Below are 144,179 nucleotides of genomic sequence, written 5' to 3'. Positions count from 1 at the left end.
TGCTCAATCACAACTGCCTGATCAATGTTTTTCATTAGCAATTTAGCAAAGTTGATGGTGGTGGTGTGTCTGTGTGAGTGAAAGACAGAGAGGGAGAGCGAGCGACAGAATTTCTGTTATAACCTTCATTTTATGTACGCACAGTGTGAGCACTGAGGTCGCATCAGAGCATTGGGCCGTATAGTGTGAGATCATCGTGACCTATGAACTTCTAACCTCTGCGAGTCAATCGTACAGTTTGAGCAGGAGCTGAATCGCGCGACTGAAAAAATCGCACAGTGTCTGCCCAGCATTAGCCCAACATTAGAGCAGCAATGTTTGTTCGTTCAGAGAAAGAAAAAAAAGGCTGCAAAAGTACAGGGAGGAATGGGAAAAGGAAAACACCTGGCTGGAAAAGTGCATGATAACACCTATAAAGCGCACTGCACTGTGTGCCGGCGCACTTTTTCCATAGGCATGCTTCTAGTGGTGGGCACATGAAGAACATGAGGGGCGTGAAAGCTCGGGGAACCCTTAACCAATTTTCTGTCCACCAGGCCACGGCAGAAGCAGTTATGGTATGTAAACACTGGTTTGTTTTTTTTAAACCCTCTGGTTAAGGTTAATATGGGCATGTGCAGTGAATATCAGCGCTATGTGGCCAGAAGTGTGATAATGAAATTTATTTTGTGTAATAAACAACTGCAAGGATAGATGATTACAACAAATAGATCACTAATACATAAAAGTAATATATAGATGAATAATGATGATGAGTTAAGATGCGTAATCATGGGAACAAGCGGGTTTACAAACAGGAGCAGCTGATTAGCATTAGAAAAGCTGAAATAATACCTCAGCTGAAGCCAATTGTACTAAATGCACTAAATGTGCACAGTTACAAGAATATTTTTCGTTCTATTGCTTTCTATTAATTTATATAATTTTAAGTTAAGCAGGACAGAGTTCTTTTAAAGAAAGATTTACTTGTATTCTCAAAAGTTAAGCATGACAGGCTTCTGTTTAAGAAAGAGACCTGTTTTACTGTGTTAATGTTGTCATTTTGAACTAAAAATAAATGGCTAAATGATCATTTGTTTCCCATATGGTCATATCACAAAGAATATGCATCTGCTTAAATCAAATTCAAGTCAAATGGTTAAAAAATAATTTCACACACACAAAAAAAAGAGCTACCACACTGGGAAGGGTGAAGACAACTGGGTTGCCCGGCCCTGGCCACAAGGTGTCCCTTATTTATTTTTCAGGGAGTTGGCAACCCTAGGTGCAGGTATGTCACCAGGGTGCAGGGGAGGCACTCCCCCCTCTGTCCCCTTCTGGCCGCCTGTGCCTCAATTTTATTCTGCAACCTAGACATCCACATTACTCACACTCTCACATAACACATACATATAGGGCCTTGGGGGTGGACACGTTTTACAGCATCCAGAGGATGATCGGTGTATTCCAACCCACCTCTGGCGCTGGTGCCCTACCCTCAATTTTAAATGCATTTAGACACTAAGGGTTTTTGGGAGGAGCTGTGCTGCTCTCTGAGAGGAAGTAAGTACCATGCTCTCCTGAGTTTTAAATGCACTTTAGAACAGCACACAGCAACACTACATATGAGCGGGTGTAGGGAGGTTTGAGGTCTTCACTCACCCCGGTTCTGTTAGCTGTCAGGGCTGAGGGGCTGGGAGGAGGTTCTGGCCGTCAGATTGAGGTCTGGGATGCGGGGCCTCCCTGCTACTGCAGATAAGGAGGTGGTCCGCTTGCCTCCACCCCAGAGAGAAGGGTTACATCTCCTGGTTCTAGGTGCGGCTTGCCCCTCTGAGGGCGGGGGTACCTGGACCTGGGATATAGAGTATGTTTGGGGAGTGCGACTGTCTGTGCAGTGTCTATTTGTGTCTGTCTACACATTGGGTGAGTGCCGAGTATTTGGTTGTGTATAAGGGGGTGGGAATGCACGTTTGTGTCCGCGTGTGCCTGTTCGTCTGTGTCTATATGTCAGGTTGGGTCTTAGACTCAACCTCTCTGGGTACATCTCAGGCCCTCCAAAGTACGGAGGCCTATCTCCCCTCACCACACTCCCTGCCGGTGGCTGATGCCCTCAGACATTGGTGTGTTGGTGGTCCTTGGCGTCTGGGTGCTCATGTATGTACCGGCTCACTCCTGGTGGCCAATTGGCAGGGCCTAGCGCCTGTGGCTCGGTCAGGCCTCCTCCGGGGGGTGGGATGCCCTCAGGCCTCTGGCCTCGGGGCCTGAAGCTCGGTCCTCTCTGGCACAGCTGGCTGTCGGCAGAGCCCGCGGGCATGCCACTGCAACCCCCTCTCGCCTCTGCTCAGTAGCTGCTGGGTGACCTCTCATTTGGGGCTCTACTCAGCTCTTCCCAGGAGGTTGGCACGGTTCCCCCCCTTTTGGTGGTCCTCCTCGGGTCCTTGTACTCTGGGGCCTCTGGATATCTGGGGCCTGGATCTCCTCCATGCCTGCTTCATACCCTGGTGGACGGGGCTATGGCTCCCCACACTCCCTAGCAGATCGTTACACTGAGAAACCTTTGTAATACAAGCATGCTGATCCACACAGGTATGCACACAGGTGTACACACGGGTGTTCACAGACGCGGACTACACCTTTCTTGGCTGCTGCCTCGAAGCACATTGTGCGCTGTCTATCTTGCGTGCTGCACAATATCATTTAATATTTAGTATCTACTGTTATCTACTGCTAGCTAGTTTATTGTGATGGTGCTGTTTTTGTATTATGTTGCTCTTTTTTTTGTTTGCTTTCTCTTCTGTTTTTTTTTCTCCATACAGGTGATCCAGGTGTTTTGTTTGTTTTTCTTTCTTTCTTCCCCCCTTTCTCACCGTCTCTTCTCCCCTTTGGTTTTCTTTCTCTCCCTCTTTTTCTTTCATTCTTTCTCCCTGTCCTATCCCCCAGTCATGTCTGTCCCGTTTGTAGCAACCGAAAATAAAATAAATTCATAATTATAATAAAGGTCAATCAAATGGACCAAATGGCAAGGCCATGATGATCCACTTGGTAAAATAAATCCGGTATCTTTCTTGGCCTTAAGACAACAATTCTGATGGCTGAAGATCCAAACGGGACACAAAAAAAAAAAAAAAAAAAAAGCCCAGCAGGTGTCTGCTGCAGAGAGGTGAGCTGTTAGTATCATGAACTCTTTAAGGGCTGATTTAACTGCATTCCCTCAATCCCAACAATTTTTTAAAAAGCCACCCATAAAGCTAGCTGAGGTGGTTCTGAGAATTGTTGACATATCACCTGAGTACCTACGGTCAATGGGTGAAGGTGTTGTTGCACCCGTGACTCTCTCTCTCTGACAGCCTACTATCCAAAATGTTCCAAAAAACCCTCATTAACAAATTTTATAGCCTATTTTTGGCAGCAAACATGACAGAGGGGACTGAAGGGGACTGAAGGGGACCACATCTGGATCCCCTTCAGTTCGCTTATCAGCCTCGTCTCGGAACTGAGGACGCCATCATCTACCTGCTCAATCATGTCTACACCCATCTGGACCAGCCGGCGAGCACTGTGAGGGTCATGTTTTTTGACTTTTCTAGTGCTTTCAATACCATCAGGCCGACCCTCCTGGGTGATAAGTTAGCAGCGATGCAGGTGGATGCTTCTCTGGTGTCCTGGATTGTTGATTACCTGACAGGAAGACCACAATATGTACGTCTCCCAGTGTGTGTCTGACAAGGTGGTCAGCAACACAGGGGCACCACAGGGGACTGTCCTCTCCCCCTTCCTCTTCACCCTCTACACCACAGACTTCAGCCACTGCACGGAGACCTGCCATCTTCAGAAGTTTTCTGATGACTCTGCGGTGGTTGGATGCATCAGCAGGGATGATGAGACAGAGTACCGGGCTGTGGTCGACTCCTTTGTCACGTGGTGTGAGCAGAATCATCTGCAGCTCAATGTGGCAAAGACCAAGGAACTGATCGTGGACTTCAGGAAGACCAGGAAACACTTGACCCCTGTTTCAATCCAGGGGGTGAGTGTTGACATTGTGAAGGACTATAAATACCTTGGAGTTCACATTGACAATAAACTGGACTGGGCTAAAAACACCACAGCACTTTACAGGAAGGGCCAGAGTCGTCTCTATTTTTTGATGCGACTGAGGTCCTTCAACATCTGCCAGAAAATGCTGAGGATTTTCTATGAGTCTGTTGTGGCCAGTGCGATCCTCTATGCTGTTGCATGCTGGGGGAGCAGGCTGAGGGTAGCAGATGCCAACAGACTCAATAAACTAATCCGTAAGGCCAGCAATGTTGTGGGGATGGAGCTGGACTCCCTCAAGGTGGTGTCGGAGAGGCGGATGCTGTCCAAGATAAAGACAATGTTGGATAACACCTCCCACCCACTCCATGACATGCTGGTGAGTCACAGGAGCTCGTTCAGTGAGAGACTGAGATTACCGAAAAGCACCACTGAACGACACAGGAAATCTTTCCTGCCTGTGGCCATCTCCCTGTACAACGCATCCACTTAACACACTGGTTACTGCTACAACTACACATGTTTCTTTTCCAGCTATTTATTTATGAGTGACTTATGTAAGTATGTATATATATGTATATATTGTACTATTCTTAGTTAGCGTATTGTCTGTCTTGTCTTAATGTTGGTTTACAATGGAGCACTGTAACAAAAGATAATTTCCCCCAGGGATCAATAAAGTAATCTGATTCTGATTCTGAAAGCTGTCAGGAGGATTAATTGTTTTTACTGTTTTTACTGTGCACCTGGCCTTGCACCAGGTGTACCAATGTGTACACTGACATACTGATTGGAGTAAAAGTCTGACAAACACATTTTGTCACGGCAAGTGGGATGAGCCGTGTAGGGAAAAATAAAGGAGGATCCAAATGCAGACACTCGCTGATATGTGAAGGTGGTTTACTGAAAATATAAAGCACACGGTGAACAATGAAAGAATGGAACAAAAGCTAAACTATACTGGGAAAAAACAAAACTACAAAACTGCAAACCTGAACATGAAGGAAAGTAGATGAGGGTAGATGATGGTTGATAGCAGGGAAAACACACGGTAGATACACAGCTGGAAGTAATTGACGAGACGAGACAAGACAAGGGAGGCAAAACTAAATACACTCACATAAGACCCGGACTTTCACAATAAGACAGGAAACAAGAAACCACTACACAAAGACGCAGACTAGACACAGAACTAAACCTACACTAAACCTGAGACACAACCCTAAGAACTAATCCCTCACCAGAATAACTAAAACATAGATTTATCATAATAATCAAAGCACCAGAGAAACCAAAAACAATCCATAATGAAAAAAATAAACCAAAACATAAGAACTCAAAATAGTGGATCAAAACTGACCCAGAACCGTGACACGTTTAATCAATCCCTGTTGTATCATTGAGATCTGGAAAATTGGGAAAATACCCATAGTTAAAACTTATAACTGACGAAGCAAAAGACAAAGAGTGGAAAGTTATCCAGCAGCTGGATAATGTGTTATGGACAAGAAAGGAGGGTCAGATATGCCCATACAGATATGTATCTCTTTGCTGTTTGCTGTCTTTCTGCAGCATTGTATGGATAAGGTTATCATATCGACATCAAAATTTGCAACCTGACATTTTCTTCCTGGTAAAAGGCAGTTTTTTCTTGCCGTTGTCACCAAAGACCTTGGTCTGCTTGATTGTTCGGGTTTTCTCAGTGTTATTGCACGGTCTTTACCTTACAAAAACTGGGATTTTAAGATTTTAAGAAATGAAATAAATAAGTCTTTCACACATTAGTTTTAGGCAGTTAAACTAAAACTCATTTGTTACATCTGACTGGATTTGTCTGGAATTCATATTTTTGAGTTTTAAAACAAAGAATGAGTGTTTCACACACAGAGTTTAAAGTTTAGCTAAATGAACAGTTGCAAGATCAACTCACTGCTCACCATGCAAACAACCTGTTTCACCCTCTGTTTGCAGTCTGACGTAATCACAATCACTAGTTCTAAATTCAGATAAAACTCAGATTTTTGTACTCGACCCTAAAAATCTTAGAAGTATGATATCTAACAAGATGTTTACTCTGGTTGCCATTACCATGGCTTCCAGTTAATCTGTGGAGAATCTTGGAGTCATATTTGACCAGGGCCCTATTCTAGGAATGATGCTTCACAAACTCTGACTTTAAAAGTAAACTCTGAGATAACATCTTTTCAACTTATGACAGCCACTTTAATTTGATGAATGTACTCTAACTCTGGAAACCAAAACAGGCTGTGTTAGCTTCACCTTACCTGCAGTTAGTACTGGGGATCAGTTAAAAAAGTAAATAAAATCCTTCATATGTCCATCCCTGGAATAACATCAGCTATAGCAGGTGTTGGGTGGGGGGGGGGGGGGGGGGGGGGGGGGGGTATGAATTTAAAAAAAAAAAAAGAAAGAAAAAGAAAAATGAATGCTTGGACACTGCTAGCATGATGGACAGGTCACTCTTGTATGTCACTCTTTTAATTTTTAGTTCACAAACACTTCTTATAATGAAAATTTGGAGATGTTAGCTCTTTATACAGTAAAGTTACAGTGGGATACAAATAATATTAGGCTGATCCTGCCGCAATTTGTTCCCCCTGTTCAAATCACGGACAAACAGCATCCAACAGTTGTTTATGTTTTTGAACCCATTTTGCACAGAGAGACATTTTTTGAAAAATGTATTGATAGCAATGTTGAATATTATTACACAGGAAAAAAACAACTACACGTAAAATAATCACACCGTGAGCCTCTGCCTTTCTAAATGGAGGGACGGTAACTGCGTGTGTATATGTAAGCGTGTAAAACCTGACGATAGTCAGATTAACAGTATTTTGTCTCTATCTGCTATTCTGCAATTCATCTCATGTAAACAATATCATGGCACACAGCCATCCCTTTGACATTGCGTGACGAACTCTGTATTCCTCGTCCACACGTGAACGCAAAAAAGGAGTTTTAAAAAATCTCCATTTTCAGTGATTCCAAATGCCATTTACGTGTGGACGAAACAGTTTTCAAAAATACCTGTGTAGGTGCGGACGTAGCGTAAGAGAGTTAGTAGTTAATTTTCTTACTACCTGTAATTTATTGCAGATTACTTGTATTTGCTTAATTGTTTACTAAATGTTTGAGGTGTGAAATAAACTGCAATGGAGCAAAATATGAGTGTGTGGTTGGAGGATGTGTTCGTGCATGCGTGTGCGTGTGCGCGCGAAGGGGCCGCGAACATTTTTCTTGTAAAACAAAGGGGGGCCCAGCAAAAAAAATTTGGGAACCACTGTGTTAGGCTATCCCCTCTCTATGGCTTCTCGAATTTTGATGATTAATCACATTTAGGCGCACGATTAGCTCACTTGGATTAGCATGTAATCATATATCGCATGACTGAGAGCAGCCGGTCTGGGTTCGAGTATAACCTGTTTTTTGTTTTTGTTTTTTTTAAATTAAATAACTCAATGTCCATCTGGGATTAATAAAGTTTCCCTGATTCTGATTGCCGGAAGCCCAAACAAAACATGCAATAAGAGGCTCTAATGTAAGAGTCCTGTTAATGTTGGAGGCATCAGTTACACAATGACCCATAGCCAGCACAACAGAGCCAGCAGTGCACGGGCAGGAATGCATTTCTTACTTGGAAATTTCAACACCAATTAATAAGAAGAATGGGATGTGCAAAACTTCAGTAACCCAACGCTGGGTCAAATATGGACCGAGCCAACGCTGGGTTGCTGCAACTTAACAGGGTTGGGTTACTGGTTTGACCCAGCACACTGAGTTAGGATAACTATCCAAAAATTGGGTTAAATTGACCAATGTTTGAAGTTGAGGTTACCCAAAAATTGAGTCGAAAGTCAAAACCCATCACATGGGTTATATTACCATTAACGTTTGGGTTAAGATTTGTACTTATTATAAAATTCAGAAAACTAGATTCAAAACAGATTTTATCAAAAAAGCTTTTTATTGCCATATTATACATAGAACATAGATGGCAAATTCATAAAACATATGTCAATTAAAGTAAAATGCAAGTAACAAAAAATATATAATTCATTGTATTATATCCATTACTTCAAATCAGTCTTTGGTTACAGCACATGTACATGTTAATACACATAAAGACATGCTATGTAAAGCCAGCTCTGGTTTTAGAACAAATTACATGTAAAAACTCTTAACTTTAAAAAACTTGTTGTTGATGATTATCTCAGTACATAACAGACATTGACACTTTGGAAAAGTGGCAAGAGGGAATCTCCCTCTCAGATCATTTCATGCACCTTTATGAGCAACATTTTACGTTTCCATCATAGCTAAATGAGCCCTCATTCATTTGACCATATTTGATTCATGCCCTGGGATTCATCTATTCTTGGGATAGATGACAGTGAGAAGGCATTCCCGAACCTGTGGGCATGACTTTGGGTAACTTGCATCAAAAACAAAAAATGCTTTGAAGCACCCATCAAAAGACCTTCGATTGCTGCAAAAAGCAGAAACAAATCTATCTTCTAGTACCAAGCAAGATGAACATTTTCTTAAGGTTCTTAAGAAAGGTTTCTTAAGGTTCCTTTGGTGCTGAATTCTTTTTCCTGATAGAATGAAGCCTTTTCCTGACATTGTGTAGACCTATGCTGGCCTATGAGTTCTGCAAGGGCTGAAACACACATCCTGTAATTTTTAAACAAAAGAAAAGAAAAACACTGATATTGTTATCAACGCAGAGGTCACTTAGGTTAAATTAAATAATTGAATTAAATTAAACAGTTTAGGTAGACTGTGTTCCTTTTTCTTTTTTTTCTTTTTTTTTTTTTTACCTTTTTCCTACAAATGCCACACCCAATCTCATACTTTATTTGTTCTGTATACAGTGATCTCTAAATAGCAAATACCCCAAGCAAATTTTGACCTAACAGAGTTAGTCAAGCTATGAAGTGAACTGAAGAACTCGGTACATTACCAACCCAACTCCTGAGTCATGATTTCAGAACCAATATTTGGTCACAATAACCCAACCTACTAACCCAAGGCTTTTACCCAGCAGTTGAGTTATGAAAATAACCCAGCATTTTTAAGAGTGTATGTTACCTAGCCACGAGCTAACATAGTTAGCTGGCGTTAGCTGAGGTTAGTTCATAAACTGCAGACTGTTAGGCCATTTCCAAATACTCAAGTACGCGAGTCCATACTCACGTTTTATTTAGTCTGGACCTCGTAAGTTCACACGGAAGACCAGACTTCCCAAGAATGCAGCGAGATCATTCTACAATTAGAATGGCAGTCTCCTATTGACATCAGAGCTCCGGAGTTTTTACTGCCATCCCCTCTTAATTTACAGTTTTTCTCAGTCGCTTTGGTGCGTTTCTCAGAACACCATTAACATTTGCACAGCAGTTAGTGCATTTCCCAAAACAATTAGTGCAAACTGCAAAACCTAGTGGATAGCCTGCAAAAGCACGTCACATGCACAGAATTGATTATCCATACCTCAAAACCAAGTATCCATGTCAATGAAACTGTCAGTGCCATCAAAATGAAAAGTCTTGACACCATCTTTATGAACAAGATAGTCAAATGACATTGTCATGTTTCCACTATAATAGTTTATAATTTCAGTGTTTCCCATTGCAAAAAAAAATTGGTGACACCTGAAAATGCTGACGACAGCACTATGGCCTACCTGTACAGCCATCTGAAATGTGCAGTAAAGTCACTGTAGATGTTATGGGAGTCTTGGGAGTAACTGAGACACTGAATACGTACGTTTCACATTTCCATTGTGTAGAAGTGTTTGTAATCCTACAGAATTGTGCAAAAGAAAAATATGCTACAGTCACTTGTGCACTGTAGAATACATGTAAACATAAAATCACCCATTTGGTAGAGCTGTGCACTAATGTGAACAATAAACAGCACATGTAACAGTACAGTAAATCATTCTGGCACATCCAGACGCTCCTGTCTGTCTGGCCACATATTTTCATCTACATCACAACAGATGTTATCCCTCGCAATGCAGCGAGGAAAATATCTCCTGGAGTGGCGAATCCATCCTCTGCAGGACCCTGCTGTGATGTCGTCACATGCTGCATCCATGGCTGCTAGCAGGGCCATTTGCTCATGTGGATTTCATTTGTCTTGAGTACTCTGTCAATTGTTGAAATTGGAACAGATTCAATATTGCCAAATACCGTGTAATTCTCTATGACAGCGCTTTGTATGTCTCTCAGCTTTATTGCATTGTTTGCAATGACCATTGCACAAATGGCTTCTTCTTGCTGTGGGGTAAGAAGGGGCCCTCTTCCGCCTCCGCGAGGTTGTCTTACAATCCTATGTGGTGCAGAGTGAACTTTTTGTGAAATTGCAAATACAGTACAGTAACATGTGATGTGTCTGAGATGGCACAGTACAGTATAGTGTATTACTGTTTGCATACCTGTTTTCCCTACGGAATGTTTGAATGATTGAACTGACAGTAGTTCTTCCAATATTGGGTTGCACCCTTCGACCAGCCTCCTCCATGGTGAGGCCGTGATTGACAACATGGTCCACAATTGTAGCCCTTATTTCATTAGGAATCCGCCTATATCTGCCTCTTCTCCCTCTTCCCCTTCCCCTTCCTCCCCCCATCCTCACCCCTCTTCCACGGTGCTGACCTTCCATTTTGTGTCACAGAAATGTAGAAATGGTACACACTAGCTCCTGCACAGTTTATATATGCTTGCCAATTGGGGATTCACAGGATTCATCCATAATTGACAGTGAACAAGTTGTTTGTCATTGGTTACAACTAAACTTTCACACGCCTCCTCATGAGTGACAGCTGTAATTCACCTGAGATCAATTGTTCAATTTCGGAGACATTTCCAGGAAAAATGATACAGAAAGGTATAGGATTTGCTTGACAGATGGCCAATATTTGGCATGTGATAACTAGTTCAACAATTTTGTGTGTGATGACTCAAGCAATGGATGCATGACTATTAGTTTTATTGGGAACGACTATTCAGCATCCATAGGTATGATTACCTTTGACTGACATGACATATGGAAATGTCAGAAAGCAGCAGGGAAATGTATGGAAGCAACTGATTCATGTCCAAAATCATTTGCAGTTTGTTCAGAGAGAGGAGAAATTGCTACTATGATGTGCACAAATGACTGAGTGTTGTGGAGGTTGAACTAATAGTTATGAGAATTTCAATTCTGATCTGAGAAACGCACCAAAGCGACTGAGAAAAACTGTAAAGACTTTTTTGTCTCGGTCTTGGTCTCATCTCACCTTTGTCTTGGTCTTGACTCGGTCTGTCTTGGTCTCGGTTTAGGCGATCTTGACTACAACTCTAGTATTAATTGTCATTTTAATCACAGTTAATTAGGCACATTCTGTTTAGACTGTGCAGTACTTTGGTCAGTTGAGGTTATTTTAAATATGCTAAAGAAACAAACTTTGACTTGAGTTTTTCACTCAGATATGCTGTGACATTCAAAAACAAACTAACTAACCTCTTACACTCACTTCTGAATCCATTTTTTAAGCTTCAGCATTTAACAAAATTAAAAGTTTGGCATAATCCATCCATCCTCAGTTTATTAAAGTATAGTTTGTCCTTTGTCCGAAAGCCATTTGAATTCTCCTCCCTCTTTGTAAACCAACTTCCTTCTGATTGTAGAACCAAAGTCAAAGGAGCAAACAGAATCTGCTGCTTGAGGGCACCACCTCCTCCACCTGCTGCTGTGGAGATTCAGAAAAATAAATCTGAACATAAAAAGATTTTTCGCTTTTGTTATTGGGAATCCCTTTTTGTTTTGTTTTTGATTATATTAGTACACTTCAGAGCAGAAATATTAGGAAAACAGATTTCAGCCGGCTGTCTCTCCAGTCATTCCTCTGAACCTGATTAGTGCTTGAGTGTAGAAATGCTCTTTCAATGGATGTTACATTTACTCACACGTGGGAAGTAACTAAGTACAAATACTTTTTGCTTTTACTTCCTACATTTTTAAACAAATATCTGTACTTTCTACTTCTTATATTTTCACTTTTGGTTTAACACAGTTAAGGTTATGGTTCTCCAAACATCGAGCCAATTTGAGAGTACCAGGAACACATGAAAGGCAGTCCTGTTCACTTATTATTTAGCAGAGAATGTGCCATAAAAAGAGATGACGGGCACCAAACCCAGGGATTAAAAGTGGGACAGGGTTTTTTTTGCACAACTGTATGTGTAAAGTTTCTCACACAGTGTGTTGCTAGCCAATGGTCCAGCTGCTATACTTCACAGGGAGAGAAAAGAAAGCTAACTTCACTCAGAGATGGAGAAAGGTAACAAAGATAGGAAAGGAAGAAGAGACGTTAGAGTCAAAGGTAAGGACTGCTCATGTAAAGCTTACATGGAAGTCTTCATGTTTTTAAATCAGATATTGGGTTTGTACATGTGACATTATGGTGATTGTGGCTCAAGAGTTGGGAGTTCGCCTTGTAATTAGAAGGTTGCTGGTTCGAGCCCCGGCTTGGGCAGTCTCAATCGTTGTGTCCTTGGGCAAGACGCTTCACCCGTTGCCTACTGGTGGTGGTCAGAGGGCTTGGTGGCGCCAGTGTCCGGCAGCCTCGCCTCTGTCAGTGCGCCCCAGGGTAGCTGTGGCTACAATGTAGCTTGCCATCACCAGTGTGTGAATGGGTGGATGACTGGATGTGTAAAGCGCTTTGGGGTCCTTAGGGACTAGTAAAGCGCTATACAAATACAGGCCATTTACCATTATGTTTTTTTCATATTGTGAAGCGTGTTGCAAAACAAACAGAGGTAGACTAACTGTGCAGGATAAACAGGTTAGTTTGTACTAACTACTGTGATGGAGTTACAAGCTCTGCAGGAAATTTAGATTTTTGTGTGTTTCTCTTTTAAGCTTTCAGATTCAGATAAACTGTCACGATCAGTCAATGCAAAACAGTCACACTCTTCAGGGTTTAAAGACTCATGTTTGAAGATGAAGAATCAAATACACATGGACACCAGTTGTTACTCTGAGAAGGAAAACCCTTCAACAGCAGACAGAGCAGTGGGGGAAAAAAGGTAATAGAAAAATATAAAACTTAGGTTTCTAAAATGTAATTTATTTCACACGTCCTGTCCGCCTCTTTGCTCTGGTGCCAACTAAAGGAGAAAAGGCAGCGGCAGTCACTGTTCTTTTATTTCACCAGAGGTTCGCTTTGCTGTGTTTGACACGCGCAGTTATTGTCTCAAGTATTTTTATAGTATTTTTTATTATGTTGGGTGTTGTCACTCAAGAAACGTTCTTCCGCAGAACTTCCCATCAGCAAACTAGAAAAACTAGTAACTGCATGCAGCATAGTTTCAGTTTGCACTACACCTGATCTTTGTGATGCATCAACAGTAACAACATGTTATTTAACAGAGCTAAATAAAGGCTGACAATTCAGGTTTGATTCACACTTTAATTCAGATTATAAAGATTATACCTAAATTATACAGATTATAATTCAGATCAGATTTATTTAATTTAAAGTAAAGTTCACACGGTGTTGCACTTTGCTATATGCTTTATTGATTATGAGCTTGACACACTCTGTCTGAGCAGCTTTTCAGCTAACATATTGCTCTCTCTCCTCCTCCTCCATCATCCTGACGTGGATGATGATGTCATTTAAGTAGGTGGCAGCATATGCAGCACCCATTCCATTAGGCACTGAAAAGTGGCAGGGCCTCTGAGCAAGCCAAATGAAAGTGTGACAAATTGGTACAAACTACGGAGTGGAGAAGGTTGTTTTTTCCTTGAACTCCGCAGACAAGGGAATTTGCTGGTAACCCTTGGTTCAATCCAGTGTTGTGTAAAAGCGACCAGGGTCGAACCAGTCCAGGGGCTTTTCAAGCATCAAACAAGAAATATTTAACTGAACAGACCCTCACATTATGTATTCACTCAGTGCCTGCATCAATGTGGAACTAAATTCTCCTTGTTATCAGCCAAATATCCTTGGGTAAGATACGAACCTGTAGGTGCTCTCTGATCCATCTATTAGAGTATGAATGTATGCTACTGTTAGCTAGAGCACTTATGTAGAAAAAGTGAATGGTTGAATGAGGCAAGTTGTATAAAGCGCTTTGAATGCTGAAGCAGGACCAGTGAAAGGGACTGTGTGTGTGTGTGTGTGTGTGTGTGTGTGTGTGTGTGTGTGTGTGTGTGTGTGTGTGTGTGTGTGTATTCATGTTTTGATATATAATGATCAGTCTGTCTGAGGCAGAGTAAAGTTCACATGCTGACGTATGCAGACATCCATGTTGTAGCAACTAGTTTGAACACACTGATCACAGTTAAGCTCTGACACAGTCATACTTTCTTTAAAATGTTTTTATTTAATTATTTGTTTAGAAAATAGCATTTTTACTCCAAAGCAGTCTGTTTCTCTGTTTCCAGTCTATAAATCCAGTAACACTTTCTACCTTCACCTGTGCAGTAAAGACTGAGAGCAGAGATGAAACCAACCATCCAATCAATGAGCAGCATCAACACCTGAACTTTATTCAGACTTTGTTATAAATGAGTGCAGATAAATGAAATTATGTAAATATCCATTATGGATCTGGTACTTTCACAATTCAAAGCTTCCTAGATAGGTCAGCCAATGACGATGCAGCCTTTTGTTGGGTCTGAGACAAATAATTGAAACATGTTGCTGGACACAAAATTCAAAAAGAACAGATATCTGTAGAAAAAAGACATTAAGAACACCACCATCAGAGGCAAAAATTAAACCTTTGAGAAACTTTTGTTTCTCAAGAATACCCCAATTTTTCCAGTTATTTGTTGCATTTCAAGTTGTCCAAGTCCAATGACTAACTTGAAATGGTACAAAGGTAAGTGTTGAAATACCAGAGGTTTAAAAGAAAGGTAAGGTAAGGTCAAAACTGAAACATAATGTACATTTCAGAATTATACAAAAAGGCCTTTTGAGACACAACAACATGGGTTAACAATTGAAAGCTGTTCTATAACACAGGAGGTTGATCAAGCCTTGAAAGGTGCTACTAATTCCTACAGGTGTTCCAACTTTTCTGCATTATATACAACCTCCTCTGTCTGTATAAAAGCAGTGTTGGAACCCACTGTGGTACCATACCCTCGTGAGCAACAGCTGGACAGTATTGGACTGTAGAAAGTAGCAATTAACAATCAAAGACAGACAGACCATCATAACACTTAAAAATAACACCTAAAGAGATATTGAAAATAACGTAAAGGTGTCAGTGAGTACAGTTTCCTTCACCATCAGAAGGCACTCAGAAACTGGGACAAACTTTGACAGGAAGAGGTCTGGCAGAGCCAAAGCCACAACTGAATCAGATGACAATTTTCGAAAGTTAACAGCTTGCATAAAAGGTGGCTGACAGGACAATAGCTTCAAGCACAGTTTAATATTGGTCGTAATTATCAAGTCTCAGTTTCAACTGTGAAGAGAAGATTTTCGAGCTGTAGGTTTGACAGGACAAGTGGCAGCAAGAAAGCCATTGCTAAGACATTAGAATAGGACAAAGAGGCTTGCCTGTGCCATGACACACCACCATTGGACGACTGGAATAAGGTATTATGGACTTAGAAATCAAAATTTTAAATTTTCGGTTCATCACGGAGGATCTTTGTGGGCCGTCAAGTAGGCGAAAGGATGGTTCCACAGTGTGTGACATCAGCTGTCAAACATGAAGGAGGAAGTGTCACAGTATGACAGAGGTCTGTCATTAATGCACCAGAGAAATGGACAGTGGTTCCTCAGAGTGACCCAGGGAATGGTTACTTTGTCCCATTTAGATGAAAATTATCTTAAATTATCTTAAATTCTAAAGGAAGATCTGAACAATACTTTTGTCCTCATCACTTTCCAAATCAATGCAGCACTCCTTCAGAGAGCACTTCAAAGTCTCCTGAGCTTAGAAACCAAATTAAAGGTGCAATCTCAATTTAATAATGCTGTCTTCTTCCCTTTTACTTTTCACAACATACAAACAGGTGTTTATAAGTTTCTGTATGAATTTGCTGTTTATGTCCTTATTTTGACACTAAGTCTTCAGCAGCTGACTCACTCTTACCAGTAGATGGCACAATCTCCTCATTCTCATTTTCCATTAAGTGACTCTCTGTTTTTTTAATTTTTAATTTTCCAAAAAGTAAAACCATCAGAAATGTTTATTTCTCTAATTTGATTTCATTTTTTTCTGTTTATTTTTCTACAGTTAATACGACAGGAGAGATATAAAAATATTAACAAAGAGGTTGATCCTCATCATGCCAACTGCTTCAAATACTTATTATTCAGAATCTGATCTGATCCTAACTATTTGTTCATTAGTGTGTCACTTTAATGTTTGAGCAGATATCATTTCTTTATATAGGTTTTTTTTTTCACCTACTTCAGCAAGTTTCAGTGGTGGTTATTTGGTTATTAAATATCCATTGTTTTCTTACTTACTGTCATACACACCGTCAGGCTGATGTTTCTCTCACATGTCACGCTGGACTGAATCCAGAAGGTATCTTGGTACAGTCTAGAGTCCGATGCAGTCAGGTTGTTGAGAGCAAATGAAGTAGAATCATAAAATGTCTCAAGAACTAGGGATAGGGTTCAGACTTCTTAAAAATTAAAATTAAAAAGTGTTCTTAAGCAATAGTTATCTTTGGACATTCCACCTTTTTTTCACTCATATTTAGTCCAGTCCCTGTAATTGACCATTTTTAGAAAAATGTTTTTTGTTTGTTTTCTGAATTTATGTTGTATATTTATGTTTGAATGATTCATCATTCAAACATAAATATGATTAATCATTCAAACATAAATATACAACATAAATTCATAAATATACAACATAAATATATGTTGTATATTTATGTTTGAATGATTAATCATTCAAACATAAATATACAACATAAATTCAGCAAAGACCTAAGATATACCTCTGGACTTTCAGTTGATCCTTGTACTGTTCACTTAAAATAATCACAGGTGGTCCCAGTGGAAGAGTGGCTGTCAAGAAGCCACTGCTAAGGAAGGGAAATGGGGAGAAAAATACGGGGTATGCCAAATTACATAGGAACTCTGTGTCAAAATCAACAGGTGGCAACAGGTCTGATGGAGTGATGAAAACACATAAATCACTATCAGTATGTGTGGAAGTCAAGAGAGAGGATCAACAGTGAATGTCTACAGCCATTTGTAAAACACGGTGGAGCAGAATGTCATTCACAAATCCTGGAGAACTATTCCGGAAGACTACTTTAAAAAATTACAAGAAACCTGCCTAAGAAATTTCAGGCTGTGTTGAAGAATAAAGGCCTGCTTCCCATTTTCGAAATATAATGAAATGAACAGTTACCCAAGCCCTTCAACATTTTTTCATCCTTTATCAAATAGATGTGCAGTGAAGAGTGACAGGAAAGTGGAGGAGAGACAGAGGGGAAGGCGTGCAGCAAAGGGTCGTGGGTTAGACTTGAACCCAGACCGTGTGTGCTCAGCCATATGGCACTCCGATGGCATACAAACAGAATACCATCACACGGGAAACAGAACTATCACAATAAAATATATATGTGTAATTCACACTGAGATACAGAACTGGGAATAAACATGGAGAAAGAACTAAACCTACACTAGAGACATAACACACAAACCATGGAAGGCACAGGAACAAAACCTAAGAACTAGAAATCACAAAATACTAAATAACTTAGGTCATGTCCACACTAATACATTTTCGTTTGAAAAAGACTCTTTTTCTCTCTGTTTTGGCCTTCCGTCCACACTGAGATGGCGTTTTTGGTCAAGGAAAACTTTTTGAAACCTTTCTCCAAAGCGGATACATTTGAAAACGCTGTCGCAGTGTGGACAGCGTAACCACTGGCTTTCGGAAACAATGACGCATTTTAGTCATGTGATGCAGTCATGTGACTAATTAAACTAAGATAGCAGAGAGCATTATACAGTAGTTGTTTTGTTTGCTCTCAATTTTGACAGCCCTATTAAAGATTAATTAATATCAGTTTGTACATGCTTCAGATAGCTTTTCTTCAAATTCTTTAATTTTCAATCAGTTTTGCAACTTTGTACTTTTGTGTTACTCACAGCAACAACTACATCTCATTATTAGTCCATTTAAAAAACTCTGTGCTTTTCCTCAACATTTTGGTGCGATGTTTTGCGATGAATAGCCGGAAAGTAAATAAACGGCAGACAGAAATAACGCAGGTTGAATCATCTTACATTTCACTCATGCGCAAAACAGTAACATAAGCGTTTCAGGTGTTTCAGTGTTGACGAACAACTGTTCGGAAATGATTAAAAACACTAGTGTGGACGCGTAGTGTTTTTAGCCAAAAATGTTTTAAAATTTATCCGGATTAGTGTAGCCTTAGGAAGCTAGAAATACAAAAGACTAAACTATGAAAAACATTAAATCAAAGAAGATTAAATATTAATAAATAATCAAAACACAAGCACTGGGTCACCAGACCCAGGATCATGACATCCGGCAGCTGTTTTGCTGTGGCTGCATTAGAGATATGCATACAATAAAAATAAGCTCTAAGCTAAAATTCAAATAGAAACAGTAAAATATGATAGAGATTGAAAAAGTCGTGAAAAATAGTAATGATATCAAACATCAGCTCAAACTGAGCAATGTATTCAAAATACAGAAGGTTGTTTAAAAGGTGCTTTTGGAGGTAGTTGTCATTTGTGGACAAACACATCTGTCTTTGTTTTTGATGCAGCATTTTATAAAATTCAGATCTGAAATCATAACAATGAAACAGCTTAAAAAAAATTAGCATCAAAACAAATCTAATGTATATTACCAAAATCCACCAGATTCTACTCCAGGGCCCTTTGTGATAGATTTCATGTTTCATTCAAACTAAAGTGAAACACAGCATATGCAGTGCTATTCAGGCACATTAAAATATTCCTAAGAATGGATCCTTGAATAATTGTAGCTTCCATCTTTAAAGGAGTGAAGAGGAAGAAGTTTACAAGGAATCATTTAGAACAGTTTAAAACATCAACTCATTGAATCCATTAACCTTAAAATGCGTAGAGTATTTCTCTAACAGGAGGACACTCTTTATACTCAACTCAGCACAGACACACTGAGGCACCATGAAAAGACAATAAAAATCCAGGATAAACAGGTTCAGTGAATGTGGTGTTGAAGGTGTGGAGGCGGATCAGAGTGCCAGACGAGACTCTGTAGAAGGACATAGTGCCAGCAGGACAGTCCACATACACTGCTACTCTGTTAGAGACAGAGGAGGAGTAGGAAGAGGAGGGGGGGATGGTTGTGGATCTGCAATTGTGACAGACAAACTGAGGACCACCATCAGTGCAGTGCAGACTCCAGGAATGATCATTGAGTCCAAACCAACAGTCATCATTGTTTCCTTTCCTTCCGATTCTTCTGTAACTCACTGATATAGAAATGTTTCCCTTCCACTCGACCTCCCAGTAACAGCGACCAGTCAGTTCATTACTACATAGCAGCTGAGGCCAAACATCAAATCTGTCTGGATGATCAGGATATGACTGAACCTCCATAATATTATGTGTCACCTTCCTGTTGTTGTCAGACAGTTTGAGGTTTCTATTTACTGTGCTTGTGTCGATTGTGAGTTGACAGGAATCTGATGGAGAGAAGAAACACAATCCAACTGCAGTTATGGATCCATCATCTGTTCATTGATTAACACTTTGATGATGACTACTGACATCGGAGATGTAAATCAGTGATGTGACAGTTTGAAGATGTCAGTGTTGTGGTGTGGTGAGAGAGAAGAGAGAACCCAAATGCAGGACTTGCAGGCAGATTGACGATGTGGATGGTGTTTATTGCAAGGACTGGACGGACAGAACATAAACTGACTGAAACTGAATGACTGGTAGACTGAACTGAACCAGAAAACACACATGCAGATTAGAGGACAAGACAAGTAACTGAGGAAAACCGATGACTTAAATATACTGGATAATGAGTTGAAAATAAATGAGTTTCGGTGGGCGGCCGCGTGACCAGTTGCTAAGATGACTCAATTTGGGTGGATGACCGCATGGACAGCACGTAAGATGAAGCAGTTCGAGTGGGCAACTGTGTGGCCAGTGCCAAAGACAAATCAGTTCAGGTGGGTGGTTGTGTGGCCAGCGGCAGCACCCGCGATGCTCCACTGTGGACCAGCAGAGGTGATGGGACACCTCTAACAGGTGGGAAGGTTGCTGGTGGCGTGATTTGGCAAAGCTCTCTAGTGGAGAAAAAGCAGGACCCGCAGGTGGGAAACCTCTGGTGGAGACTTGGCACCGGAACAGGTGGAGGAATTGGCCAGACCCTAGCCATCCCAACTCGAGAAACAAGTATGGATGCAGGGATGGGTTGAGTGGCTTCAGTGCAGGGACAGGTGCAGGAGCTGGCTGGACACCAGTCACCCAAGCCCGGGGAACAGGTATGGGTGCTGGAGTGGACTGGGTCTCAGCTGTCCTTGCCCTGGGAGCAGGCATGGGAATGGGTGACGGCTGGACGTCAGTTGCCCCTACCTGAGGAACTGGCAAGGGTGCAAGGAAATGCTGAGTGCTATCTGCCCGGGGAGTGGTACAGGGACTGGCTGGGCCCTAACGGCACTGCGAACAGGAGCAGGCTGAGAGACAGGTCTTGGGGCTGGGAGACAGGTCTTGGCATGGAGACAGGACGAGAGAAGTGATCAGATCTGGACTTAAGAATGTCCTTTGTGAAGCCAAAAAGGGAAAAACAGTTTTTATGGGTGCAGGGTGGTAATGACATTTTTTTTGACAGTCCACCATAGGTTGACAATAACTAATCACTGGCTTTTTTAGTAGAAGAAATGGTATTTGGTCTATGGTGAGGAGGAGTCTTTGGCTCATGGTGAAAATGAAGAAAAATGTCTGACTCACTCACCACCAGATATTGCAGCTTGCGAGAGCAGCGGCAGCAGCAGCAGCGGGAGCTTTGGCTGAAACAACAGACCTGCTGAATGATGTAACCTCCATCAGGATGAGATGGGAGGCGGAACCGCTTTGACACGACAAGGTGGGAGTGCTAGTGAATGAGGCAGTAGGTGGACGCATGAGGACCGAGCAGCCGGAGATCAGCGGTTGGCGCCTATTTCCCATGGCTAAGGCTCGCGTGCAGGTGAGGCAGCAGGTGGAGGACTGCAGTGCCTTCAAGGACTCTCCAGAGCCAGATGAATCCCCTCAAAGACATGCTCATGTTGGAGCATAAGCCACAGATTAACCCCCAGCTCTCTTTCCAGAAAGAAGAATGCTGCCTGCTGCCATTGGTATAATTCGAGGTCCACTGGGTTCATATCATGTCTTCGCAGCACGAGTCTCGTCATTCTATCAGCATCGTGGTGTGGTGTGGTGAGAGAGAAGAGGGGACCTAAATGCAGGACTCGCTGGCAGATTGGGGAAGTAGATGGTGCATATTGTAAGGAATGGATGGACAGAACATAAGCTGACTTAAACTGAACTGGGTAACACACACATGGATTAGACTGTGACAAGACAGGGAACTGAGGAGAACTGACGGATTAAATACACTGGATAATGGGGATGATAAGAAACACGTAAGTACATAGCTGAACTTAATCTAACTAACAATACATAGGAAGTGGAACAGAACATAATGCACACAGAAAGATAACTAAGACAGTAAAACAGGAAACGGGGATAGAAAACTCAATGGTGACAAAGCTTAACTGGAAACACTGGGTCAACAAGCCGGGCATCCTGACAGAAGATGGTTGGATGTGTACTGCTTTGTTTTAATAAATCACATTAAAAACACACTTACACTTCCTCAGACCTGGTTTTAACCATCGGACTCCAGCAGGCTCCAACCTGGAAGGAGGAGGGGAGAGGAAAAATCATATGTCATTAAGATTACTTCCAGTCTGAGTTATTGTCTGATTACTGACAACTTAATGAAGACAAACAGAGAATTAGAAAATCATTCATTTTCAAATATATATTCTATTCCATCAAAATATAACAATAAAAATTTAATTGCGACTGTTGTTGGCTAGCATACAATGTTAAAAATAATAAAATGAACAACAGCAGGATCTCTGACTGTGGTAATACAAACCTAAATATGTGAAGAAGGCAACAAACACTGATCCTTGAATATTTTATTTATATATACAAAGATTTAACAGCACGGTAGCTAACAACACTATACTAAGTGAACTGCTGTGGATGATTATCAGCAAAGCACATTTTGTTCAACAAAAATCATTCTCAGCTTAAGCGTAGGTTTTATGTTAACTGTTCTCTACATTCACAGCTGAATCCAGAATAAATATGTTCAAGTACTCTCTTCCTGTTCAATCAAACACTCTTCCCCATACCTGAGAGTCTTAAGTCTCCAGCGTGGATTCTTCAGTCCAGCCGAGAGCAGCTTTATTCCTGAGTCTCCTGGATGATTGTAGCTCAGGTCCAGCTCTTTCAAATGGGAGGGGTTGGAGCTCAGAGCTGAGGCCAGAAAACTACAGCCGTCTGCTGTGACCAAACAGCCTGACAGACTGAAAACACACAACACTCCATCTGTGAGCTATGATTTTCTGTTTGTCAGATACAATAACATTTTTCAATTTCCATCCATTCAATTTCATTTACCTTTATTTATAAGAGACAATTCCCAATGGACAACAATAGTCACTTCAAGTTAACAGAGTAAGGCAACACACTACAATATTAGCGAGAAAGCTGCGTCCAAGATGCAGCTTTGCACATTGGCATACTCCCCCATATTGCTTGTCTTGTGTGTTTATGGTGTTATGATGTGATGATATTTGTGCTTTTTATGTGCTGAAGTTTTTTTGTCTTCTCCTCATGCCAACTACTTTGGGGATAAGTTGGAGCAGAAATTGTTTTTTTCTCCTGATCTGCCCTTTTGTGTTACACATTACACATTCCTGTCTCCCTAACGTGAAGTTTGTGTATTGTATGTATGGTCAATATAATAAAACCTTTCTTCTTTCTTCTATTAGTTATTATAACCCACTAAACACTGGACATAGGACAGACATGCAGATCCCATTGGGTCCATTCTGGACATTATACGACATCCAAACTAGGTCCACAATTTGGACTTCCAACCACAACCCAACCTGAAGGTCAATATGACATTCACCTTTTGAAATTTGGACTTGGCAATTTTTTTATAGGTCATGTGAACATCTATAACAAGTGCAGAGAATATACACATTTAATAACATAACCCAGATTTTAAAAATGCATAAATAGTAAAAAATAAGTAAAGTCTAAGATTATGAATAGCAAAGAGATAAATTCATTTATTCAATTTCTTTATTTTATTAAAAAGTCAAAATTCATGTAAAATGAGTAAAAACATATGTGCATTGTTTAATATAAGCCAAAAGCCAAGCAACATATTTAAGTTATCTAAGTGATTTATATGTCATCTTTAACCTAAGAAGCAAAAGACCGTGGCAGATCTGAAAACGCCAGGAGTCCGATTTTCTCGCCGGCTCTAGTGGGCCTTGACCTCCTGATCAGCTATCGAGCTGGTGAATAACAGGTGTCTCCGAAAACATCAGAGCAGTTTTGCCAATATGTGATGTCTTAATAAATCGAACAGATATTTGAAGTTTACACAGCTACATTTTCATCTTTCGGCTGAGGACCAGGTGGAGTGCCCAACCCGGGTCAGGGACAAGTTCCTGCCCCAAGTGGAGGAGTTCAAGTATCTTGGGGTATTGTTTATGAGTGATGGGAGAAGGGAGCGGGAAATCGACAGACAGATTAGTGCTGCGGCCGCAGTGGTGCAAACGCTGTTGTGGTGAAGCGAGAGCTGAGTGTAAAAGCGAAGTTCTCAATTTATCGGTCGATCTACATCCCTACCCTCACCTATGGTTATGAGCTGTGGGTAGCGACCGAAAGATCAAGATCACGGATACAAGCGGCGGAAATGGGCTTCCTCCGAAGGTTAGCTGGCATCTCCCTTAGAGATAGGGTGAGAAGTTCGGCCAATCAGGAGAAAAAGCAGGACCAGGATCAGTAGAGCCACTGCTCCTTCACATTGAAAGGAGCCAGTTGAGGTGGTTTCGGCATGTGACAAGGATGCCTCCTGGGTGCCTCCTGGGTGAGGTGTTCTGGGCATGACCCACCGGAGGAGGCCCCGGGGCAGACTCAGGACATGCTGGAGAGATTATATCTCTCGACTGGCCTGGGAATGCCTGGGTGTTCCCCCGCACAAGCTGGAGGAGGTGGCTGGTGAGAGGGAGGTCTGGGCTTCTCTGCTTGGGCTGCTGCCCCCACAACCCGGCAGCAGAAAATGGATGGATGGATATTCTCATCTGAAAATATCTTAAAAGTTCATTTTGTGACCCAGAAAGAGTAATAATACAGCTAAGTAGCTGACACCATATTCGGAAACTGGAACTGGCTGAGCCGTGCTATGAATTCTGAAATAGGTTGGGCCACGAACCTGACCCATCCTTCAAATCTGGGGAAATGAAGGAGGTGTTTGTCAGCGCAAACGCATTTGTTGACGCATTTTTTGCCCTTTTACTGAAAAGACTTTAGTTTGGAGATCTTATTGGATTGCTAAATTCTCAAGTATTAGCATAGGCCTGCAAAGTAGGATGTATTTGTGCGAGCTTTATGTTTAGTTTTTGGGTCAGTAATTGTTTCTATTACCAGTGGTCTACACTGTATGTGGGGATTCATTGTACAGTTAGTATATTGCTGTTTTTCGGTTAGCCCGAATATTAAAACATGCCGTTTTATTATTTTGGCTAATTAAAGGACTGTTGCGAAGATCTACTTTACATTGTGTATGGTGTAATTTACTGCACTGTTAATCACTACTGTTCATTTTCGTGGGTAATACTACTTTTACAAATCAGACAAGTGAATTAAAAGTAAGTTAAATTATACAGTACGAATGTACACTGAAAAAAGAACCCAGAGCCCACTTACTTAATAGCATTGCGTAAATAAGGCCAAAATAAGTATAATATTGCTTAAAAATATCAAAATTGTTTTCAAGAGGCTACATATGAATACAGATTATATATGAACAAATACTATTTATTATGTATTATCCTATTGATTTGTTCAGTACGTATTTTTTATTTTATTTTTTATTTTGCATTTTCCTGCTTTTGTTTGTTGAAATATTAAAGACATAAAGAGATTCAGTAGACGTCAGGTCTTTGGGTCCTTGTGCTGCTAAAAGAGGAAAAGGAACGCAAATTAGCCATGTGATGTAGGTTAAGGGGCTATCTGATTAGTTGAGAGAGTACCCTGACTACCCTGCTGTTTGCATGCTTTGCCTTGCACTGCTGTGGAGAGCTTTTAAAGAAGTGTATGTACTGGATGTAGCCCGGATAGGAATTCCGCAGTAAGTACTTATAATTCCTATGGACTTTTGTCCAAAACTCAAACACAGCAATAGCGGAGAAGAGCAGCTAAAAGTTTTAAATATTATTGTTTCTGTGACACAAAATAAACTATTAAGATATTTTCAGATGAGAATGTAGCTGTGTAGACCTATAATATCTGCTCGATTTATCATATTTGCAAAAGTGCTCTGATATTTTTGGAGAGGTCTGTTAGCCCACCAGCTCAATGGCTGACTGGAAGGTCAAGGCTCATTAGAGCTGGTGAGAACAGCGGACTCCCGGCATGTCGCTTGACTGTCTACTAAAAATTAAAATAAAAGCGTTCTAACATCTCACCTGTTTGTTATTATTCGAGCATACACGTATAGTATTTGTTTTAATAGAGAGATTAAGCTTGTCTTTCTGTCATGCCGTGATTGTACTTAACTGTATAAAGCCTATTAGACATTATAAAACAAAACATATGTAATAGCAAATTTTGTCAGACTGCTTAAAATACCTTTTTAAACTCTTTTTTTCTTAAAGAAATCTACTAAAAATTGCTAGGTGGCAATTTTTCACATCATGTGTAATTTCCATTCTAAATATTAATCACAGTTAAATTGACGGGAGATGGCAGTAAAACTCTGGAGCTGAGATATCACCAGCTACACTGCTGTTCCAATTGTAGAATGATTTCCAGCTGACAAACTGGCCTGTAATGAGTGTGAATGTCAGTGTGCCGGGGGCCTATATGTGAGTATAGCGCATTTAGTATATTTACATAGCGTATTTCTGATAAGGTATCAGTGAGTTAACCACTAAGACTTAATATCATTTTAAAGGGTATTCAAAGAGTATATTTCATTTACTGAATGAAACTGTAATATCATTTGAGTTAAAAAAAAAAAAAAGTGTGTTTTTGTACTTTGTCTGTCCTACCCTTATGTTCAGTAAATGTTCAGTTTCTGTCCTAAAGAGTGGTCTGGGGTCAATTCTTTCTTTAATGTTTATGCAGGGGTTTACTCTTAGTATCCCTGATTCCTGTCCATACGACAACCATTTGTGGAATCTGTGCTATAAAGAACCCAACACCCCAACTAGGAAGTCGAAACTGAGGCAAGCAGGGTTAGACTCAGTATAACGAGTGGGTTGCTACATGTACAAGGACTTCAGACCTTAAACAAGAGCAATAAACTGCAAAAAATCTGAAACCAAGTCTATCAAAATGTCATACATGGATATATGAAGAATGAAGAGGCACTGCATTGTATATAAAATGAAATATACTTGGGGAAGACTACTACATTTATTGTGGTAACCACACAGGTTTAAAGCTGTTTTGTGGGAGGAGCAAAAGCTGGTCTGGTATTTTGGGGAAGTCAAACCCATGGTCGGAACTGCTTCAGTAATGCCTACCATGAGTCTTATTTTTTAATTAATTGAAAATAATAATCCAAAAAAACCCCAAAAAACTGTTTTCTCCCCTTTATGAAATATTTACACCAAAATTGTTAGTGGAGAAAAAAGAAAGTGAAAAAAAAGTTTGAGAGAACTGTTAACAAATAGGTCACCTGTAATAAATGGGTTACAGTCTTATGAAACATTCCATCAGTTTTTCATTGCCCATAATGCAGGGGAAAGGTTAGAATAACAATTAAGTAACTTTATTATGTTTAGGTTTTTTCCTACTTTCTAACGAAAATATACTTTCTGTATTAATATGACTTAGAACTGATATTTGGGCAGGATTTATTTTCTCCTTCAAACCATGGGTGTTTTTTGAGATAATTCTCTCTCTCTCTCTCTGCTTTTTTGAGTCACTGAAGTTCACTCAGCTGTCCTATCTTCCTCTTATGATGAAGTCAGGCTCAAAATTCTCGTTTTTTTTTTTGTGTGTAATTGTGTAATGTACAATCAATACTGCAAGAAACTTCAGAATACTGTCAGAAATTGGGATTTTATGTTTAGTGGACAGAAGTTCCTCTGAAATAAAGACTTCTGTTTTTTTAAGAAAGAATAAAAATCTCAATTTTAAGAAATGTAACATTATGTTGTACAAATTAAAATTAAACAGTGAATAAATATCACCAATAACCTCCTATACTGATTATTTCTATGAAGACATTTCTATAATGTTTCCCAAAATTCTATATCATTAATGCCCATAAGAATCTTAAACATGTCATTTGGAAGTTTTTGTCCTACCAGCATGAAAGGATATGGGTATGTCATAGACACATAATGGCTATATATATGCAAGTTTATCAGTTCATAAAGTAATTTTCTAAAAAGAAACGATAACAAAAACAAAACGTGACTATAAAAAATGTTATGACTGTTTTTCAGAGTAGAATCATCCACTCAAAGGTAAATAAAAGGTCACTTAACAATTGCTAAGCTTAGCTGTTTGTGCAACAATATAGATTTTAAATGACAGTGTATGAACATTTTTGAATCCTGACCTGAGAGTTTTAAGTCTACATTGTGGAGTCTCCACTGCGCCAGACAGAAGCTTCACTCCTGAATCGTGCACATTGTTGTTACTCAGGTCCAGCTCTCTCAGACTAGAGGACCGGGAGCTAAGGAACGAGGACAGAGCTTCATAGCTTCTCTCTGAGAGGTTACAGGCGCTCAGTCTGAAAATTAATCAAGAACATAAATAATATGTTTCATATATTTAATCACTTTTTTTTCAGTAATACTTCAGGAAACCTCATAACATGCAACAAAAAATGGATGGACTTTAATTGGTTAATTTTGAGAAACAAAATATGTCTTGATCTGACCTCAGACTAGTCAGCTTGCAGTTCAGATTCTGCAGTCCAGCAGAAAGACTGTCAGAGCTTCTCAATGAGAGATTACAAAGACTCAGTCTGAAAATTAAAACATGAACAATGAAACAACACTCGTTAAACTGTAATCAGGGTTCAGTAAGGAGCTACTTACTACTACATTTAGCGCTATTTACTTGCAGTGTGTTTTAAAGAATCCTTATCATCTGAGGTTAAACAGGTTAAAAATGTGACAGTTTCACTTAAAACTAATGTAAAAACAACAATTCATAAAGCTGACATTTATGGGCTAAATTTTTAACTGTTTAATTTTGTCAGCTGAAAAAAAAGACCAAAAGAAAAAAAATGAATATATTTGATCTGACCTCAGAGTTCTCAGTTTACAATGTGGACTCTCCACTGCTTCAGACAGAAGCTTCACTCCGGAATCCTCCATGCTATTGTTACTCAGGTCCAGCTCTCTCAGGCTTGAGGACTGGGAGGTGAGAACTGACGACAGAGCTCTACAGCTTCTCTCTGAAAGTTCACAGATGCTTAGCCTACAAAAAAATAAGAAAAAATACAGAAAGATTATATTTATGGCATTTGTTCAACCTAAACAATAAAAACTAATATATTGGAGTCCACTAGAAGTTATGGTTAACTAGAAATCTCTTAAGTCATAAAATGAAGGAAACTATTTAAATTTCCTTAAAATCCTAATTACACTTCTGTATTTGCATATAAATAAGTTACAGGCTGTTCAGTGCGCAGGGTCTTTTAGGAGATCCATCTGTGGTGATCTGAATTAGGCTCTCCTGCTCAGACACTGATGACGAAGTAGGCACGGAGGTGAATGGGTAATGTATCCAATCATTTAACCTGCCCGTCTATGAGAAGTATCAGCATAACTGCGCCGCCAGCTCCTGAAGGTGCATGTTACAGTCATGCTTTACACTGTTTGATAATGTGTGCTTCTGTGTTGTTTTTGACCATGCAGTTCTTCCAAAGGTTTAACTTCTTTATCATGGCCACAACTTTATCATAAACAATGAATATGGTTGTAGAAATGCCTTGTAATCCGAGAGTGAGTTCGTTCAGACGGGAAAATATATCACACAGATGAGCCAGGCATGTAAGGTACTCTACATCATGCAAATGTTCAGACAGCTCAAAGGGATGGTTACTGAAGAAAACTTTACGTTCTTCCCTCAGCTCAAAGAAACAGGGCAGCACTTTCCCTCTTGAGAGCAAGAAAACCTCTGTGTGGAGTAATACAGTTTCAGGCTCGCTGCCCATCTCACTGCACAATGCAGCAAATAAGTGGGAGTTCAAAAAGTTAATAATTTTTACAGTGGTGTCCAAGACATGTTTCAGACGGACAGGTATTCCCTTTGCAGCAAGAGCCTCTCTGGATGCTGCAGTGTACCCAAGAAGCATCTGGCGCTACTGCCTGTACACACAAACCACACCTCTTTGTCTCCCAGTCATGGCCCATGCACCATCAGTGCAGATGCCAACACATCTGTCCCACACGAGTCCATGTGTGATCATAAATGTGTCCAGCTTTTGAAAAATATCTACTGCAGTTGTCCTTTCTTCGAGTGGTTTACAGAACAGCATGTTCTCCTTGACGGTTCCTTCATGAATGTTGTGCAAATATACAAGGACCCACATCCGTGGACTCCTTCAGTTGTATTGCGTAAAATTCACTGTGGCGTATGTGCTGAAGTAGCTGCTGTAAAACATTTTCTGATGTTGCATTGATGAGACAGCATTGTTTGATGATGGATTCAAGGTTCTTTATTTGTCACATGCATAGTTATACAAGTATAACACACAGTGAAATGTAGCCTGACACGCTCCTCAACATGTGCAAAAAAATTGGGGGGGGGGGGGGGGGGGGGGGTGTAGAGGAAGAACATTATATATATATACATATATATATATAACCAAGTGGCCATAACCAAGTGGCCGGCATAGTGTACAGGACCATCTGTGCCGAGTATAACCTGGAAGTCCCGAGGTCAAAATGGGAGATGCCCCCAAGGGTGGTGGAGAATGACCGAGCTAAGATCCTGTGGGACTTCCAGATACAGACGGACAAAATGGTGGTGGCTAACCAACCGGACATAGTGGTGGTAGACAAACAGAAGAAGACGGCCGTAGTGATCGATGTAGCGGTTCCGAATGACAGCAATATCAGGAAGAAGGAACACGAGAAGCTGGAGAAATACCAAGGGCTCAGAGAAGAGCTCGAGAGGATGTGGAGGGTGAAGGTAACGGTGGTCCCCGTGGTAATCGGAGCACTAGGTGCGGTGACTCCCAAGCTAGGCGAGTGGCTCCAGCAGATCCCGGGAATAACATCGGAGATCTCTGTCCAGAAGAGCGCAGTCCTGGGAACAGCTAAGATACTGCGCAGGACCCTCAAGCTCCCAGGCCTCTGGTAGAGGACCCGAGCTTGAAGGATAAACCGCCCGCAGGGGCGTGCTGGGTGTTTTATATATATATATATATATATATATATATATATATATATATAGTATATACATTGGGTGAATGTGCAGTAGTGGCAGCAAGCAGGTGAATTCTGTACATTATTATGAATAGACATCTGACTATTTTACAGGATAGACAATATAAACATATTTAAAATTAAAGGAATTGAAATGTACATTGTGCCTTGGTTTAGTGTCTGGAAGAGTCCTGACTCAGTCAATTATAGATGATGTGAGAGGGCGGGTGTGTGTGTTTAGGGCATGGATGGCTTGGGGATAGAAGCTCCTCTTGAGTCTCTCTGTCCTTGCCCGGAAGATGCGGAACCTTCTACCAGATTGCAGAAGTTGGAACAGTTTGTTGCCAGGATGGGACGGGTCCTTCAGTATCTGCGCTGCTCTAGTCCGGCATCTCCTGGCATAGGTGTCCTGAAGCGGGGGGAGAGCAATCCTGCAGCAGCGTTCTGCTGTACGGATCACTCTCTGGAGAGCTTTTTGGTCATTCACACAGCTGTTCCCAAACCACGATGTCATGTTCTGTGTGAGGATGCTCTCCACAGCGCCTGTATAGAAAATCCTGAGGATCTTTGGAGAGACCCTGAACTTCCTCAGTTGTCGTAGGTGATACAGGCGCTGCCTGGCCTTTTTGGTCTGGACCTGAATGTGGGCAGCCCATGTCAGGTCTGAGGAGATGTGGACACCAAGATACTTGAAGGACTGCACCCTCTCCACTGGAGCTCCATTGATGATGATGGGCTTGTAGTCTCTGTGCTGACCCCTTCTGAAGTCCACCACCAGCTCCTTGGTCTTGCTGACGTTCAGCTGGAGGTGGTTGTCCTGGCACCACGATGCCAGATTCTTCACTTCATCCATGTAGGCCGCCTCATCGTTGTTGGAGATGGCACCCAACACCACTGTGTCGTCAGCAAACTTCACAATGGTGTTGGAGCCATGGGTGGCCACACAGTCTGAAGTGTAGAGGGAGTAGAGCAGTGGCGAGAGGACACAACCCTGAGGTGCTCCTGTGTTGATGGTGATGCTGTTGGAGAAGCACCTGCCCACCCTCACCACCTGAGTTCTGCCAGTGAGGAAGTCCAACACCCATGCACACAGATGGCTGTTAAGTCCCAGATCCCTCAGCTTTGTGAACAGTCTGCAGGGCACTATTGTGTTAAATGCTGAACTGTAATCAACAAACAGCATTCGCACATAGTTACCCTGTTTCTTGTCCACATGGCTGAGAGTGGTGTGTAGGACGTGGGCGATGGCATCCTCTGTGGATCTGTTGGATCTGTAGGCGAACTGCAGCGGATCTGTGGTGTCTGGGATGGAGGAGGAGATGATGTTCTTCAGCAGCCTCTCAAACACCTTCATTACTACCGAGGTCAGTGCAACTGGCCGGTAATCGTTCAGGGATGAGGGTTTGCTGTTCTTGGGCACAGGGATGATGGAGGGACTGTAATGGACAGGGAATGGACTGTATTGTCTTTTTTGCCTTTTCCCCCAACATTCTCACTACCATATCTAAAGCAACAGGGAGAATGCAGTCCTCCACAATAGTGTGGGGTTTGTTGTTTTTAGCCACTCTAAAACTGACCATATAAGATGCTTGTGGTCTGTTTTTATTCATAGGATCCGGCACTCGAATGCAGCTTTTACTTGTTTAAAGTGATTTTAGCTGTCGCTCAAAATGTTCTCATGGTTTATTTTTCAAATGGGGATGATTTGTCTCTAAATCTCTGTGCAATACTGAAGGTTTCATTGAGTTGTGAAACAATACTTGCACAATTATCACATTATGGCTGGGAAAATCCCCAGTATTTATACATGTGAACATCAGTGAAATATAATTGTCATCATATTTGCGCTTCTTTGTGTTACAGTCAGAGGTGACATGCTTTCTCCCACTTTGAGGCTCCACATCAGACCCTTCATTACTTTCCACATGACTGTCTCCTTCTATGCTAGATACTTGGCTAGTAACCACAGATACATTTGTGCTGGCATCCCAATCTGACAAACACATTGTTGAACAATCACCTGTGCGGTCACTGGCAAATGCATCTTCAGATATGAGCTGATTGGTGGTAGTGGCCGCTGTTTCGGTGGCAGAGCATTTTCTTTTGGTTAACCATTTGTCCATTTCTTCAACAGTGCAACTTCAACAGTCAGGCGTCAGTCAATTGGGGAAGTCGCACCCATGTATTTTGTCAGGGCAATTGTTTTGCTAAACACCAGAGGGTGGTATATACACATGTATGTAATAGCCACATTAAACTGTATTAGTGCAAATTTAGGCTTTTTGAATTGGTAATTACCCCGTCCCACGTATCACCTACAGCCTCTCCCATACCCCCGAGGGTAGGCGTACCCTAGTTTGGAAACCAGCGCAATAAAGAATAATAATATAGAAAAAACTTAACTCCCATATTGAACTGAGCAGTGCACTAATGCAGAGAAATTACTTTAGAACACCAGAGATTAAATGAATGATAACTGAAGAGTAAACAGTAACAGAACACCGGACTGGTAGATGAGTTTTTGGTACAAAGAAAACAGTTCTGGAAGGTACTTTGATAAGTGATAAACCCACAGATGTCTCAGAAATGCTGATAATTTCTGCTGCTCTGACAATTCAAAAGGATCATATGCTTGCAGATGATCATTCATTTGAATTTTTTAAGGTTTTTTAATGGATCAGCACCCATCACGATGTTTATATTGCTTAAATTGCTCACTTGATTGTTTTTTTGTTAAGTAGAATCAATATTTCAAAAATAAAAGGATGAGTACATTTTTACTTACAGAGCTTTTTTGGAGGCTTTGATCACCGGTAGGAGTTTTAGAAGAGCCTCCTCTGAAGCAGAGTATTTCTTCAGGTCAAACACATCCAGATCTTTTTCTGATGACAGTAAAATGAAGACCAGAGCTGACCACTGAGCAGGAGAAAGTTTCTCCGTGGAGAGACTTCCTGATGTCAGGCACTGTTGGATCTCCTCCACTAGAGAACGATCATTCAGTTCATTCAGACAGTGGAACAGATTGATGCTTTTCTCTGCAGACAGATTCTCACTGAGCTTCTTCTTGATGTACTGGACTGTTTCCTGACTGCTCTGTGAGTTTCTTCCTGTCTGTGTGAGCATTCCTCGTAGGAGAATCTGACTGTTCTGTAGTGAAAGACCCAGGAGGAAGCGGAGGAACAAGTCCAGGTGTCCATTTGGACTCTGTAAGGCCTTGTCCACACCACTCTGGTGGAAGTGCTTAAGTGTAGATTGTCCCGTTTCAGACTTCTGGGAGGTTGCTTGTTCTTCCAGCACATTAATTCCAGAGTTGATGAAGGTCAGATGGACATGAAGAGCAGCCAGAAACTCCTGAACACTCAGATGGATGAAGCAGAACACCTTGTCCTGGTACAGTCCACTCTCCTCTTTAAAGATCTGTGTGAACACTCCTGAGTACACTGAGGCTGCTCTGATATCGATGCCACACTCTGCCAGGTCTGATTCATAGAAGATCAAGTTTCCTTTCTGCAGCTGATCAAAAGCCAGTTTTCCCAGAGAATCAATCATCTTCCTGCTCTCTGGACTCCAGTGTGGATCTGTCTCAGCTCCTTCATCATACTTGACCTTCTTCACTTTGGCTTGAACCACCAGGAAGTGGATGTACATCTCAGTCAGGGTCTTGGGCATCTGTCCTCCCCTTCTGGTTTTCAGCACATCCTCCAGAACTGTAGCAGTGATCCAGCAGAAGACTGGGATGTGGCACATGATGTGGAGGCTTCGTGATGTCTTGATGTGGGAGATGATCCTGCTGGCCTGATCCTCATCTCTGAATCTCTTCCTGAAGTACTCCTCCTTCTGTGGGTCAGTGAATCCTCTGACCTCTGTTACCATGGAAACACAGTCAGGAGGGATTTGACTAGCTGCTGCAGGTCGTGTGGTTATCCAGAGGCGAGCAGAGGGAAGCAGTTTCCCCCTGATGAGATTTATCAGCAGCACATCCACTGAGGTGGACTTGCAAGGGTCAGTCAGGATTGTAGTTTTGTGGAAGTCCAGAGGAAGTCGACACTCATCCAGACCATCAAAGATGAACACAACCTGGAGGTCTTCAATGCTGCTGATTCCTCCTTCTTTGGTTTCAGTAAAGAAGTGATGAACAAGTTCCACCAAGCTGAACTTTTCCTCTTTCAGCACATTCAGCTCTCTGAAAGTGAATGGAAATATGAACTGGATGTCCTGGTTGGCTTTGTCTTCAGCCCAGTCCAGAGTGAACTTCTGTGTTAAGACTGTTTTCCCAATGCCAGCCACTCCATTTGTCAGCACTGTTCTGATTGGTTCATCTCTTCCAGGTGAATCTTTAAACATGTCTTCTTGTCTGACTGTTGTTTCTGGATCTGATTTCCTGGATGCGGTTTCAATCTGTCTGACCTCATGTTCATCACTGATCTCTGCAGTCCCTCCCTCTGTGATGTAGAGCTCTGTGTAGATCTTATTCAGAAGGGTTGGGTTTCCTGCTTTAGCGATCCCCTCAAACACACACTGGAACTTCTTCTTCAACTTAGATTTAAGCCGAGGCTGACAACTTTGAAGAGCCTCTAAATAAATCATTAAAAATAGCAAGGAAAAAAAACAGTCTGTTTATTTCTTTGTCTTCTTTTTTTGTTTTGCATTTTTACATATTTTTTCTTCAAACGTACTTAGATCTCAAATTACAATACTGAAGAAATCTCATTAATTATAAGTGCACCATCCTGCTATTAAAGTGAAGAGAAAATTGTTTCAGTTGCATTAGTACTAAACCAAAAAGCTTGGATGCCGGACATTGTTTACATTCTAATGTTTATTCATATTTCTTGTAGTTTTTTTTCGCTTCAGGGTATCTGCCTGGAGAAGAGACAGCAGGTAGTATTTTGCCTGTTAACAGCATGATGAGGAAATGGGAGAGAACCAAACAGCTGCTGACGTTGTTTATATTCAACAGTGAATGATTTAGTCTATCTTCTTGGACATAAGCAGATGGATATTAGCCATCACATAACGATCATATATTTACCAGCTTTCCCATTAACAAGTTTTAGGTCATTTTATTATATTATCAAATCTGTGTCTTTTAGTGATTGTACACAGGGCAAGAGCATGGTGACGACTGATCACTTATACCAACATTTACCATCTTTGTGTTTGGTTTTAAACAGGCTTCTGTGATGAAGGACGGGCAAAGATATCACTTTGCAAATGTGAAGAGGTGCCTTGTTTCTTCAAATCTTTTCCTCTTTCTTTTTGATCAAGTGTGTACTTCCACTGACATTTTAATGAATGGTCTCAAAGAGTTACTTAAATTACTTTTCCTCTTGTTTGGATTGTTGTGTTATTTGTGCTTCTTCAATCTTGATGTCATGAAAAATACATCTGGCTTCATTCACTGAGTGATGCTCAGCTTGAGATACAACAAATCATCACCAAACCAAAGAAGCTCCTGTTCTGTTATAATTTAAATAAATGGAACTTCTGCGCAGTCACACTAAAGGTTTTTAAACCTACATATGTAAAATAAAAAATTGGCTTTGTGGCTTGTGTAACCAATGGGAACATTTACAAACTAAACAGGTTTTCAACTCTGGACTTCTCCAAAAAATCCCACTAAACTTTCATGCTGTCTTTCAACTGCTACCTACACTGTTTAAAATAAACATCTGAAGGGAATTCAATATTTCACATTAAATTCCTGCCATAAACTCAAAAAGAGATTATGCACACTGTGACTAATAGAAGACTGGAATATTTCTCCTTCATGGGTTTCTGAAGCACTCAAGAAGTCACACAAGTGACACTACTTTTTTTTTTTAAAGCAATTAGTTTTTCACGGTTTTAACAACTAAATAAGATTACTGTTCACATAAATAGAGCTAAGAAAAATCTATGTTAAAAAAATAATTCTGAGCAGTCTATTTTAAGTTAAACGCTTATGTGAAATAATTTCTCTCAAGTTAATACTTTAGTTTACTACTCTGTAAGTACAACACACTTAAAACCCTTGGTTAGTACAACATACTTCTTATTCCACCTCATTACTTTTCAGGGAGTTGTTTTCAGCATGTCTCTAAGAGATTTTTTTTATTCTCCAGTAGTCTGTAGTTTGTACATGTGATGATTGTTGTTAGAGTGGTCATGGCCGTTTGGGAAAGGTTTTTTTTTTCCATTGTGAGCAGCCCTTTAATAAATCCAGATGTATGTTGTGGAATGAAGTTCCCGCTTTCTGCTTTTCATTATATTAAATTCTGAGGTTTTACACTTCACATCTCAACAAACTACAGAGAAAAGTGGACTCACCTTGTTGAGCAGATGGATCAGAGTATAAACGCAGCTGAGAGAAAAGGGAGAGATCTATAGTCTGAAGATGTCTGACCATGATCCTGCTGGCTTTGTCCCCTTTCTTCCTCACTGTATCAATGAAGCAACGTGCCTTATCTGCTCTGACTGGGTTCCCTTCCAGTATTGATTCTTTCTCCAATTCATTTAAGACACCGTCACTTACAAGGGCCTCAAGGAGCTGTTTAAGGATTTCTGTTGACACCCTCCAAACAAAAGCTGACCGCACCCTGGCAAGCTCCTCTTCTACAAGAAGAAGGAAGAGACATAAACATGCATCCCCCTCAAACATTGATGACAAGGAGATCATTTTGAGTGAAGTTGCTTTCTTTTCCAAGCCCCTTAGACTGACAGTTGTCATGTTATGAAAATGTGCCAAAGAAAGATTAAGACATGTTGCAACAGATTTGAATTTGTGACCATTTTTAAAGACAGTATATAGATAACTATGTGCAAGTGCTCTGACAAATTTTTTCCAATAAGTGTTACAAAAAGGCAAAGGATTGTACCTTGTCTCTTTACATCCATACAGCTCATCAGACAAACCATTGATCTCCTACCTGCTGTGGAAGCTGCTTTAGTTGGTGATTCTTCTACAGGTTCTTTCATCATCTCTCTATGAAAACATGAGAAGACGATTTTAACAGAAGAAACTGTGAACACAGTCATGTGTCACGTTATTTTATTGATATTAGGTTTTAGTGTCTCAGCCACATACATCCAAAACTGACCTGTTTGAAATAAAACATCAATGACATGTGAATGTGGTGGTAATGATAATAAGGTAATAATGGTTGATTTTTTATATACTTTTTCAGGTATTAGTTCAGTGTAATAATAAAAAATCTGACCTTATAAACCACAAATGCATCCTTAAACACAGCAGAAAATAAATAACATCAAAGACTAGTGGTCCTGTTGCTCTATTTTCACCTGTAAAGCAGGAGCGGCATAGGCGTAGGTTTACCCTGGTGCAGCTGTGCCGCAGCGGTCAGTTGAAGAATCCGCGAGTTTCTCTGTAAGTTTCCCTCTACGTGGTAGCGCACTCCCAGTGCTTGCTTGGAAGTTTAGGGGTTTTTTTTCGCGGTTAAAAGAGGTTTTCTTCCCACGCACAACGGACACTAATGTTTTTGTTACTTTTTATGTAATCAAACTCAAAGTAAGGTCAGTACTTCCAAGCTTTAAACGCTGCACACTCATACTCTCTCCCGCACTCGATATATGATCCATTGTTGATCTGCACACAGCTGTTGTCACGAATGTCGCACTCGCTTACGCTTACTCGCTTCTTGCTAAAAAATTACCGTTTTAGTAACGCAGTAACGCAGCGTTCCTACGGGAAAGTAACGGTAATCTAATTACCGTTTTTGCAATAGTAATCCCTTACTTTACTCGTTACTTGAAAAAAGTAATCAGAAACTGCCCATCTCTGGCGGTGACATGCATTGTCCTTTAGTACTGGAGCAACAGGAACACCAGTTAATCTGAAATCTCTTTGTCTCTCTAAAACAAAGTGACAGCAGACTGAGTCAAAGAAAGAAATGTTATTTAAACACCAAGGATCAGCAGAGTTAACGTGTTGGAGAATTGGACGTTCCAGTTCGTTCAAATGCAGCTGCAATCAGAGAAACAGATGCCGAGACAGAGAAACATCATGTGACTGAAAAAGAGTTCAGCCTTCTGGTTCAAACTCTGTACAGACACAAGAGACAGCAGCACCAAGTGATGATTTCAATGACCTTGTTCCTGTTAAACACAGTTACAGTTTTAACAGGATGTTTTACTGAAGTTGTTTGAAAACACGTTTGGTATTATTGCTGTCACGGCCCGTGGCTCGGCATCCAGGGAGCCGTGGGAGGCTGCGGTGGCCACACCCTCGGGCTGTGCCGCCTCCAAACCACATGCGTCTCATCTGAGGCAATCACCAGAGGACTACTTCAGCCAGCTCTGACGGCTTCTCCTCGCCAGTCCGTAAGTCTCCTCCCAGTGTGACCAGCATTCGGCGTGGAAGCCTGTGGCCTGCCTGTCCTCCTGCCTGACTGCCTCCCTCCCTAGGATTCCCTTCACGGGCACCTCTCCCGTCCGAGCTCCACGGTCCTGCTCTACCTGTAAGCCTCGGCAACTTACTGTATGAAGTCTAGCTGTTCATTTCTTGGGAACCTGCATGCTGTTAACTGTGTCTCCCCTTTCTGTTGCAGTTTCCCCACGGTCCCGATTACGGCACTCCTGGGCTCCACGCTCCTTGTTTCCCCCCGTGGCATGAGCCTTAGTTTTTCGTTTCCTTAGCTTTGTTAAAAGATTCCTCAGTTAAATAAAACTTGTACATAGTTCTGAGCTGCGGTTACCTGAACACTCCGTGTTCTGTGACAATTACTATTACCTGGTTAGTACTTTTTTTCTGTGTTGTGTGTTGTAGTACAATCTGAACTTTTATTTGGGTCCAAAAATGTTGGACAGAAAGCAGAATCTCATCTAAACCAGATGTGCAAACCCACAGAGCCAAGAGCAAAGATGTCTCTGCACATCTGCCTGTGTTAGAAGAGGAACTTGTTTCTCGTTTCATTAAGTTCATCAACTTCATGTTGTTACAGTCATGTGACTGTTAGTGGCTCAGAGAGCTGTGAAAAAAAATAGGAAGTGGGGTGTCTAAGCGGTTGCTATGTTTCTGATGTCATACAGACTAGGATAAGGTGGAGTATAAACCAGAGAAACCTCAGGCTGTTCTCTTCTTCCTGCTCAGGTCAAAGGTCATCTATGTCAGCGGTCCCCAACCCCCGGGCCTCGGACCGGTACCGGTCCGTGAGTCGTTTGGTACTGGGCCGCGAGAGTTGAGGCTCAGGTGTGAAATGTATAGTTTTCAGGGTTTCTATTGGTTTTCAGCGTTATTTTGTTATTGTTTTTATCGTTTACTCGGTTTTCCTTGGTCTTTTCACGTGTGTTATGAATAAATGTTCTTTTTTTCGGTACCAGTACTAGTTTTATTTTGTTGTATTTATCCGCGACACCTTAAAGGCCGGTCCATGAAAATATTGTCTGGCATAAACCGGTCCGTGGCGCAAAAAAGGTTGGGGACCGCTGATCTATGTGATAGATTTGATGTTTTAATTTCTAATCTTTCAAATATTTGTTTTGCTGGAACTTTTGCTTGAGTGGATGAAAACTGAAGTGGGTTCCTTCTGACCTCCTGAAAAGACGTCTTTTCTTCTCTTTGTGTTCTGGTACTTTCTCAGCTCCAGGGGAACTTCTAGGGGGAGAGGTGAAGGTGTCCCTGTGTCTCTAACATCCCTCTCAGTGTTGGGATGGTGAATGAAGGAGTTTTGGTGCAGTTCGAGCAGAGACACTAAAATGCAGCAGTGATTGTGTCTAATCAGACAAACATGAAGTAAATGCACTGAAGCTGCTGTCAGTCTGAGTATAATCAAATGTCTGATTGAATGTACGTCAAGCACCATAGATAACGTATTGGAATGTGTTACTATTGAAATCCGTGTTGAAAAAGCTAACAATATAATTATAAGTTGCATCTATAGGTCACCAGGGTCATGCCTTGACACATTCAATGAAAAAGTTTCTGCTATGTTTAGCCACCTAAATGATAAAAAAGCACAAATAATTTGTGGTGATTTTAATATAAATTTGCTAAACCCAAATAGACATCAGAAAACAACAGATTTCATCAATACAATGTATAGTAACTGCCTTTTCACTGTAATTATAAAACCAAGTAGAATATGAATTGATACAGCTACATTGATAGATATTATATATTTACAAATAAAATTGACTATGAAATAGTAGGTGGACTTCTTATAACTGATATAAGCGATCATCTTCCTCTTTTGGCAATTTTTCAAAATTATTTTGGGATTAAAACTAAATAAAAGCATCAAACATTTGACATGATACGACATAGAACAACAAGAGCCATTGCTGCCCTCCAGGTGGACTTAAAGGAACACAACTGGAATGAGGTTTTTGCAAATGAAGATTCAAATAGTGCATATGATGCATTCTTATCAACTATAATTTCACTATATGAAAAACATTGTCCTTTAATGAAAATCACAAAAAAGCATCACAGATCAAATAAGCCATGGATCACAAAGGGGGTAGAAGATGCATGTAAAAAGAAAAATAATCTATATAAGAGATTATATATAACAAATTATTGGAGCAAAATAGAAGTAACACACAAGAAACATGGAGGTTATTAAATAGTATATTCAAATAGGGCTCAAAATATAAGAATTATCCAGACAATTTTAAAAAAGATAAAGATAGTGTGCTTGATAAAACTAAAGACATTTCAAATGAATTTAATGATTTCTTTGTAAATGTTGGCTATAATTTAGCAAAAGAAATTCCAGAGTCAAGAAAAAATAACGACCTAAATAAACATTTTACTCAGAATTTGTCCTCCATGTTTATTGGTCCTGTAACTCATAGAGAAATAATGAACATTGTGAAAACATTTAAAAATAAAAAGTCCACTGACTGTTTTGGTATTGACATGATATTAGTTAAAAGTATTATAGAATATATACTGCGACCTTTCACATACATTTGTAATCTGTCCTTTTGAACTGGTGTGTTTCCCTCAAAAATGAAAATAGCAAAAATTATTCCAATCCATAAAAATGGAGAGAGATGTCAATTTACTAATTACAGGCCAATATCACTACTCCCACAGTTCTCAAAAATTTTAGAAAAGTTATTTGTTAATAGACTTGATAAATATATTAAGAAGCATAATCTCCTAAGTGATAACCAATATGGCTTTAGAGCGAAAAGGTCCACTTGGATGGCAGTGATGGAAGTTGTAGAAGGGATATCTACTGAAATAGATAATAAGGAATATACTGTTGGTGTTTTGATAGACTTAAAAAAGCTGTTTGGTACAATTGATCATTCTATATTAATGAATAAACTAGAGAGATATAGTATAAGAGGCATAGCATACAAGTGGATGAAAAGTTACCTGGATGACAGATATCAATATGTTGAAATCAATAATGTAAAATCTAATCAGTTGAAGGTAATTTGTGGCTTTCCTCAGGGCTCTGTGCTGGGCCCTAAATTATTTATATTATATATAAATGACATATGTAGTGTTTCCAAATTGTTAAAATGTGTATTGGTTGCTGATGATACCACTCTGTATTGCTCAGGTAAAAACCTAGAACAGCTTCTGACTACAGTGGAAAAGGAGTTAAATATATTAAAAAACTGGTTTGATATAAATAAGTTATCGTTAAATATAAACAAAACAAAATTTATTATTTTTGGCACTAGACAAATGAAAAATGAATCTAAAATCAGGGTTAATGGAATTGAAATTGAAAGCGTGTGCGAAAAAATTAATTTCTTGGAGTGATAATTGATGATAAGCTTAGCTGGAAGTCTCATATAAACCATGTGAAAACAAAAGTTGCTATTCTCTACAAAACAAAGCATGTCCTGAACAAGAAATCATTATACACACTTTATTGCTCTCTATTTTATGATTTAGTTGAATATAAAATGGCACAGATACTGTATAAAGCACAAAATAACTTGCTTTGCCGCAGTACTCAGAAGCTGTTTAAAGTCAGAGAGAGTCAATATGACTTAATGGGAACAGAATTCTTTAAAAAAACAAAAAAAAAAAACAAGATAAGGACAAACATAAAGCACAGATGTGTTTCTGTTAGAGGAGTTAACTTGTAAAATAGTTATGAAAGTGATTTAAAAAGGTGTAGTTCATTTTCCTTGTTTGAAAGCATGTTTAAAAATAGAGTATTAGAAAAATAATATATAAATAAAGAATGAAAAGAGCAAAAATAATAATACTGAAACTCTTGGTTGTTTTGCTTCGATTATTTTAATGAAATTTAATTTAATGTAGTTACTAATCTAAGGTGCAAAGTTTTTTTGTTTTGTTTTGTTTTTTGTTTGTTTGTTTGCTTTGCTTTGTTTTATTCTTTGCTTTGAGCCCTACATGAGCTGCATGCTAAAAGATCTTTTGTTAAAAGTGTTGGTGTAAAGCATATGCTTCAGCCAATACCTTTTGATTAGCCTTGTCTTATGCTTTCTTGCTTTGTGGTAATCTTTATTTTGTATTCACTAAGATATTTGAATGTTAATCAATAAATCAATCAATAAAAATAATGACCGTGTTACTGTTACAGTTACAGTTTTAACAGGATGTTTTTTGTATTTGATTTATTGCTCTGTAAAGGCTGAATCCTCTGAAATTAGCAGGCAAGACAACGACTGATGGTCAGAGCTGTCACACTGATATTAAAGTAGCATATCAGAAAAGGTTCCACCTTAACAGCTACAGGCAGCTGCCGTTTACATGTTATAGAAGAAAAACTGAACTGAACATACCTGTCCTTGATCCTTGATATTAGAATAATCCATCAGTCTATTTTAGTGCTTCTGCTCTGTTACACTGCGTTACATTGTTTCTACAAATTACATTTCCTGTGTGTTGAATTAAAATCAAATTAAAAGCACAAATCACAGTGTCAATTCTTAAATAGATTTTAATTGCAGAACATCAGGAGCAGGAAGTGTGTTTTTTTGCTGTGAAGACAAACCAAGTGTAAATGTGTGTGTTGGTGAGCTCACAGGCAGTGTGTCCCTCTTTTCTCTCAGTGGCCTCAGAAATGCTTACTCTGCTGTACATCACTTATTTTCAAATAATAACGTTGTTAAATGACTTTCATAGTAAATATGGATTCACATAGAGATAAAATGACATCATGAGAGAGTTTTTACCATAATGTCCATCAAAAAGACGATAAGGAGAAAGTGTGAGGAGACCTCTGGGTTGAAGTGAGTGCATCAGTGAAAAAGGTGAAATACTCAAACAAAGCAGAAGAACTTAACGCTTTATTGACCAATGGCCAGCCGACGGGCCCATTTCACAGGCAGTCTTTAAACGACTGTAACTCTTCATTTACGGTATGCTAGAGAAAGCTAGGTTTCGAAAAGAAGAGAAGCTGCGCTTTACGGGGATATTTTGCGTATTACGGTAGCACAAAGCATTCACAAGCTACAGCTGTCTGAACACAGAAATGTTCTGTTCTTTTGTATACTTCATCTGTTTGTATGTTGTACACTCATTGTGTGTTCAATAAAGTTCATTAAAAAAATCTAAACACAGAAGGAAAACTCAACTCCGCCTAGATTTTACCATGTGTGCTTCGCACTACCGTAACTCATTGACCATTTGAGCTAGGGGAAAAAATTCACATGGTTACTGAAAGAAGAGAGACTGAGTTTTACGGGGATATTTAGTGTATTACGGTAGCACAAAGCGTTCACAAGCTACAGCTGACTGGAAAAAGAAAAGTGAACACCGCTTAGTGGTGCGCTTAATGTGCGCTTCGCACTAATGTAACTCTTCGACTATTTGGGCTAGAGGGACATTTCAAACGGTTACTGAAAGACAACAAGATGGGCTTTACGAAACATTATGGTGCATCATTAGAAAGCAAGAATAGTTTAATAGTTTAATTATTTATATAGCACATTTAATTACAACAGGAGCGTTGACCAAAGTGCTGTACAAGAATACAACATACATAATAAAACAACTTAGAGTATTAAAAGCAAACACCAAATATGAATTAACAAATAACAAATAACTCTCATGCTGTATTAAAAGCCAGTAAATAAAAATGCGTTTTAAGATAAGATTTAAAAAGATTGACAGTAGGAGCCTGTCTGATGTGTAGGGGTAAATTATTCCACAGCTTAGGCGCTACGACTGCAAATGCTCGATCGCCTCTATGAACCAGCCTCGACCTTGGTAAAGCTAAAAGCAAAAGATCACTTGATCTAAGAGATCTAAGGGGGGTATAAGTCTGCAAGAGGTCAGACAAATACCCGGGAGCCTGTCCATTCAGGGCTTTGTAAGTCAACAATAAAATTTTAAAATTAATTCTGAAGCGGACAGGGAGCCAATGAAGGGAGGCAAGTACCGGGGAAATGTGTTCACATCTTTTAGTACGTGTCAAAAGACGAGCTGCAGCATTCTGGACCAACTGCAGCCTTGCCAGGCAGGTCTGGCTGACTCCAGCATATAAGGAGTTACAATAGTCCAGCTGGGATATAATAAAAGCATGAATCGCTCGTTCAAAGTTTTTAAAAGATAAAAATGATCTCACCTTAGATAAAAGCCTCAGTTTGAAGAAAGACCGCTGTACAACTGAGCTAATTTGTTTTTCAAAGGTGAAATTGCTGTCAAGTATAACCCCCAAATTTTTGGCATGTGATTTGACAAAAGGCTCAAAACTGTGCAGGTTAAAATTAGAAGTGTTGGGATTACCGCTTGGTCCAAAAATTATCACTTCGGTTTTGTTCTCATTAAAGTTAAGGAAATTAGAGGCCATCCAGGATTTAACTTCACCGAGACACTGAAGTAAGGGTTCTAGTGAGGCAGGACTGTTTCCCTTCAATTGAAGATAGATCTGAGTATCATCGGCATATGAATGAAAACAAATGTTGTATTTTCTAAAAATTTGACCTAAAGGCAGCATATAAATGGAGAACAATATTGGCCCCAGTATAGATCCCTGGGGAACACCACAAGTAAGGGGAGCTGAGGAAGAGATAAAATCGCCAAAGCTCACAGAGAAGGTCCTGTCAGACAGGTATGACCTGAACCACTCTAATGGGGTGCCCTTTACGCCACAATGCTCCAACCGTGAAATTTAAATGCTGTGGTCAACAGTATCGAAGGCAGCGGTCAGATCTAAAAGCAGAAGCACAGCTGAGTCACCTGAGTCAGTGGCTAATAAAAGATCATTAAGAACCTTTAAAAGTGCAGTTTCTGTGCTATGAAGAGTTTTAAAACCAGACTGAAACCTCTCAAGAACATTGTGTCCATTTACAAAAGATTGCAGCTGAACAAACACAATCTTTTCCAAGATTTTCGACAGGAAGGGGAGCTTTGAAATAGGCCTGAAGTTAGTGAGGACGGAGGAGTCAAGATTAGGTTTTTTAAGTACAGGCTGTACAACAGCATGTTTAAAACAGGCTGGCACAACACCTGAGCTAAGGCTGCTATTAAAAATAGCTAAAATGTCAGAACTGACAACCTTAAAAATCTTTTTTAGAAGATGTGTTGGAATAATGTCATTTGGACACGATGATGTCTTTGTGCCACTACATACTTCCTCCACCTGATCAAGAACAATGACGGTCAATAAAGGAGAGCAGAGAAGAAATGTGCTGAAGGAACTTTCAGTGCTTTAAGTTACAGAAGCACAAGCTGCCTCTAATGTCTGAGAGAAAAGATGAATGCAAACCTGCTGCTGGTCTGGTTCCACTCTGCCTCGTTGGTCCAGCTGTGAGTCCGGCAGATCTGTGCTGTTTGTGCTAAAGAAGGTCGTCTGACACGGAGATCAGCAAGGAGAAGCGAAACAGGAAGAGCAGGAAGGGAGGTGCTTGTGGGGAACCAGGGATTAAGCAATATCAGAAATTCTCAAGTTTGCAATTTAGAAACATGTAAAAATGTTTGTTGGAGGCTTTCTGTCCTGTTACTGAGCGAAGCATTAAAATTATGTTTCTATTGTAGTTTCTGTTGTAGTGACACTTTAAACTGGTTTGACTACAGATCAAAGAAACACTCAGTGTGTTAGTGAAAGTTGTTTTTAGCTGACCTTGAGGTTAAGGTTACTTTGTTTATACCCATAGGTAAATTTGCTTTGCAGAAAAATGATAGCATTTGGCATCCCTTCACGAACACACATTCCTAGTTAAAACCTCACAAAAAACACATATATAGTACTTGAACAATATGAATCAAATAAAAAACATACCTTATTTAGTTCAGTGACAGCAACAGGGGCAAAGCTGTTTTTATAATACTTTGTTCTACATCTTGGAAATAGAAACCTCCCTCCTGGGGAAAGAAGCTGAAATTCACCCCGTACAGGATGAGAACCATTTTTAAGAATTGATTAAGCCATCTGTTGTATCTGTGTAGAGTACAGGGAGGCTAAACAGGACTGTGACTCACCTATCAGGCGACTGGACCATCTCACTATCTGATTCAGTGAGTTTTTCTCTGTGACAGAGGTCTGACGAAATCATGCTACCAAACAAAAAGATAAAACAGACTCAATAAAAGAACGATAAAACAAAGTTACAATTTTTAAGTCAATGTGGAAATGAGCAAGTTTCCTGAGGCAGTAAAGGCGCTGGTGACCCTTTTTACAGGCCGATTTGCAATTCTCATCAAAGTTCAGTTTTTCATTGATTACAGTCCCAAGATATTTATATGATTGCACTTGCTCTATTTTCTGTCGAAAAGAGCCCATGACAGCACAAAAAAGTAGCTTTAGTAAAGGTTACAAATGTTCTTCGTATGGCCTCTGACAGTCGACTCATCTCTGTGCCTCTCCTGCTAGACCTCAGTGCAGCATTTGATACTGTCGACCCTAATATTCTATTAGAGCGATTAGAGCATTACATATTACAGGTACTGAGCTGCAGTGGTTTGTATCACATCTATCGCTCAGAATCCAATTTGTTTATGTAAATGGAGAGTTATGTAAATGGAGGTTAATTATGGAGTTCCACAGGGTTCAGCACTAGGGCCAATTCTGTTTACATTATGCTTAGGCAGTATCATCAAAAGACACAACATACAATTTCACTGCTATGCAGATGACACCCAGCTTTATCTATCCATGAAGCAAGATAACACACACCAATTAGTTAAACTGCAGGAATGTCTTAAAGACATAAAGACCTGGATGGCCTCTAACTTTCTGCTTCTTAATTCAGATAAAATTGGGGTTATTGTACTCGGCCCTGGCAATCTTAGAAATATGGTATCTAACCAGATTTTTACTTTCATTTTTTTTATATATATACTTTTTTTACTCTTGATGTCATGACCTTGGCCTTCAGTAACACTGTGAGGAACCTTGGAGTCATTTTTAACCAGGATAGCTCCTTCGATGCACATATTAAACAAATATTTAGGACTGCTTTGTTGCATTTGAACTGTCCTGTCTCAGAGTGATGCTGAAAAACTAGTTCATACATTTATTACTTCTAGGCTGGACTACTGTAATTCATTATTATCAGGATGTCCTAAAAACTCTCCCTAAAAAACTCCCTGAAAAGTCTTCAGCTAATCCAAAATGCTGCAGCAAGAGTACTGACAGGGACTAGAAAGAGAGAGCATATTTCTCCTGTTTTGGCTTCCCTTCATTGGCTTCCTGTTAAATCCAGAATTGAATTCAAAATCCTGCTCCTCACATACAAGGTCTTAAATAATCAGGCCCCATCTTATCTTAATGACCTTGTAGTACCATATCACCCTATTAGAGCACTTCGCTCTCGCTCTGCAGGCCTACTTGTTGTTCCTAGAGTATTTAAAAGTAGAATGGGAGGCAGAGCCTTCAGTTTTCAGGCCCCTCTTCTGTGGAACCAGCTTCCAGTTTGGATTCGGGAGACAGACACTATCTCTACTTTCAAGATTAGGCTTAAAACTTTCCTTTTTGCTAAAGCATATAGTTAGGGCTGGACCAGGTGATCCTGAATCCTCCCTTAGTTATGCTGCAATAGACGTAGGCTGCCGGGGGATTCCCATGATGCATTGAGTTTTTCCTTTCCAGTCACCTTTCTCACTCACTATGTATTAACAGACCTCTCTGCATTGAATCATATCTGTTATTAACCTCTGTCTCTCCTCCACAGCATGTCTTTTATCCTGTCTTCCTTCTCTCACCCCAACCGGTCGCAGCAGATGGCCGCCCCTCCCTGAGCCTGGTTCTGCCGGAGGTTTCTTCCTGTTAAAAGGGAGTTTTTCCTTCCCACTGTCGCCACAGTGCTTGCTCATAGGGGGTCATATGATTGTTGGGTTTTTCTCTGTATCTATGAAGCGCCTTGAGGCGACTTTTGTTGTGATTTGGCGCTATTTAAATAAAATTGAATTGAAATGAATTGAATTATATATATATATAGCAGCTGGATAGCGTAGTGGTTAGACTACACGCCTTTGGAACAGAGGATCGCAAGTTCGATTCCTGCCTGGGGCGTCTGTATCCAGTAAGGGTCCTAAGGCTAGACCCCCTATGCTAAGCAAGCCTACCGCAGACATGAGCGAGACAGATAAATATGAAGGCATGCCGGCTCGGACGTCGCCCGGATCAACAAGGTCCGCGTCAGGTGTTGAGGAACCAGGGCACCCTGACGAAAAGTGGGCTACTGGAACAAGAAGGCATCGGTGGGCAAGAGACGAAAACAGGGCGTTGTTGGAATGCTACTATGCAAGTAACCCCGGCGGAAGGGGCTACATGAATAGGATGAGGGACCTATGGATTCTTCGATACCCAACATCCACAATGACGGCGAAACAACTAGTAGCTCAGTGTTCCAACATTCGAAAGAAGGGACTGCTCTCACAGCTAGAGATTGACGAGGTACAACACAAATGCTACGGCAAGGAGGAGTCAGGATGCCAGGTCAGGGGGGAGATATCATCACCCCCACCCGAGATTGGGTACATAGCCCCAAGTGCGATAGGAGAAGGATCGTTGAGTGCGAGAGGAACTGACCTGAAAAATAGGATCATGGCCAAGCTTGAAACCTGGATCCCGCGTAGCCGGTTACCAAGATTACGTGAAGTTCCCTCAGAAGGTCTGCTAGATGATGTTAATGCAGCACTACGGACAATACCTACAACCACGATTACCGACACTAACAAGCTGATCTACAATACGGCAACAGTGATCAGTGAGATGCTTGGCTACAAGTTGAACAGCGACAAGGGGCAGTACCCTCCATGGAGAAGGAGGCTAGAGGGCAAGATCAAAGTAGCACGGAGGGAGGTTAGCCAACTAACGGAGTTGCAGAAAGGTGCGACAAATAAGGTGCCTAAGAAATACAGCAAGCTGTCCATACCTGAGGCCTTGGAAACTGCCAAGCAAAGACTCACAGCCTTGGCCAGCCGCTTGAAGAGGTACACCAGAGAGATAGAAGGCAGGAGAATAAACCCGCTGTTCTCCACAGAACCAGCAAAGGTGTACTCTCAGTGGCAAGGGAACAATAAGAGAACAGCACCACCAAGGCTGGAGACGGAGCAATACTGGAAGAGCATATGGGAGAAGGATGCAACCCATAACGGCAATGCTCAGTGGCTAGAAGATCTGAGGGCTGACCACAGCGACCTCCCTGAACAGGGTCCAGTAACCATCACAGTGGCAGATATCCAAGAAAGGGTCTCCAGTATGAAGAGTTGGACAGCACCAGGGCCCGACATGGTTCACGCCTACTGGCTGAAGAAGCTGACTGCACTCCACGAGCGTCTGGCAACACAAATGAACCAGCTGCTAGTTAACGAGAGACACCCGGAATGGCTAACTGAAGGCCGGACGGTCCTGATCCCCAAGGACCCCAAGAAGGGACCGGTCCCCTCCAACTACCGACCAATAACCTGCCTCAGTACTACATGGAAGCTCCTGTCAGGCATCATATCGGCTAAGATGAACAGGCACATGGGTCAATACATGAGCGGGACACAGAAAGGAATTGGCAAGAATACCAGAGGCGCAAAACACCAGCTACTGGTAGACAGAACAATCAGCCGAGACTGCAAGACCAGACTGACCAACCTGTGCACTGCCTGGATTGATTACAAGAAGGCCTATGACTCAATGCCCCACAGCTGGATACTGGAATGCCTAGAATTGTACAAGATCAATGGGACCCTAAGAGCCTTCATCAGGAACTCAATGGGGATGTGGCGTACAACACTAGAGGCCAACTCCAAGCCCATAGCACAAGTCACCATCAAGTGCGGGATCTACCAAGGAGATGCTCTGTCCCCACTGCTGTTCTGCATAGGCCTGAACCCCCTCAGTGAGATCATTAACAAGACTGGCTACGGATACCGACTACGGAACGGAGCAGTTGTCAGCCACCTCCTGTACATGGATGACATCAAGCTGTATGCCAAGAGTGAACGAGACATCGATTCACTGATCCACACTACCAGGCTATACAGCAATGACATTGGAAAGTCGTTCGGACTGGAGAAGTGTAGTCGGATGGTAACAAAGAGAGGGAAGGTAGTCAGAACTGAGGGGATTGAACTACCAGAAGGCAACATTGCAGACATAGAGGACAGTTACAAGTACTTGGGGATCCCACAGGCGAATGGGAACCATGAAGAGGCCGCTAGAAAAGCTGCAACCACCAAGTACCTGCAGAGGGTCAGGCAAGTCCTGAGGAGTCAGCTGAATGGTAAGAACAAGATCCGGGCCATCAACACGTACGCCCTGCCCGTGATCAGGTACCCTGCTGGGGTAATAGGCTGGCCAAAGGAGGAGATAGAAGCCACTGACATAAAGACAAGAAAGCTCCTTACCATGCATGGAGGGTTTCACCCCAAATCCAGCACCCTGAGGCTGTACGCTAAGCGGAAGGAAGGGGGCCGGGGACTGGTGAGTGTCAGCACCACAGTCCAGGATGAGACAACGAACATCCAAGAATACATTAGGAAGATGGCCCCAACTGACCGAGTGCTCAGTGAATACCTCAGGCAGCAGAAACCCAAGAAAGAGGAGGGAGACGAGGAACCATCATGGAAGGACAGGCCCCTGCACGGTATGTACCACCGGCAGATAGAGGAGGTGGCTGATATCCAGAAATCCTACCAGTGGCTGGACAAAGCTGGACTGAAAGACAGCACAGAGGCACTAATCATGGCAGCACAAGAACAAGCTCTGAGCACAAGATCCATAGAGGCTGGGGTCTATCACACCAGGCAAGACCCCAGGTGCAGGCTGTGTAAAGATGCCCCAGAGACAATCCAGCACATAACAGCAGGGTGCAAGATGCTAGCAGGCAAGGCATACATGGAACGCCATAACCAAGTGGCCGGCATAGTGTACAGGAACATCTGTGCCGAGTATAACCTGGAAGTCCCGAGGTCAAAATGGGAGATGCCCCCAAGGGTGGTGGAGAATGACCGAGCTAAGATCCTGTGGGACTTCCAGATACAGACGGACAAAATGGTGGTGGCTAACCAACCGGACATAGTGGTGGTAGACAAACAGAAGAAGATGGCCGTAGTGATCGATGTAGCGGTTCCGAATGACAGCAATATCAGGAAGAAGGAACACGAGAAGCTGGAGAAATACCAAGGGCTCAGAGAAGAGCTCGAGAGGATGTGGAGGGTGAAGGTAACGGTGGTCCCCGTGGTAATCGGAGCACTAGGTGCGGTGACTCCCAAGCTAGGCGAGTGGCTCCAGCAGATCCCAGGAACAACATCGGAGATCTCTGTCCAGAAGAGCGCAGTCCTGGGAACAGCTAAGATACTGCGCAGGACCCTCAAGCTCCCAGGCCTCTGGTAGAGGACCCGAGCTTGAAGGATAAACCGCCCGCAGGGGCGTGCTGGGTGTTTTTATATATACATACATACATACATACATCAGGGACCTGTTTTTGTGATTTGACACTACATAAATAAAACTGAATTGCTAATATGATCAATAAGACTGGTTGATCATATTAGCACGCATGTACCTGAATAATTTGTTTCTGACACCGATCTGAAAAATATAACTGGACATCAAACGCAATCATGATTCAGTAAACACACTCACATTAAATGGTGATAGTCTGAGACATTCAGTGGTTATTGTGAAAATTAAAATAATTTTTAAATAATCAGTGCCAGGTGTTACAGAGAATACACAAGCATCATCAGTGTTGTTTAAGTTTAATTTTAAAAAGTATCCTCGATAAATGAGGATAAATATATATATATAATATATATTTATTTATATAAATATAAATATTTCTAACATTTTGAGTTATTTTCCAGTGTTAGAAAATCAGCACTGCTCAGTGTTAGTCATTGTTAATCTTCAAAACTGACTAGGTTACTTTTAAACATATAACACTGTCAAAAGTGTTAATTTAACACTCAACAGTGTTGTGTTTAACACTCAGAGGTGTGGACCCATATAGACACTCTCCAGTGTTAATTTAACACTGGAGATTTTGCTGTGTAGAAAGTAACTTTTATTCAGGTCTAAACATGTTGGACAGGAAGTCTGAATCAGATCTAAACCTGCAAACCCACAAACTGAGAGCAAAGCTGTCTCTGCATGGCTGAGTGTGTTAGAAGAGGAAGTGGTTTCATCAAACTCTAACATGTCTCATCATCACAGCTATGTTTCTGTTAGCGGTTTAGCGTTTATGTCACACAGACCAGGATGAGGCGAATTATAGACCAGAGAAACTTCAGGCCATTCTCTTCTTCCTGCTTTGTTCAGAGGTCTTAATTCTGTCCATTTGACACATGGCAGTTTAGATATTTTCATTTCTGATCTTTCAAATATTGACTTTACTGGAACTTATGCTTGAGTTGAAAAAAAAACTGAAGTAGATTCCTTCTGAGCTCCAGAAAAGACTTATTTTCTTCTCTTTGTATCCTTGTACTTTCCCAGATCCAGGGGCTCCCCCAGGAGGAGGGGTGAATGTGCCCCTGTATCTCTACACATTTTATTTATCTGTGAGCAGTATCAGCTTTTAGACAACAGAAACCATCAGCAAAACTTTTTACATGAGTCCAGAAATAAAACTGTCAGTCTACAGAGCTGCTAACTCAATCTAAAATGCATGCTAAACTACAAACTCCACCCTGTGCTGAGAACTGAAACGTCTTCACTGTTATTTTTCTTCAGATCATCATTCAAAATATTTAAACTGACTCTCTGTGAAGTATTTTTTCCTTAAAACCCAGAAACAATAACAATGTCTAAACAACAGCAGAAACTGAAGACAAAGCACTCAACTTAATACTTACATACAAACTAAACTATGAACCTGGTGCCTGCAACAATCTTTTGTATACAGGCTATAGATAGAGGCACAGTAGAAAGAAATGTTTAATCCAATGCACACAATAACAAAAAGGAAGAAGAAGTTTAACAGTCTGCTGTTGTTAGCCAGGAAAACATTAAGGATTCCTTCCATTACCTTCACACGAAGCTTCACATGGAGATGTCAGAAACACGAAGTTCAGGAAGTGAAAGTAAACTTTAAGCAGGAAGCCCTCCTAGCTAGGCGTGCCATTTTGATAAGGTGGAAGGCTGCTGCCCTGCCCTCCCATGTTCAGTGGTTTGCTGATCTCATGTCATGCCTCAGTCTGGAAAAGATCCACTGCTGCATCCAGAACCAAAAGGATACGTTTGATAAAATTTGGGGTCTCTTTCTGGAAAACTTCTCTAAACTTCAACTTAAGGATGTTCCAGCTGACTAATGGATTTGCTTCTCCATAATGGTCTGATGTCTGTCTGTGTTAACGGGAACGTGAAGCTCAGTGATGTTGTAGCTAACTTCTGTGTGGTTCTTATGGAAAGGGCTAGTTAATATCATAATCCCTCCGGGTTGTGGCTTTTGTTATTTTGTTGATTGGGGGGGGGGGGTTGTTTTCATTTTTATTTTTTTTTTTGTCTCTTTTTGTTTTGTTTTTTTTTCTGTTTTTTTTTTCCTCGTTGCTTGTTTGGTAAATAATAAGAGAGGAAAACAATGTTCCAACATGAGAAGTTCTGTTTTGTATTCATTGTAAACAGTTTGTGTTCTCCGTCTTTCTTTTTTCTTTGTAACTATATTCACAAATACTCACAAATATTTTGAATAAAAAAAACTTTAAGCAGGAAGGAAACACGCAGAGAGGCACCTTCACTGAAGGGCACGTTCACAATCAGGAGCATCGAAACACTGTGTGCTCTACTCAGGTGCCCTTGGAAACTCCCAAATGTCTTGCAGGTTGGGATTTATTTCTGCTGATTTTCCTGTTTGAAACATAAACATCTGTTATCACTTTATTCTTCTTCTTCTGGCAGCGTTAGAATATTTTAGCATCAAACTGATGTTTCTTCAAAGCTCATTTCAACATGTTAAAGTCATGAACGAAAGTGCAGACTGAAAGTGGATCACATGATTTTTAAGGTGTGTCATTTGACATGTTCAGTCTTATCACACGTGTCTAGATTGTCCCTGATATCATAACTGCTCAAACACTGATGATTATATTTCAAGAATTATTGCTGATAGCAGCGAAGTTTGAATGGAGCTCTCTGTCTGTGCTGATCTGTCGCCCTCTGGAGGTCGAACCACAAACTGCATGATGTCACTGTAACCGCCACAGGAACAGGAAGTGTTTTTAAATGACTAAAACACTGAAAAATGCTAACGGCTGTCGTTAGGCACACTGATAGCAGTGCAGATGTGTTCATCTCAAACACTGGCACAGGTCAGACCCCTTCAACATGAGGCCGCACTTAGACCCACAGGAGGTCGGACCTTTGACCTCTTGTGACCTTTAAAAAACATATAATGTTTATTTCAAGCTTTTGATTTCTGTGAGCATCAATCCAGCTGCTTTAGCCTGCACAGTGACAGGGCAGTGATGTCATCAGCCCCATAACTGACACATCAGTGATGTTTGTTTATGGGTTTGAGATCAAAAGTCAGCTTCATACCTGGATCATGTTATTTGTGTTGAACATGTCAGTGCAGAGCTGTCAGTATGTGTGGAACTCATCTTTATTCCATAATGTTGGAATGTCTTTGCCTGGAGAACTTGTTTTTTGAAAATCCTTAAAGAGCTGATAGGAAGCTGCTTCAGAGAGTTCAGACTGTGCTGCAGAATAAAGCTTTGTGTCTTATACTCTGTATTTACATGTATGACTGCACTCATTTCACACTTTCCTACCAAAATGGTAAGAATTGAGGGGGACTCGAGACTTTTAGCACTGAGTGTTGACCTGCTGTGAGGCAGCTGATCAAAGCTCTCCACAGGTCTAATTCAACACTTCATGAAAGAGTTTTATTACTGTGGACAAGTTTGAACACAGAAACCATGGAAACCATCTTTAAAGAGCAATGTTGATGGCAACGTTAGTAAGTATATAAAAGTTTATTCACATAGCACATTTCACAGACAGAAGGATTTGAAGGTCTCCACAAGAGTCCAAACTCTGCAGGAACAGAGGACATGCATTCCACATTAAGTGGATATAATGTGTCTTTCTGACCATTAGCATGCAAAGTTATTAGTCTGTCACCTAATTTCTAATTAATTTGAAAAACTAGTTATAATAATGATTGCAGAGTGAAACTGTAGTTATACAAGTAAAGTATATGGTATTGTACACGGCAAATGCAACCTTTTCTCTAGAAGAAATGTACCGAGCCAAGAAGGGGCGCCATCAAGACACGTCTCCTCTCCCTCATCTTCATCCTGGCTTTTCTCTCTGTCTCTGTCGGTCTTCTTAGTTACGCTGCTTCTTCTTCTTTAAATAAACTGCAAACACCTGGTGAGCATGTCTCTGAAATGGAATTTATTAAATACACTGCAGTGGAGAAAACATTCAGGTCAAACACCAAAATGATTTCTGATGAGGGACACCACCCTGAACTCTTTTATACAGTGTGCATCATTCTACAATGTCAGAAAAAGAAGGAAAAGAAATAAAACAAAACAATTTCGTACTCATCCTCACTCTCATCATCACTATCCATATTTTCTGCCTGTAACGAGGGCTGTGTTACAAGTGAAATTTTAGGCGGTTCATTTTCTCTTGTCAATGCGGTTGTGATTAATCTATTCAGTAGGATGCAGCGGCACAGAATGAAACAACAGCCACAGCTTCTAAGTATAGCAGCAAATGTGGCTATGGACATTAGCAAAGACACTACCATGGCTTTAAACCAGTCCTCCAAGGGGTTAGGGTTATAGGCCCATGACTGCATCGTGTATCAAATTGGCCAGTTGCTGAACATTATAATGAACATAATTTATTGTAAATGGTAAATGGTCTGTATTTGTATAGCGCTTTACTTGGTCCTAAGGACCCCAAAGCGCTTCACACTATACACAATCATCCACCCATTCACACACACATTTATCTTGTCTACATTCTTGTTTGGGGTAATCCATAAGAAGATGGACTCAAACCCTCCCATGACCTGGTTGGCCAGTTTACACTCATTATGAACCCCTATAGCATCTATGTAAGTTGGGGAGTTTTTAGTTAAATAAAAATTCTCCAACGTGGTTCTACGGATCCTACCCACACGGGTCTCTGCAGTGGTATGAGATCCTGCTAACACTATAGGGAGTGCCAATCTTACAATAGTAATATTAAGTTCCCGATCAACATTAACGCTGCTCATATTTGTCCATTCAGTTACATCTATCACTTTATCACACCATGAATCACCTGGAGTACCTATAGGGGTGACACTTACCCTGGTTAGGCAGGTGTAATTTCCAGCCCTCAGAGAAAATACAGGGGGAGTAATGCTCTTCTTAACTACTTGGAAGAGTGTATTCAATATAGTGCAATCATGATCCACCCCTTCCTTCATGTGGTGCTGTAGCATGCAATCAAATCCCGGCCTGTCCTCCCAGAACAATAAAGGGACAAGCACAGTGAACAGTGTGGGGCGCATTGTAGAGAAGGCCACACACTCTATCATGTCTTAGACTTAGCTGTATCAGCTATCCAATCCAGCCATAAATTTTTATCTCTATAACCTATTTCTATTTACACCGCGTCTTCATGTTTAAATAAGTAACCAGCTATTGTCCTCACAGCTCCACTGGTGCATTGGCTGAGGTTGCATTTTTAGTTACCTTCGCATTTGACATGGGCATCCCAAACTTCACACTTAACAAACCCAGTGTCCGCACCTCCAACATCTACACCTAAGGTGAAATATGTCCATTCGCTGCTCCTGCAGCTTATGTCAAAACAAGATTTTGTTGCATTTTTATTGTTCAAACTTGGGTTTTCTTTCCCTGTAGCTGCGTCTCTTCCCTGAGCCCTGGTCAGTTAGAAATATGCCTGCCCTTGTGCATTGAGGCTACCTACCCTGGGGGTTGCTGTCCAACCACCCAGCCCTGTGCTCCAAAGAACCCCGCTCCAGGCCGGACACAGACTTATGGATCCATCTATCCATTCGCTTCCGCTTATCCTTTTCAGGGTCGCGGGGGGCGCTGGAGCCTATCCCAGCTGTCATAGGGCGAGAGGCGGGGTACACCCTGGAGGGGTCGCCAGTCTGCTGCAGGGCTAACACACAGGGACAGACAACCATTCACACTCACATTCACTCACACATTTACACCTAGAGGCAATTTGGATTATCCAATTAACCTATCCCCACAAGCTGCATGTCTTTGGACGGTGGGAGGAAGCCAGAGTACCCGGAGGGAACCCACGCAAACATGGGGAGAACATGAAAACTCCACACAGAAAGACCATGCGGCAACAGTGCTAACCACCATGCCACCGTGCTGCCCTTATGGATCCAATACTGTGATATTTTCCCGGTATTACACATATACACATTGTGGCTTTGCCACGCAGTAGCACGGTCATAAGACTCTATCACATCATACAAATAAAATTCTGCAAATTCTACTGTCAATTATCTCTTTACTGTTGTTACCACCACTTTGGTCTGCAGGCCGCTGTCTCCTGCTGCTCAGGCTCGTCTGGGCTGTGACATCATCTCCAGCTGCAGATCTCCCAAAAGGCTACACAACAGGGCAATCGTTAGCCCGGTGAAGAACAGCAGGGCCACTCCAATGACAAGCTGCCTCTCGGTGTGACACATCATCATCAGAGGGTGGGGAACGTGGCTCGTTCCCCAACCTTCACTGCTGACTGATCAATCTCCCACTCCCTTCTCCATAAACAAGACCCTGAGATACTTAAACTCTTCCCCTTGGGGCAAGAACTCGTCCCTGACCCAGAGTGGGCACTCCACCCTTTTCCGGCTGAGGACCATGACCATGGAGGTGCTGATTGTCATTCCCACGGCTTCACACTCGGCTGCGAACCATTCCAGACCGAGCTGGAGGCCAACAGAACCACATCATCTGTGAAAAGCAGAGATGAGATTCTGAGACCACCCAAGTGAAAGCCTTCCACCATTTGGCTATGCCTAGAAATCCTGTCCATACAAAAATTATGAACAGAATCGGTGACAAAGGGTGGCCCATCATCCACCAGCAATGGGTCCAACTTATTGCCAGCTATGCGGACCAAGCTCTTGCAATGGCTGCATAAGGATTGAGTGGCCTGTAGACTGTTTGAAGCTTGGCCAGCTCATTAAATTGATGTGTTTTTTTTATTTGATGAAGAGGGAGTCAGATGCTCGATTGAAGCCAGTGTTACTAATGATTCTTATTGCTCTTTGTTGGAATATATATATTGGTTGAAAATGCTCTTTATTAAGGAAGGCACCTGTCAATGGTTTAATATCATGCAGTTCCTCACTGTGACCACGTGAGGGCAGTAAAAAGCCAAATTCAACTTTGAGGAGTAAGGAAATACGCAAAAGGGATGGGACACTCCACACTGACATTTCCACGCTGTGTCGAGCTTCTGAAGTGCACATTTGGAAACGTTTCTCTGAAGTGGTTGTTTGGACAGGGGGCTTACCTTTACTTCCAGCGAGGGGAGGGGCCAGGATTCCCATATTCATCAGCTAGAGTCATCTGGGTTTGGCCTTGGAATTACTGAATGAATGTTTTTGCTGCTAGCGCTTCTATTTATTCCAAGCAGACATACATATCAAAGAAAGCAATGTCATCATTATTATTGTGTAACTGGTTTCTGCATCACCATGCTGCAACAAGTCGGCCAAAACAAACTCCTTGACTCTGCATCGTGTTGTATTTTTCTAAGAAGGCAAGGAGTCTCTGATTGATTGTTGCATATTTACTTCCTGTATGGAAACATAATGGTGACGGGTCAGTGCAAATGGCTCGCCACACATCAATCCGCACAGCACACTCTCTTACTGCTACTGCAGACTGGGAGTGATTACTGCAGCCAGCCTCACAATTGCAGCTGTGACTGTAAAGCCCAATCAAAGCTAAAGTCATGGCAGCTTCTACCTTTGTTTGACAGTGTTTAGAACAAACCTGATGACACAAACTCACAGAAAGCTTCGAGTCAACCAAAATCATCGAAACCCTGAGGGTGTTTTTTTCCAAGGCTGGCAGAAATCGAAGCCAAAAAGAAAAAACATCTGAAAACCTGTGTGCTTATCACAACATACACAGCAGTGTTTTCCTTCTAGATTTGACTTTAGAAATGACCCTAAATTATTGAGCAGCTGAAACTGCCTCACAAATGTAATCAGAGAGTGGAAATACTATTTGCTTAAACACACTTTCTCCTCCCCAGAGTGTGCTATGAGAATTAAACCCTCCACACCCTCTTATTTTCTAATTTCCTTCACTTTCTAGACTTTCTAAAGATTGAAGTTGAAACTTTTTACAAGGACTATAGAAGTTTATTCTACGGCAAACTTCCTCAGCAATTTCTACAGCCACATATTCTGTCTCGGCCATTTACATAACTCTGTGGGTTATACCTTATTTAATGAATGCTGACAGCCACCAGTAGCGGCAATGATATCAAACTGATGTGTGACACTATTGATCAGCTATCCAAGGTACTATCCATTGTTGGATCTAAATATTTGACCCTGTTGGAATCAGACCACAAGAGACTGGAAACAGGACAGAAGAGGCACTCGTACGTTTTCACTTCCAAGGTGAGGTTGCACTCACAAAGCTAACACAACCCCCCACTGTAAAACCTCTGCGACGTGTTGTAAAAACTAAGGCATTGTGTGTGTGCATGCACGTGCGAGCATGTGAGTGAAAGTGTGTGTGTGTGTGTGTGCATGTGTGTATGTGTCTCTGTATACGTGACTTCCTGCTACACAATATGTGCTTACAACCGTTTAACCACATCCCTAGTTATCATACGGTCATCTCCCCTGGCCCGTATAAAGGCTTAACCTCTTCCCGCATAGCAGACAGGTCTGGCCCAGATCTGGTGTCAAGCTGGCACTGCTGGCTGACTTCTGGCATGGTAGGTGGTATGTCATCCAGATATGGGCCAGGCCTGGCGTAGATGGCACTGTTTATGTGATGGCATGCCACATCTGCCCCAATTGTAGTTTGGTTTATGTGGCCCAGGCTCATAGAAAACCGGTCTGGCCCAGATCCGGCATCAAGCTGGCACTTCTGACTGACTGGTGTCATGGCAGGGTGTATGTCAACCAGATGTGGGCCAGGTCTGGCAATGACGCCACTGTTTATGTTCCTATTTTCCGATTTTAGTTAGAAGACCCAAATGCCATGTTGCAATACTATACTGCTATGGTAGCCAACGTTTAAAATGCAGGTTCGACAGGTTTGTGAGTGTACACTTTATCTAAAACCTAGTGAGGGTTTACTCATGTTTACCACTGGGTGGCTGTAGCTCAGGAGGTAGAGCAGGTCACCTACTGATTGGAAGATTAGTGGTTAGATCCCTGGCTCCTCCAGGGATGCATGTCAAGAGTGTGAATGTGTATGATTGTAGTTAGGAAGCACTCAGTTTAGAGAAAGTGTGTGATTGGATGTATGTGGCATGTTGTATAGAATAATACGGGAGAGTAGAAAAGTGCTGTATAAGAATCAGTCCATCCACTGTCTGAAGTGTTTTATCATATTACTTTTGCACTATTATGTTCTAGCACATGTTGTTATTACATGGCTTGATTAAGGCACACATTAGGCTGACATCTGGGACCAGAGCTGAAACTGTTCTTCGCCAGCAGTGTGTCTACAACTGGCTCGTGGCTGCACACAACTTACACATGGCCCACATACCGCAAAGAATGACGGCCCCATCAGCCTTGCCAGAGGTAATCCACACATGGGCCAGCACAGGACCACCAGTATGTCTGCAACTGGCCCTGTGCTGGCCCATGTGTGGGCCACTTTGGCAAACCAGATCTGGGCCACCAAAGGGCCGTCATTCTTTGCGGTATGTGGGCCATGTCTAAGCACATTTTGTGGGCCAGATCCGGGCCATACCAACTTTGCTATGTGGGTTTAATGGTTCACCATATACAAGCAAAGGTCAGCTCCTAAAGGGCAGGAAGTGAACATTCCTTACCAAATAAGTCAAATGAGTCATGGAATGTGCCTGTAGTTGAACACTATAGCTATAGCCTCCCCCACCAGGGGAGGAGAATAAAAACAGAAGAATATCTTTAATCATGCAGTTTAAAAAAAGGTTCACAATTTTAAGCACAACAATAACAACTTTTAACAAACTCACTCCAACATTCATATTAGCATTTAACTGCTTAACTCTCAATATTTATTCCTGGTAAATCAAATTTGAAAGGGTTAACTTCAAAAATAATGAACTAAACTCTTGTCATTCAAAATTCACCTGATTTGACATTGTCTTTCAGTAAAAACTTTGAATTCAAATAGTGTAAAAGGAATCATGGACACAAAACTATGACTAAAATACACTACAAGAATTCCACCAGGTTCTTTAACATTAAGTTTTGTGACAGTTCTAATGTTTTATACAAACTGAAGTGGTAGACGACATATTGAATGTTATAAAGACATATTTAAATGTTTCTAAGAATATTATAACGATGCTTTTACCAACATACTGTACAATATTCATGTTCAAAGGTGTCTGTGAAAAAGACAAGACTAGTTTCAAATGGTATATACAGTCTTGCTATTTATTAAATGAATCACATGCATTATGATACCTCAAACACAATTATTTTATGGTTATAACTCCCTTAAAAACTATTAAGCCAATTTTTTTAAATTTACATGGCTGGAGCATTTTTAAATGTGTAGCTTCAAACAAATGTGTGAAACTGTAAGATCATGTGGAGAGAAAACGAAATTAAGAAAGCAAAATCATTTGGATTCATTATAATAAGCTCAGACTTGTTGAAAATACAAAAGAGCTGGTTGTTATCCGAGCTTCAGAGAAATACAGCATACTGATATTCACTGTGACGCTTTAAGTGGAAAAAAGACAGGAAAACATTTACAAGGAATCATTTAGAACAGTTTAAAACATGAATGGATTGAATCCATGAATCTGAAAACGTGTTTCTGAGTGAAAGAGACAGACATGTACAGATTGAACTATCTGTTCAACAGTCAGAGTTTTTCTCAAACAAAATGAGACTCTTTACACTCAACTGAGCACAGACACACTGAGGCACCAGGAGGGTAAGAGTAAAGTCTAAACCCAGGATAAAGAGTTTCAGTGAATGTGGTGTTGAAGGTGTGGAGGTGGATCAGAGTTTCAGAGGAGACTCTGTAGAAGGACAGAGTGCCAGCAGGACAGTCCACATACACTGCTACTCTGTTAGAGACAGAGGGTGAGGAGGAGGAGATGGGGGCTGATATCTTATTGTGAGTGGTGGAATAAGGCCCATCATCAGAGCAGATGAGACTCCAGGAATGATCATTGTTTCCAAACAAGCAGTCATAACTGTCTCCTTTCCTTCTGATTCTTCTGTAACTTACTGATATATAAACGTGTCCTTTGCACTCGACCTCCCAGTAACAGCGACCGGTCAGACCATCTCTACACAACAGCTGAGACCAAACTTCAAATCTGTCTGGATGATCAGGATATGACTGAACCTCTTTCACACCTGTTACTTTCCTGTTGTTGTCAGACAGTTTGAGGTTTGTGTGTACTGTGTTTGTGTCGATTGTGAGTTGACAGGAATCTGATGGAGAGAACAAACACAATCCAGCTGCAGTTATTGAGCCATCATCTGTTCATTGATTGACATTTTCATGATGACTCTTGCCATCAGAGATGTATAGGAGTGATGTGCCAGTTTGAAGATGGTTGAATGTGTACTGCTTTGTTTCATTAATCACATTAAAAACACACTTACACTTCCTCAGACCTGGTGTCAACCATTGGACTCCAGCAGGCTCCACCCTGAAAGGAGGAGGGGGGTCAGACCAGCACAGTCTCTTTCAGCATGCACACATGGACATTACATCACTCTCATACGCATACTTTTAGACACTGATAAAGGAACAGTCCAACATTTTTAAAAATACACTTCAATCCATACATGGATCAAACTGCTCTGGTTAGTAGCAAATGCTAATTTGAAATGCTCTTTCAGCAGGTAAACAGCTAATGCTATCTATGTTACTTTACACTGCTCTGGATTTTTCTGAGACACTCGACATTCACAGCTGAATCCACAGTAAATGTGTTCTCAAGTACACCTTTTTCAGTTATTGTTGTCAAACAACTGAATGAGAATGAAATATTGGTTTTACCATGGCCCATAAACAGTATGATACACTAATCCTGCTGAGATCAGTATTTAAGCTGCAATTTCTGAATGTTAGCTACTCCTGTCTGCCTCTTTGTCACACATACAGACTTAAACGATTCACAGCCTTGTTTCTTTATCTGTTTTTATCCTATCTAAAGCTGTTCATCCAGAATGCAAAACGCAAACATTTAACATGGCTGACACTTTATTAGCCCACACACCTGCCTGATGTTGTCAGGGATTCATATAAGCTTGTTAGAGCTGTATATACGACTAAGTGCAATTTTTATTTTTTTTATTATTTCTGCAAAAGACATGACTTATTACTTGCAAATTGCACTTAATTATAGGGTACTTACACCTGCAGGTCAAGTTATAATGTGCTACCAGAGTTGCTGTTACAAGCAAATGAACAATGTTCATGTATGTGATTGTTTATGTCACATCTGCCTGAAACAAACAGGAAGTGCGTGCAGAGCACAGAATATGTTTCCAGCTCTTCCTTCTCTATCAGACATTCTCGCCATACCTGAGGGTGTCCAGTCTCCAGCGTGGATCCTTCAGTCCAGCCATAAGTAGGTTTATTCCTGAGTCTCCTGGATGATTGTAGCTCAAGTCCAGCTCTCTCAGATGGGAAGGGTTGCAGCTCAGAGCTGAGGTCAGAGAAGTACAGCCTTCCTCTGTGATCAGACAGCCTGAAAGACTGCAGACACACAAAACAACAAGCCATCTGTAAAGACTGCAGAGAAGTATTGTTTTATTTGTTATTGTTTTTTGTTGTTGCTGTTGCTCTCACTCATTTATTCTCTGATGCAGAAATGTGCTGGTCATTGGCTTTATCCCTACTTTGCCCATAGTTGTGTGTGTATTAATGTTGAATGCTGTGTGTGATGACGAGGAATTGAATAGGAAATTAAATTCCTATTCAAGTAAAGAGGAAAAAAAAACGTGAACGTGGTGCAAGAAAGTGTGGTGAGGGTAGGGGTAAGAAGGAGTGAAAAAAGTAACAAACAGCACTTCATCTTCCAAGAAAGTTGTGTGTGACTTAACCGGAAAACATGAAAAGGGGGCAAGCTGGAGGGATGAAAGAGAAAACTAGAACCCTGTAATCAATAACTTTAACAAAGACTGGTGGTGTTTTATCTGCTATGACACGACTGGCTTAATGAATTGACATGACTGAGGCAAGATAGATGTTGTAGGGAAGAGCAGGAGAAATATATGTAGTGGATCTTTCTAAGAAACTGGCCAGTTATGCTCAAGTCCATTACTTTTAGTTCCTTCTCTTAAAATGTTCAAATTTTGCCACAATAGCATGCACTCTTTGCACCCATGGATTCTTTCAGAGATTTTCTTCACAATGTCCTCTGGAAGCTTAGATGGGTCTTAATGAAGGCCTGAAATGCCTGAAAACACCAGGTTGTCTCTCATGCTACAGGCCTGGAGATCGATGATGGTCTCTTTTATTTTATTTTTTTGGTTTTTTTACTCACCTCGGTGACATTCTCAGTTAGAGACTTGACTGAGTCTCATAGCAAGGCGTTTTCAGCAGTGAGTGTTTCCACTTGTGTGCTGTATTCCAAAGATTCCCTCATGTATTCCAATTCCCTGTGTAGAATTTCAACCAGGGTCAATCTTGCGTTATTGCTGGAAAATTACTTAGGAATTGATTCCAGGATGTCTTTACTGGTCTGTCATGTTGTTCCTGCTAGGTGCCTTCTCTTGGAAAACGTCTCGTTCTTGGCTGGGGAAGATGACTTCTGGGCCTTCTTCATGACTATAGCGTAGAAGCACCAGTAAATGTATTATTGGAGACCTTCCAAATTATCCTTGCTGTCCTCCAGGGTATTAGAAATTATTTTTCAAATGTTGTTAGTTGTCCATTAATGGTTTGGTATAATTTAAGCCTCAAAAATTGTTTTGATGCATGCTCAATCATCCAGGTAAGTATATCCCAAAAGGTTAATTCTGTTCATCTGGACCTTCAGTCCTTTCTGGCCTATAGGTGTAAATAGACTGCAGAGTCCTGACCTGACAAGTTAGCTCTTCTGTGTTGTGCCATCCGCTTTGCCAGAGGTTGTTTGGTTTTCCTCTTGTATAAATCATGGCGATCCTCCTGGCACTTAACAGCGTACACTACACTATGCATACTATGTTTGTTTGTTTAATTCAGTTTTTTTCTGCCAAGTCTCTGGCGTCAGACGTCACCTACAGCATTTCTGTTTTCAGTTATGCTGAACCTTAATGCATAGGCCCCAAAGCTAGGATTTCAGTAAGAAGAGAAACCAAAATTCTGGAGTAAGCTGGATAAATTGGAATCCAATCCTCCCAGAGGGAGAGAATGGTTATTGGAGCAGACTTTAGTGAACATACAGGTGAAGTGACCTGCGTTGATGAGGAGGTGTTGGGTAATGATAATTTTGAGAAATGCAGAAGGACATAGGTTATGTGTAATTTTCCAAAGGAATGGAAATGACTTTGAATATTTGAATATGTACTTCAAGAAAAGCAAAAGGAGAAACATAGGGTGACGTGTAAGAATGGAAGAAGGTGCACAGAAGTGCATTTTATGTGATTTTATGCAGATGATGCAAGAGATAGGAGACGAAAAAGAAGATGGCGTGTATAGGACAGGGTTCTTTTGTTTTGTTTGCTTGTTTATTTTTGGCACAGCACTGGAATGACTGCAGGTGTCTGTGAGTTGAGTTTGTTGTACTTCAGTGATTAGCTAGCCCTACTGAAGAAGAGCATGCATGAAGGCATTGACTTATTTTTAACTGTAATGTTATTTCAAAAGCAGCGTTTCAGCCTTAGATTTAAAGGTAAGAACTGCTCATTTAAAGCTCAAATATAAGTCTTCATGTTTTTAAGTCAGATATTGAGTTTGTATGTGTGACTTTATGTATTTTCATATTGTGAAACATGGTGTAAAAAAAATAAATAAAATGGCCTGTATTTGTATAGTGCTTTACTAGTCCCTATGTACCCCAAAGTGCTTTACACAACCAGTCATCCACCCATTCACACACTGGTGATGGCAAGCTACATTGTAGCCACAGCCACCCTGGGGCGCACTGAGAGTTTGTAAAACAAACTGAGGTAATTGTGCTATTTAAAGGCTGAATGAAATCCTCTGCAGGTTAGTGCAGGATAAACAGGTTAGTTTGCTGTACTGTGATGTATTTAAAGTGAAGAACAGTGTGTGATTGGTGCACAGTGGCTGTGGTTTCATGGTAAGAGTTAGCTTATATCAAGTGTAGCAGAGACTTATATGAATTTTAGCTGATGATGCTGAGATTCATTGACTGAATCTCGCCTTCATACCAACTTTATACAGTCTAATATAAAGACAGCATAAACAGTGTACTGTCAGTGTAGAGGATGGAAATCAACCAGGACAACTCAATAAACAACTGCTGGCATCTGGTTGAATTTAGTTGTGTACATCCACAAAGAGCAGCAGGTCAGCTGATCACAGCCTGTATTACAACCAAACATCAATTTCCTATTTAGTAACTGTCTAAAATGTAGGCAACAGGAAATGGATATGCATTTTTAATTTTCTTTGTTTTTATTCAGATTCAAGCTGAGTGTAATTAGTCTATTTTTTTTTTATTCTAAGATTTGTATTTCCGTTCACTGATATTATTTTATTATCATGTTAATATAGCACAAGGCTCAGTTACCTGGAATGTCTAGAGTCACATTTCTATAAACAGAATTGTCAATAACCAATGTTTTTTTTGTTTTGTTTTGTTTGATTTTTGTTTTGTTGTTTTTGGGGGCCCTTGATGGGCATATCACTAAGGACAGAAAATTTAACAGCTACTAACAAGCTACATTTATTACACATTTTAGTACAATGAGAGTTAAAAGAAGCACAGGACTAATAACTGACAGAATATTTGACATTGACAGGTAAGGGCTGGTGACACATCTTAGTGCTAGTGTCACATTTTGAATTTAATTTGCAGACGCTCTGAAAAAACAGGTGTATGTCACAGTATGAAATGAGATGTTTGATGCTTTCTCTGCTTTAAGGTGTTGTAAACCTTGAAATGCCATGTTTGTAACTTCTGTGTCAAACATATCTAGTTCACATGTAATTAAATGTGGTATTGTGATAAAATTCCAATTGTCGTTTTATTAATTCATTTTTTTCTTAAACCACAATTAGGTTTCTATTTACATATTAGATATTTACGTTTAGATATTTATGTTTAAAAGAAGGCAAAAGGAATGGTGAGCCCAAAATAGACAATTTGACCAGGGTTTTAGGAATAACATGAGTAACCAACTTCCAGTTTATAAACATACTGTGTATTAACCTACAAAACAGACCGAAATCAAGCTGGAAAGTTTTGTTGATGAAAGAGTTGGTTAAATAAACATTTCTGACTGATTAGACAAAATAAAATTATAATTTCTAGAAACCACTCTATATATTTCCCTTTGGCCTTTGCTGTAGCATCATAGTATACCTTCCTTGTATATTTCTTTTGTTTCATGTCCCGATTTCTTTACTCTCTGGTGATATCCCATGTTTGACTTCTCTTTTAGAATTGTCATTTCCATCAAGTTAAAGGTTTGACGTAAATTTGATGCACTCCTGCATCAAACAGTTGGTAATAAGCAAAGGAAATTGATATGATGTGAATGCAAAATATCCCAAATCTCTGAATCAACTATTGCATTAAAAAATATGTTATACACACAGGTTCATACTTATCAGTTTGTTTGTTTTTTGAATTAAATGAAAAATGAAAAAATAAAACGGTAATATAGAGAGAAATGTAAAATAAAAAGTCAATTTAGAATTCCATAATATTTGTCTTTGTCTAATAAAATAACACAAATATGACACAATTTTTCAATACTGATAAAAAAAAACTACATCAAAAAACATTCCTGACCTGAGACTTTTCAGTGTACAAGTTGGACTCCTCAATCCAGCAGACAGAAGCTTTACTCCCGAATCTTGCAGGTCATTGTTACTCAGGTCAAGTTCTTCTAGACTAGAGGACTGGGAGCTGAGAACTGAGCACAGAGCTTCATAGCTTCTCTCGCAGAGGTTACATTCTGACAATCTGAACAAATGAAATGGCTTATAGTCATGCTGCTACAAAAAACATTTGCATGTGCACTTCATAAATAAGAATACAACTTAAATTAAAGTCTGTAAAAAAAACTTTGAGCTTGCTCTGTAAACAGGTAAGGAGCTAGTACTTGTAGTGATAGAACAATACTCACTTACACATGAGAACATAATTTACAAATGATAATATCTGGGACTTTTGTTGCTAGATACGGTTTCAAAATAATGTAAATTTTACTACAAACTGAATGTTGTTGCATCTCCTTATTTATCTTCTGTTTGATACAAGCTGCCTTCCAGTAGTTGCAGTTTGCTGACTTAATTATATGCATTGGACATGGAGACAAGATTATGAGTAAACAACCTGAGTTGTGTACACCTGAAAGGATCAGGCCAATGTTGTTATGTTGAAAAAATCGAGCATGGAGGTACTTGATGTTGAAGGCTGAATTATGCTGTTAGTGCAGATAGTTCTGAGTGGCAAAGTTCCACCAAAATTACTAATTAAAAAACTTCTTAAAAACTGGGAAAAATTCAATCAATATTAAGTGTGTGGAGAAAGACTTTTTTCCCGAATCAGTAAAAACAATTCTTAGAACCTTTAACAGAAAACCAAAAGCTAGGGCATATGATACAAATTATGCTGTAGTATACCAGCAAGGCTAATCATAACATACAAAGAACAATGTTACAACTGTCTGTGTAATGAAGGAAAGAATTTAGTTGACAGGATCAGACTGAAAACTGATGAGAGAATGTTACAGGAGCAGAACATTTGATGGTCCCATGTACTTTTTATAGGCAAAAAGAATGAAATAAAAATCATGATTTTTATTTTCTTTGCATTTCTATTCATTCATATTTTTGAGGAGTTGAAGAAAAGCTGTGGGTCCATTTTATGGGTCTGGGTGGTACTGGGTGTTATGTTTACTTACAGAGCTTTGTTGGACGCTTTGACCACTGGCAGCAGCCTCAGAAGAGCCTCATCTGAAGCAGAGTACTTCTTTAGGTCAAACACATCCATTTCTTTTCCTGAGGACAGTAAGATGAAGACCAGAGCTGACCACTGAGCAGGAGACAGTTTATCTGTTGAGAGACTTCCTGAACTCAGGGACTGTTGGATCTCCTCCACTAGAGAACAATCATTCAGTTCATTCAGACAGTGGAACAGATTGATGCTTTTCTCTGCAGACAGATTCTCACTGAGCTTCCTCTTGATGTACTGGACTGTTTCCTTATTGGTCTGTGAGCTATGTCCTCTCTGTGTCAGGAGGCCTCGTAGGAGAGTCTGATTGGTCTGCAATGAAAGACCCAGGAGGAAGCGGAGGAGCAAGTCCAGGTGTCCATTTGGACTCTGTAAGGCCTTGTCCACAGCACTCTGGTAGAAATGTTTCTCTCCAGATTGTCTGATTTCTGACTTCTGGGGTGTCATTTCTTGTTCTTCAGTTAGATTAATTCCAGAGTTGATGAAGGTCATGTGGACATGAAGAGCAGCCAGAAACTCCTGAACACTCAGATGGATGAAGCAGAACACCTTGTCCTGGTACAGTCCACTCTCCTCTTTAAAGATCTGTGTGAACACTCCTGAGTATACTGAGGCTGCTCTGATATCGATGCCACACTCTGTCAGGTCTGATTCATAGAAGATCAAGTTTCCTTTCTGCAGCTGATCGAAAGCCAGTTTTCCCAGAGAATCAATCATCTTCCTGCTCTCTGGAGTCCAGTGTGGATCTGTCTCAGCTCCTTCATCATACTTGACCTTCTTCACTTTGGCCTGAACCACCAGGAAGTTGATGTACATCTCAGTCGGGGTCTTAGGCAGCTGTCCTCCCTCTGTGGTTCTCAGCACATCCTCCAGAACTGTAGCAGTGATCCAGCAGAAGACTGGGATGTGGCACATGATGTGGAGACTTCGTGATGTCCTGATATGGGAGATGATCCTGCTGGCCTGCTCCCTATCTCTGAATCTCTTCCTTAAGTACTCCTCCTTCTGTGGGTCAGTAAATCCTCTGACCTCTGTCACCATGTCAACACAGTCAGGGGGAATCTGATTGGCTGCTGCAGGTCGTGTGGTTATCCAGAGGTGAGCAGAGGGAAGAAGATTCCCTCTGATGAGGTTTATCAACAGCACATCCACTGAGGTGGACTTTCTAGGGTCAGTTAGGATTGTAGTTTTGTGGAAGTCCAGAGGAACTCGACACTCATCCAGACCATCAAAGATGAACACAACCTGGAAGTCTTCAAAGCTGCAGATTCCTGCTTCTTTAGTTTCAGTAAAGAAGTGATGAACAAGTTCCACCAAGCTGAACTTTTCCTCTTTCAGCACATTCAGCTCTCTGAAAGTGAATGGAAATATGAACTGGATGTCCTGGTTGGCTTTGTCTTCAGCCCAGTCGAGGGTGAACTTCTGTGTTAAGACTGTTTTCCCAATGCCAGCCACTCCATTTGTCAGCACTGTTCTGATTGGTTCATCTCTTCCTGGTGAGGCTTTAAAGATGTCTTCTTGTCTGATTGTTGTTTCTGGTCTGTCTTGTTTCCTGAATGCTGTTTCAATCTTTCTGACTTCATGTTCATCATTGACCTCTGCAGTCCCTCCCTCTGTGATGTAGAGCTCTGTGTAGATCTGATTCAGAAGGGTTGGGTTTCCTGCTTTAGCAATCACCTCAAACACACATTGGAACTTCTTCTTCAGCTTAGATTTAAGTATGGGCTGACACCATTGGAAGTTTCTCGTTGTGGTTCCTAAAAGAACCAACCAGTGAAAATACATCAATAAAGTATTTCTAAGTGTACACATTTTGAATTTATTTTTGTTTATTTCTTCAGTCATTAGCAAAGGCTTTTATTTATCCAGCAGCATAAATATTTAGAGAAATATTCTCACTGGTCTGCAGGCACTCAGCCAACTCCTTCTGCTTCATTCTCTTCAGGAAGTCGACTGTTATCTTCACAAATGCTTCTCTGCTGCTGTTACTCTGCTCTTCATCCTCACCCTCTAATAACTCATCCTCACATCGGTCAGGTGAGCAGCTTTCTAGGCCTTCTAGCCTGAGATCTCTATGAATCCTCTTCAGCTCGTTCTTCACAAAAGAGATGATTTTGTCCTCAAGCATCTGGAAAATAATACTTTATGAATGACCCAGTAGCCCCAAAACCTCAACCAGTTGCGGGGTGAAGAAAAAGAAGCAAGAAAGAAAGGTTATAAGAAAAATTAGCGTTAATAGAACCAGTTTAATTATGTGCAATAAACACAATCCCCCAAGAAATTTCAAGCCCTGTTGGATAAAGGTTTATATGTGCCAGGAAGCTTCACAATGCTGCTTTGAGGTGGCTGCAGCTGAGGATCTTGATTCTACCTGGCACCTTGACCTATTTCCTACACGGTTAAACACTGTTCATTCCCCTTTCTCTTTAATAATTGAGAGTATTCACCTTTCCCTAACATGCATATTTTCCCCTCTACCTCTTAAAATAGTAATAATTCCAGTTCCATCCAAATGGTAATTTATTTTCTTTCAAAAATTCTAGAAAACTCTGTTGCTGTACAGATTTACTCCTATCTATTGATCTATTTGAATGATTTCAGTCTGGATTTTTAGGCCACTTCACAGTGCAGAGACAGCCCTGGACAAAATCACAAAATATTTTCTAATGGTGGCTTACTCTGGGTGTTAGCCATACTTGTACTCCTTGATCTGGGCTCTGTCTGTGATACAGTGATCTGTTTGCAACTCCCATGAATGGTTTACATTGTATCTCTCAGATCATAATTAGTATGTGCAGTTGAAAACTCTCAGATCATAAGCTGGCAGAGTTGTCAGTGTTGTTCCTTTACCACAGAAACTTCTCCAAAGACTTCAGCTTGTGCAAAATGCAAGTGCTTGTGTCATTGCCACAATGCTTTCCATAGAACAAATTCTTGCCGTCCTTCAACATCTGGGTTTCTGTAAAATATCTCATTCATTTTAAGATTCTGCTTTTTACTTTCAAGTCCCTCAAAAAAATCCCCCTTCTACATCTCTTGTGTTCTGCATATTCTCACACCTTCCTCTACACTTAGATCCTCCTCCTTTGCTACTGTTATTTTACCATCTACTCACCAAACCATGATGGGCTTTGGAGCTTTTAGCTCAGTGGCCACTCATCTTTAGGACACACTACCACAGCACATTCACAACATTAATTCTCTCCCTGTCTTTAAAGCTAGCCTTACAACATACCATTCTGACCATTAACGTTCTGTTAAAAAAAAAACCTTTATGTTCTAAATCAGAACCCAGGTGCCCAGCATGGAGACAACCGAACAGAACAGATGTAAAAGTAGTTGTTGTACATGTACACACCATAAATATGGAGTCCAGGTGTGTTTGATGCTGATGGGCAGACTGACCACTGGGAACCTCTGAGTTCTCTTGGTCCACTCTGTGGAGGAATCAAAGAGTCAAAATAATACAACAAAACATTAAAACCTAAAATGTTGCTAGTCCTCTGGATTTTTCAAGAAAAATAAAACACCCGGAGCTCTGATGATACCCTGTCTGACTCCTAGTCTAGGGATGAGCACTAACTGAGCACTTAAAGTGCTTTCAAATCATGACCAAAGTTGGATAATAGTCTTGCTGTTGCTACACTAATTGTTGTGTAAGCACAAAAAGCACACAGAGCCCCCCTCCTCTGCTTTTATTAAACTCAGTGACTCCTTCCTCCCCAAAGCTAGCGCAGCCTGGTGGCTGTATTGGAACATAAGGGATGAATTGATGTAACCAGCTTTTCTTTATGAACATCTGAAAACGAATTAAATAAACAACACAAAACAAAAAACAACAAAAACTACAAGCTAGTGGGTAGTGGGAGCTTGTGTGAGTGCCTCCTTCTCCTAAAATCAAAAGTAGTCAAAAATAACAAGTTATAATCAATCATGAAAAATTAGTTTTCAATTTTTGGCTGAACATTTGTGTATGAAGAGTGCAGATTTCTGACATTTTGTATAAATGTAAACATGTAACAATTTCATTCTTTCAAATCAAGGAAAGAGTGTGAAACCTAAGTTAGATGTGTATTTGTTAATGAATGATGTGTAGCTTTCTGGATGTTATACTTATTGGGCTTCATACTTATTTATTATATAGACCATAGAGTGCATAAAATAAAGATAAAATAAAGATTTAACATGTTTTATGTAACTGAAATGTTTAATTATGTGGGCTAAAGAAAATAAAAAGTTATAGACTATGATTATATGAAACATGTATACTTATTTCATTTGATGTATTTTAACAATATATAATGCATATTACAGAATGTAATATCTGTACATGTGTTTGCAACCTTATTTGATTTCCTTGCCACCCTAACAAAATTTTTCTAGACCTGCTCCTGGATATCTTGACCAATGTTAGTGTTATCTTTTTAAGTTTAACTAATAACATTGTAAGTGCATGGCAATCTAAATTAGGCATGTTTTTAAGATGTGTCATATAAAACACGAATGTTGAAATTTATAGTTAAGCACTGCAGTAATGATTTATGTCATGGTCCTGGGTCCCCTGACCCAGCGTTTTTAGTTCCTTGTGATGTTTGTAATATTGTACTTGTGAGTTATTTTATGGTTTCTAGTTTCGATCCCTTGCCCTTCATGTTTCTCTGTGTCCCCTCTGTTCTGTGTAAGTCTGTGTCTGCATGTTTGATTTCCCCTCTGTGTCTTTCGGTTCTTAGAGTCCTCTGCCTTATGGTTTATGTCTCTGTGTTTCTTAGTTGCTGTCTCCACTGTGTCAAGTTCGCGTCTCTGTGTGATCTTTCCTGTTTTACTTTGTAGGTCCATGCCTCATGTGAGTGTTTCTAGTTTTGAGTCTCTGTCTCGTCCAGCCTGATTACTCCCAGCTGTGCTCTCCTTCTGTGTCTCATTCCCTCGTTATCCCTCTGTGTATTTAAGCCCTGTGTTTCTCTTTGTCAGTGTCGTAGTCTCCCTCATAGCTGTGTGATTTTTCCCTGTGGTTCCTCGTGCTTTAGTCTCCCCAGTTTAAGTTTAGTACTGTTTTTTGTGTTTCACTTTATGCCAGCATTAAAGCTGTGTTTTTGAGTTTACGTTTCGTCTCCGTGAGTTTGCGTTTGGGTCCTTCGCCTGCCTGCCACACAGCCGAATCATGACAATTTATTTGTTAAATGTCTGGTGTGGTCATATTTCAGGATCTCAAACATTTAGTATGCAGATGATCTCTGACACATCTAGTTTTGGTGCATTTATAGACAGTATCTTGAAAGTAGATACATCAAAGATAAAGTTAAAATGCAAAGAGATCTGACAACTGCACCATAAATGTATCTGTCAGTCCTAATACACACCTCACAAGTCTCTCTGTTATTACGGTATAAATGTGACTTTTAGCTGTCCATCAGCAAAATATCTCAAACAGCAGGGGAATTAGACCACATAGGTGACTCTGAGGTGGAAGCATAGCCCTAAACAGAAGCCTGCAGTATACCACCAACTATTCTATTAACCATTCTTAGGAATATGAAGCTGCAGCGACCACAGCCAAATGTATTCTTGGGCTCAGAGCAGGAAACACTAAATGTTAAACTGATGTCTAAGGATAAACACAGATTTGGCAAAACTGCAATTAAACTGTCAATCTGAGGTCTTCAAAAGTAATATTTAATTGGTGTGTAACAAGTTTGGGTCCCTTCCCAGTCAGACCAGTGGTGACATGTTCTCTTGAAACTAATGTCTGTCTGAGTGATGTCCAGAAAACGACGAGGGCTTTACAGATTATTATGAAACGTGATGACATAAAACTGAGAGCAGGAACCAGAGTACAGTCTTGTATGTTTCTATGCTGCTTCTCTCCTCCTGTCATCTCCCCCAAACCCCATGCTCAAAGATGGTTTGCTGATGCTCTGGGAGGAGTCCAAGTCATCCAAATACTATTTAAGCATATATATAGTAAAAACAACAACAACAACAAAACAAGAGTATCCGGAACTGAGTAAAACAGTTAAATGTGTATTATTAGGTCTCTGATGTTTAATAATCTTTTGAGTCCCTGTTAGTATATGATTGAATATAGAAGATATGAAGATATTCGTTTCATTCGGCCTTACAGAGACCTGGTTGCATCAGGATGAATAGGTTAACTTAAATAAATCTTTAACAACCCTCTCTTGTCTGATCATTTCCTGATAACATTTCCACTTACAATAACTGATTACACAGCAGCAGGGAGTAGACTTCATCACAGAATGTGTCTTTCTGAAAGTGCTGTAACTGAGTTTAAGAATATAATCAACCCACTGTTATCTTCTTCAGTGCCCTGTACCAACATAGAGCAGAGCAGCTACTTGAACGCTACGCCAACAGAGGTCGATTATCTTGTTAATGATTTTGCCTCCTTACTATGTATGACACTGGATACTGTAGCTCCTGTGAAAAATAGAGCCTCAAATCAGAAGTACTTGACTCTGTGGTATAATTCTCAAACACATAGCCTACAGCAGATAACTCATAAGCTGTAGAGGAAATGGTGTGTCACAAACTTAGAAGACCATCATTTAGGCTGGAGAAATAGTTTGCTGCTTTATTTATTTATTTAAAATGAAAAAAAAAAAAAAAAGGAAGTGCATCTCACTATTTATCAGTGATTGGACAAAATATACACTCAGCCTCACATTACCTCTCTGCAGAAGAACAGTGGTCTGCTTTAAACTTAATATAAAAATCCTTTGACCGGTCACTCTGTAAGGACACACAGCTGGGTCCAGGTTCATGTTTCTGTTTAGTTCCTCGTTTCTTCCTGTGAATAATGATGGAGCAGTGATGTGAGTGCTGAGCTGTGACATGGAGAAGAGTCATGGACAGTTAGAGATGGTCATCTCACCTCTGAGCTTTGGTCTGGCTCTCATGTTCCCCACACAGAGTGGTTTTAGAGGGAGGGACTCCCTCCTCTCTGTCCTCACACTGATCCATGCTGCTGAATTCACATCCACATCAGCTCACGCACACTTTCTACCTTCACCTACAGAGGAAACACAAACCATTCATGTGCACATCAACTGAAATTCTCCTTTGATTTACTGGTAATGAGAAAAATAACACGTGATATTTTGTCACTGTGAGTTCAGGATTAATGTAGACAGCAAACCAAAGGAAGATGGAGAAGGCAGATTAATTGTGTATGTCAGAGGCTAGACTAAAGAAAATCAGTACAGATTTTATAATAAAAACAGAACCTTTTGAAAGCTGTGACTCTCAGTCATGGAGACATCCAAAGTCTAAGTAACTATGTCTCTTAAAGCCTCATAAGGTAAGTATTGATTTTTAACAAACTATAAAACCTAAAACGAAGGATATTACCCCAATAATTTAATTTCAGTTAGTTTATTTAGTTGTAATCTTTTTAAGTTTACTTTTTATTATAATTTTAGTTAGTTAAAAATGTTTTCTCAGATCTAATTTTACTTTTGAGTTTAGTTTCAGTGAACTATACTAACCTTATGTGTTTTCTAACGCTGGTTCCTGTTGGAACAGAGCCAACAGTTTGTGGCGTAGTATTTTTAATCAGAAGCCGACACGTTTGATCTTTATCTAAGATACATTTGTAAGGAATAATCATTCAAAAAGTCCACTCTCTATCTCCTGCTGTCCCTGTAAATATAAAGGCTCAGAGTCTCTCCAGTCGAGCTCATTCAGTGTGTTTAGTATGATTCCCAGACTCTGATCACACACTTACAGAAAATGGCAGACACACTCGGCCTCGTTGGTCCAGCTGTGTGAAGAAATCAAACATGAGCTGTTCATCAAACTTTTTGATTCCAGTCAATCTATAATGATTTAAAGAATGAAGCAAGAGAAACAGGATCCTTTCTTAACTTGTGTACGTGTGTGTGTGTTGTTCTTGTTCCACACACTTTGTGTTTGTAAGTTTGGAATACCACTTTATTTATAGAGCATTTAAAAACAGCAACAATGCTGTACAATAACATAAAAACCAGAATGTAAAGATACAGATACAGGAGTTAAAGAATTTGAACAATAAAAGGCAAAATAAAAAGTAACTTAAGATCACAGACAACATCTCACACTGAGTTATAGGTTCGGAGTAAAAGCGTGATTTAAAAAAATAAGATTTACAAAACAGGGATTGAAGGAGCTGGACATCAACGGCAAATCATTCCACAATTTTTGCGCCACAGCTGTGAAATCTCTCTCAGTTTACATTGTGTCTTTGAAACAAGTAAAAACATCTGGTATGCTGACCTGGGAGTACAAGGTGGGACATAAAGGTGCTGCAGCTCACACAGATAAAATAGGGACAACCATTAAGAGACTTAAAGGCCAACAAAAATGATTTTAAAATATATTCACAAACAAGCAAAGTCGTTAACGGTAAGCTGACACTGAACTCAGGTGCTCTTCACTTGCACCAGATAAAAATCAAGCACCAGTGTTTTGCATCAAATGTAGACGAGCAACAGAGGCCTCGCTGATTCTGATAAAAAGAAAACTAATCGAGACAAGAAGTAACAAAAGAATGTGTTATTATTTCAAGGATGCGTTTATAAGAGGCTTGATCGTTCTTTCAACTTGTTTACCACAGTGTTGACACGAGCATCAAGCTTTAGAGAAGGATTCACTTTCCAATCCCATATTAAGGCAAAGCATGTAAGAGACACCGTGGACCAGTGTGTCTACCCTGAACCATTTAACTGCGGGTTCTTGTCTCTCAGTGTGTGTGTGTGTGTGTGTGTATGTGTAGGCAGGCCACACCTTCATGTGTTCACTCCTAAAATATGCTGTCTGACTGCTCAGACTGACTCTGAGTCAGAATAAAGTTCACATGATATGTTAGGGTGGTTACTCAAAAAGAAAGTAATGTCTTACATATTACTGGCTATTTTTCTTTAAAGTTTCTTTAAATGTTACCTAACCACTCGGTGGAGTATTTTGCTCCTGTACTTGTTACACTATTTTCACGTCTCCATAAATGACCTGAAACTGTCTCACAATTAAACAATATAAACCTACAGACTACAGCCCCACACACCAACACAGATCACTTTCTCTTGGTCTGAGCTCTATGATCAAAGCGATCACCACAGTGTTTCTACTTTAGAAACATGAACAGGTAGAAAAGGAGGCTGCAGCCTGACTGCTCATCAGTTGTAGTTCAGGCTCTGGCTGCTGTGCTCCAGAGACTCAGATTTGACATCACTCTGTGTTCCTGGCTAGCTTTGTGTTAGCATGCTGTCTGTGCAGAGATGGTTTGGTGCCACTGTACCTAACCGAACGTTTACAGCCTGCCAGTCTTAACATGACCCTGAAGTCTATGAACCAACTAATTTTAGACATTTATAGATCTGAGCTCAAAAGCAGAGGTGAGTCTCTTCGATGGTGGTTCCTAATATTTAACTTGTCCTTTCACATTAGAGCTCCCTAATCTGACAGCAACTTAATAACTCTTTGAAACCTATTTATTGTCACTGGCTTTAAGCTGTAGTTGAGCCTTTATTGGTTTTATTTTGCAAATAGAAGATTTAGTAAAATTTATTGGAATCCAAAAAACAAAAGATTTTATCTTGTGTAATTAAAAAGCACAAAAAATTGTATATTTCAAAGTAGAAACAGTGTACACTGGGTATAAAAATCTCTTCAGGCTCTCTCTGTTTGGGAAATATTCCAGTTATTCCTCTGAACCTGTTTAGTGAACCGATTCAGTGCTACACTGTAGAAATGCTGTTTCAAAGGATGCTACAGACACTAACATGAAAACAGGTTCAGCAGCTTTACATTCTCTAAAATGGAGAACAGACACTAGATATGGAAGAAAAAACAAGATGGCAGTTGCTTCATGACGGGAAGCCAAGAAAGTAGAAAACAAGAAAAGAGCTCTGATACTGCTGAGCAGAGGAGTCAAGTATGTGAGAAATGATTTTTATTATATCCTGTAGTTGTTTTGGGGTTTGTTTGTTTTTTTATTAAACGGCACAGAAGATTCAAGCGATTGACCAACACAGTCTTAATCCTAACTCAAACAGAGAACCCTCCCTGCTCTCTGAACACACCAGAAGAGAGCAGACAGAGTTTCTGTGATTTCTATTTCATCATCATGGTTTGGGTTAAAATACACTGTTTAGCAACACTGAGCTAAAAGTCATTTGTTTAGCTTTAAATCCTTTTTTAAAGCAACGTTTCACACTTATATTACTTTCAGTAGGAACTATGAGAACAAACTGTTTCTATATTGACAGCACCAGTTCAGTTCAATTTTATTTCTATAGCAAAAACAACAAACCAAAAGTTGTTTCTGTAGTAAGGTAAAGACGGCTACAGTAATACACCCCCCCTCCCCCCCTCAATCAATCATATGAGCAAGCGCTTTGGTAAAAGGCGGAAGGGAAAACTCCCTTCTTACAGGAAGAAACCTCCAGCAGAGCCTGGCTCAGGGAGCGCCGCCATCTGCTGTGTTGGGGTGAGAGAAGGAAGCTGAACAGAAAGCTGACAGATCGCCTATAATAACATCAGAATTAATAGTCTCGACTTTATTAATAGACCATAATTCATGTGTAGACAACAAGTTCTTCACATGATTATCAAATTAATTCAGGGACACAGGCATAAATAAATGTTTAAAAGCTATATTATAAACTACAGCAATTTGTATAATATCCCTATAATGTTTGTAACAGGAACACAGTCAGGTGAGAAGAAGCGTTAGTTTCTTCCTCTGTCTTCCATCATATTCGTGAGAAACAAAAATGCTTTGTATGATAGGCGGTGTTTTCAGACAAGGAAATAATCTTCATAAAAATTTAAACTGGAAAAACAGGTAACTGCATGCAGCATAGTTTCAGTTTGCAGCACATCTGATCTTTGGGATGCATCAGCAGTAACAACAGGTTATTTAACAGAGCTGTAAAAACACTAACATACATCAGAAGTTTATTTACTCAGTAATCCACATTATTTATCAGATTTTTTTTACTTAAAGTAAATAAGAAATGTCTCACTTCCTGTTCTGTTCTACCAGCTTGACAAGTTTCTGTGACTTGTCAATCATCAGCTATCAGTAGAGAAACTGTTTGATTGTTTGAAACAGCTTTCTAGTCTGTTCCTTCTACTTTTAAATCCAATTTTCTGTTTTCATGAATTATCCTGAGTCATTGTTAAAGGAAAGCATCAACAGTCTGGATCAGACTGTTGATGCTCTGTAGTTCCTCAGCTCTGCTGACAACAAGGTCTGAGACAGACTCAGACCTGAGCTTCTGGACACAACTGTGCAGTCTTTGTTAAAGTGGTTTAGATCTGAACATCTGAACATCCTCAACTGAATTTGAACATACTGAGTGCCTGGTATATAAGGACTCTGACATCAGATAACTAGTACTGATTCATGTTGTATCTTGTGTGGAGATGTTAACCTTTACATGAGTATGGCTGCTCTAAAACAGTCTTTTTACAGAATAATTAAGTTTCCCACAGAGCACAGACCGAGGGTGCAAAGATTCAGGGAGCCTCTGGTTTCATAAGACTTTTTCAAAAGTATTACAGTTAGGTTCTGCACTTTACATCTTACATGTTCTTCATTTATGGAGGGAGAGGCATGAATGTGTTTGAGACGTTACTCTAAAGACGTGATTCACTTAATGCGAGCCTTCATTGAGACTGGAAACAGTTCAAAAGTAGCAAAATTTCAAAGCGTTAAAAAAAAATTCAGAGACTTGGGACCTCAAAATAGAGAGAAACACAAGTGACCACACTCTGACCAACTATTAATGATTAAAACCTTCAAATGCTAAAGAAGAAAACTCCAAATCCACTTATTAAGAACAAGTGAACATGACAACAACACAAAGACGTGGAAAAGTCGACAAGTTCATAGTCTTTTACACACATTATCCATGATGTAAGTCACAGCCTCCAGGGTTTAAAACATGCTGTTAATGTTTGTGGTTTTTGTGAGAATATATTTTTTTATTCTGAGATTCCTTGCAGTGATCCTGAACTGAGCTGGAGCTTCTTTGTTTCTTGTTTTCTCAACATTGCTTTAGTAAGACCTGAATGTTGACTTCTTAAGAACAAACTGATTTTATCTGACTTTTTCTAGTTAAAGGGAAGAACAATGTTCTATCAGATTACTGATTAGAGTCTGATGGGTCTAAAGTTTCATACAGATCGATATATACTGTCAGTAACTGTTGCAAAGTTACTGACGGATAACCAGTGTGGATTCCAGTCAATCAATAATCTAAAATGATGTGGATTAGTCTTCAAACACAAGAGTGATCCAAAGTTTGTCCTGAAATAAGAGCTGAACATCTGCTCCAAACACTAGAGAGCAGAAACAAACAGTAAAGTTCATAAAACCAAACTGTTAAAAGAGGAAACAAAGCAAACTTACAGTTTCTTCAAACACACACACGAACAACAAGCTCCACTCCACACCTGGACACTAAACACAGACACACAGGTGAGCTGCTTCCTGTAAGGAGGTGGGACTCCACCTGGAGAAGGACAGGTGGGAGGGGCTCATCTCTGTGTGTATTGATATGTGAAAATATGTTCTCTGGCTGCTCAGACTGAGTCTAAGTCAGAGTAATGTTCAAATGTTGACGTGTGAAGACATGAAACCTTGTATCTGCAGGTGTGAACACACTGATCCCACATCAGCTCTGTTGTATTTAAAATATAAACATTTCTACTGCAAAGCTTCAAATATTCAGCATGCTTTTCTGTCTCTCTGTCTATAGATCCAGTCACACCTTCTATCTTCACCAGTAAAGACTGGGAGCAGAGCTGAAAACAACCATTCAATCAGTGAGTATCTTCAACACCTGAGCTTTATTCAAACTGTTATTCAAAATGTTGTTAGTACAAAGTTCAACTGGTGCTCCCATTAATCCTGTGATGAAAGCTTTATTTCACTAAATGTTTCTTCAAAGCTCATTTCAACATGTTGAAGTCATGAATGAAGGTGCAGTCAGAGTGGATCACATGATTTGTGTCGTGTGTCATGTGTCATGTTCAGTATTGTCACACATATCTAGATTATCTCTGATATCATAACTGCTGAAACACTGATGATTATTTTTGAAGTTATTACTGATGGCTGGAAAGTCTGAATGCAGCTCTCTGTCTGTGTTGATTTGTCGTCCTCTGAAGGTGAAAACACAAACTGCATGATGTCACCTGTGGGTGTGGCTGTTCCTTCCCTACACTCTCTGATGTCATAGCAGCTAAATTAGATTGAACTGAAGCCAGACTTAAACATAAAACAGCATCAGAGACTCAGAGAGAGAGTGCTGCTCCATCTCTGGACCAAAATATATGTTCCACTACCACGCTGCAATGAATCCTGGGATCGGGTGGACCGACTTGTCCTTCAAATCTAGGGAGGAGGAGGACACGTTTGTAGGAGCCTCGGATTCTGGATGGGCTTCGTCGCCTTGGTGTGATGTAATCGACCTTCAGATGAAGCAGAGCCTGAATTTAAACACACCTGCTGACTTCATGTGTTCTGCTGTGACAGCTGCCATGTGTCACAGCGTGGATAATAAAGCCATCAAACTTCACTCAGCTCCAGTAACACCATCATTGTTGGATGTCCCGATGACTCATGAGCTTTAACCATGATAGAAGCTAGCAGGAAGTTAAGATGAAGATGAACAATGTTGTGACAGAAGGACAAAGCTGAAACATACAGATGTGTAGATCTTTGGACGTAAACACAGGTGGAAAACTAACCAGCAGCCATGTTTTGAGAATTACTGAAGTTGGCTGAATTCTCACTTGTTTTCAGTGCAGTCCTTGTATTTGATGATTTTCAAAGGAATTGCTTTTGTTTGTGAAGCACCTGAACTGAATTATGAATCATCATAATCCAGACCAGAGCGATGCAGGACGCTCAGCTTCTTTATTTCTGTCCACTGCAAACACAACCTGTCACCGTCCTCCTTCTAGGACAGGTTTATTCTGCAGAGAGCCGATCGTTTCCTGTCTATTGTCCTTCATGATGGTCCACACTGAGGAGAGAAGCACATGTGATTAAAGCTCTGATACATCTGTAGAGAAATCAGTGCAGCTCACTCACTCAGCAACTCACTGTCTTACCTTCGGATGTCATCATTTTACAACATCTTCTTTTTGGTCCATTAAAGAAAAAGAAAAAGAAAAAAAAAGAAAATTTTTTAGATAACACATTGTTTACATCTGATACAATGAACACTGAGAAAGACACAAACACACAGTCTTAACTGTTTGAGACTGTAATTAAACAAAATCTATAAAAAAAAATAAAATCACTGTCAAAAATGATTATGATCTAGTAAAAAAAGAACAATTTCTTTGTTTCATAATCCTCACCTGTATTTACACTCCAAAACCCCTTCATTTTGTAATGTCGTAGTAATAACACTGCAGCAATAATGACAACTACTGAGAGCATCACAGTGATAATGACAACCAGTGTCATATGATTACTTTTTTCTCCACACTGAGCATCAGCTGCAGATGTTCCTGCTGTTATCTGCTGAAGGTTGAGTGAGTGACATCTGGAAGGACAGAGGGACACTGTTAGAGACAGTGTACAGATGTTGCACATGTGTCTCTGAAGCTTCACTTACTGTGTGTGTTGCTGACAGGAGTGAAATGTTCCATTTGAAAATGTTCCACTGCTGCAGTCAGAGCACTCAGTGTCTGTGGAGGCTGTTCCTGATGACAACATGACAACAACGACATGTGCGGATAAGTGTGGGGCTTATAGTTGTACATCTAATAAATAATGTGGCTACTAATAAACAATAATTACCATATTAAATCACTATCTTCTTCACACACTAAGAGTTTAACTCGGTCTGGGTTTTTGGTTGGCTGATAAGCTACAGTGAAGGATTGCTACAACTCCTCTTCCTCAGCCTGTGCTTTGAGGATTGTGACAGTGAGTAACTCGGGGAGTTGACTCACTTAAACTAACATAATCATCCTGTTGTAATCAGGTTTCTGTAATCATGTCTATTTTATCAATACTTATGGCTCATAACTATGACTTTACTGTGTATGAAATGTTTTAACAGTGGCCGTAGAGTTTTAATTGTTCGTAAACTCTACATCCAGATCAACAGAATCAACTTTTGGGGAATATTCTTCCTTTGTCAACTTGCTCTCCTTCCTCTTCTTCACATGCAAATTCATGCTACAGTTTACCATCTGATGCTGCTTACTTACATTCTCTGATGAGAACCTTGCAGTCTTGTCTTGCTTTGACATTCAACCTTCTGCACAAGATGTAGTCCACCTGTGTGAACCTGCCTCCACTCTTATTTCACTTCATGTTCCACCCTCTTCCTAAAGTATTTGTTCACCCCAGCCATTTTGATCATTTCCCCAAATCCACCACTATCTGTCCTCATCGCCACTGTTCCTTCACCTGCATGTATACAAGTTTCTGCTCCAATCCCCAGCCTCTACAACATCACTAAACTTACTCCAGAATACCTCTCTCTCTCTTCCCACTAACTGTACCACATGTGGGCCATACGCAGCAACAACATTCAAGGGAACATTCAGAAAGCGGACAACATCCCACCTTTGAGTTTCACCTTTAGACTCATGATCCTGTCTGAGCCTCGCTCCACCTCCACAACACTGCTGACATGCTATTACTTTAATATTACCCCTACTCCCTTCCTATCTACACCATGGTATAGTTTGATTCCACATCCAATGACCCCGGCCTTTCGTCTGTTCCACCTGCTCTCCTGTACACACATTATTATCTACGTTCCTTCTCTCCATCATAATAGCAGCTTTCATTCTTTACCGTCATAGTCCCTAGTGTCACATTTCCTTCCTTTTCTCTCACTGCTTCCTAAGATACCTTCCGCCAGAGGCAGTCTTTGATACACTCATTCTCGATGAGTCAGAATTTTGTTTTAGCACAGATTTTTATGCCAGATGACCTTCCTGCACCCCCCACCCAACATTTGTTTTATTTATATAAAATAAACATGATCAGGAAACTTAAAGGTACACAAATCTACCATTCTGACTGATGTACTGTCCTGGTTTACAGTGTTTGTGTTCCTGTGCTCTCTCACAGCTGTGTCCTGTAGGGTGGACACAGTAGAATCCCTCCAGAGGTTCACAGAGTGCATCTGATGTTACTGTACACGGTGTCTTTATTCTGAGACCAGAACCTGCCAACATAAAAAGAACGTACTCAACATGTTTCATGTGTTTGTGATTCATGTTTTCTTGACTGAAAAACACCTTTGATCGTTATGACAATCAGGAAAGATGTGACATCATCATGTTGAATATTTGAATTAATGAACAAAGACATCCCTTAATGTCTTGATTTGATTTAAGATTAACAACAATTAACAACAAAATAACTCTGTTGAGATCTGATTCAGTGTCAGGGAATGAAGATATGAACATAAATGTACCCGAGTCACAGTTTGTACAGTGATGACATCGTTCCAGTCCATTAGGTTGATCAGTGTAGGTTCCAGTCATGCAGGGCAGACAGGAAGTACTTGATTCTACAGTGCAGTGACTTTTCACTCGATTTCCTGATGAAAACAAAAGCAAGAAATCAAACTTTTTTTTTTCACCGTGCATCCAACGTGTGTGCTTAGAAAGCACATGCACACATCATTTAGTTGGTTCTTACCTGCAAGACAATTTGGACAGCATTCATTTCCTATCTGATACTCTCCTTGATGGCACGAGAGACCGAGACCACTAAAGACTTTCATCAGAATTATCTGAAGGGAAACAAAAAGGTTTAATCTGATCATCCACTGCTTACTAGACTAACAAAGAGCTTAAGAGTGCATACCAGAAATGCTGCAGCATTCGCAGGTTTCCTTCTTGAAGACATCTGATCTGACAGGCTGAAAGTTTCCTTGATCCAAAATATGAAGAAACGTCCCTGAGATTTCAGATGATGGATTTCTAACCAGAAGAACAGCTGGACAACATCTGGAAACACAAAAAAAACAACAGGTTAGGGATTACCCAGAAACAGGCCCTAAAGCGTTCTAGACGATGATGAACCAACGTAGTCAGATCATAATGAAGCTGATACTGTTTACACAAGACTTCACACAGTTGAGAGTGAAAGGGCATCAGGGCAGGCAGAGGAAAGATTTTAGCAGCCACATCTGTGCCTCCATGGTCACAGTATGAGCTGTGACCATGGAGTCTAATGCTCAACTAATCAGCAGGCGACCGTGGCTCAGGGGGTTGAGAAGCCCATCTGTAACCGTAAGGTCGCCGGTTTGATCCCCGGGCTCTCTGTCCTGGTCGTTGTGTCCTTAGGCAAGACACTTTACCCTACCGCTTACTGGTGTTGTCCAGAGGGGCCGATGGCGTGATATGGCAGCCTCGCTTCTGTCAGTCTGCCCCAGGACAGCTGTGGCTACAACTGTAGCTGCTTCCACCAGTGTGTGAATGTGAGAGTGAATGAATAGTGTCATTGTAAAGCGCTTTGGGTGCCTTGAAAAGCGCTATATAAATCCAATCCATTATTAGCCACAATTATTGTTTTAATGCATTTAAAAGCTAACAGACAGCACAGTTTTTGTTTTTTAATGATTAACTTGTTTATTAGGATTTTAGTTTGGTTTTGTCTGACCAACATCTCAGTCCATTCTCCGTACTAGTTGTTGGTGGTGATGGACCATCTGGTAGTTTTCCACCAATCACCAATAAAGGAGAGAGCATCCAAAAGTAAAATTAACATTTTTAAATGTTACTGTGACAAGAAAATACTCATTTATGTTGTTCGTAGGTGAGACTGTAGTGCTGTGAATTTCAAACATCTGACATCAAGATATTGATTATATGTGAAAGTTTGTTTCCTCTTTTAAATCACATCTAACAGGTTCAAGTCACATAAGTTGGTGTGACGATCCACATGAGCTGAGCTCATGAAAGATGAAGCACATTTGCTTATTTCATACAAACCATTTCCACAGCGTTGGCTTGTGTTGAGCAGGCAGCTGCCCATGTTAAACATGTGAAACACAAATTAACATGTTACACAATCACACCTGACAGAACAAACAATATGTAGGTAAACCTTCAGGTAAACTGTTGAGCTGATGGCGGTGACACTTTATGTCACACAAGTCCAGTCAGAGGCTTCTTTATGGTTTGAATTTATTGCAAACATTTGAACTTTGCATAGTTTGCATTTCATATCCAAGGTAACTTTGGACATGAAAGGTGATATGTCAAATACTGACATGTATTTGCATGAACCAGAGGTTGAAAGCTCTTTTACAGCGAGGACATTCATAAAACCACAGTCAGCACTCTAACATGGATATAATGTTTGTTCCACACATGCATGTTACTGTCCGTGATAATTGCATATGTATGTTAGTATAGTTGTGTACAGCTATCTATCAGCTCATCACAAAATAAGTTATTCAGTACATAAGTCCAGACTGTACTGCAGTCTTATCAGATGACTTCACATTGAGAGAATGTCAACTATGAATGGAGCATTAGAGTACGCAAAGGTCGCTATGAATAATAGGACAGCGTTTTCTCCAGCATCTCCTCCAATCACCTCTCCATCCTTAATCCCGATCACGTTTCAATCCAGGTCAAGGAAAGGACGCTAGGAAAAGGAGGTAGAACAAACACTTGAACGCTCCCATTTTGTGGTTTAAATAAGTTCTCTGATGACTCTGCAATAGTCAGCCTCATCACTGATGGGGACGACAAGGAGTACAGAGGACTGACCCAAAACTTTGTAGATTGGTGCCAGCAGAACTACCTCCAGATCAACACCAGTAAAACCAAGGAGCTGGTGGTAGGCTTCCGCAGGCACAAACATCCTCAACTGCTACCACTGAACATCCAAGTGATGGACATCAAGGCTGTGGACAGCTACAGATACCTTGGTGTTCATCTGAAAAACAAACTGGACTGGACTCATAATTCAGACGCCCTCTACAGGAAAGGGCAGAGCAGGCTGTAACTACTGTGGAGACTCAGGTTGTTTGGAGTGGAGGGCCCACTCCTGAAGACCTTCTATGACTCTGTGGTGGCCTCAGCTATCTTTTACGGTGAGGTCTGCTGGGGTGGCAGCATCTCTGCTGGGAACAGGAAGAGACTGAACAGGCTGATCAGAAGGGATGTTCTAGGATGCCCTCTGGACCCAGTGGAGGTGGTGAGTGACAGGAGAATGGTGGTTAAGCTATCATCCCTGATGGACAACATCTCCCACCCCATGCAGGAGACTCTGAAAGCACTGAGCAGCTCCTTCAGTGGCAGGCTGCAGCACCCATGGTGTGGGACGGAAAGATTTCGCAGGTATATGACCAAAATCTCATATCCCGATATAAGAATTTATAACGATATAAATCACAAAAATGTAACATTTTCTGTAAATTCTGTGAATCTTGGGCAGCTCGTCTTGCGGGAAGTGTTTCCAGCTGCGCGTCACGTAGCTGGAGTCGAGTGTTTTAACCAATGCATGAAACTATACATTTTTAGACATAAGTTGTAACAGCCGCCGTATTCTTTGTATTTATTACACGGCGTGCTGCGGGGAAAAGCCTGTTCTAACATTTGAGTCTAAGGATTATTTTTTAGCACCTGACGGCTCTTTTTTTATTCTCATCTGTAAATAATCTGCTCTTTCACGTGATTCAGTTTATTTTGAAAACTCTCAACAGGATCTTGAGCTTTATTGTGAAAGGTTTATGTGGAACATAAACAAGCGGACACGCGATGCTGTTACCGTTGTTGTTGCTAACCACAACGCATAAAAACAGGCGCTTGTCCGTCCATAGTGTGGTTATATAAAATATAAGAGAAAGAGAGAACTTTAAGAAATTAATATAGTCACTACAGTGACCATCAAAACGATGAAAAAATATTGCCGTAAACAATTTATTTTGCGACACCACCAAACAAACGATAGCGTAAAATGAAACGATAGACTTTTTATATCGTCATCCGATATATATCGTTATATCGAACAGCCCTATTTCCTCCCCACTGCTGTCAGACTGTACAACAAAGACTCCAACTGATCAAACACACATATCCATATATGTGCAATAACACTAAGTGCAATACTCTTTTCTGGCATCGTTGTATTTTTACTCAGTCGTATATAGAATTTGTATTCTATTTTTATCCTATTGTATATTTTATTCTACTATATATAGTATTTCATTTTATTCTATTCTGTACAGTTGTGTACTGTATTTATTCTTATTGTATTCTAATTTTTGCTAAATAACTTTTGCACTGTCCACTTCCTGCTGTGACAAAACAAATTTCCCACGTGTGGGACTAATAAAGGTTATCTTATCTTATCTTAACAAAAAACAAGGACACGTAGCTACTTCCGCATGTCTACGTTCAGCTTCTGCTCAAACTGCACGATTGACTCGCAGAGGTTACAAGTTCGTAGGTCACGATGCAGGGCCTCACACTATACGGCTCGATGCTCTGATGCGACCTGAGTGCTCACACTGTGCGTCCATAAAATGAAGGTTATAGCAGAAATTCTGTTGCTTGCTCTGTCTTTCACACACACAGACACACACCGCCACCATCAACTTTGCTAAATTGCTAATGAAAAACATTGATCAGGCAGCTGTGATTGAGCAGCAATGTCTATCCAACTATTTTCACGGTTGTGATAATTTTGTGAGGCCACATCGAAAAAGCTCAGATGAGTACCTCCATCGCTTGTGTCCAGATCACACGCTGCACTGACGTGCTGCGCAGTCTTTTTCGCTGACATTTGTTTGCGCGTGCGCAGTGTGAGAAACTGCGGTGACACCCTCACGACGGTCGCGAGGATTTCAAACAGTTTTGAAATCCTGTTTGAAATCAAAAAGGTTTGAAATCCTCACGACCAAGCGATTGATGATCGGGAGCTGGTCGTGAGGTGTTAATCGCTTCTCGTTACCCCACATATACTACACGATGCACGACGAAGGCCAAAATCGGGCCGATCGCCAAAACGGTCGCACGACTCAAAAATCGGCTCAAAATGGGCCAAAAATCGCACAGTGTAAGCCCAGCAGGAAGTCCAGCATGAGCGATGTCGTGCTGTCTGAAGGTGCACTATTCCGGTAGGACAGAGGGGGTAGTTTTACTCACCGAGATGCACTCCCCGTGCCTTCACCCCACAGACTTCCCGTTGTACCGGAAACGATTGCTGAATGTTGATTGGTTGATTCGTGGGGCGGCCCGGGAGTTAAACTGAAACGGTGAATAGGGACTGCTCATTGTTGAACACTCTTTTTTGGGGATGTGAACGCTGTGCCGAGCTCCCACCTTGTTCCAGAGCACTTTTATATACGAGGTTTCTGTTAATTGACATAAAATGCCCTTTGGTGGGTGTAGCCATTGTAAATAAAATCTATCCAGATAGTGCAAAACAAGCATCAGTAACCAGCTGAACTATCACTTAATAACACTGGAATAGTATGAGTGGACATGGAGGAGGTCCTGATCAGCAAGGAAACTGAACAGTTTTAAAATATAGTTATAAGTAAAGCTTGACGTCCCTCCCCTTCTTCATATTCCAGACATCACCAGGAGTCTTTGACAGGCCTCTGCTCTACTGTACAGAGTATAGACAGTAAACACATTCATGTTTAATGGTACATCGTTTTGATCACGACAAGATGAAAAACAGACTAACCCATCCACTCTGCTCTGTCCACCAGAGTTACTCTGTGGAGTAACACGTGGACAGGTTGGCAGTCTGTTACAGGGTTAACTCACACAGACAGACAAGCATTCACACTCACAGCATTATAAACATAAACTCTTCATTGAATTTCTTCAAGCTTGTGCTTCATTCAGTTCTGTGCTGCAGACTGTGGATTGAACACCTTCACTGTGACTGCAGGACAATCCAGACTGGAGGATGCAGGAAACACAGCTGGATGCATTCCTGTCCACTGTGTCTGCTCCACACTGAGGAGAGAAACACTTTCACAAACTGTGACTGTTCAATAAACCCAAGTATGTAAATTAATCCTTTCTGTCCTGACATGCAAGATTGGACCTTTGTCAGCTCAGATACATCCAAAGCACACGCAGGATGGAAGTGAAGTCAAAGCTCACACTAACCTAACACATAACCAGTTTGTTCATGCAACAAAAGCAAAAACGGCGCATTCGTCAGAAAGAAAAAAAGAAATCAGTTATTCATAAATCACATCCAGGCTGCTTTTGTTGTTCTACATACATTAATATGTTGCCATATCAACAATAAATAGGAAATAATAGGAACAATATAATTAGAGAACTTGTATTGGAGCGGTTGCCCATCATTTCATCATATAAAGACAATAATGCTAATGAAACCTGAACACTCACAGGTGAATGTGTTAGCTGTGCTGGCACTGACATGACTCTTACTGATAAATCTGTTTGTATTTGTTTTGACAGAAGAAGAACATTTCTGAAAATATGAAATAATGATGCGAGACATGTAAAACATTTGTAAGTGGGACACTGAGGCCTCTGGAAACAATCAGATCGAGGCTGTGACCTGTTGTTTGGCTGGGTTCTGTCACATGCTGGTTAAAATTTAAACATTTTAATAAAGTGGTGAATTGTCCGCTGTCAGAGCTGCTACTGTCAGTGTGAATGTTAAAATCACCTAAATGCAGTCAAATGTTGTCATTTTGGAGAAAAGTTCAGCAATTTTTTCCAGGAAGTCACGTCTCAATCTGGGAGGAGGCAAGCAGTATATATGTATACTGTATACGTATATAGTGATCAGTAATACAGGAGGAGATACACAATTATTTATTAAACCTAAACATTTACAAGTCACAAAGTTGTTAAGTAAATGGTAAATGGCCTGTATTTGTATAGTGCTTTTACTAGTCCCGCCTAGGGACCCCAAAGCGCTTTACACACCCAGTCATCCACCCATTCACACACACACATTCACACACTGGTGGAGGCAAGCTACAGTTGTAGCCACAGCTGCCCTGGGACAGACTGACAGAAGTAAAGTAGTAAAGTTTTAAAATTGCAACAGTTTTTATATTTCTCAGAAATCACAGCACTGCTGCTAGTTAAGGGGAAAGGTTCAGACCTGATTAAGTCTTTGTAATCAAGTCAGGTTTTAATAAGAAGCATAAAAAACTTTTTGTTATTATTAAGTGTTTTTAGGTAAAGGTGTCACTGTAAGAAGTGCAGGATCTGAACTGCAGGGAATGATGAAGCTATCAGCAGATCCAGTTTTGTGTTTTTCTTCCATGTATCATGCAAAGTTTCAGCTCCACTTGTTTCTTCTCTGGTTGGAGTTTCAGCACTTCCGGGAGGATGGAGGTCTTTCTCTCTGAGAGCTTTATGAACCAGACTGCAGGAGCTGACTGTAAAACTGACTGTAATGATGAAAGGACACTCAAGCCTGTTTTAGTTTCACAGTCCTTCACATCAGAGTACAGATCCAGCAGGAAGTCACTGATATTTCCTATAATAATCTCCCATGTATATCTCATGAACAGGGAATGTTTGATATGTGCACACTGATGATAACAGCTCCAGTATCGTCTCTCCTGTCTGCTGCTCTCTCTCTCTGCTGCTGCACAGAATAGACTAACAAAGAACCTGACTGCTTCATGAAGGTCTAGCCCCAGAGGAACAACACACAATAAGAAGGAAACATTTAGTTAGAATTTGATGTGAGCCGCATAAAAACAAGCACACAATACTGATGGACTCCATCTTGTCCATGTGTGTCCTGTATATAATGAAAGTCCATTTTAAAGCCATCTTCCATCAGAGCAGCTGAACACTGTTTTTAGACTTTTACTGACTCACAACACAAACACTCATCCTGTGTGTGAAATCACTGCGTACTGAACTGTAACTGTCATTTTATTTGCTGTCTGACTTTAGAGAGTAAAACACTAAATATCAACAATATAGAAACACAGAGTGGAACAACATCTAAACTTCATATCTTGTACAACAGCAGCTTCACCTCCTGCTCACATCACACACGTGGAAATCACATATTTATTTACCTTTCAGTCAGTTTGGTTTCAGGATGACATGGAAGATTCTGCTGAAGATTCCACAGTCTGCAGGATTCTTTAGACTCTGAGGATTTGAACAGTTGGTCCCGGTCTAAGAGGATGTAAGCTGGTATAACCCAGCAGGAGAGTCAAAGGAGCTTGCAAAGAAAAGCGTCTGGACTTCTTTAAGTTACTTGAAGACGTTTCACCTCTCATCCGAGAAGCTTCTTCAGTTCTAAGGTCAAATGGTGGAGAGTCCCAGATATAAACCTAGTGGGAGTATCCCCCCACAGAGGGACAAAAGGACCCCCTGATGATCCTCTAATCCCCTGAGCCAAGGTGTGAAACTGGGTGTGGGTCCCAATCAGCCAGAGTTTCGGGTGAGTTCATTGTGAAACCTGGCCCCACCTTATCATGCGAATTCCTGAGATCAGATGGCCCAGGATGTGAGTGGGCATTAAGGCGTCTGGGAATGCCTTAACGCCCACTCACATCCATTACTTGAAACGTCTTCAAGTAACTTAAAGAAGTCCAGACGCTTTTCTTTGCAAGCTCCTTTGACTGCGATGACCTGGATGACTGAGAACCTTCACAGACACCAGCAGGAGAGTATTTCTCTGGTTAGGATGTGAGCTTTGGTTTCTGCTGACACTTTATAAAGAGAGAACAGTCCTCTCCAGTCTGTACAGCAGTCTGCTAAGACTGTTAAATACAGGTTTCCACCGACACTGTAGATAAAGGGTCCCATGAGGTTTTCTCCTAAGACTTCTGCAGGCTTGCTGGACAAAGTTTGTTGGAGCTTTCCAGGTAATCTCTACAGTTTGTACAACTGTGTTGTACACATTCAGACTCATCTCAGACCAGTACACGAGTTCTTGTAATTATTTATCTGTTTCATATCTTTTAAGATGGCCCCATAAAAGATCATCATAGTATTGGTGGACTGGTGGTGGAGGGAGGATGTGATGCAAGTCTGCTACAGTGTTTTATGAGGTAGCCTGATCACTTTTTTCTCCACAACACATGAAGCAGCACAGAAAGAAGTAGTTGGCTCACAGAGGGATTCCTTCATTATGGTCTGCATTTGCTCTTTTATCACCTGCACATTTGTGGGAGACACATGAAAAGGCTTCTGTTTAATAAACACACTCTGGTACATCTGTAGAGACATCAGTGCAGCTCAGTCAGTGAACAGCTCACTGTCCTACCTTCTGATGATGCCATCGCTAAACGCTCCCCATCTGTGCCTTTTTTAATGAAATTTAAAAACAAAAAAAACCTTATTATATAAATCAATGTGATGCAGTGAACATGGAGAAAGAGAAACAAACATACCTTTGATTGGTGGTCTGTAACCAAAGCAGTGAAAATTATATCAGTGTCAGAAAACATGATGATGCAGTAAATTAAACATTTCCATTGTTCTGTCATCCTCACCTGTTAGACGGAGCCCTCTTTTTTAAGTGCCATAATAATAATAATCCCCCTCCTCCAATAATTACAATTAAAACACCCACAGCTCCACCAACAGCTGCTCCCACATTAAAACTGCGTTCTCCACACTGAGCATCAGCTGCAGATGTTCCTGCTGTTTTCTGTTGAAGATTGAGTAGGTGACATCTGGAAGGACAGAGAGACACTGTTAGGGGACATGTACAGATGTTGCACATGTGCCTCTGAAGCTTCACTTACTGTGTGTGTGGCTGACAGGAGTGAAATGTTCCATTTGAAAATGTTCCACTGCTGCAGTCAGAGCACTCAGTGTCTGTGGAGGCGGTTCCTGATGAAAACAACAACTACATGTGTGGATCAGTGTGGAATTCTGTCCTCAAACACATCAAGAAGCTTTGCTGTGCAAACTAACAGCAACACAAAGACTCAATCAAGAACATCTGGACTTGCTGGTATTTTCATGTTTATCTGAACTTCACTCTCTGTGATATCTCTCACACTGAGTCCAAACATCTCTCTGTTGTACCCCGGGTCCTCGTCCAACAGTGCACTAAATTTAAAAATATGGTACAGTTTGACATCTTCATGTCATAAATTCATATAAAATATCTTCATCTAATCTGCAAAGTTTTTTTAATTTTATTTTTTAAGAATCTACAAATTATAGGGAACCATACAGAAGTAAAACTTGAAAAGTTGAACTTAAACTCTATATCTCCCCATTGCCACACAGTGACATGAATCAGTGACTCTGGTAAGAGCAGGGGAGGAAGACTGTCATTAACAACCACAGCAGCAAACACAATGGACTAGAGCTACTTGAACATCAAGCTAGGTTATACGGCTAGACCGCCTGGGCCTGTCTGACCACACATCCCTGTTTACACCGTCTGAGGAGAACAGCTCTCATCTCCAGCAGAACCATTAAAAGCTGGTCTGATGGAGCCTCTCAACAGCTGGATGACTGCTTCAGCAGAACTAACTGGGATACTGTCAGACATGGGAACTTTCACTGACGCTGTCTTATGTTAAATAAAGAAATCAGAAGCCTTTGAGGTGCAGGGAGATCCTGCACCTCCTGAATGAAAGGACACCATCTAGAGGTCTGGTGATACAGGTCTCCTCAGCATGGTCCGAGTCAACCTGAAGAAAGGTCTCATCTAAGGTGGACTACAGGAGAAGGATCGAGGGTCATCTGGACCGTAACAACAGTTAAGTTATACATAAATGGGAGAAAAGCTGCAGGACCCAATGGTGTTCCTGGACCTGTGCTGAAGGACTGCACAGACCAGCTGGGATTTTCAACCAGTCTCTATATCCTCTGAGAAACCAGTCTGTACCAGTGTCAGTCACTATTGACCAATAGCACATATCCCAGTGGTGATGTTTTTATATGGTGACTGTTTGCACTGTTGACTTTAGACTTAATTTTGCTGTACAAATCCCATGTTACAATGATAATAAGAATATTGTATAAAAATGTTCAGCAAATAATAAATTAGATCAGTTTCCCTGAACTCTGGTATTCTCATTTAAAAACACAAACCTACCGTGCTGACTGATGTACTGTCCTGGTTTACAGCGTTTGTGTTTCTGTGCTATGTCACAGCTGAGTCCCACAGAAGAAACACAGTAGAATCCCTCCAGTGGTGCACAGTCTGTATCTGATGTTGCTGTACACCGCTTCTTTACCATCAGACCAGAACCTGCCAACATAAATAAAACATACTGAACAGGTTTCATGTGTCTGTGAAGAGACGCTGAAGCTCAGAGTTTATGATTTTTTGCTGAAAATACATTTGGTCATTATGACGTCTTTAGGAAATATCAAACATGATCATCTTGAATTTATGAAATCATGGAGAAAAACCTCCCGTAATGTTTTAATTTGAAATACTATAACATAAAACATAGTAAAGCCCAGTGAAATTAATTCACCTGAGTCACAGTTTGTACAGGGAATACATCGCTCCAGCCCATTAGGTTGATCGGTGAAGGTTCCATCCATGCAGGGGAGACATGATGTACTTCTATACTCATTACAGTGAGTTTTCACTCTACTCCCTGATGAAAAAAAGTAACAAATTCATTTCAAGCTTGCTTTTTCTTTTTTTATTGTGTCTAAGTTGTGTGCTTAGAAAACACATGCATTCATCATTCAGTTGGTTCTTACCTGAAAGGCACTTCGGACAGCATTCACTTCCTATCTGATACTCTGCAGAATGACATGTAAGGCTGAGGCCATTGAAGATGTTCATCAAAATTATCAGAATTACCTGAAGATAGAGAAAGGGGGCCATGCCATTAAACTTTAATTGTGATTTTAGCCCCCCCTTTGAAAAAAAATCTACATTGAAGAAAAAAATAAAACATTCCCCTGTCGCTTCTGCGGACGGGCTATCCTTCAAGCTTGGATTGTCTACCCGAGGCCTGGGACCTTGAGGATCCTAGCTGTATCGTAGCTGTACCTACATACACACAAAGACTTTTGCGTGTATGTATCTTTACATGGGACAACAATGAAGATATGACACTTTGACACAATGTGAAGCAGTTGGTGTACAGCTTGGATAACAGTGTAAATTTGCTGTCCCTTCAAAATAACTCTACATACAGCCATTAACGTTTAAAGCGCTGGCAACAAATGTGAGTACACCCCTAGGTGAAAATGTCCAAACTGTCCCCAAAGTGTCAATATTTTGCGTGACCAACATTATTTTCCAAAGCTGCCTTAAGTCTTTTGGGCATAGAGTTAACAGGGTACCACTGGAATCCTCTTCCACTCCTCCATGATGACATTATCGAGCTGGTGGATGTTAGAGGCCTTGCACTCCTACACCTTTCATTTGAGGATGCCCCACAGACGTTCAATAGGGGTTAAGTCTGGAGACATGCTTGGCCAGTCAAGTACCTTTATCCTCAGTTTATTTAGCAAGGCGCTGGTCTTTTTTGAGGTGGGGGATCATGCTGTTTCAGGATGGCACAGTACATGTTGGCATTCAGGGTTCCCTCAATTAACTGAAGCCCCCCAGTACCAGCAGCACTCATGCAGCCCCAAACATTGACATCCCAACACCATGCTTGACTGTAGGCAATACACTTATCGTTGTACTCTTCACCTGGTTGCCTCCACAAACCCCTGACACCATCTGAACCACAAAAAGCTAGTCTTGTTCTCATCAGACCACAGGTAACCCATGTCCTTAGTCTGCTTGTCTTCAGCAAACATGTTTGCAGGCTTTCTTGTGCATTATCTTTAGAAAAGGCTTCCTTCTAGGAAGACAGCCATGTGAAGCAGTGTGCTGCATATGGTCTGAGCACTGACAGGCTCAACCTCCACGCCTTCAGCCACTGCAGCAATGCTGGCAGCATTTATACATCTATTTTCAAAAGACAACCTCTAGATATAACGCTGATCACATGCACTCAACTTCTTTGGTTGACCATTGCAATGTTTGTTCTGAGTGGCACCTGTCTTGTTAAACTGCTGTATGGTTTTGAGCACTGTGCTGCAGCTCAGTTTCAGGGTGTTGGCATTATTCTTATAGCCTAGGCCAGTGGCCCCCCTTTGTTTTACAAGAAAATGGTCGCGCCCCCCACCCCCGCGCGCGCACGCACGCACACGCACTAACACATCCTCCAACCACACACACCCATATTTTGCTCCGTTGTGGTTTATTTCACACCTCAAACATTTAGTAAACAATTAAGCAAATACAAGTAATCTGCAATAAATGACAGGTAGTAATAAAATAAACTACTAACTCTTTTACGCTACGTCCGCACCTACACGGCTATTTTTGAACACGCAGCTGTGTTGTCCACACGTAAACGGCGTTTGGAATCACCGAAAACTGAGATTTTTTAAAACTCCTTTTTTGCATTTAGGTGTGGACAAGGAATACAGAGTTCATCACCCAATGTCAAAGGTATGTGCCTTTTTCACGTCACGCTGTGCGCCACGTTATTGTTTACATGAGATGAATTGCAGAATGGCAGATAGAGACGAAATACTGTTAATCTGACTATCTGCAGGTTTTACACACTTACATATGCATACACAGTTACTGTCCCTCCATTTACAAAGGCAGAGGCGTCACGGTGAGATTTTTTTTTTTACGTGTAGTTCTTTGGGGTTTTTTTCTATGTAATAATATTCAACATTGTTATCAATGCATTTTTCAAAAAATGCTTCTCTGTGCAAAATGGGCTTAAAAACATAAACAGCTGTAGGATACTGTTTGTCCGTGATTTGAACCAAGGGAACAAATCGTGGCAGGATCAGCCTGATATTATTTGTATCCCACTGTAACTTTACTGTATAAAGAGCTAACATCTCCAAAATGTCAGGATTAGTTATTATAACAAGTGTTTGTGAACTAAAAATCAAGAATGTGGGATACTGTTTGTCCGTGATTTGAACAGCCCAGCGCGTGCTCCCCAGGAAGGGAAAACCAATTCTGCAGGGGAGACCTACCTTGGCACTTGTGCAGGTGAAACCAAAGAGAAGATATGCTTCACCATATTTTCTAGTCTTTGGCTTAGAATGAAGTTGGTTTGGAAACATATTTAGCTATGCTTCATCTCCTGCTTTGCGTTTCTGTGGGTACCCCGTGCTAGCAGTGTCCAAGCGTTTTGTTTTTTTCCTACTGTGCAACTGTGTGTGAAAAGTGGTCAATAAAGAGATGCTGAAAAGCATGTTCATGGAAACATCGTGGGTCTGCTGTGGTATGTTTACAATGGGACTTCTGCTCCTGAACCTCTGCGCACAGCGTCTGCAAATCGGGGCTGTACGGAGTCACTTTAAACTTTATGCAGGACTGTAAGCAGTCATCTGTGAGGCATGAGCGGTGTTTGTTTTTAACATAGTTCACAGTGGAGAATAGCTGCTGACATAATGTGGATCCGAAGAGCCATATTTGGCCTACCTGGGGTTGAAAGTCTCGATAAATGCACGGCGTTTCGGCGGGTACACCGGCTTCTGCGAGTGTGACGCTTATTTTGAGCGATGAAAAAAAATTAAAAAATATATTTAGATTTTTATATTTCAATGTCACAATAATCTTCCAATTTAGAAGTACAAATTTAAAACAAAAAGAACATAAATAAAATACACTTCAGCTAAATACTTCTAATTTATTTTACCAAACCTCGAGGAGCCGCACGATAACGACTAAAGAGCCGCATGCGGCTCCGGAGCTGCAGGTTGCCGACCCCTGACCTATAGGCTGTCACTTGAGCCCCTTTTCTATTAGTAAAAAGTAGCTGAAAAGACGTCCTGAAACTGCATGCCACTGATTGGCTGGTCAGTGGCGTCACTTAACGAGTCATAAGTGCATCTCAAGAAAAATAAAATTGCCAATTTCTGAAATCCGGGAACGAGAGAAATGGCTACAAAAACGACACCCTGTTCCTCTAGTCTGACGAAAAGCCACAGACCAAGGAGCAGGTACAGTGGCTTGCAAAAGTATTCGGCCCCCTTGAACTTTTCCACATTTTGTCACATTACAGCCACAAACATGAATCATTTTTATTGGAATTCCATGTGAAACACCAACACAAAGTGGTGTACACGTGAGAAGTGGAACGAAAATCATACATGAGTCCAAACATTTTTTACAAATAAATAACTGAAAAGTGGGGTGTGCATAATTATTCAGCCCCCTGAGTCAATACTTTGTAGAACCACCTTTTGCTCCAATTACAGCTGCCAGTCTTTTAGGGGATGTCTCTACCAGCTTTGCACATCTAGAGACTGAAATCCTTGCCCATTCTTCTTTGCAAAACAGCTCCAGCTCAGTCAGATTAGATGGACAGCGTTTGTGAACAGCAGTTGTCAGATCTTGCCACAGATTCTCGATTAAATTTAGATCTGGACTTTGACTGGGCCATTCTAACACATGGACATGTTTTGTTTTAAACCATTCCATTGTTGCCCTGGCTTTATGTTTAGGGTCGTTGTCCTGCTGGAAGGTGAACCTCCACCCCAGTCTCAAGTCTTTTGCAGACTCCAAGAGGTTTTCTTCCAAGATTGCCCTGTATTTGGCTCCATCTTCCCATCAACTCTGACCAGCTTCCCTGTCCCTGCTAAAGAGAAGCACCCCCAGAGCATGCTGCTGCCACCAATGTTCCCTCTAATTTTTCATGTGTCTGAGCAAACACACAAACTCCCTGAGCGGTCCCTTGGACCACTGTGGGCAACAGCAGATGTGTGCACTGTGGTCACGCCAGCATCAAATCCATCCAAGTTACATTATTTATTAAAATAATCAAATCACAGCCTCTACATTTATGTTAGATTACTTTTAATTAACTGCTTTTAGCCCACATACAATGAAAATGTAAAAAAATCTTGTTCATGACCTGTGTAGTATGTTAACACTATTGGTGTAAAAGGTCAATGAAGATGCTTGCAGAAACAGATAACATGTATTGTGACTTGTAGGTCAGAGTTAAGGCACATTCTGCTTGGAAACTTTCGCACTTGCAGAAGCAACAGTTTTGTGTACAGGATGTTAATAGTCAGATAAGAGAGAAAGAGCGAGCAACAGGAGGCACCTAGAGGGACGTGAAAGCAGCACTTTAAGTGTGTTAAAGGTGTTAAAATGTTGTTTACTGAAATGAGTAACATTGAATAGTATATATATATAAATTATTATTTTTTTATACACACATTGCAACTGTGCTCATAGGAGTTGTCACTCGGTCAACTGAAGGTCAAAAACGTCGTTCAGCGTGACTGACTGAACTGATATTTTGTAGGGATGACCTTGAGTGCCAATGGATAAATGCTAACACGCTTATGCACATAATTAGGTTAATGCTTTTGATTAGAGAGTCCCAAACATGACAGGTTGAACCAAGATTGAATAATTAAGAGAACAATTGATGAACAAAATAAGTTAGGGAGGCGTAATAGGGAAAGGTGTTTTGTTTCCTTTGCAGGAGATTTCGGGACCACAGCGACCACAGCGACCACAGGGGTAGCGAGACTCCAGGGAGCACCGGACCGAACGAAACCACCAGAGAGGGGCACCCATAAGAAGCACAGAGCTCCACAGTTGAATTATATGCGTTGTTTAGGAGATTAAAAGCTTGTTAAGGTTAAATGTGAGCATAAAGGTAATGCAGAGTAATGAGAGCAACTTTAGTGATAGTTCCAGGATTTCTATGTTAGGTAAATTGCCCAAGAAATAGTGCTAAGACCGGATTTATGTTATCCGTAGAGGGGGTGGGAAAACTTAACTCTATAGAGGCTGTTTCCAAAGAGTGATAAATGTAAGTAGGTCCTTTTACTGGGAAAAGCTAATTATATCTGTTGTTAGTAAACAGTAGTTATTGAGGGAGTCAGTTAATTAGATTAACTAATAGAATTAGTTAAAGAGGGGGTCTGTTAGGTGATGAATATATAATCTGAATGCTGATTAGTGTGTTTTATGAGAGGCCCAGACTTGCAGGCTGACAGGAAATTACATGCTTTTGCAGAGCGTGCTTTTGCAGCTAGAAAGTGAAACCAACTAGGCTGTTTGATCGAAACTTAAAGTGTGGTGTGACGTAGAGAGCAAGTATATAAATACCTAGGCTTCCGTTTGTGCTTCAGACCTGGGGTTGTGTGTTTTGTGCTCAGGTCTCCATATGTAAAATAAAGATCATTTTTTAAAAGTAAAAGGACCACTTTTGAGCCGTGTCTTTCTTGGCCCTAAAGAATCCAAAAGAACTGGATTTAATAGAAGTAAAAATAACTTGAACTCCAATTTTGAAAACACTTTTTTTTTTCAATAAAGCTCTGACTTGTAGTATGAGTCTGTGGTCTGCGATTGAGTCCTGTAACTGTCTGCAAAATACAGTATACAACCAATGCTGGGCAATTAATTATATAGTTCTTCAAAAAAGTTACAGAGTTTTGCAAACAACAAAGTTTTTTGCAGCTGTTTACCTAAAAATGCTGCCAAGGTGTTTTTTTTTTAAACAAACATTTCAAACTATTTACAGAACAATCAGCTGTTCTGCATCAAATCTGATGCCACACAAATTATTTGTGCCACTCCAACAAATAATTTCTGTCCACTATGAGATAAAGGAGAACAACAGCCTGATCTCTGCAGGCCTGACAACAGGAGATGTATCACTCCTGTAACACCTGTAACATTCAGCAGTCGCCTCATTGTCCTGACACACACAACAAAACTATTGACTACACTACACACTAACTACACAAGATTTGCGCTAAACGTCTCAAATCTCTCACATATCACAACACCGCCGTCACTCCTAAAACTTCCCCCTCCCTAAACAACTAAATGACATGTTTTGATTGGTCGACTCGACATGGTACATTTTTCAACCAATGGGAAAGGGTGGGGGGTGTTTTGGCTTCATCTTTGCTCACAGGCGGAGAGTGCTTTCAAGCGTTTTCTTAATAAAACTCCGTTTTTACAGTTTCTTCCTGCAGTAAATATAAACAACAATAGTATTCAGGAAGAAAACCAAACATTGCATATATTTTTACCATAGCCCTGGTTTTACGTGGCTTATCAATACAATTTAAAAACTGGTATAAAGTCCACACTTTGTCCTGCTTACATCTCCAGTGGTTGTACTCGTTGTCATTAATGTGGCTTCACTCCACATCAGCCACGCCGCTTTGCTAAAACACCGGTGTCGTGTCGGCACATAAGGATGATGTCATAGCCTGTCAACGACATTGATTAGCTGCGTATATACGAATGTGAATCGCGTGATTGGCTGGACTATGGGATAAGGTAGCATCGTTCTAATCCCATTCTGGAGCAGCCAGTCATTTACTGACAATGCAAAACAGAATTGTTAATGTATCTACTTTAATTTCAATTCAGGTTAGATTTTTTTTTGTGCGCAACACAGATTTTTTCTGCGCAAAGACTGTGCCAACAGTGCGCAATTGCGCACACGCGCAGCATAGGGGGAACACTTGCTGCCACCACCATATTTGATGGTGGGGGATGGTGTGTTCAGAGTGATGTGCAGTGTTAGTTTTCTGCCACACATAGCGTTTTGCATTTTGGCCAGAAAGTTCCATTTTGGTCTCATCTCACCAGAGCACCTTCTTCCACATGTTTGCTGTGTCCCCCACATGGCTTGTGGCAAACTGCAAACGGGACCTCTTATGGTTTTCTGTTAACAATGGCTTTCTTCTTGCCACTCTTCCATAAAGGCCAACTTTGTGCAGTGCACAACTAATAGTTGTCCTATAGACAGATTCCCCCACCTGAGCTGTAGATCTCTGCAGCTTGTCCAGAGTCACCATGGGCCTCTTGGCTGCATTTCTGATCAGCGCTCTCCTTGTTCGGCCTGTGAGTTTAGGTGGACGGCCTTGCCTTGGTAGGTTTACAGTTGTGCCATACTCCTTTCATTCCTGAATGATCGCTTGAACAGTGCTCCGTGGGATGTTCAAGGGTTGGGAAATCTTTTTGTAGCCTAAGCCTGCTTTAAATTTCTCAGTAACTTTATCCCTGACCTGTCTGGTGTGTTCTTTGGACTTCATGGTGTTGTTGCTCCCAATATTCTCTTAGACAACCTCTGAGCCCATACGGAAAAGAAATAGTAAAAACTTATATGTGATTACTCATGAAAGTGGCCACTTTCATGAGTAAATCATATAAGGCTTACATGATTTACTCATGAAAGTGGCCACTTTCATGAGTAAATCATATAAGGCTTACGTGATTTACTCATGAAAGTGGCCACTTTTGCATTACTTTCATATATTGTTTTAGTAAGTATCCAAAACATACAAGTTTCATTATATAATTTTTCAAGGGATCTTATATCTGTTTTCACACTTATATGCTTTTCATACAAGTTTCACACAAGACAGATACAAACTTTATAAGATTTATATATATCTTTTCCATATGGGAGGCCATCACAGAGCAGCTGTATTTGTACTGACATTAGATTACACACAGGTGCACTCTATTCAGTCATTAGCACTCATCAGGCAATGTCTATGGGCAACTGACTGCACTCAGACCAAAGGGGGCTGAATGATTACACACACGTATTGGTCTTTCACGTGGAATTCCAATAAAATTTATTCATGTTTGTGGCTGTAATGTGGCAAAATGTGGTAAAGTTCAAGGGGCCGAATGCTTTTGCAAGCCACTGTATATTCTTGCCTCAACATCCACCTTTGTTGTAGCATTTGTGTAACATACTAATTACATCACGGGGCACTCGGCGGCATTACTGTGACAATCATGCACATTAGGAGGTACTGTATTGTAATACAAAACCAGCCAATGTGATTGAAGTTGTGGAGTGTCTATCTGAGTAGACAGAACACTGGTTTGAGCGTAGAGTCAAGGAGGCCATTTACATGAAAAGGGAACAACCATCTCTGAATTGAGGAGCGGGCCTAAGGGTAGATCTTTCTCCATCTTATGATGCTGTGATTGAAGCCATTCCCCAAAACTCTGTGAATGGTACTTATGACCATTGATCAATGGTCTGCTAAAAAATGTTCTAAAAAATTTGCATATTAGAGCTGAAACTACCTTTAGGTTTCTGCATGTGGTGACATTCTGTTACTGTATACTTTTTAACTTTAACTTTTTAACAGAGTATCAGGAGAAGAAGACATGAAGTAAAAACATGAATAGGAACGAGCAGAGGGCGCTCAAGCCTTCAGGAGAGCTGCTCAGCCAGGTGAATTGTAAACTTCTGTAAATATTTTACCAGAAATGTTGCTGCGTTTCCTTCTTGAAGACATCTGATCTCAAAGTTTCCTTGGTCCAAAAGCAGAAACATGTCCCTGAGATTTGAGACGATGGAGTGCTAGCAGGAAGAACAGCTGGACAACACCTGGAAACACAAATTTTTTTTTCTTTTTTTTGCCATCCATCCTTACATGCAGACCCTTAATATCGACACAACAGACAAAACATATGCTAAGTACAAATTAATGAAAGTAAAATAATAATAATATTCTTAATTTGGAGCATCATGTCCTTGATGTTCTGTACTCTGGAAAGAGAAGCCAAGGAAAATGAAATGAAAGTCAGTGTGCACAGGGATGCTGGTTCACCATGGATTGACTTTTCCCACATCCCTCTGATCTGACGTTAAAGAGATCAATGTGAAAATGTAAAACTTCCAAGACGCTTTGAAAATCTTGGTGACAAAATAAAGAGTCATGGTGGAGTTTATCAAATTATCTCGTGGAACTGTTTGTTTGCACGAGTGGATTCATTTAATGGGAGAAGTCGGACGCATCAAGCTAACGTTTCATTCATGAGGATTTACATTTCAAGTTTAATAGCTTGCTCTGTTCCAAAGTCCAAAAGTGTCTTTGGAGTATTTCACCTACATTTGAGGCCAAAGCATCTCAATCTGAGTGATTCTGAATCTGAAGTCCCGATTTTAATTAGGTCACGCCAAAACCTTCATTTTATTTTTTTTATGTCATTCAGAGGTGAATTGCTGCTCCGTTTTGTATCCTTGTGCTGCTGCCTTAGTGCTCTTGAGCCTCAGCACATAAACGGATGTGTGGACATCAGCTTTGGGAAAGTTACTTTTTTGAAAAAGTAATTAGTTATAGTTACTAGTTACTTCTTCAAAAAAGTAACTGAGTTAGTAACTGAGTTACAAGATTCTAAAAGTAATTTCTTTACATTTAATTACTTGAAAAGTAACTATTGCGTTACTTAAAAAAAGTTTAACCATTGGGGGTCCAGGGTATAATTGGCCATTTTTAAGTACCTTTGATTTTTCCTACATTTGACCTTTAAAAGCTATTTACTTGTCTTGTTTGGTATCATTCTTTTCAGCACAACCTCAAATGTCTGAATTTTCAGTTATGTTTTCATTTTGATATACTGTATTAACACAATTGATCCAAAATCAGAAAAAAAAACAAACTCAGAGTAGAAGTTATATATGTTTACTGTAACAACCACAAACATGTTTAATGAATCATATTTCATAAAATTAATTCAAATATAAATGTTCAAATTTAAAATCCTATAGACAAGTTTTGCAAACAACAAAGTTATTTGCAGCCATTAACCTTTTACCCCTCTTTAAATAACCATTTCAAACTATTTACAGAACAATCAGCTGTTCTGCATTCAATAAGATGACACACAAATTATTTGTGCCACTCCAAAACAATAATTTCTGTCCACTATAAAGGAGAACATCACAGCCTGATACCTGCAGGTCTGACAGCAGCAGGTGTATCACTCCTGTTTCTACCTGGAGACAGCAGTCGCCTCATTGTTCTGACACACAACACAAAACTATCCACAACACTACACACTAACTACACAAGACAACACACACCCCAAACACGCTAAACGTCACAAATCTTTCACATCTCAAAACTCCCCCCCCCCCTCTCTCTCTCTCTCTCTCTCTCTCGCTGTCACTCCTAAAACTTCTGTTTTTTGTTTTGGGGTTTTTTTGCTCATAAGCAGATAGTGCTTGCTAGCGCTGTCCTTAGACAGTAAACGTGACAAAACTATACAGGAAAACACACGTATATATTGTTTATCATGAATCTGGTTTTACGTGGCCTATCGACACAATTTAAAAACTGGTATCTATCACCTTGTTGCTTTGTCTTGAAGTGGTCATGTGATTGGCTTACCACGACTACTTTATTCTTCCTCAGTCAAACAGCAGCACTCATGCAATTGTTTTGCCTTCCTGAGCTCCAGGTGTTGTGCTAGAAAGTGATTGCCGTCCGCGGGAGTGCGCAGCTGCTTAAAGCTGTAGCGCCCAGATTACTTACAGCTACTTCCGTGTGACTGATATAAGATGCGGTAAGCTGAAGACAACTTCAACCATCTGTTTGTTGAAAAATAGTAACGCGACTGCACCTGATTGTCTTGTTAGTAACTATAACGGCATTGTAACGACACAAATAGTAATTAGTTAGATTACTCGTTACTGAAAAAAGTAACGCCGTTACTTGTAACGCCGTTATTCCCATCACTGGTGGACATTCTCCATCAGGATTTTCTGGTAGAGAGCAGAATTCATGGTTTCATCAGTTATAACAGAGCAGCCCAGACCATCCACACTACCACCACTGTGTCTGACTGCTGCTGCGATGTTCACTTTCTGAAATGTCATTATTTTGATGCCAAATGTAACGGGACTCAAACTTTCCAGAAAGTTCCGCTTTTGTCTCGTCAGTCCATAGAATATTTCTGAGAAACCCCAGGAAAATCTATGTTTCTTGGCAGATGTGACACGAACCTTTCCTCCTTGAACTATTCATTTTTGCCCAGTCTCTTTCTTATTGTTGAATCATGACTTTTGACCTTAACCCTATTGTAGGGTCTATCTTACTATATAAAGCCCCTTGAGGCAACTGTTGTTCTGACTTAGCGCTGTATGAAATTGAATTAACTGAGCCAAGTGATGTCTACAGGTCTACAGATGTAGTTCTGGAGTCTTCTTTGACCTCCTGGATGAGTCGTTGATGGTTCCTTGGAATAGTTTTATATTTTCTTCAATAAGAGCAGAAAGCAGTGTTGCCAACTCCTCAGTAAGGAAAATCACTATTGGCTGTCCTAAAAGTTGCTAGAAGTCGCTAAATGACATCATCGCGCAATTTGCATAATTGGTCATGCTAATGTATGGTAACCTACGCTGTTGGAGAGAGAAATAACATTGTGGAAGAGACATAAAGTGAGTAAAAAACGTCCTAAATGCAGTTAGAATTTATTTAGAACTACAAATTAAATTTCTTGTAGCAATTATTGTTTTTTTTAATGTCACAATTCCAACCCTGCTCCTTTATCCGGGCTTGGACCGGCAAAAGTGACCCAAAATAGGCGCTCTTTTGGAGTTACTTTGTGTGTGTGTTTATGAGTAGTTTTAAACCTTGAGATCCACAAAACAGCATAACAGTGAAAGAAGAACTGATTGCGTTACAGACAGTGCGGGAGCAGCGACTTCGCTCATGTGCGATTCATTTGCAGTTTCGACGCATTGGGGTGAACATCTCCTACACTGATAGCAGCTGCATGAAGACTATCCTCCGCCTGTGAGCGCTTTGGTACGGGCAAGGTGCCAACGGCAGCAACCGCTGCTTGTTGAGAGTAAGAGCGATACGCGCTTTCACGTCAAAAAGTCGTCATAAATAAGTCTCCAGTAACACCAGAAAAAGTCGCCAGATTTGTCGCTAGTCGCTTTTTAGAAAAAAAGTCACTAAGGGGGGTCTGAAAACCCGCTAAATATAGCGACAAAGTCGCTAACTTGGCAACACTGGCAGAAAGGCTCTGCAGTCAGCTGGAAACTGGAGAGAACCAATCATAGTAAGCTACAGGCCAAACAACAGCTGAGCTTCACATACGAAAGCGCTATATAAATACAGGCCATTTACCATTTACCATTTTACGAACACAGGAGTGTGTGTATGGGCTCAAAATGTGGTCATAAATATTTTGTACTTGTAAAAAAGATTTGTATGTGTAAAAAAGATTTGTGTGTGCGTAAAAAAGATTTGTATGTGTAAAAAGAATTTGTGTGTGCGTAAAAAAGATTTGTATGTGTAAAAAAGATTTGTGTGTGGACTTAGAAAAAAAAAACCCTGCAAGTTACAAGTACGGATTTTTGACCCCATTTTTCTACCCTTCATCTGATTGGTCAATGTCATGTCAATCACAAATGTAACAATCCAATCAGAGAACAGATGGGTTAGGCTGTCGGAGGGGAGCTTTTTTGAACTGCAGGTCCTTGAAGGGTGATACCGTTTGAAGCTGGAGGATCGCTATATAAATATCCGATAGCAGCTAGGTCCCCTAACTTTCAGTAGCTGTTGAAAGGAAAAAGTTGTGGTATATCAGTGGTTAGAAATAACATTATTACTTTAGGATTAGTTTAACACAAAGTCAGGGCTGACCCAGGACCATTGCTGTGAGTCACAGTGCGCAGCATAAAAGTCCTTTCACATCGGATGCAGGATACGCTGCTAATGCTAACTGCTAACTAAAAGCAAAGGATCTAGAATTTGTTACGCTGGCTGCTGGGCTCTGTGGGTTTTTGCAGCAGCTCTACCTGTACTAGATGCACCTGCTCCTTGTCTTTTCTATCTCTGACTTTATGTCCTCTACAAGAGTTTGTTTTTTTTGCTAGTTCTTCAAATGTTCAATAAAAACATGTATGCTAATTCATAACGAAGAAAGCTTTGTAATGAAGACTGTCATTTCCAAAACACTGCCCGCCCCCACCCCGCGGTCCGCAGCGCTGTTGAAAAGGCTGTGGAAGTCCCTGTATTAAACACATAGACCTCTGACACAAAAATCACCAAACTCGGACGACCACAGACTGTTTTCCTTCGTGGTGATGAAGGAAAACGCTGGGTTGGCATGTAAAAGGGCATTTATTCCCTTCAAAGACCTGCAGTTCAAAAAAAGCGCCCCTCGACAGCCAAACCCATCTGTTCTCTGATTGGATTGTTACATTTGTGATTGACATGACATTGACCAATCAGATGAAGGGAAGAAAAATAGGGTCAAAAATCCGTACTTGTAACTTGCAGGGGTTTTTTTCTTAGTCCACACACAAATCTTTTTTACGCACACACAAATCTTTTTTGCACACACAAATCTTTTTTACACATACAAATCTTTTTTACAAGTACAAAATATTTATGACCACATTTTGAGCCCACATGTGTGAGAAAGAATTTTTTCACAAACACCGAGTCAGGAACAACATTTAGACACACATTACCTTTCTGCAGTAGCAGGACCTTGTCCTCTGTCAAAATTTATAAGCTCTTGTAATGACTTGGTGCGCTTTAAGGACGCAGTCCTATTTTCAGTTACAGGACACATCCTGACAGAAAGAAAAACAAAAACACACTTTCATTAATGTTTTTGGAAAAAAAAAAGTCATTTTAAAATGTAAATATTTTAATAAAACTGAAGGAATAAGGGGGGGAAACCCATATAAAGAAGTCATTCACACGATGGACCACATTACATCAGAAATAACAAATGATCCACAACTGAAACTATCCTCTGTAGAAAATATGAGTATAACCTCTGAACACTGTCAGGTTTACCATTATTTTATTCAGTTACAGCATCTTTTTGACCTTTGTCAGGCACAGAGAAACTTTGTAATGGTAAAAAATAATGATAAATGTGCATAGGTTATACTCTTATTCTGAAAAAGGTTTTATTTCCCTCTATGCACCTGTAGATGATTCAGGTGTGGAGAGTTTTCATATATTTGAAATTTAGATTTATCCTCTACAACAGTGGTTCTCAAACTTTTCACAATGAGTACCACTTCATAAACTGTCTCTTGAAGTACCACCCTTATGACTGACATTAAAGTACAGTAGTACACCACATATAGTTTACACAGACAATTTTATTTCTTATATGAATGTTATTTATTTTAACTGTCATAAATAGGATGTGATAATAATAGCAACTGTACTGCATTAAAACATTCGCAGCAGGTGGGATATACAGTCTTTAAGAGATGACATTTGCATTTGTCCCTAACCTTCGGGAACCCTCACGTTAACTTTTATCAAGTGGAAAAAAGTTAGCGTTCATCCTCCAGCTTCACTGTTTATATTATGCAAACCATAGCTGTATAGCTAGCCACCACGCAGCACTTTATTATATACCAGCTAGCCCAACTTCAGTAACCACACAAACACCACTGCTGTTTAGTCTTCTGTCTTCATTTATGTCAGAAGTGATAGCAGAGGTGTAGGTTTTACCTTTTGCTGTGGCGGGTAAGCTGCTGGATTTTTGACTTCACGACCCTCCTTCGTGGTTCATGCACGTCAAAAATCAGTTTGCTCTTCATGGCGTTTCAGCCCACAACACAAAATACCATCATGTGGGCCTTGCATGGGATCCCCCCACCCAAGGGAAATACACCGTTCTCAAGGCGCTGCTGCTCGGCACTACTCCCTCTCTGACGCAGAGTGGGCCGAGAAACCCCTCTCTCTCTCTGGCCTGGGTGATGGTACCGCTCTCAAGCTCATGGAGAGCACGCTGTTCTTTCTAGTAACGGATGACGGCGGATTCCTCTTCACGCACGTCTTCCTCCGACAGTTGCCGGCACCAGTGCGAGCTGGCCCCCACTGATTCTCCCGGGGGCCTCCAACTCATCGATTGTGGGTGAGTGGAAAAGGCTGTGTTTTTACCATCAGCGTGACAGGGCCGTGCCACCTTTGCTGTTTTAAGGCCCAGGGAAACGAGCCCACCAGCGCTCTGTAGCGGCTGCAACCGCTGGCGATAAGGAAAGGCTGCTCTTCATAGAGGGCTCACGCTGGGGGAGACGTTTTCTGGTTGACTCTGGCTCCCAGAAAAGCCTTGAGAACTCTCGCGCCATCTTTTCATACCTCTACAATGGTATGTTATTTAATCTTAAAAAAAATGGAGATTTCCCACATACCACCAGAGAGAACCCAAGTACCACTAGTGGTATGCATACCACAGTTTGAGAAAGACTGGTCTAAGGAGCTTGGAAAGAAAAGCATCTGGACTTCTTTCAGTTGCTTGAAGACATTTCACCTCTCCTCCGAGAAGCTTCTTCAGTTCTAAGGTCAAATGGTGGAGAGTCCCAGAGTTAAGTCCTAGGGAAGTGTCCACCAAGAGGGACATGGATGGACCCCCTGTTGATCCTCTACCTAATCAAACAAGCCAGGGTGTAAAAACGGGTGTAGGTAACAATCAGCCAAGGTTTTGGGTGAACCCGCTGTGAAACCTAGCCCCACCCTATCATGTGATTTCCTGAGGTCAAATGGCCCAGGATGTGAGTGGGTGTTAAGGCTTCTGGGAAAAGATCTCAAAACTGGATTATAGATGGCAGACGGTTGGTGTCGTAAACCACCACCTCCGTTCAAAGATGGTTGTTCACAGTGGACATAGATGGCTTCTTCCCCTCATCTTTCAAACCATCTGTCTTCTCTGTATAAAATGTGAACATTATTGCTTGCCTTCAACAACTTGAAAAGGACAAAATCATTGACCACCCTACATATCATCATCTATACCCAGGGGATGCTATACCTTGTATTTACGGACTTCCAAATATCTACAAAGAAGGGGTCCCACTCAGGCTCATTGTTAGCAGCTTAAACTGATATCTCTGTAACCCTTTCAGACTGGGTTATGAGACACTTGAGATTACTTCAATCTGTCAGAAAGATTTATTTTAAGTGATTTCTTCATTCAGGAGGTCTGAGATTAGGCCTGAGTGTGGCTAGAGAAATTGAACTCAACTTTCCAACAAATGTGGTTAATCATAGTTTATTCATGATTAAACAACTTTTTCACACAGGTTTGGATGGCTTACCTGGCTCCTGGGTAAAAGTTTCCATGGTCCAAAAGAAGAGCATGCCCCTGAGATTTGGGATGATGGAGTTTCTAACAGGAAGAACAGCCTGACAACATCTGGAAAAACACAAAGAAAACCAATGATTTTAGATCAGGATTACTAACACCTGATGAAGCTGACCGTTTCTGTCTCACCTAATACAGTCAGGTTCTGAGCATCACGTAACCCACAAAGCAACAAAGCTATGATTCATTGATCTGAGTGATGCAAAGCTTTTTTTTTTTCTTTTTTTTTGTTATTCATTCTGGGAACAGAAACCTTTGTCCAGAAGGAAGAGGGAAGGAGGAACAAACTGCAAAAGTATGTTGAGTCATCAAGAAACATTGAAGCAGTTAACTGCTGTATGTGTCTGCTGTAATGTGGTGATGGTTCAGCACTGATAAACCAATCAGCTGTTAGATCGCTTCATTTCCTGACAAATGTCCAAGACACCAAGGAAAATCATAGAAGAGATTCAACATAAGCTCGATAATATGAAACCAACATGATGTTATCAATGTGGAAACGAGAAAGATGTCTCAAACATGAAAGGCACTGGTTCCCTTTGAAGCACACAACTTTGGCTTTGAATCAAAAACTGTTGCCACATATTTAAACTCTGAGCACATTCTGACTTAAATGGATATGACCTGATGAGTACATGTTCTAAACTCAATGCTCATTTCTTTTGTATTAGATATGTTTTAGCCGGTCCTGTCTGGCTCTGCAATCTGAATTATGATCTGAATGCACCGTTGTGCCAAACAGATTTGCTTTTCCAAGACAAGCTCTAGAAAGTCTGTACAGACTCCTCTTGTTTGTGTGGTTTTTAATATAATGTATTAATTTCTATTATTACTCACAGTATATATGTAATATAACAATGTCAAAGCTGACAGACAGAAAAGAGAAACAAAGACAATAGAGAATATAAAAAAGGATAGACCACAAATAGAAAAGCACAACTGCACCTGTAACTCAAATTATTTTTAATTTTCAAATCTGCAGCACAGTTACAGTTAGGGCTGCCACAAACGATTATTTTGATAGTCGACTAGTCACCGATTATTTTTGCGATTAGTCGACTAATCAGATCATGCATCCATTGGACGTAAAACGTACAGCTTATTGCACCAGAACGCATCTGACTCAAGAATTTGTGGACTGGTGCCAGCTGAACTACCTCCAGATCAACGCCAGTAAAACCAAGGAACTGGTGGTAGACTTCCGCAGGCACAAGCATTCTCCACTGCAACCACTGAACATCCAAGGTATGGACATTGAGGCTGTGGACAGCTACAGGTACCTTGGTGTTCATCTGAACAACAGACTGGACTGGACTCATAACTCAGACGCCCTCTACAGGAAAGGGCAGAGCAGGCTGTACCTGCTGCGGAGACTCAGGTCGTTTGGAGTGGAGGGCCCACTCCTGAAGAAATTCTATGACTCTGTGGTGGCTTCTGCTATCTTTTATGGTGTGGTCTGCTGGGGTGGCAACATCTCTGCCGGGGACAGGAAGAGACTGAACAGGCTGAACCAAAGGGCCAGCTCTGTTCTAGGATGCCCTCTGGACCCAGTGGAGGTGATGAGTGACAGGAGAATGGCGGCTAAGCTGTCATCCCTGTTGGACAACATCTCCCACCCCATGCAGCAATCTGTGACAGCACTGAGCAGCTCCTTCCGTGGGAGACTGCGGCACCCACGGTGTGGGACGGAGAGATTTCGCAGGTCTTTCCTCCCCACTGCTGTCAGACTCCACAATAAAGACTTTAACTGATCAAACACACACATCCACACATGTGCAATAACACTAAGTGCAATAATCTTTTCTGGCATCGTTGTATTTTTACTCAGTCATATATAGCATTTGTATTCTATTTTTATCTTATTGTATATTTTATTCTATTTTATTCTACTGTATATAGTATTTTATTTTATTCTATTCTATTCTGTACAGTTGTGTACTGTATTTATTCTAACCGAGTTAACGATAAAAACGATAACAAAATAACGCTGAAAACCGATAAAAACCCTGAAAACCATACATTTCACACCTGAGCCTCAACTCTCGCGGCCCGGTACCAAACGACTCACGGACCGGTACCGGTCCGAGGCCCGGGGGTTGGGGACCGCTGATCTAAGTGACCTATATATGTTTAACCTGAGTAGCGAAAGACGGCGGTGGGTTTGAAAACGATTTACCGGGAGTCCGGTGTTCTCACGGGCTCTAGTGAGCTTTGCCCCCGGCTAGCTATCGAGCTAGTGGGTAACAGACGTCTCCAAAAACGTCGGAGCGCTTTTGAAAATATGTGGTGTCTTGATAAACTGAGCAGATATTTGAGGTTTACACAGTTACATTCTCGCCTAAAAATATGTTAAACGTTTATTTTGTGACCCAGAAAGAATAATAAGAGTAATATTAAAACTAACTAGCTGCCGCCATTGTTGGAAACTGAGCTGGGCTGTGCTATGAATTCTGTACAGAGCTACTTCTTCTTCTTCGGGGTTTAATGGCAGCTGGCATCCTTGTACATGCAGTGCTACCATCTTCTGTTTCAGTCTGTTATTACACTCGTAAATACTACTACTTATTCCTGCGTCTTTTGTGATCTTACAAAGCTTCAAACGACGCATCGACTATTAAATCAGTCGTCGACGGTTTTGATAGTCGATGTAATCGTGACTAGTCGACTAATCGTGGCAGCCCTAGTTACAGTCCAAACAAAAATCAGGTTCAATGAGGTCACTGAAGACAAGCTCTGTTCCTTTGTAAGCAAACTGGAATGACTCAGGCACTACTCTGTGTCTGGTGATGATAGTAATGATGAAGGAAAACAAACTCCTCCTTAGGACATCAGCCTGTATATTGTGTGTGTGCACTTATGAAAAGAGAAGCGATACATGGAGATAAAATGAATGAGAGGCTTAAACAAGTCAGTGATAAAACCAAACATCTATCAGCATAAATTAAGACTCTAGAAGAACACAAAACAACAGAAGCTGCTATAAAGACTTGAAAGAAAATACAATCACTGCTGCTCTGGCTGGGTCAGAAGCAGAAACGAAAGTTTTAGTAGAGCTGTGTACAGAACGCTCATGTAGACGTCAGCAGATATCAGTGGTGCTGATAAAGGGGATTTTGAACCATGAGAAAATGCTGTCCTTAAACTATTACAGCGGTGATGCTAAAGTAAAACACTTGCGTGACAAGTTTTTTGTTGATGACTATAGGATTGCAGAAGCTTCATAAAATGTTGGACTATCAAATAATTAAACCAGAAGATGGTGACGTGTTACAGTCTTTTGCATTGTTCCTCACAGGATGTTTAAATGCGATGTTTGGTATTAGCTTTATGGATGACTTGGATAATGGCACAACTATAAAGGCACTTGTTAACAAGCTCCACTGTGAGCTTCAAGAAATATGGAGAAAGGCTGCAAGTGGTCTGCAGAAGAAATCAAAGATATGCATGTAGACAAGTTTGACAACAAGCAAGCTAGGCATGTGCTTCACCCAGCACGAGAGACTGAACGCAGCAGAAATTATGATCAAGAGGTGCAGAAACCCTTAAACCAGCACAAGTATTTACTTCATGGCTTTCCTTTCCAAATCTGAGTTTGGAAATGATAAAGAAGTCACAACAAAAACACCAGCAGCTTTTGTGGATTCTTACAACAGGGCTTAGTTAATTGTAGAAGTGAACAACACAGCCTTTTAGTCTGTAAAAGATTCCAAAATAATCCACATAAAGAAAAGACTGACTGTTTGAGAAGCAAAGGTCAGAGTTCCTCATGTTTGAAGTGTTTGGTCACATGAGCAGCAGCTGCAAAGATTAATGTCAGCTGTGTTTTCAACTGCTTCCGATGCTACAGCACATGAACACTAAAGAAAACAGTTTCAAATGTTTTTAAAAAACTCCGCTTAAACTTCTGGTCTCACTGTTCTTCCTGTTGTTCCACGTCAGTTAATGTGGAAAAGGGAACCAAAGTGGTAACAACTGTTGTGGAGGTTTTCCATTTAATAAAGCCTGCAGACAAGCGGTGAGCGAGAACCCACTGAACTGTGCAAATCTATGTTACACAGAAATATAAAAGAAACAAACTAAAAACTTAAAAAAGACAATAAAAGCACAGATATAAGAGACATAAAACGTCCAAACTAGGGCTGGGACAACGCGTCGACGTAATTGATTACGTCGACGCGTAAAATACGTTGACGTAAAACAATTTGCGTCGATGCGTCGTCACTTTCAAAAAAATACATGGCGGCAGCGAGTAGCGGTAACATGAGTGAGGTAGTCGCAGTCGACTTAAACCACTGCACCCGAACACGCAGTTCTACAGTATGGGGATATTTTAACCGAAAAGGAAGTGATTCAGTCGTTTGCCGGCTTTGTAAGGTGGAAATGGCCTATCATAAAAGCACGACGGCTATGCACCAGCACCTCAAACGACGACATCCAGGAGCAGCTTCTGAAAAGGACAAACCACCGTAAGTTTTCAACTTTTTTACTAACGCTGGTTTTTACCCGTTAATTCATCCGACCCCCCCCCCCCCCCCTCCCCTAGACATACACTCACTCATAGACAGAGATAAACACCCAACCTCCATAAATACAAAACTAATTTAAGCTGCTTAGCAGTAACATATAGCAGCTGCTGTTTAGTTGTTTTTTTAATTTGTGGCCCATGCTGGCAAAATGAGTCGGAATGCGCGCAGGCTGATTATCAGAATCGGCGAAAGATGAAAATGTGAGACATAGAATTGGCCGCAGGAGAAATGTTAACAAGGATAATGCACCACCTGCTAAACGTAGCCGTCGTGGACAATGTTACAACATTGTTAAAGTGCTTGCAAAAGCAAAATGACAACGAACTCTTGATTTGTCAAGTTTAATGTCTTTCATCCTATTTGAATGCTGTTTTTATACATAATGCTTCTTCAGCTTGATCTTATAGGTCAAAGTTATGCCATCTAATGGCTAGAAAGCAGTGCACCAGTAAATGTGCCATCAGCTATGGCTGTTTAAACGCTATTTTTTGCAGTTATTTTTTGCAGCCATATCATATGTTCAACATTGGTGATTATCATTAATCTCTTACTGTTATGCTATGAAAGCACATGGCATAACAGTAAGGCACATACATGGTTTATATTTATTTATTATAACAACCAGATCCTTATCTAATTATTTTGATATTATGCTTTCCATATAATTATTTTGTAATTATTCGAATTCATCTGTGTGCTGTGTGTGATTTATGATTTCAGGAACAAACAGAAAAGTCTGGAGGACTACTGTCAGAGAAGAAGTACACCATGCACCCCCCAGGAGGCGGCTGTACTTACCGAGAGCGTCTTAACTATGATTTTAAAAGACATGAGACCACTTGCTGTGGTTGAGGGTGAGGGATTCAAAGAAATGCTGACCACTTTCCAACCGGAATACACTCTGCCGTCTAGGCGTCATTTTACAAGCATGATGGAGAGAAAGTATGACACTTCGGTTGAGAAACTAAGGAATGAACTAAAAAAGGCCACATCCAAAATCTCCCTTACCACTGATGCTTGGACAAGTCTGGTCACAGAGTCCTACTTAGGGGTAACTTGTCATTTCATTAATGACAATTGGGATCTTCTCTCCTTCAATTTAGCAACACTGCCAGTTGAAGAGCGCCACACTGCAGAAAACCTTGCCTCCTGGGTGGAGAAGGTGGCAGAGAAATTCCACATTTCCTTGCATAATGTCCTTGCCGTTGTGCATGATAATGCAAGTAACATAGTTGCAGCTCTCCACATCCTGAAAGAGAAGTTTGGAGTGGTGTCCTATCGGTGTGCCGGGCATACACTGCAACTGGTTGTAAACCATGCACTGAAAGACCCCAAGATTGATAAGGCACTATCAGCTGCACAGGGCCTTGGTAAAGCACATCAGGAAAAGTGAGCCAGCTTGCACCAAACTTAAGCAGAAGCAAAAGCAGATGGGTACAGCTGAGCATAAACTAATCCAGGATGTCGCTGTCAGATGGAACAGTTCATACTACATGATTGAACGTCTGTTGGAACAGAGATGGCCAGTGGTTGCGACGCTTTCAGATCCAAAAGTCACACAGCGTGGGAAACAGTACCTAGATCTGAAAAGTGATCAGTGGATTCTTCTGGATGAATTGAAGGAGGTGCTCAAGCCTTATGAGCAAGCCACTAATGTTCTTAGTGGACAGTCTTATGTCACAGTCTCTGTTCTTCCCCCCCTGCTGAAAGGTCTCCTGAAATCCACCAAAAACAAATCATTTGATTCTGCTGCAGTGAACTCTTTCCAGAACTGTGCAGAAGAGGAAATCTTGTATAGGTGGCAGCCAGAGGTATCTGCATTTCAAGCAGATGGAAAAAATGTGTCACTCATTGCTGCTGCCCTTGATCCACGTTTTCGTAAACTGAAATTCCTTTCTCCAGAAGATGTTCTGAAACTGCAAGTAACAGTACAGAGGGAGGCACTTGATCTCAAAAGGGAGCAGAGATCACAGTTACAGCAGGAACATGTGGGACAGGAAGCCTCAGCAAGTCCCCCAACAAAGAAGAGGTCTGTGTTGGACACTTTGTTGGGTACAGATTCTGAGGAGGAAGATTGTAATGAAAACACTGACCAGGGTGGGGATGGAGAAAATGAGGCGGTGAGGAAAGAAGCACTGCTGTATTTTGGGGAAGCCCCTATTCCAAGGGATAATGACCCCCTTACATGGTGGAAGAATAATGCAACAAGATTCCCCACACTGGCTAATTTAGCCAAATCATATTTGGCTGTACCTGCCACATCAACACCATCTGAAAGGCTTTTTTCAGTTGCTGGAAACATTGTCACCAAAAAAAGGGCAAGCCTGACTGCTGAGCATGTAGAAATGCTAACATTTCTCCACTCCAATGCATAACTACTTCATGTGATGAACATGATTGAACACACACACACACACACACACACACACAAATAGGAGAGAAGGCAGCAAAATGGATATTTTGTTAACAAAGAGCACTTTTTTTGCAGAGAGCAAAGTGAATGTTACGTTGTATTTGTTCAAAGATGCCATTGCTGCTGTTTATATTTTATTAATTTTTTGCTATGATTTCCTTTGTTCATATTTGTTCTGCACAACATTAAATTTTTTGTTAAAAACAGAAGATTGTACTACAATGTTATTGTGGATTTTGTTTTGTGAATGAAGAGCACTTTTTGGGAGAAAGCAAAGTGAATGTTACATTTTGTTTGTTTAAAGACACCATTGTTGCTATTTATTTGAAATGTTTTGTTAACTTTTCCTTAATTTTATATGTTTGCACATTTCATTTCTTGTTAAATGCTATTGATTGTATGACCTCTACAACTTTATTTTGCAATTTTTTTTATTAAAAGGTCTTCAAATGAAGAAATTTGTGTTTTTCATTGATATACATAAATTAGTAAATGTGAAATTGCTATACAAGTCAAAAAATATGGAAATAATCGATAATCGAATCAAATCGAAATCGAATCGGATTGAAAAATTAATCATTAGATTAATCGATGCATCGAAAAATTAATCGCTAGATTCATCGATTAGGAAAATAATCGTTTTGCCCAGCCCTAGTCCAAACTAGGATGCCATGCTCTGACTGCAGATGTTGTGCCAAAAACTGATGTTCTGGTAAAAAACAATTTCTGGTATTTGCTAAAAACTGACTGCCACATTTTAACCGTTGTAAAGGACATGTTGGCCCATAATCTGTGAAACATATGTCAAACATCTTTAGTCCTAAACAACATTCCTGTCACAGGGTAGAAGCTTCAGTCATGTTTTAGCAAAGTGACTTTTATATATGCTTTATTTAACCAGCTAAAGTCTCTTTGACATTAAATATTTCTTCTTTAAGAGAGATCAGGCCAAGAGGGCAACAGACAAGCCAACAAATATAAGTTCTATGAAGATCATTTAGGTGGACAACAAAGAGTGGACTGACTGTAATGCAGGTGCACTAACACAGAGTCATACAGATACTTGGAGCCAGGTCATTTCTTTCTTTAATATATAACCCCGTCATAAATCCTGTTGACCACAGCCTATTTAACAACACACACACAGAAATCATGTTTTAGCACAACACTGTGTGCACATGGACCCCCAGATATCAGGTGTAACAGTCCGATCTAAGCTGGGAGGAGACATAACACCAGCTCTCAGCTCACAGCTCACATTTTACTTCAACTCTGAGCAGACTTATTAATCTCTGTTTAGACCTGACACTTACAGACAGGTCTGACTAGTTGTGCAGGTCACACTGTCTACAGGTTTATACAGGCTCTGTTATCACAGCAAGATGAGTCCAAAGTTCAAAGTCAAACAGTTGAGTGTACGAGTTAAACTGTAACATGAATCCATCGATCATTGATCCCAGAATATGCCTATAATAATTTGAATGCACTGATTCATATAGAGTGTATAACCACAGAGCAGAGACCACACACAGCAGCTTGTATAAGGAATCACTGACACTACTGTAGTAATAAGTAGACACAGTATCATTACAGCTGCACCACCCACACAGCTACACTCGATGTTGTTCACACGCAACCTCCCTCTTGCCTGTTATTTATTCCTGCTGTTCTACTATTTTATATTTTACTGTGGATCATCCACGTGTAATAACAAGACCAAACACAGGGCTAATTCTACCGTCTGTCTCTAGGACAATGTAACAAAGCTCAGTAACTGAGACTGTAGCGTAAACCAGCGATTCCACAGAATAACAGAAACAAGCTGTAATATATATTTATCATGGTACGTGTCAAGCACTATGACAGTTACTGAGACTGCTGCTCTGACTCTTTGAACACTAACATGAACAAAAACAACGGCCGCCATGTTTATCTGTGAAGGAAAAAGTGACGCAGCTGTGAATGAAGCTCATTCTACTGCTGTGTGAACTAAATCACCGCTGTGGATCTGAGAGGAGACCTTCACAGCCTTCTTCACACTCTGAACATCATCTTCACATAGCGTTTACACTCAATCAGGACACTTACCGTCTCCGCCAACTCTTACATGGATCCTCGGACTTAGGACGTTAGGATCAAGATCACGTGACACACACAGAGCACGTCGTCCTCACGAATTAGAGACATACACGAATCAGTATCATTATTTTTATTTAAACTCGCGGCTCTGCATTTAACTCTCTACTACGTCTACACTAATCCAGATAAATTTGAAACCAGCATTTTCGTCTAAAAACGCTCCCCGTCTACACTATCAGGTTCAATCGTTTTCTTCCACAACGACAACGCTTACGTCCCTGTACTGCGCATGCGTGAAACGTAAGACGATCCAACCTGCCGTTTCCCCCAGCCCCTCCCCCCTAAAACCTTTATTTAAACATCAGTACAATACAAAGTAAAATTAAACAGTTCTAACTTCAAGGTATTGTACTTACAGAAATTGTAAACCATAAACAAACAAACAAACAAACAAACATCAGAACCTACCTACATTATACATATGCTAGGGGGAGAAGTTTAACTGATTAAGCCAAAGTGTAAAGTGATTGAAGGATCTTCATTTTGTCAAATACAACCATAGTTTTTACATTTTTGGGGTTAGTAGTGTTCTTTATTGAATTAAGATATTGCAAAAGCTCATAGGCGTATACATAAAAAGAGGAATTTCTTCCTAAACATTTGGATTTGTGAATATGAAATTTAGCCATTAAGATTAACAAGTTAATCATATCTGTTATCAATGTTGAACTGTCTTTGGTTTTTGTGGAGACCAAATAATACATATTTCCATAACAGTGCAAATCCTTTAAATATATTTTCTGAGATAAAGACATATAATCTCTGCCAGAAGTCTTGTACAAGGTGACAAAACCAAAAAAAGATGTATAGTCGATTCCAACGCTGCTGAGGCATTTGGGAAGTCCGAGCCACTTCTTAACCTAGGAGCTCACTAGCCTCTCTAGTCGATTGGCATGATTGAGTGAGACCTTGTACATTGTCAACAGCCACAGTAGTCTGGGTAATAACCCAAACTGGAAACACCAGAGCTTCAGTTTCCCTGGGAGTGCAGTGTTGTTAATCTGCTTGAGGTCATCAGCCAAGTTCTGCCTTAGCTGTTCTAGTTGCCACATATCATTGAGGTCTGCATTATACCACCGTCCCAGGCTCTTTATGGGCTTCTCTAAGACTGTTGGAATTGGTTCTCCACTGATATAGAATTGCTCGGCTGTCAGTTTTCCTTTTATGATGGAGGTGCTGCGAGATTTACTTGGCTTAAACTCCATTCTTGCCCATTCTATGTTTTCCTGGAGCTTCTGTAGCGATCGCCTAGTACATGGTTTTGTTGTTGTAATGTTGGTCATGTCATCCATGTAGGCCCTAATGGGAGGAAGACAAAGGCCACTCTTGTGTCTCTCATCTTCCACTACCCACCGGGATGCCCGCATGACCGACTCCATTGCCATGATAAATGCCTGAGGGGAAATTGTGCAGCCTGCCATAACTCCAATTTCCAGGTGCTGCCAGGCTGTGGTGGTGTTTTCAGCTGTCACACAAAACTGTAAATCCTGAAAGTAAGTCGTGACCAGTCCTGTGATGTGGTTTGGTACGCTGAAATAGTTGAAGGCCATCCACAAGATCTTGTGCGGAACTGACCCAAAGGCGTTGGCAAGGTCTAAAAAGACCACCACGTTACAATGCCGAACAGTGGATTTTGCCTGTAGCACAGATGTGGCTGGGGTCCACTTCTTCCCCGTTGCTAGGGTGGGAGCAGTGCCTCTCACTATGGGGTCCCGGGAGTCCGTGAGTGACATCTCAAGCCTCACTTTTGCACATTTAAACTCCTCAACCAGGCTAGGGATAGGCAATGACAGTATCCATTTTTAATGTATATTTTTTAAAACATTATTTTAGTCTCATCAACTGGGAATTTAAACCTCCATTTGTATGACCACTGTTCTTTTCCTGTGATTGCCCCCAGTACTTTCTTTACCAAAAAGTCTAACCCTTTTCCTCTTGCCCATGTTCCCCCATCTTCTGCAAAATACGAAAACTCCATTCCACTCACTATGTTCTTAAACACATCATCATTTATCAACAATGAAAACAATAATGGGCTAAATATGCTCCCTTGTGGTGTTCCATTTTCTACCGGCAAACTCTCCCAATCCTTACCATTATTTGTCTTCCTTCCAAAAAATTCTTAATCCATCTGAACATTCAATCATTTACACCCATTTCCCTAATTTTAATTAATAGACCATCCCTCCAAATCATATCATATGCTTTCTGTATATCAAAAAAAGACCTCTTTCCAGCTCTTTGAAATGCTGCAGCAAAATGTGGAGGAAAAGCGCCGAGATTATTAAATGGACTGACAATAAGGTGTAGTTGTTGCTGCGAGTAACACAAGAGTACAAAATTGCAAAGGTGAGCGAGAATATAAGGTCTGTCCCAAAACCTAGGCTGCATCCTTCGGAAGCCGCATTTGAAGTCCGATTACGTCACATCCAGGCAACAAAGGCTTGTTAAAAAATTATTAATAACACAAAAGGTTTTCTAAAAGCTTCAGTTCATTAACCATGTGATGCAGATCTACAGCTGGTTTTTGGCCATAAACTTTACAGATGAGAAGAAGGTGCAGAGTTCTTTGTGAAAAGTGAAAAAGGATGGCTTTGTTTTCAGAAATCAACATTCATGAATGAAGAATTTATACATAATAATTATTACATTTAAGACATTTTCAAGTGTCTTTTCTTTTCTTTGACATCCAAAAATAATATAATTTTTAGAAAATTCAAGTGTGTTTAGAATCTTTGGGAAAAGCCAGTAGTGCACATCATCCCACAGGACTTTACAGTATATACAAATTCGTAAAATAAATGTTCTGTTGATTCTTTATTCCTCAGTTGTGTTATTATCAATAGCAAAATGATGTCTGAGAAATTCTTTGTTAGGGTAAACACCTGAGAGGATTTTGCAATAGACCTTAGCTTTTGGAGGAATAGGAAGTTCTAGGTCATTTGTTCTGATTTCTTTCTTTTGATCACAGGTGAACAGTTGTGAAATTAAATTTAGATTGGATCCATATCTGTAAAGAGCATAAGTGAATAATTCTAATAATTCAAATTTTAGAGTTGTTTGAGACGGTTAGCTGCAATGTTGTGCCCATTTACTAAAAGTCCAGGGAGGTCAGGGGCTGTATAGTCAGGGTTTTGAAAGAGATTATGTGCCGTACAAAGAATGTTTGGAGGGATAGCCTTAATAATTTTTTCAAACCCTTTGTTGTTTATTTGCAAGTTATGATTGGCACAAAAATCTTCAAATTAAATATTACCTCTATCATTTAACAAATGCATTACTGGCCAGATGCCTTTTTCTTACCATTTTTGCACAAAGATCGATTTGTTCCTAACTTTTACCTAACGATAGTTCCACAGGGGAGTATTGTGTGGGCTATAATTATGTTTTTATATTAAATGGTAAATGGCCTGTATTTGTATAGCGCTTTACTAGTCCCTAAGGACCCCAAAGCGCTTTACACAACCACTCATCCACCCATTCACACACACACTGGTGATGGCAAGCTACATAGTAGCAGCCTCGCCACTGACAGAGGCGAGGCTGCCGGACACTGGTGCCACTGGGCCCTCTGACCACCACCAGTAGGCAACGGGTGAAGTGTCTTGCTCAAGGACACAACGACCGAGACTGTCAAAGCCGGGGCTCGAACCGGCAACCTTCCGTTTACAAGGCGAACGCCCAACTCTTGAGCCACGATCGCCCGAGGATAACACTTGCTGGTGAAAGGAAGAAAGCTTTATGAGGAGTTTTTTTTAATGTCAAAACTGCATCCAAGTAAAAGATTAATACCGCTTAGATCTGAAAATATTTTGTTTGGAATATGAAACCACTGGCTATTTTGATTTCTTAAAAATGACCTGAGCCAATTTATTTTTTGGGTGCCATTTAAACTGTCAAATTCAATAGCTTGCGATCCTCCATCTTTAAACTGTTCGACTAAATTACCTAATATAGTGGGTTTTTCACTTCCATATAAAATCAAAGTTTAGCTGGTTAATAGATTTGATTGCTGATTTAGGTACACCTAACATATATATTCTGCCCAGAATGGATAAGTCTCTGTGTGCCCACTTATTTAAATGAGTTCTACAATTGTGCATTTTCTCCCAAATATTAAGGTTTTCTAACTCAGTCCTATTTTAATTATATACATACCCAAATATTTGACAATGGATTTTACAGGGATATTAAAAGTGTTAGATATACAGGGTGGGCCATTTATATGGATACACCGTAATAACATGGGAATGGTTGGTGATATTAAAATCCTGTTTGTGGCACATTAGTATATGTGAGGGGGCAAACTCCTCAAGATGGGTGGTGACCATGGTGGCCATTTAGAAGTTGGCCATCTTGGATACAACTTTAGTTTTTTTCAATAGGAAGAGGGCCATGTGACACATCAAACTTATTGGTAATGTCACAAGAAAAACAAGGTCTCCTGATCTGACCCCCTTAGACTTTTATCTTTGGGGACATCTGAAGGCAATTGTCTATGGTGTGAAGATGCGAGATGTGCAGCACCTGAAACTACGGATACTGGATGCCTGTGCTGGCAATTCTCCTGCGGTGCTGATATCAGTGTGTGAAGAGTGGGAGAAGAGGGTTGCATTGACAATCCAACACAATGGGCAGCACACTGAACACGTGTTATGTGGTCAGAAACTTGTAAATAACTCATGAAAGAATATAGTTACATTGAAACCAAGCACACCATTGTTTTTCTTGTGACATTACCAATAAGTTTGATGTGTCACATGGCCCTCTTCCTATTGAAAAAACAAAAGTTGTATCCAAGATCGCCGACTTCTAAATGGCCACCATGGTCACCACTAGTGATGTGTGGATCGATCCTGAAATATCGATTCATCTGATACCAATGATTTATGTTCTAGAATCGATTGTCACATTAAAATATCAATATTTTAGTAATTTAGGGTAAATTTGTAGTTTATCGTTAACAGGAACACAGTGGAAAGAAACTATAACATTCGGATTATCTACATTCAAAGGAACTACTTCCTCTTCCGCCTTTCATTGTCATGTGCGAAATACGGCTGTATAAATGTCTCGTAGCCCCTTGGCGTGCGCACTCACAACAATGGCTGAGAGTAATTGTGCGGACGTATTTGACCTCCACAAACAGCTGAGACGTGGTTTGCGATACATGTGGCAAAAAAGTGAGGTGTTGTGGCCATACTTGCCAACCTTGAGACCTCAGAATTAGCGAGACATTCAAAAGGGCTGTTGGGGGGTGATAAATGCATTTTACAGTGTTTATTTAAAGGATAAAATACGTTAAATGTCACCGTTATTATTGGCCGGCCCGGAAACAGCGGGGGTGTCCAAATTCAGAGGCTGCTTCCACCTGAGGACCCGGCCTTCGCGGTCTAAAGAAAGCCGGGTAGTACGTCACGTGCTCCCTCGGTGGAGTAGAACTCTGCCGTCTGCTCCTTGCTATCTAAAATATAACCGGGCGCTGGCGTGAACTCTCAACCGTCTCACATTTTGTTTAATTAGTTTTCTGTTTGACGTTTATTCAGCTGTGTGAAAACCCCGGAGGAACCCTTCCGAGTGATTAATAAAATTAAATTTAATCTAATCTAATAACTTTAATCTCAGCCAAACCGATTTGCTCACGAACAAAGAAAACACTGAAAAAGCCAAACAATAACATTTTTAAGTTATCAAAGTGTCACGACTGCCGAGGCGAGCCGTGTGGAGTTGGAAGAAGGACCCAAGATGCAGGCAGTGGATGAAATGCTAGTGAGGTTTATTAACAAAGGTGTAGTGGCAAACAAGCAGTGGGGCATGACAAATAACTAAAGACACCTAAACTGGGAGAACTAAAAATAACAGACCTGGGAGCATACAACAAAGGGGACGAGAAGCAGAGAGACACAGACGAGGAACAGGACACCGCGGGACACAGACTGACACAGGGTAACGCAGACGAACCAGCAACAGGTAGGAGAACACACAGGGCTTAAATACACACACCAGTAATCAGGGGATGAGAGACAGGAGGGCAACACGGCTGGGAGGAATCAGAGCTGACGGGACAGGGGAAACGTAAACTGAACACACTCACATCAGACAGAGACCTTCATAATAAAACAGGAAACTAACAGACACAGAACCAGACAGGACACTGAACATGACAGGCGGACTCATAAGTAGACACAATAACACCATGGACAGACAGAGGGAACACAGAGAAGTGGGAGCAGGCAGGCAAAGAGCAGAAACCTAACAAATGGCAAAATCACACCAGAATACATACTCAGAATGAACAAAAGCATAAGGAAACACAAAACACTGAGTCCTCAGACTCAGGACCATGACACAAAGTGACTTATATATCATGTTTAACCCGAGTAGCGAAAGACCGCGGAGGTTTGAAAACGATGTGTCGGTCGGCTCAGATATTTGAAGTTTACACAGCTACATTCTCACCTGAAAATATGTTAAAAGTTTTTTTGCGACCCAGAAAGAGAAATAAGAGTAATATTAAAACTAAGTCGCCGCCGCCATTGTTGGAAACTGGAATTGGCTGGGCCGCGCTATGAGTTCTGCAACATGGTTTTTCAATTTTGTTGTCCAGGTGGAAAATCGGGAGAAATTCGGGAGAATGGTGGCTCCGGGAGATTTTCGGGAGGGGCACTGAAATTCAGGATTCTCCCGGAAAAATCGGGAGGGTTTGCCTGTATGGTTGTGGCAACATCACTAACCTTGTCAAACACCTCAGAGTAAATCATATCACAGAATATGATGAGCGTATGTTGAGACGAACTGAAGAGGAGGAGAGGGACAGGTGCTGCTAGGCCGAGACAGACGTCTCTCACTGAGTCCTTTAGTGCTGCAGGCAGGCAAGGTGTTCAAATAGCGCACAACTTCAGTTTTTTTTATTTCTATATGATGAACTCTGCATTATTAAGTGATAAGAACAAGTAATCTGGTGTCCTGTAATCATTATGATGCTATAATTTGAGATACAATAAATAAAATACGTTTTTGTACAAAGTATCGTATCGGATCAGTATCGTCGATACCACCCTGAATATTACTTGGTATCGGATCGGAAAGGAAATCAGTGGTATCGCACATCATTAGTCACCACCCATCTTGGGGAGTTTGCCCCCTCACATATACTAATGTGCCACAAACAGCACTTTAATATCACCAACCATTCCCATGTTATTACGGTGTATCCATATAAAAGGCAAGATCTCACATTTGTTTATGTTCAGTTTTAGCCCTGAAGCTTTTGAGAAATTTTCAATGATTTGTAGAATTTTGGGGATTTCAAACAAGTTTTTTAAGAAAATGGTTGTGTCATCGGCTAACTGGCTGATAGAGAGCTCTTCACACACACACACACACACACACACACACACACACACACACACACACACACACACACACATATATATAAGTGTGGCCAGTGTTGGGGAGTAACGGAATACATGAGTAACTGTATTCCGTTACAGTTACCGTTTAAAAAGGTGGTATTTAGAATACAGTTACTTTGTTGAAATAAATGGATTACACGGTGGTACTTCCCTGTTTCATATTGTGGCGGGTCAGAACTGTTTGGGTTTTGTTTGACATCTACGTTCTGTTGTTCCAGGCGGCAGTTACCGTTCTCATGGTTACAGGGTAACGCTCTCTCCGAGACTGTGTGTTTCCTGGGTGAGAGAGCGCCTTTTTGTTGTTGTTGTCATGCTAAGCTAATCCGGTCGTTAAGTCTGACGTCACTAGCCGTGTCTGGGCCTAAACTCCGCTGCAGGTCCATATATCAAACGATCACTATGGCATTACTGAGAGTTGAAAAACTGTCTAAAGTCTTTCATCTTTAATAAAATGATCAGCGTTCTGCTCTACCAGGTGTAACAATTGAGTTTAACATCCAGGCATCCATGAAAACGGAATTTATGACATTTAACGGAGTTAGAAGTTAGCAGGAATTTAGCTCGCTAGCTTCTATCTAAATACAATATAGCATGTCCTGACTGCGGGGTTTTGGAAACAAATTAAAACGTACAGCTCTGTTATCACTTCCAACATAAATGAAGACAGAAAACTAAACAGCAGTGATGTTTGTAGGGTTACTGAAGTTTGGCTAGCTGGTATATAATGATGTGCTACGTGACCGCTAGCGACACAGCTATGTTAGCATAATATAAACAAGCAAACTTTTTTTCCACTCGATAAAAGTTAACGTGAGTGTTCTCGGTGGTCAGGAACAAATGTAATCGCATGGCAGGATGCTGTAAAAGGACCAAACTTCAGCCAGGAGAACAACTGAGATAATCCATCCACAATACGAGGTTAGTCATTCATATACTGCTGCATGGGCTGGGCTGTAGTTACATCCTAAGGTTTTAAAAACTGAGCTTAAATAAATGATTAGCGGTAATAAAAGCCGAGGGAGGTCAACAGTGATCACTGACTGTTTTAGGAGCTTTTTGAGATTAAATAGAAGAAAATACAAAACATTAAACATGTTAACTGTCATGAACTGGCTGTGTGGAGGCAGATGAGGACCCAAACGCAAAACTCACGGAGACAGGAACTGAACTCAAAATCATTGCTTTATTGCAGGCCTTTAAAACGAAACAGAACTAAACTGGGAATACTAACAGAAGACCGAGGGAACACAGAAAGACACACAGGTTCTGGGAGGAGACATTGATGACGCGACACTGAACTGAGGGAGACATGCACATAAATACACAGAGGGTTAACAAGGGAAGTGGGAGCACACGGGGAACACAGCTGACACAGATAATCATAACGAGACAGGGCAGGAGTGAACACAACATGACGCATACTGACGAGAGACTGTCAAAGTAAAACAGGAAGTACACAGAGGTTCAGACAGGAGGAGAGAGAGCACGGGGACAACACAGACATAACGGGCTGGGGAAAACATGGAATAAAACACAAGGAGAGACGAGGGCTCACAGATACACAGGGGCACACAGGAGGTAACCAAATAAGGAACATCTTAACTAAATAACATAGGAACATAAATAGGGAACAAAATACAAAACACACAAAAACTAAGAATACTGGGCCAACATGGCCCAGGACCATGACAGTTAACAACACAAAAGCCATATTAAACGCAGACTACTTTAGGCCCGAAAGTAGGATTCGTCACGTCATCACTTAACGGATAGGCAGAATGCTAAAGGCAGACCTTCCCAAAGTGTGGGGCCCGCCCCCTAGCGGGGGGGGGGGGGGGGGGGGGGTGCGCAGAGGGGGCATGCCATGAAAAGGGAAAAAAAAAAAACAACAACAACGCTTGGACACTGCTAGCACGGGGTACCCACAGAAACGCAAAGCAGGAGATGAAGCATAGCTGCATATGTTTCCAAACCAACTTCATTCTAAGCCAAAGACTAGAAAATATGGTGAAGCCTGCACAAGTGCCAAGGTAGGTCTCCCCTGCAGAATTGATTTTCCCTTTGTCAGGAGCATGCGGTGGGCTCTTCAAATCACAGACAAACAGTATCCCACATTCTTGATTTTTAGTTCACAAACACTTGTTATAATAACTAATCCTGACATTTTGGAAATGTTAGCTCTTTATACAGTAAAGTTACAGCGGGATACAAATAATATCAGGCCGTTCCTTCCACGATTTGTTCCTCCTGTCTAAATCATGGACTAACAGTATCCCACAGTTGTTTATTTTTAAACCCATTTTGCACAGAGAGGCATTTTTTGAAAAATGTATTGATAGCAATGTTGAATATTATTACACAGGAATAAAACAACTACATGTAAAATAATTACACCGTGACGCCTCTGCCTTCCTAAATGAAGGGACAGTAACTGCGTGTGTATATGTAAGCATTTAAAACCTGAAGATAGAGACAAAATACTTTTAATCTGACTATCTGCTATTCTGCAATTCATCTCATGTAAACAATAACGTGGCACACAGCATGACGTGAAAAAAGGAACATACCTTTGACACTGGGTGATGAACTCTGTATTCCTTGTCCACACCTAAATGCAAAAAAGGAGTTTTAAAAAATCTCAGTTTTCGGTGATTCCAAACGCCGTTTACGTGTGGACGAAACAGCTGCGTTTTCAAAAATAGCCGTGTAGGTGCGGACGTAGCGTAAAAGAGTTAGTAGTTTATTTTCTTACTACCTGCAGATTACTTGTATTTGCTTAATTGTTTACTAAATGTTTGAGGTGTGAAATAAACCGCAATGGAGCAAAATATGGGTGTGTGTGGTTGGAGGATATGTGCACGCGGGGGCACGAACATTTTTCTTGTAAAACAAAGGGGGGCCCAGCAAGAAAAGTTTGGGAACCACTGCACTAAAGAGTCATCACAGACATATACATGAAGGAAAAACATCACAGTGAAAACTGAACCATGTTAGTCATGATAAAGTCAACATTCATGTGATCAGTCACAGACCAAATCAAAGCAGACAGCTCAGCTGATAAGCAAACGACTGTACAAGGGCTGCTGGGTAATGTAGTTCCATAATAAAAGGGCATTCTCTACAGTAACTTGCAAAGACCACCGAGTTGGGTTCAAACGTGTTTTTACACCAGAGCTCAGTCACAGAGCACGTTAGAGACAGAGGAGAAAATCTTTCATTTCTCTGATTAGTCTGAGATTTCCTGGACAAACGTACATGTCTTATGATCTGAGGCTGGTACAGACTTCCTGTTAGACCTTTAAGTCTCATTATAGAGAAGGTTTCACACACCACAGATGTTCTCCTGGGCCTTTGTCCAAAATCCAAAACCGGAACAGTGAAGAGAGTGACATCATCATTTAGGTGGAGCAAGAGAGGCAGAAAATCAATCAAAGATGAAGACTTCCTCATGAAAAGCTCAGACAGGCTGTAGAGGACAGCCTCAGATTTTTTCAAGCTCAACTTCACTGTAGCTCTTTGAATGTTGGAACTTTGTCTTCTTCATCGCTGACCAATCACAGCACAGACAGGAACAACCCACAGACCAGACTGATCACATGATCTGCTCACTGTGGGCACTGTTTTTAAGGTATTGCTAAGTTTAAAAAAATAGCATATCACAAATAATATTTACAAATGTGGCACACAGGCTGGATCCGTTTTATATATTTAACTGATCACACACCAGTGTCCCTCACACATTTAAATGTGTTAATATTCTCTTGCTGCATTTGATGCACAAAAATAAAATCATGAAAAATATTGTAAAAATATGTAATGTTCTAATAATACTAATTATTACAACAAACTAAAAGTTCACATTTACAAACCACAAAGTGTGACAGTGCGAACAAGACAACCCTGTGACTGACCAGCATAACCGCTGAGGTACAGCATGTGCAGTACACTAAAAAACTATGTTTATGAAGTCATCGTGCCACCTCACCGTCTCGTAACCATAGATACTTAAAACTCAGGCATTAAGGAAACAAAGGCTCTAAAATGTTTTACATTTTACTCGAAGTGTTGACGGAAAGGAATTTAAATATCAGTTTCTGTCTGAACACGTGAGAGGTTTTCAGGAAAGAGAAACTTTACAGACATAAAACTAATTAGCCAATCATGCAGCAGTAACTCAGTTTGTTCATGCATGTAGACAGAACAAACAGCACTGAGAATCAAACCGAGCATAAGAATGGGGAAGATATTGTCATGTGAACACCAATAGAACTCTGAGGAGCATTTCCTTCTTGAATCTACAAAGAATTTTTTTAAAAGGGTCCAGCCCGGTACTATTATACTATTAGGTACATTAGGTGTACCTAATGAAGTGGCCAGTGAGTGTAGTAGTGATGGCTTGTTTGTAAAAGCCAAACAGAAAACAGAAAACTTCAGCATTTTCTGAATAGCTTTGGGTCTGCTGATGATAAAGATGATGATGATTATCTAAGACTGCTTAGTTCATGGTCATGCGGGTGGATCTAACACCAGCTGTCAAAGGACAAAATAACTCACCTTGATTTTAACTCTAAAGGAAAAAAAGTGAATTACAGACTTAATCTGTGGTTGTAGTCTGTACACGTGGAAGTTGCTGGAGAAGCAGAAAGCTTTGCAGCACTGTTCTATGAGTTTATTCAGATGAAGTGACTTCATAACACATGGCAGGAAGTACAGGCTACTGTAAGACAGGTATTAAATTCAGTTCTTTGCATTCTTTTGCGGCAAAGAAAGACTGGGCTCAGGGTGGTCAAAGCTCTAAAACTGATCTTTATTTTACATTCCCAGGAACGGAGAGCTCTTAGGCGCTATCATGCACCCACAGCTCTGAAAACATCACAAGGTGAATGTGTATATGTCTAGTTCAGCTACGTCACACCCTAAGTTTCGATCAAAAGAACTCCTAACATGGTACCAGTTCCTCTTTCTTTGTGTCTCACTTCCTTTGCAGCTCTGCTCTAAACTTCCCCTTTCTAAAGTCTGTTGCCAGGGCGACCTGTCACCCTCTGACATAGTTTACACTCAAAGTTGGCCCTCTCTTATTAAAATACATAAAACAATATATTCAGCAAATAAGCATTAAGAATATATATTTAAATCCCAACAGACCCCTTTTTAACTAATTCTATTAGTTAACCTAATTAACTGACTCCCTCAATAACTACTGTGAACTAAAAACAGATATAATTAGCTGTTTTCTTGTAAAAGGTCCTACATTACTTTTGTCACTCTTTGGAAACAGACTCTATAGAGTTACTTTCAGATATAAAGGTTGAAATTACACATAATTACAGAGTACTTGCACCTTAGTCACAGCTCATATTATAAAGTGTTACCGATCATATGAACTATATCTGAAAAATATTTATATTAAAGTGCAAAGAGTAGAATCAAACTCTAATCTAAAAAGTCAGGGGTGATTCTAGCAGTGGCAGAGCGGGGGGGTGGCTTACTGGGCTTAAGCCCGGGTTGTTTTTTCAGAAGCCCGGGGTCTTTTGGAGTGTAATTTGTTAGTTAGATGCCTGACTGACAACTGTATGAAACAAAAACTACACACAATATTCGAAGCACATAGTGCACACTGTGGAATTTACGACTGTGCGTAAATCCCCCCTAATATTGGTATGATCCGAGCTCAGGCACTAAGCGACTGTGTGAGGGGGCGGGGGGAGCTGCTGCCTGTTGGAGAAACGCCGCCAGGCAGACAGAGGAGAACTGAAGTTTGACCAGGTACCAAAGCAAATCATTCGTACTGGACAAATAATGTAAACATGACGGTGTATCACGAAAGATTGATATCAAACTGATCACTTGACCCATATTATGTTATTTGCTCTTCAAGTGAATCAACAAATGGAGAAATGAAAAGCCGATCAACAACAATGCTGTTTCTTTAGAGAGTCTTTGCTTACATGTGTGTTTATTTCATATTTTCAGTTTTTTCCCTCCACGGCTAAATAAATCGGTTTCAGTAATGCACTGATATACAAGAATGGACATAAGGAGCTTCTTTCAAAGAAAAAACTCTGGAAGATGTTATTTTATATATTATGCTTTGTATGATGTTCAGTATATTTCTATGCAAAACAAGGGGAATTTCAATACACAGCAGTATATTCACAGTTTAAACCAGATATTTACATACACAAAACACAAGAACATTTTTTTACTGTCCAACATCAATTTAGAGTAAACTTGTTTTGTTTTGGATAAATAAACATTGAAATATCTTTTGAATTATTTAAATGTCAGAATAAAGAGAGACAGAGTTGTCTATTTTTTTATCACTTTCATCAAATTTAGGAGTACATATACACTAACTTTATTGTTAATTAATAAGAAAACTGCAGACGATTCCATTCTGAGCTGAAGAAGCTTCTGATAGGTTAGTAGAGTCCATGTGAGTAAATTGGTGGCACACCTGTGGATGCATATAAGGCAAACACAGAGCCTGTTTCTTTGACATGGGAAAACCAAGAGATATCAACCAAAACACCAGGAAAAGAATTGTGGAGCTCCATAAGTGTGGCTCAATTTTGAATACAATTTGGTGCCATTTGCAATTAAGAAATACAGATAGTTTCTCTCTTTACTCTTAAAGTTAACAAATATGTTTTTTATATTTATCAATCTAAAAAAAATAACATTTAGTCTGATTTGTTACAATTAAAATAAGTGTTTGTGTTTTGATCTGAAGAGTGTGTAAATATCTGGTTTCAACTGTATATTTGATGATGTTAGTGTTTGGCTTGATTGTCAGCACAAAGAGGGAGAGAGAGGAACAGAGAGGGAGAGAGAGGAACAGAGAGAGGAACAGAGAGGGAACAAGAGCAGGTGAGACACACATGTTAGTCAAATGGTTGTTTGCCAAAACTCATCAGAACATGTATCTCATACCTAGTGTTTCTTTTTATGTTTGCTATTTTTCAAATTCTATATTTATTAAGTTATGCAGGCTTGTTTGCACAACAAGGCTAAATAATTATATAAACTTTTCTGAATCTAAATAGTGTACTTTGGTAGAATTAAAAAATAAGTGTAGTGCAAGTCTATGATGATTTTGAGTGTTTTGATCCTGGTTCTGTCTTGGTTAAGTCCTAAAGTAGTCCTGTTTTAATTCCCGATCAGTTCTGGGTCTGGTTGAATTGGGGTTTAGTCCCTGTGTCTTGATACAACCCTGATTTTGTTCTGCTGCTTAACTAAAAAAAGAGTTTAAGATGTCCTGGATATGTGATATATTTTTTTTCCTATATGAAACTATTCTTTTTTTGAAAAAACTGAAAGCACAGCCTAATAAATCTCTCATTCACCCCCTCCCCCCAGTCCCACATGCATACTACCCTTTAGGGCTAAGCCCCGGGTGTATCAAATGTCTGGCTCCGCCTCTGGATTCTAGGATGAAACCTTTGCAGATGTAGTCATCCCTTTTCACATTTGCACACTTTAGTTCAGGTGTGTGCACATAACAGTGTTACCTTCAGTTTAACAGTAAACAGGTGAGAAAGCTGCTTTCATATTACAGTCTCAGAATTCATATAAACCCTTCAAATTCAACCCTTCCCACCCGTGTGTCATCATCTAGCTCTTCTGCCTCTGCTAAAACACAGTTTTACTGCAATACTTTTAGCTGATTTATTTTGTTTTGCACTTTGCACATTTTATTTGTTCTTAGGTCATTTATTGTGGAAATTCTCATGTAGGAACTATTGTACTGCATGTTGGTTCCACTAGTGCACCTGTGTAAGTACCACCGAACAGAGGCAGCAATATAACATAGCTAACATTAACAGTGCAGTGTACAATGTACATAACTAATGTCACATAACTTTGCCTACATGTGGCCAACAGTAATGTGTTAAAGTTATGTGACATTAGTGATGTTTGTACTAACTTGGTTTTAAAGCCTTTATTTTAAAATATACGCTGTTCAATAGTCGACCTTAATCTTACAGAGAATGTGATGATTTTATGGATAATTAAAGTCAGTCATATATCCACAAACACAACAAGCTGAAAGTCAGTGATGCTGCTCGGTTTGCAGTCCTGAATATCACAGCACAAGCAGGATTCAAAGCACTGTTTATCAGGGTCCTGGGTCTCCTGACCCAGCGTTTTAGTTCATTGTGATTTTTGTATTATTGTACTTGGTGTGAGTTTCTATGGTTTCTAGTTTCGATCCCTTGCCCTTCATGTTTCTCTGTGTCCCCTCTGTTCTGTGTAAGTCTGTGTCTGCATGTTTAAGTTCCCCTCTGTGTCTCTCGGTTCTTAGAGTCCTCTGCCTTATGGTTTATGTCTCTGTTTTTCTTAGTTGCTGTCTCCACTGTGTCAAGTTCGCGTCTCTGTGTGATCCTTCCTGTTTTACTTTGTAGGTCCGTGTCTTATGTGAATGTGTCCTGCTTTGCTTGTCTCGTCAGTTCTAATTTCCCCCAGCTGTGCTCTCCTTCTGTGTCTCATTCTCCTCGTTACTTCCCAGTGTATTTAGTCCCTGTGTTTCTCTGAGTCAGTGTTGCGTCGTACCCTCAACAAGCTGTGTGTATTTTGCCTCCGTGTTGCCAGTGTTTTGTTTCCAGTTCCAGTTCAGTGTTTTGTGTTTTAGTCCACCAGCGTTTTTGTTTGTCCTTTGGTGAGTTTAGTTTAGTAAGAGGTTTTCCCAGCAATAAAGCTGCGCTTTAAGTTGAACTTCTGTGTCTGAGTCCTGCATTTTGGATCCACCACTCCTGCTTGCCTGCCTGCCACACAGCCAACCATGACAGAACGACGCAACCATCAAATGGATCCTGCGGACTCACGGTCTCAGTATCTCGCGCAGTTGTGGAATTACTGCCGGGAAGTAATCCACGCTGAGGACACCCCCAAGAGACTCCTTCAGGTGGTCTTTTTTGACAACTTTTTGTCTTCCACCCTCTGCACAGCTGGTTTTTTGGACATTAACAGATTAAAACAACTAATAACAGCTCTGAGAGCCAGGATATGCTTCGAACTGTTTGGCATGGGCGGTCCAGGCACGGTAGAGTCAGCTACCCTCCTGGAAGCCCTCGCTGCCTGGTATTCTCAGCATCAGCATCTGTTCCCATCAAGCCTTATCACTAAATCATTCCATCCTCCCTTAAGAGAGGGACTGCATCCTCGTTGCCTTCACCCCAGTACACCAGCGTCACCTGTGTCTCCAGCAGCTCAGCTCCCAGTGTCACCTGCCCCGCAGCCTCCCTCAGCTCGGTTAGCTGCCCCGCAGCCTCCCCCAGTAGCTCCAGTGCCGCCTGTAGCGCAGGCCCCAGTAGCGCCAGTGCCGCCTGTAGCGCAGGCCCCAGTAGCTCCAGTGCCGCCTGTAGCGCAGGCCCCAGTAGCTCCAGTGCCGCCTGTAGCGCAGGCCCCAGTAGCTCCAGTGCCGCCTGTAGCGCAGGCCCCAGTAGCTCCAGTGCCCCCGCTACCCGTAACTCTGGCTCCAGTAATAGTGGTCTCACACACTCACTCCATGCATGGAGAAAGTATAATTTTACCTCAAGGTGCTTTTTGTAATTCAGCCGCCTTTGGCACAGTTTGCCGCTCCAGGGCTTCCCCAGAGGCTAGGTCCCAGTCCTCAGCTGATTCTGGACCCCTGGAGTTTAAGCAGCCACCCGAGGGACCGCTCCGGCCTTCGTGTCCTGTTTCTGCTGGAGGGTCCGAGGGACTGCTCCGGCCTTCGTCTCGTGTCTCCGCTGGAGGGTCCGAGGGACCGCTCCGGCCTTCGTTTCCTGTTTCCGCTGGAGGGTCCGAGGGACCGCTCCGGCCTTTGGCTCCTGTTTCAGCTGGGGGGCCCGAGGAGCCCGTCCAGCAGCCTTCCTCGTCAGCTGGTGGTTCCGGAGAACCACACCGGCCTCATGCCTCGTCGGCTGGAGGGTCCGAGGGGCCCGTTCAGCCTCCCGTCTCCGCTGGAGGGTCCGAGGGGCCCGTTCAGCCTCCCGTCTCCGCTGGAGGGTCCGAGGAGCCAGTCCAGCCGCCACCTGCGGCCGCTTCGTCGTCGCCTGGTCCAGCTTCATCCGAGTCTTCGTCCTCGTCTGATTCAGCTTCATCCGAGTCTTCGTCCTCGTCTGGTTCAGCTTCATCCGAGTCATCATCCGAGTCTGGTCCGGCGTCATCCGAGTCTTCGTCCTCGTCTGGTCCAGCTTCATCCGAGTCTTCGTCCTCGCCTGGTCCGGCTTCAGCCTGTGCTTCGCCTGGTCCAGCCTCATCAGAGCCTTCGGCCTCGTCTGGTCCAGCCTTCTTGGCCTTAAGACAACAATTCTGATGGCTAAAGATCCAAACGGGACACAAAAAAAAAAAAAAAAATTGATCACAAGACCAGTAATGTTGTGGGGGGTGAGCTGGACACCCTTAGGGTGGTGGTGGAGAGGCGCAGAGTGCCTGTGGTTATGTCTTTACAACTCCTCCATCTAATGCACAGTACCCACTGCAATAGTTTCTGTCATGGCTACTGAACGGACTCACGCGCAGACAGTTCTTTCAAGGAAACAAAAAGGGGATTTATTTACAATAGGGATCACCTTAGTGCAAAATATATGTACAGTGAGTTGGGAGGGGGTCCAGGGCTCCAGGGAGAGAAGGGGGGGGGGGAATCCACACACACGCAGTAAGTGATTCAGTAAGCAAACCTGTACCTCGGGATATTTAAATAAGCATCACCGGGATTCAGCACTCCTACAAATTAAATTAGTCATAGATTTTAGTCATTTAAAAAGTAGGATAACTATTTAATAAAATAAATGTGTGTATTTACTGTACTGCCAGGCCAGAACTCATTACAGGTTCCCACCCTTGGCCCATGTACCTGCGATCTATTCGTCTCCTGCTGCTCATTAACTTGATTTTAAGTGTGCCTTATAGTGCGGAAAATACGGTACACAGAAATATAAAAGAAACAAACTAGAAACTTAAAAAAAGAAAATGAAAGCACAGATAAGCATCTGCTTTTAAAAGTGACTGAATGATATCGAGTCATTTTGACATGTTAACAACATCACAAGGTAAAAGCCTCAATCAATTTCTTGCAGGTTGTCTTATATCTGTCTTTTATTTACACATGAAACATTTATCTTTTAAAGAAATTTGGCCAATAGGACAGCTGAAATTGCAACACCCATCTATTCTCTTCTGCTTATCACTATCAGGATTGTGGGGGGCTAACCACCACGCCACCCTGAGATATTTCAACATATGCAAGATAATACTTCTGTGAAGACAATTCATGTGGCAAACAAGGACTGGATTGATTATAATGTCGATTCAATAATGCAGAGTAATACAGATATTTGCAGTCAGGTCATTTCTTTCTTTTACATATAACCCTGTCTTTTTCCCTTCAGGCTTAGAGGGAACATTCTCTGCCCGGTGATGTAGGGTCCTGATTACTCCAGGTTTGTGTTCTAGAGGTTGGAAGGAGTTGGTCGTCAAAGGAGCTTGCAAAGAAAAGCGTCTGGACTTCTTTAAGAAGTTAAAGAAGTCCAGACGCTTTTCTTTGCAAGCTCCTTTGACTACGATGACCTGGATGACTGAGAACCTTCACAGACGAAGGAGTTGGTCACTCTTTCGAGTATGCCAATGTTCACATTTTGGACAGAGAGGACAGATGGTTTGAAAGAGGACTAAAAGAAGGCATCTATGTCCACTGTGAACGACCATCTTTGAACAGAGGCGGTGGTTTACGACACCAACTGTCTGCCATCTATAATACAGTTTTGAGATCCCTTCCCAGGCGCCTTTAGGCCCACTCACATCCAGGGCCATCTGACTGCAGGAAATCAAATAATAGGGTGGGGCTAGGTTTCACAATGAGCTCACACAAAACCTTCCAGACACTTTTCTTTCCAAGCTCCTTAGACCCTGTCATAAATTCTGTTGACCCCTGCCTATTTCATCCTCTGAAGCATAACCTGTCGCTGGCATTGCACAGGTGTTTTTCTTTAACATTTGTAACTCTCCTACCTCCTGAACTATTTGCTCAGTTGGAAGAATTCCAATTCCTGAGAGCAACAATCCCAGGCATGATGTGACAACACCCCCGCAAAGATGAGGGTTGGTTCAGAGGAGAGAGTAAGTGTGATGGAGCTCCACAGAAATGTTACACATAGAAAACTACATGCAATTACCTTTTAGCAAAGAACTGTGTGTACATGCACTTACAGAAACTCGGGTGTAACAGTCAGATCTGAGCTGGGAGGAAACAGTTGAACTGTGTCAGCAGCTTCAGTCTAACTTTGGAATCACACAATATAAAACCAGCTCTCTGATCATACTTCTCTTTATTTTAACCTCTTCAAGTCTAAACACATTTACTAGCACTGACACAAACAGACAGGTCTGACCCGTTTCAGTGTTTGGATATCACTCTAACCCTCCACAGTCCACTGGTTTATACAGGCTCTGGTATCACATGATCAGAGCAGCAGTTCAAACAGCACAGTAGTATACAGCACAGTAGTATACAACACTACTGTGTCCACATTAGTACTCACCGAGTAGGTTAGAAGCTGTATTTGGGAAGCTGTAAATCAGCGGTATCCAGGAAGAGAAGATCTGGGAGAATCCAAGCCTGTTTTTCCACTGTTACTGTACTGACACCGCTTTGTATCCAGATCTTTTTCTATTCTACAGACTACAGCAGCACAACCCACATAGCTACACTCTACTTTTAATGCAGGAATCCCAACTATATCACAAGTAAATTAGGACTAACAGTGTGAAACCTTCACACTGCCAGCTACACAGAGTTTCTAAAGGGCGATAAAGGAGGAGGAGGGAGGAGCTAAAGAGCTCTGTCTGTGGTAAACAGTCCGCTGATCTCTGCCTTAGATTGAATTATTTCTCATGTTTTTGCAATGAATTCTCTTTTAAATTTGACAAACAGAGGGCATAGTAGTGTAACTTATCTTATATTTATGTCCTTCGAGTTACCAATGAAGATGTTAAATACTGTGTAAAGTGATGAGTGGCAGACTATATCATAACACTTACTATAAAACTATATTTTGTTTATATCCCTGTATAACTTCTATCATGCATGTGAACAGGCCTACCATAAAGTCTTTTATTTTGAAATTATTTCAGAGAATAACTAATAACCAGGGGATTTCAGATGATTTGTTAACTTAAGAGTCAAACAGACACATTTTTACTTTCTGTTTCCATTTGACTGTTAAAGGTCAGATTCTGGTCATAAAAACACTGAATGATCTACAAAAATTTACATCCAAAGTCCAAAAGTCCAAATGACTCCTTCCTCAATATTTGATCGTCAGACTGAAAAGGAGATTTGAAAGATAATTAAACTGAGTAAAAGATCCTAAAGGCTGCCACAGCTCCAGCCCATTTGATTCTATGACACCTCTTTGAAGACTTCCTGCTGGTCTTTATTTCATGTCTTTATCCTCTGTTTGTTCACTTTTTATGTTTCCTTTATGTGTGTTTATCCAC

The 144,179-nt window shown here is 40.8% G+C and overlaps 4 protein-coding genes across 9 annotated transcripts; 1 reads left to right on the top strand and 3 right to left on the bottom strand.

The window, feature by feature from the left end:
* Window positions 1-17,432: 17,432 nt before the first annotated feature.
* Window positions 17,433-41,060, bottom strand: LOC147301527 (NLR family CARD domain-containing protein 3-like). The gene is made up of 10 exons (XM_086284655.1): window positions 39,220-41,060; window positions 37,653-37,708; window positions 37,054-37,338; window positions 33,530-35,318; window positions 28,616-28,789; window positions 28,245-28,331; window positions 27,921-28,094; window positions 22,456-22,629; window positions 21,900-21,946; window positions 17,433-19,722 (listed from the first exon to the last, which is right to left on the bottom strand). The coding sequence occupies exons 1-10, from the start codon at window positions 39,351-39,353 to the stop codon at window positions 19,178-19,180; spliced, it is 3,465 nt and encodes a 1,154-aa protein (XP_086140781.1). The 5' UTR covers window positions 39,354-41,060; the 3' UTR covers window positions 17,433-19,177.
* A 21,212-nt stretch (window positions 41,061-62,272) lies between these two features.
* On the bottom strand, window positions 62,273-82,841 carry LOC147301526 (protein NLRC3-like). Of its 2 annotated transcripts, XM_086284657.1 has the most exons (11): window positions 82,759-82,802; window positions 78,091-78,126; window positions 77,239-77,376; window positions 77,035-77,154; window positions 73,708-73,786; window positions 72,249-72,477; window positions 70,300-72,106; window positions 69,183-69,356; window positions 64,799-64,972; window positions 63,871-63,917; window positions 62,273-63,696 (listed from the first exon to the last, which is right to left on the bottom strand). In XM_086284657.1, the coding sequence occupies exons 3-11, from the start codon at window positions 77,325-77,327 to the stop codon at window positions 63,128-63,130; spliced, it is 3,288 nt and encodes a 1,095-aa protein (XP_086140783.1). In that variant the 5' UTR covers window positions 77,328-77,376; window positions 78,091-78,126; window positions 82,759-82,802; the 3' UTR covers window positions 62,273-63,127. The 2 variants fall into 2 exon arrangements, with proteins under 2 accessions (XP_086140783.1, XP_086140782.1); XM_086284656.1 differs by lacking the exon at window positions 78,091-78,126 and having other exon boundaries at window positions 82,759-82,841.
* LOC147301524 (tumor necrosis factor receptor superfamily member 14-like) lies at window positions 80,734-143,481 on the bottom strand. Of its 5 annotated transcripts, none has more exons than XM_086284683.1 (12): window positions 143,222-143,481; window positions 114,158-114,255; window positions 111,563-111,667; window positions 106,553-106,678; window positions 98,010-98,112; window positions 97,775-97,900; window positions 97,387-97,542; window positions 96,077-96,164; window positions 95,822-96,004; window positions 95,720-95,733; window positions 95,593-95,631; window positions 93,466-95,483 (listed from the first exon to the last, which is right to left on the bottom strand). In XM_086284683.1, the coding sequence occupies exons 4-12, from the start codon at window positions 106,622-106,624 to the stop codon at window positions 95,437-95,439; spliced, it is 828 nt and encodes a 275-aa protein (XP_086140809.1). In that variant the 5' UTR covers window positions 106,625-106,678; window positions 111,563-111,667; window positions 114,158-114,255; window positions 143,222-143,481; the 3' UTR covers window positions 93,466-95,436. The 5 variants fall into 5 exon arrangements, with proteins under 5 accessions (XP_086140810.1, XP_086140811.1, XP_086140812.1 ...); XM_086284682.1 differs by lacking the exon at window positions 143,222-143,481 and adding an exon at window positions 123,232-123,497; XM_086284684.1 differs by lacking the exons at window positions 93,466-95,483; window positions 95,593-95,631; window positions 95,720-95,733; window positions 95,822-96,004; window positions 143,222-143,481 and adding exons at window positions 80,734-84,379; window positions 84,468-84,496; window positions 84,720-84,907; window positions 123,232-123,497.
* Window positions 120,086-121,153, top strand: LOC147301525 (E3 SUMO-protein ligase ZBED1-like). The gene has a single exon (XM_086284679.1). The coding sequence runs from the start codon at window positions 120,161-120,163 to the stop codon at window positions 121,103-121,105; it is 945 nt and encodes a 314-aa protein (XP_086140805.1). The 5' UTR covers window positions 120,086-120,160; the 3' UTR covers window positions 121,106-121,153.
* Window positions 143,482-144,179: the final 698 nt, after the last annotated feature.

The sequence above is a fragment of the Aulonocara sp. 'chitande type north' Nkhata Bay genome, linkage group LG23 (genome assembly GCF_057382095.1).
Source record: "Aulonocara sp. 'chitande type north' Nkhata Bay isolate Kocher_YH1m ecotype deep benthic linkage group LG23, A_spYH_male_GT1.1, whole genome shotgun sequence".
In the NCBI taxonomy this organism is placed as follows: Eukaryota; Metazoa; Chordata; class Actinopteri; order Cichliformes; family Cichlidae; genus Aulonocara; species Aulonocara sp. 'chitande type north' Nkhata Bay.
This window is presented reverse-complemented; position numbering and strand designations above follow the sequence as displayed.

Coding starts and splice junctions, on each gene's coding strand:
- LOC147301527 (XM_086284655.1), bottom strand. CDS start 39,353: ATGCCACGGGGGGAAACAAGGAGCGTGGAGCCCAGGAGTGCCGTAATC. Junction 28,790..33,529: donor AAAGCCTCCAAAAAAGCTCT/GTAAGTAAAAAT, acceptor ATTTTTTTGTAG/GCTAAGCATCTGTGAACTTT. Junction 28,095..28,244: donor TGCAAGCTGACTAGTCTGAG/GTCAGATCAAGA, acceptor ATTAATTTTCAG/ACTGAGCGCCTGTAACCTCT.
- LOC147301526 (XM_086284656.1), bottom strand. CDS start 77,327: ATGGATCAGTGTGAGGACAGAGAGGAGGGAGTCCCTCCCTCTAAAACC. Junction 73,787..77,034: donor CACTGTTCTTCTGCAGAGAG/GTAATGTGAGGC, acceptor ATTCCTCCACAG/AGTGGACCAAGAGAACTCAG. Junction 64,973..69,182: donor TGTACACTGAAAAGTCTCAG/GTCAGGAATGTT, acceptor GTGTGTCTGCAG/TCTTTCAGGCTGTCTGATCA.
- LOC147301524 (XM_086284683.1), bottom strand. CDS start 106,624: ATGTTTCTGCTTTTGGACCAAGGAAACTTTGAGATCAGATGTCTTCAA. Junction 98,113..106,552: donor GAAACGCAGCAACATTTCTG/GTAAAATATTTA, acceptor CTCTATCTTCAG/GTAATTCTGATAATTTTGAT. Junction 97,901..98,009: donor CTGTCCGAAGTGCCTTTCAG/GTAAGAACCAAC, acceptor TTTTTTCATCAG/GGAGTAGAGTGAAAACTCAC.
- LOC147301525 (XM_086284679.1), top strand. CDS start 120,161: ATGGGTACAGCTGAGCATAAACTAATCCAGGATGTCGCTGTCAGATGG.